Source organism: Macrotis lagotis, chromosome 2 (assembly GCF_037893015.1).
Source record: "Macrotis lagotis isolate mMagLag1 chromosome 2, bilby.v1.9.chrom.fasta, whole genome shotgun sequence".
Taxonomy (NCBI): Eukaryota; Metazoa; Chordata; class Mammalia; order Peramelemorphia; family Peramelidae; genus Macrotis; species Macrotis lagotis.
This window is the reverse complement of record NC_133659.1, coordinates 189,601,488-189,706,498: the sequence shown is the minus strand read 5'-3', so window position 1 is coordinate 189,706,498 and position 105,011 is coordinate 189,601,488. Positions and strand designations below refer to the sequence as shown.

The 105,011-nt window shown below is 46.3% G+C and overlaps 6 protein-coding genes and 2 long non-coding RNA genes across 11 annotated transcripts; 5 read left to right on the top strand and 3 right to left on the bottom strand.

The window, feature by feature from the left end:
- Nucleotides 1-3,986: 3,986 nt before the first annotated feature.
- NEUROD2 (neuronal differentiation 2) lies at nt 3,987-5,144 on the bottom strand. The gene has a single exon (XM_074220578.1). The coding sequence runs from the start codon at nt 5,142-5,144 to the stop codon at nt 3,987-3,989; it is 1,158 nt and encodes a 385-aa protein (XP_074076679.1).
- Nucleotides 5,145-24,003: 18,859 nt separating this feature from the next.
- LOC141511355 (uncharacterized) lies at nt 24,004-25,094 on the top strand. Its single transcript, XR_012475310.1, has 3 exons — nt 24,004-24,156; nt 24,267-24,355; nt 24,880-25,094. It is a non-coding gene; the product is annotated as an uncharacterized LOC141511355 (long non-coding RNA).
- A 14,302-nt stretch (nt 25,095-39,396) lies between these two features.
- On the top strand, nt 39,397-51,697 carry PPP1R1B (protein phosphatase 1 regulatory inhibitor subunit 1B). Its single transcript, XM_074224036.1, has 7 exons — nt 39,397-39,622; nt 41,793-41,853; nt 42,304-42,326; nt 43,488-43,563; nt 48,749-48,949; nt 50,498-50,620; nt 50,795-51,697. The coding sequence occupies exons 1-7, from the start codon at nt 39,542-39,544 to the stop codon at nt 50,836-50,838; spliced, it is 609 nt and encodes a 202-aa protein (XP_074080137.1). The 5' UTR covers nt 39,397-39,541; the 3' UTR covers nt 50,839-51,697.
- Nucleotides 51,698-55,651: 3,954 nt separating this feature from the next.
- Nucleotides 55,652-76,866, top strand: STARD3 (StAR related lipid transfer domain containing 3). 4 transcript variants are annotated; one of them, XM_074224033.1, is made up of 16 exons: nt 55,652-55,810; nt 64,739-64,817; nt 65,430-65,709; nt 67,927-68,004; nt 68,544-68,621; nt 68,769-68,822; nt 69,350-69,467; nt 70,074-70,172; nt 70,448-70,503; nt 70,994-71,086; nt 71,539-71,601; nt 72,156-72,251; nt 72,530-72,609; nt 72,893-72,997; nt 73,837-73,930; nt 74,298-76,866. In XM_074224033.1, exons 3-16 carry the CDS (start codon nt 65,488-65,490, stop codon nt 74,400-74,402), a joined length of 1,341 nt encoding a protein of 446 aa, XP_074080134.1. In that variant the 5' UTR covers nt 55,652-55,810; nt 64,739-64,817; nt 65,430-65,487; the 3' UTR covers nt 74,403-76,866. The 4 variants fall into 4 exon arrangements, with proteins under 4 accessions (XP_074080134.1, XP_074080133.1, XP_074080132.1 ...); XM_074224032.1 differs by having other exon boundaries at nt 64,679-64,817; XM_074224031.1 differs by lacking the exon at nt 64,739-64,817 and having other exon boundaries at nt 55,653-55,810.
- LOC141513836 (uncharacterized) lies at nt 68,659-72,730 on the bottom strand. The gene is made up of 3 exons (XR_012475889.1): nt 72,099-72,730; nt 70,653-70,796; nt 68,659-69,192 (listed from the first exon to the last, which is right to left on the bottom strand). It is a non-coding gene; the product is annotated as an uncharacterized LOC141513836 (long non-coding RNA).
- Nucleotides 76,867-76,984: 118 nt separating the features above from the next.
- TCAP (titin-cap) lies at nt 76,985-78,449 on the top strand. Its single transcript, XM_074224035.1, has 2 exons — nt 76,985-77,186; nt 77,561-78,449. The coding sequence occupies exons 1-2, from the start codon at nt 77,077-77,079 to the stop codon at nt 77,964-77,966; spliced, it is 516 nt and encodes a 171-aa protein (XP_074080136.1). The 5' UTR covers nt 76,985-77,076; the 3' UTR covers nt 77,967-78,449.
- Nucleotides 78,450-81,099: 2,650 nt separating this feature from the next.
- On the top strand, nt 81,100-82,797 carry PNMT (phenylethanolamine N-methyltransferase). Its single transcript, XM_074224029.1, has 3 exons — nt 81,100-81,294; nt 81,716-81,923; nt 82,143-82,797. Exons 1-3 carry the CDS (start codon nt 81,117-81,119, stop codon nt 82,579-82,581), a joined length of 825 nt encoding a protein of 274 aa, XP_074080130.1. The 5' UTR covers nt 81,100-81,116; the 3' UTR covers nt 82,582-82,797.
- A 751-nt stretch (nt 82,798-83,548) lies between these two features.
- Nucleotides 83,549-104,778, bottom strand: PGAP3 (post-GPI attachment to proteins phospholipase 3). The gene is made up of 8 exons (XM_074224028.1): nt 104,563-104,778; nt 98,451-98,548; nt 97,122-97,274; nt 86,826-86,888; nt 86,569-86,630; nt 86,088-86,224; nt 85,342-85,546; nt 83,549-84,909 (listed from the first exon to the last, which is right to left on the bottom strand). Exons 1-8 carry the CDS (start codon nt 104,741-104,743, stop codon nt 84,846-84,848), a joined length of 963 nt encoding a protein of 320 aa, XP_074080129.1. The 5' UTR covers nt 104,744-104,778; the 3' UTR covers nt 83,549-84,845.
- Between the last annotated feature and the right edge of the window lie 233 nt (nt 104,779-105,011).

Here is a 105,011-nt window from a genome sequence, read left to right as displayed (position 1 = left end):
GAGTCCTGAGAGGGCAGGGAAATGAGAGCCAGGACAAGGTAAGGGGAGGAAAGGAAGGGAGAATTCTCCTGTCTTGTGAACAATGATTTGGAGGAGTCTCACTTAGACCCTGGAAAAAGAGATCTCAAAGTTTCTATGGTTCTAATGGGCAGATGAAAAAGAATGCTGATGCCTGGGAGCCTAGACTGGAACCTAAAGAAAATCCCAGGAGAATTCGATGAAATTCTCAGAAAACTGCAGTGAAATTCTCTGAAAAATGTGGGAGAATTATGGAAGAAAAGCAGGAAGAGCCGGGGACTGTGAGTGTCTCCCTGCAATCTAGGACTAAGCAATATAGAACCATCTATGGCCGGCCTGATCTTCAACCTGAGAGTTCAGCACCCATGGCAATGGACAGCTCATCACCGTAATAGTTTTTCCCAGCTCAGGTGTTGGGAACATTTTTCCTTCCCCCCCTCCCCCCATAGGAGGGTAATAAAGATAGGGTATATAGACAGTCAAACAATATAATTTGTCTCACCCACAACTTTGGGAAATATGGTGTTCTCCTCTCTTTCTTCCTTGTTCTTGATATCCCAATGCTTTCTTTGATGCTTTACACTATCTTGTCTTAAATAAGGCCAGCATCTCAGAAACTCTACAGGCTCTCAGTTCCTCCTTCTTAAAAATCATGCAATTTTAGAGGAAAGTGGAGTAGGAAATCTCAAAAAGAAACTAGGCTTGTCTTTTCCACGATTGAGTAATATATATGGAGGGAAGGTTTTCTATGTTACTGGCCCCATTATCCAACTTCTTAGAGCTAAGAATTGGGGTTTAGGGAAAAGCAGAGAGGAAAAAGGAAGGGGGGTGCTTTTAATTTGAAATAGGTCCAAGACTAACACAGGCGACAAGCTTCAAAGAAATTTGACCCTGATTTTTATTAGAACTGGAATTTTGTGGGAAATATTTGAAGATAATGAAGTGATTCAGAGGATTCTCATTCTCTGTGTCTTCTTCCTTTCCCCCCATTATTTCAGGATCCTCTTTTTTTGTGAGCAGTATAAAATGGAAGAAAGAACTATTAACTCGACAATGAAGGGATTTTGAGTTGTGTATTTGCTGCCGCTGGAGTTCTACAATTCTCTATGTTCACAATCCAGACGGTTTTATTTGATCTATTGGCAAAGACTTATCCAGAACCAGTCTCTGGTACCTAATGTTTTCAGGCCTCCTTTAGACGTCTCCCCTCTCTCTAAAGGGGTACAAATTTAAAATTTGATACCCCAAATCCCCAGAGGCTGAAAATGATCGGTCTGACTAAAACCCTAGTTTTAAAAATAACGTTTTTCTTTTTTTCCCCTTCCATGTGATCTACAAATATACTATCTATGTATAATATGTGTATATGTGAGTGTGTGTGTGTGTGTGTGTGTGTGTGTGTGTGTGTGTGTGTGTACTGCTCTGCTCCTGACAACTGGCTCTTTATTAGGATTCTCCTTCTCCCTCCCTTTTATGTTTGACACATGAAGATTCGAGTCTCTTGTCATTAGGTGCAGATGATCCCCCTCCTGTGACTTGACTTTTTTTCCCTTTGAAACCAGCTATAGAAACAGATGCATGTTGTTATTGTTGTTTTAAAAGAGAAGGCATGTGCTTATGTGAGTTTGTGTGAGTGTATGACTGTCAAGTGCCTGTGTTCTTGCAGGTACCAGTACGTGTCTATGCAAATGCGTTATATGTGAGTACCTGTTTAAGAGCGTTCACTTGTCCATCTCTGTGGAATTCGATCTCAAGATAGAGGATATAACTGCCCAGGACCCAGGGACCCCAGGCTGCCTAATAGCTGACCTCAAGGTGCCACTTTCCTTTTCCGACCCTCTTTCATACCTGTTAGGTCACCCCAACCCCTCCACTCCCCGGATCCCCAAATTCAATAGCCCCCAAATGAAATGACGCCACCGTGAGAAACCGCCGTCCAGCTTTGCATCTCATTTACATAAATATTTATTAATCGTCATTAAACTGAACAGAAACACGCAATGCACTTCGGGTGTCCAACGGGAGTTTCAGCTTCGATAAGATGTGAAGGTGAAATTGCGTGTGTTTGAGTGTGAGAAATTGAGTGTGTCTGCGTGTGTGTTTGCATTTTTGCTTTGTGTCAACATGTGTCTATTCGCCTGTTTGGTTGCGGGCTTGTTCTGGGAGTACCTGTTTCTCCTTAACTTCTTTCTGTTTTGTGACGGTAACAAAGCGTAGATCCTTGCCTGTTCTGGGCCTTGGCTGCTGAAGAGGCCAGATGAGGACCTGAAGGACCCCTCGAAAAAGTTTCACCTCCAGGAATTTTATCTGCTCAGGCATCCTCCTGTCCATTCCCAGGCTTCCACAGGGGAAGGGAGATCACAGCTACAAAGCCCTAGGGAACTGATTGACTGGGTTTGGAAAGTGGAAGGGAGGGAGGTCTGAAAGGAGACCCGGGCTAAAGGGATGCCTCTGGCCTGCAACGTTTGCTTTCCTCTTTCGCTTCCCCAGAGCCGAGAGAAAGGCTATAGCTCCCTTCTTTCCCAAGTAGCATTGCATATTTACCGTGTGGCTATGTGTGTGTTCCTCTTTGTCATTGTGTATGTCTCTGTGTCACTGTGTGTGCGTGTGTGCGTGCGTGCTGTGTCAGTGTGTGTCTTTATCATGCAACCCCCCTCCCCAAACCGACCCTCCCCCAACAGTTCGCCATTTCATACAAATTTGGAAACAGGTTTAAAAAACAGTATGACGCACAATGGGGACGGGTGAGGAGGGGAAAGGGGAGGGTGAGGAAGTGACACTGATGTCCCAAATCTCGGAGTCACTGATTGTAAGAACCGAGGGAAGGGAGAAGGAGTGAGAAAGGGTGAGAGGGGACTAGGGAGAGAGGGGGAGGCGCCACGTCCCCAACTTCACCAAAGTGCACATATCCGCTTCTGCAGCTCCGGCCCCGGCCCTGGAGCCGAGGAGGGGTGGGGGGGGGATCCCGGGGGGCCAGGGGGCGGGGCCGCTTGGCTCAGTCAGAACCTCCTTGCATAGATATTTGTGTCTTTTTATTTTTTATTTTATTTTATTTTATTTTTTTTTTGCCTTTTATTGCTTCTAAAAGTTCTTACTGTGTTTTCTCTCCGCTCCGGACTCTGCGTTCGGCCTCCGTCGCCTTTTTGCGTTTTTGTGTTTGTTTTTTTGTGTTTTTTAAAAAAGAAAGAAAAAAACAAAAAAGAAAAAAGTCGGAATCTGGTTACAATGGTCTTGACCTTTTTCTTTCCTTTTGGATCCCCATCTCCTCCCCCTCCTCCGCCTCCCTTCTACTCCTCCCAACTCTTATTAGGAACTCCGAAGTGGAGAGACCGGGTGGGTGGGAGGCATTCAAGGCCTCGGGTATGGTGAACTTAGTACGTCCTCTTTAGGAAAGAGAACCCCCTGTGTTCCACCCCATCCCTACCCACCGCTACTGCATTCCCCCTTTCTGGTAGTTAAAAAATAGAACTAAACAAACGAAATGGAATCCGGCCGCTGGGCCGCCCCCTCCCCCCTCTCCCCTTCTCCAGGCCCGAGCTGACTGCACTGTTGGGGGGGGGGCTAGGGATGAGAAGAGGAAATTAAGGGAAGGAGTTGAGAGTGTGTGTGTGTGTGAGGGGCAGAGAACCCGTGGGGAAGGCGTTCCTGGAAAACGCCAGACCCCTTGGGAAAGGTCCTGGGAGGGGGTTCCCCCTGGGAAAGGAACACTTCTGGGTCAAAGAAAGAGCGACAAAGGAGGGGGCCGAAAAAGGGGGAGACGTCAACAGGTAACCCGGACTGCACAGCTGAGGGGAACGGAGGGAGCCTGGAGGAGGGGGGGGTGGCCTCTAGTTAACGTGGCCCTACCGCCCAAATCCCTGCCATGGTGGGGGGTGGCCCACCTTCTCCGAAAAAGAAAAAGTAAATAAATGAAAAGGAAGGAACGAACAGAAATGAAACATAAAAGAGGGGCTGAGGGAGGAGAGTTCTCAATTATGGAAAAATGCATTGAGTTCCTCATACATTGGGCCTCGGTCGTGGTGAAGGTGCATATCGTAAGACAAAAGATTCTCCGAGTGGACGCTCCCGCGCACCGCCGAGGAGCCGAAGACCAGGCCGTGGCCAGCTGGCCTGGAGCCGGGCAGGGCGGAATAGTGCATAGAGTAGTGGTAGGTTTTCTCGTGGTCCGGGGACGAGTCCTGCTTGAGGGAGAAGTTACCGTTGAGGCAGAGCGGGGGGCTCAGCGGCCCTTCATACTCGGAGCTGTTGTAGTCGGGGGAGGCGCCCCCGCCGCCGCCCCCGTACAGCGTCTCGTAGGCCGCACAGTAGCCGTGAGTCCGCAGGGCGTGCGTGGCCCCGCCGCCCAGGCCGCCGCCAGCCTGGCACTGAGCGCCCGCGAGCCGCGAGCAGGGGTACGGGTAGGGGTGCATGGCGAAGGGGCCTCCGGAGCCGTGGTAGCGCCCGGCCCCGTCGCCGCCCTGCTCCGTGAGGAAGTTGCGCGAGTTGAGCTGCAGGCAGCCGGCCACCAGGTTGGTGGTGGGCTGCGACAGGCCCTTGCACAACGTCTGCACGTAGGACACCAGGTCCGGCCGCTTGCCCGAGCGCAGGATCTCCGAGAGCGCCCAGATGTAGTTCTTGGCCAGGCGCAGCGTCTCGATCTTGGACAGCTTCTGCGTCTTGGAGTAGCAGGGCACGACCTTGCGCAGGTTGTCCAGCGCCGCGTTGAGGTCGTGCATGCGGTTGCGTTCGCGCGCGTTGGCCTTCTGCCGCCGCAGCTTGGAGCGCTCCAGCCGCGCCTTGGTCATCTTCCGCTTCTTGGGCCCCCGCTTCTTGGGCCGCTCGCCCTCGGCCTCGTCTAGCCCTTCCTCCTCCTCTTCTTCCTCCTCCTCCTCGCCCCCCAGTTCGCCGTCGTCCTTGGCCTCGCCCAGCGCAGGGTCCGGGGGATCCTCGCCACGGAGAGGGCCCGGTTTGGGGGGGCGGACGGGCCCCGGAGCCCCAGCCCCAGGGCCGGGCGGCGGCGGCGGCGGCTGGGGCGGCGTGTCACCCTTCTCACTCCTGGGCTCGTCGTCGTCGCCGTCGTCTCCCCAGCTGGCAAACTTGGGGACGTCGGGGAGGAGACCGGGCTCGCTGAATAGGCGGGTCAGCATGGTGGCCTGAAGAGTCGGGGGGAGGGGGGAGGCACAGACAGAGACACGGAGGTGAGCACCGGGCAGGGCAGCCGGGGCAGTCAGCCCCTCGCAAGTTCCGCGCTCCGGTTCGAGGAGGCTTCGCACACATCCCTTCCCCTTTGCCAGACACCCCCCCCCCCCAATCCTAAATTAAGCCTCTCCCTCAGGTGACCTCTTCCAAGCCTCCCACCCCCGGTGTCCTTACAGACAAGCCTCCTGGAATAGGCTGTAGGGCGAGCTTCCCTCGCAACCTTTTGCTCTCTCTTACCCTTTACCCCCTAGGCAACCTCTGCGCACCCCTGGGACACTTAAGAGGGAAGAGGTGCCCCCTCCTCCAGGGCCTCCTTCCCTGCTTGGGGGGAAAAAAAACCTTCTCCCCTACCCCACCCCCGCCCTCAGCCTATCTAGAGCAGTCCATTTACTCTGGGCTGGGGAGCTTCCAGATTCTCCGGTGTCGGGGATCAGGTGCTGCTCCCCTGCCCGCCGCGCCGGCGCACCCTCTTCCTAGGCCGGGAACCCCCAACTCCAAGCTCCTTGTTATAATCCTGACTTGGATTTGAGGCCGACCCCCTCCCCCCTTCTCTGTGCGTATTTTCTCTTTGAGGAGGGGTGAGGGGGTGGAGGGGTATTTTAGAGAACGAATTTCTCCGCTCGGGGCACGCCCCGAAATAATTCTCTTTTCTCCCTCCGGGCGGAGACTTTGAGTGTTTCTGGCCGTCCGGCTTCCCGGTCGTGCCTCGTGGCCAGGGCCGGGCGGGTCCGACTTCTCTTTGCTTTGCCCCCTCCGTTCCTTTCCCCATCCTCGCCGCCAGCCGCTCTACCGCCCTCGACCCCTAATCCAATTTTCAACTTGGCCCCGAGCCGTCCCCAGCCCAGCCTGGCCCCCGCCCCCAGCTGCCCCCAGTCTGAGAGTCGAATCGGTCCCTGTCTCGGTTTCCAGCTCCATCTCCTTCCTCCGGCTCTGTCCTCGGACTCCCGGCTTCAGGGCTCCGGGAGTCTCGGACAGGAGAACCGGGGTGCGCGTTAAGAAGCCAGGAAAACAATCTCTTCCCGTCACCCCAGCGTTCAAAGACACTCGGGACACCCCTAAACCTCGCCGCCCACCGAATGGCTCCCTGAATCTCGTTGTATTTGGGATTTGGTGAGAATCCGTTGTTTTGTTTTGTTTTGTTTTTTGTTTTTTTTGTTTTTTTTTTCCTTTTGCTAAGAGACATCTCGGGTTCGGTACGGGAATCATAGGGGAGAGGGAAGGATATCTATCTTGTTTCAGCTCTTAGCCCCCCAACCCGCTTTTCTTGCCTCTACCATGAGCCCCTTCGAAAACCAAAGCCACCACCTCCGCAACCCAAGCCCCAGAGCCGCAGACCCCGGGTGGGGAGGTGGGGGTGGAGCAAGGATCCCAGGGTGGCTCCATTCCCCACCCTATGGAGGGGAACATCACCCCAGGAAGCCAACGGGGCATTTGGGGACTTTCTGGTCCCCGATTACAAAACACAACCAGAGCCCTCCCCAGCTGGCGGTTCAAATCTCCTTGCCCCTCGGACAACTTACCTCAAAGCGGAGTCCAGGGGAGAGGGGAGGGGGGAGGGGGGCAAGAGAGAGAGGGGGAGAGAAGGAATCTTCCTGTCTATTTCATTGTTTCCCCATCTTCAAGGAGCGGGGGCAGCGGCTCCTCAAGGCGGCGGGCGCCGGCGTCTTCAGAGCGCCATGCGAAGCGGGGAGCGAGTGTGGCATCTCTACCAGGCGGGGGTACCAGCCTCTATGCCAGGGCCATATGGGCTTGGCACGTCACGGGCAGCAGCTATCACATGAGAGACGGTGATTGGCATGCGTCTGCATTGGGGGAGAGCCGGCTCCCCCGGGACCAGCCGCCATCTGTCACTCTCTACTCCCAAAAAAAAAAATTAAATAAATAAATAAAGAAAATAAATAAATATCTCTTCGTTCCTCCCCTCCCTCCCAGCACAGGGAAAAACGGGGCTGTAGATAGAGGTGGGGGTGGGGGAATAGATCCCTTGGGGCATGTCCCCCCAGATGGGAACAATAGGGTGGGGAAACTGGAAAAGGAAAGACTTGGGGGGGGGACCGTGGCCCCTTAATCTGCCCTTCCCCCTTCCCTTGGTGAAGTCTTCCTCAAATTCATCCTCTAAGCCCCCAAGGTGGGTCATGGACGAGACTCAGGGTTGGGGAGGCAAAAAGGGCTGTGTTCTTGCTGCCACCTACAAATAGGTCCCCCTCAAGCCACAAAGGGACAGCTGAGGCCCCCTTCCCAGGGTTGAAGTCCCTGAGTGGATGAGGAGGGGGTGTCCCCAACCCAGGCCCCATAGGTACGTGTTGGCATCATGCCAATCCTCATTCTATCTGCCCCTCCTCCACCCACCCTCTCTCTCTCTCTCTCTCTCTCTCTCTCTCTCACACACACACACACACACACACACACACACACACACACACGCAACATATGTGGCTGAATGAAATTCAACCAAAGGAGAAGCAGAGAAAGAGAAAGATTTGCCTTGGTGTGTCTCTGCATTTCTGTGCTTCTACTTACATGTGTGTGAGACTGTGGAAGAATTAATGTGACCATGTGTGTTTCTGTGATCGTGTTTGTATCTAGCTTCCCAATTTGACTGTGTGTGGGGGTGGGGGTTGGGAAGAAGTCCCTTGACTGGGTCCATATACATCAGCCATCTGGGAAGGGTATGGGCATGAACTACTAACAGCCCTTCCCAGTCCCTAGTCACTTCAGGGGCAATCAATGTCCCTCCTTGGGGCCGATTCTGTTTAATGAAGGTGAGGGGACTGAATAGGACCTTTAGGATAGGAAAGGGGTGATTCTCAAGTGATACTCAGGTAAATAGATTATACTAATCCCTACAGAGCTCCCTACCCCAGGGGGCTGCTGAGGGAGTCAAGGCAGGTGTCTGCTTCTTCCCCCTTATTGGTCCAAACAAATCCTAAATGGAGCAGTCGGGGATGTTTTGCATGTTTATGCACAAACACATGCACAGTGGTTCTTTATACAATGATGGGAATGTAATAATTACACATGCATACAAATTCCAATGTATATGGCAAATGTATATATTATATATACATATAAATACACATATACTACTGAACATGCACAATCATACAAGTCCACTCTTGCATTTACACTTACCTGTCCATAACCTGACAAACATACTTACTTTCACTTATAGGCATGTGCATAAATACACATCCTTCAGTTTCTCTTTTCACTGATCCTGGATCTGGGAGAACAGGGACAAGATAAACAGTGAAAAAAGGAGATGTTCTCACTCATTGCATCCAACACGATTATGCCAGGACTTGCCTTGGGGACAGACATAAGAGACAAATGATTGTAGGAGGGAGACTAGTGCTAGAGATGCCCAGCCCCACCCCCATTAGTCCACTTCTTTGCCCTCCTTTCTAAAATTCCAGGAAGCCAACTCTGCTCAAGTCCAGGTGGAGAGGTATGTGACAGGAAATAGAACTGACAGCCAAGAGCTGCAGAATTTCTTGATCCCAAGGGACAGTCTCCTTAGCTTCTTCAGGACTTAAAGAAACCTCATACTACTCTCTTTTTGTCCCCACCCCCAATCCCAGATTTCTCCACTCTTTTGAAAAAGATGCCTGCTATCTGGAGAAAGGTTCTCTCTTCCCTAAAGCCAGTCAGGTACACTCCAGGATGCCAGACTATGGAACAGAATATCTATGGCCTCAGGTTCTGACTCCCCTTGCTTCCCATCCCTACTCCCATCATGGGCCAAACAGCGCAATTATGCATTTGGACACACATAAACATGAATTCACACACTGGATCTTAGAACAGACACCATTGCCCTAGGAAGAAAGGAAGGATGGAAGGAAAAGGAGGAAGATAGGTGGATTAGTTCTATCCTAGTTGACATTCAGTCCCTGCTGTCTCTCCACGGATGACACCTCAAGCTCCAGCAGACACTAACCTCCTGCTTCCCCTGGGGTTTAAAAGGGTAGACACCTGCTTCCCTAGGTATGTTCTCTCCAGGTTTTCAGGTGCCCCTGTTCATTGAGTTATTTTTAGTGGGCACCCCCAACCACATGCTCTCTCCTCAGGAAAACCCTAGAAGAAAAAAGAATTAGTTGTGTTTTCTGGAACAAGTATGGTGCCAGAACATCCTAGGCTAAGTAGGACCCTTCAGAAGTTGTTATATCTCTTCCTGCCTCCAAATCTTCCACCTGTTCTAGCCTGAAACTCCCTTCAAGGCCTTGAGATGATGGAGGGGAGGAGAAGAAGAAGAAAGGGATCTTGGGAAGATAATAGATTTCTGCTCCAGTTTCTTTCTGACCCCTGAGGCATAGTTCAGTAGTATCAGTATTTCTTGGACTAGGGACATCCTCAGGTGGATGGGGAGACCAGGGGCCCATATTTCAAAGAACTGCTAGGTTGTCTTACCCCCCCCCCATTTCTTACTCCCCTACCTGCTATTCTCTTGACCCTATAATGACCCCCTTGCTCCCTTTGCTGTTAACTTGCCCTAGTCTTTTTTTTTTTTTTACCCAATAAGAGAAAGGAATGGGAGTGGCAATTGGGAATGTCTGTTTCTGCCTGTCTCCGGTTCTATCTCTTTCTTAGCTCCATCTCTTCTTCCTTTTGAAAAATGGAGCAAGTTTTCCCTCACTTGACACATTTCAACCTTTTCTTTTAAAGAAAATAACATTAAAAAAAAAAAAACCAGGGGAGGAATTGGAGCCAAGGGAGATTTAGGGTGAGCTTGTCTCCGTGATTGGTTGAAAGACACAGACACACAAGCACACACAGGGAGAGGAACAGAGAGACAGAAATGGAGAAAAAGAGACCGAGAGAGGCAGGACACCCAGAGATACCATCTGTTCCTCCCCCTGGCATTGGAGGGAGGGAGTTGGTTTAAAATGGGGGGGGTGAAGGAAGCTGTGGAGACTCAGACTGGGCTAAGGCCCTTTTTGAGCTTCCCACTCCACATAGGACCTGTGTTCAGGGAGCTTTGGTGTTCCTATGGTGATACAGCCCCCACCCCATGGGAAATAGATCTCTGGGCACCTAAGATGGCTGCCTCGAGGGGGTGACAGCCATTTTGTTTCAACTGGGACTCTGAGAGGGCAAAAGGGTGAGGAACTGAGGGAGGGAAGGAGAGAGGAAAGGATGAGAGTGGTGGACTCCCTGGTCAGATGGCAAGCTAAGGGTATCTTGCTTCACATGGAGGATGAAGCTAGTATGAGACAGCCCCAATCTCCCCTGCCCCTTCATTTCCAGCCTCATTATTCAGTCCAAAATATCTAAGCAATTGACAGTCTTTGTATTCATGGCATCTAACATGTTAGATTGTGGGGGTGGGGGGAGCCTTCTTCCACCATAGAGGCAAATTAGGTTCAGAGTCAGAGTCCTATGCATGTCCAGACTAAAGGTTTATGCCCCTAGCATGAGGCATGTGGAAGGATGGGGGAAGGGAGAGGTGGGCAGACTGGCACTGTCCAGTCTGTGACCATTTTGTAAACTAAAAATGCCCCCAAGCTAACTCCTGATGCCTTGGCTGAACATGCCCACTCCTCTACCCCTAGCTGCCCTCTTATCTTCTAGTAAGATGGTGAGGGACACCCATCCTCACTGCCTTTTCTGCTTCAGGGTGGGCGCCAGCCGGGCTGTCTTCCTCCCTCCCCCCCACCCGCCCGTTGCAGTGTGCTAGGGAGCGGCGGGCACACCAGATGGCGTGGCTGGGAACGCAGCGACGTTGCCGGGAGGTGAGGGCTGGCATGGGAGCAAAGCAGCAACTTGCCTTGTGGTGCCATGGGGTTGGAGGGGGAGGGCACATGCAACACTGAGCCCTTCTTCCCCATCTTCTGACCCCTATCAGGGTGCCAGTCCCACAGAGGCCCTCCTTGATTTATTCTCTCTGACTTCACTACCACTTGCTCTGAGGCTGGACATTCTCCTAAAGCTGGCTGAGCACACCCCTAGGATGCCAGGCCCTTGGGCAAAGTGTTCTGGAAAGAAGCCACTGCTGTTTCTTCCCTCCATGGAAAAAGACAAACAAGGCAAGTTCTCTCCCCCACCCCACCCCCAATCAGTGAAACATAAAAAAATGGGCAGAATCGTCCTTTAACCGGGAAGTTTCCTGCCCTGGATGTAGTATATATGACCTTTGTCTTCAGTGACTTCAGAGTCATGGATATGGAACCAAAACTCTCTAAGAAAGAATTCTCCTGGGTGGCTAGGTGGCGCAGTGAATAGAGCACTGGCCTTGTAGTCAGGAGTACCTGGGTTCAAATCCAACCTCAGACACTTAATAATTACCTAGCCATGTGGCCTTGGGCAAGCCACTTAGCCCCATTGCCTTGAAAAATCTAAAAAAATAATAATAATAAAAAAAAGAATTCTCCTCTTGATGCCCTATGAGCTCCAACATTTCTCTCCATTCCTCTCTACTGGGGAGTATTTTTGGCCAAAACCATTTTAATAGAGCCTCACTGGGCAATTTGAAGTGGGAGACAGGTTAAAATCCCTTAGCAGCTATTTGATCTGAGGGAAAGTATTTCTCCTCTCTGAGCCCCCATTTCCTCCTCTGTGATCTATTCTAAGGTCCTTTCCAGCCTTGACATTCCATGTGCAATTTTTGTTTCTGATTCCAAGACCTTAGCACCCAGGCTCGACTTCCATTTCTCTCTAAGAACCCTTCTCATTCTGAAGCATTCCAACGCTCATCTCCTTCTCTTGTTGGGGAGTTTCTCCCTAGGCCAGACCAATCCTTCTGGCTCTGCTTTTGACTCTTCAGACTTTGCTACCATGTTTACCTTCCCATCCTCTCCCATCCCCTAATTTTTCAGTTTCTTTTATGAGTTTCTTCCTTCTTTAGAATGTAAGTTCCTTGAGGAGAGGGACTGCCTTTTTTTTCATCTTGTCTGGCACAGTGCCTGACTTGACTTTTGTATTGATTTGTGCAGCCTCCTTCATAAGGTTTTAATGGGAAAAGTACTTGATAAATCTTAAAGCCTTAAATAATTCTAAATTGGTGTTATTGTTATTGACTGAATTACTACCCCTTATTTTCCAACTGTGGGCATCTCAGAGCTCATTTTGCCTCATGCTCAGATCACTGTCTGGAAGACTGAGGTAAGGAGAAGGTAGCATATTTTCCGGAAAGGGGACCTGAAAGGAAAGGATCAGTATAACAGATGGTCCAACTTAAGGATGGAGAAGGCAATATTAGAATCTTTGAAAAGCTGACTCTAAGGTGCCCTCCCCTAACCTTTCAAATCATAAAATATTTCTCTCTTACTATTACTGTGTCTTATTTCAAGCAGGGGCCTTGATCATCCATAATAGAAACCAGAATGTTTAGGTTATGTGCCCAGAACAGATATTTTCCTTATTCTTTTCATAGTCTTTAATGTACCCTAAACTTCCCCAATGAGGCAGCTCCACTCTAAGGGATATATGTGGATGAGGTCCTTAATTTAATCTCCTATAAGGGTAAGGTGGAAAGGGTATAGGATTTAGAATGGGGAGAGACCTAAAGACCCATTCAATGGAATAAAGTCTTCAGGGTAGAAATTACTCGTAACATAATGACAGGTATATGTTATGTGCCAAATGAATGTTTGTTGAATTGAAATGGATTGCATTTCATCTAACCTTTTTATTTGATTAGGAAATTGATAAGGAACTGAGCCCAAGGTCATATGGGCAATATATAAAACAGAACTGATTTTTAGAATTGATATACTATAGTGAGTCAAGTGTCAGACTTGGAGTCACAAGAACTGTTTGAAATTCTACCACTTAGTCTTTTAGAGTTATTTCTCCATCTATAAAATGGGATATAATAACTACATTTGTAAGGTGCCTTATAGATATTTCATTTGATCTTCACAACAACCAAGGGAGGTTATTTATCCTCATTTTACAGCTAAGAAAACTGAGGCACACAGAAGTTAATTGACTTGCCCAGGGTCACGCAGTTAGTGTCTGAGGTCAGATTTTCTGACTCTAGGCCCTGTTCAATCTACTGGGACATCAACCCCAAAGCTTAAAACTCAAGGGGGAAAAATGAGTTATTATTATGACTGTTCTCAGGCCCTTTCCTCTCAACTGTGTAGATGGGGATCAAACATTTAGGTGAGCGAATGGAAAAAGCCATGACCTTCAGGGGAAGGGAAGCTCTTTCAGGGCAGAACCTACCACAGTACTTGATTCATAGCAGATGCTTTATAATTGTTTCTTAGTTTGGGGTGAGCTCAGTCACTCTGATTCCTCTTTCTAGCAGAAAAAGATTTCTCCCTCTTCATATTTTCTTACTGTACTTTATTTAGGCCATTAGGTAACACAAAAGATAGATCACTGTCTGTAGTGAGGAAAACCTGAGTTCAAATTCAGCTTCAGTTACTAACTCTGTGACCCTGGGCAAGTCAATTATTTTTTGTTTGCCTCAGTTTCCTCACCCTATAAAATGAACTGGAGAGGAAAATAGAAAATCTCTCCAGTATCTTTGCCAAGAAAACCCCAAATGGGGTCGTGAAGAGTCAGATACAACTGAAACAATTACACAACAATACCTTTGTTTAGACTTCACTTTCATCTTTTTATCACATGGTATTCTGTATCATATTTGTTGATGATCACTTATCTTGTAAAGTTCTTAAGGATAGGTACTTCATTCTTATCTTTAAAAGATCCTTACCAGTAGCAATTTTTTACATTTTATACCATTCTTTGTCTAGTACACAGTAGGTGATTAATAAATGCTCCTTGATTGATTAGCAAGTGCTTGATAAATGAGTGAATAAATGAATGAATAAATATCATCCTCCCCAAAGGTCAGGGAGAACTCCACCACTTCCCTAAACCCTACAAACCTTAAAAGTCCCACCTCCCCCATGAAGTCCTTCCAGAATGACTACCTTTGTTTTTAGTGTGCTCACAACTTCTCTGAATGTCTTGCTGTCTAAACCATTTACTTAGCACTTACCTCTGTTGTCAAAGTTTCCAATCTCCCACTTCAAACACCACCTTGTTAGAAGCATTGTTCCTTTTTTTTAAAAAAAAATTTAATTAATTAATTTTCATCCATTTGTACATGCATATTTCCAAGTTTAAAATTTCCCTCCCCCCTCCCCTCAGCAGGGAATAGTCAGGTTGGCATTTTATGTACATAGTTGTTTTTTTTAATTTTATTTATATAAGACAATGGGGTTAAGTGACTTCCCCAAGGTCACACAGCTAGGCAATTAAGTGTCTGAGGCTGCAACTGAACTCCAGTCCTCCTGATTCCAGGGCCAGTACTCTTATCTACTGTGCCACCTAACTGCCCTATAGTTTGTTAAACATATATACAAATTAGTAATTTTTGGCATGTGGAAATTAGGATTAAGGGAAAGAGATATGTAAGAGATAATTTTTTAAAAATGTTCATCAGATTTGGAAGGGTTTTTTTTTCCCCCTGTGTATTTTGTTTTGTTTTTCTTCCTCTGGTTGGGGGATAGTATAGTCTATAACCAGTCAAATACACCTGTTCTAGCTCTCTGGATTGTCAAGAGGAATGTCTCTGGATTGTCCATCAAGGTTGTTCTCATAATGTTGTTGATTGTTACATTGTTATCTTGGCTTTCCTCACTTTGCTTGGCATCAGATCCCATAAGTCATTCCATGCTCCTCTAGAGTCCGATCATTTTGTGGTTTCTTATCTAACAACAATATTTCATATTATTCATGTACCATAACTTGTTTAGCCATTCCCTCAATTTCCAATACTTTGCCACTATTAAGAGAGCTGCTATGAATATTTTGGAACACATAGGACTTTTCCCATTTTTTATAATTTCTTCTGGATATAGCCCTAGAATTGGAATTGCTGGGTCAAAGGGTATGAACAGATCTATTGCTCTTTGGACATAGTTCCATATTGCTCTCCAGAATGGTTGGATCTGTTCACAACTCTACCAGCAATGCATCAATGTCCCAATCCTCCCACAACCTCTTCAACATTGATCATCTTCCTTTTTTCTCATCTTGGCTATTCTGTTTTGTTTTATTTTGTTTTGTTTAGGATTTTTGCAAGGCAAATGGAGTTAAGTGGCTTGCCCAGGGCCACACAGCTAGGTAATTATTAAGTGTCTGACCCTGGATTTGAACCCAGGTACTCCTGACTCCAGGGTTGGTGCTTTATCCACTGAGCCACCTAGCTGCCCCCTCATCTTGGCTATTCTAATGGGTGTGAGATGATACCTCATTGTTGTTTTAATTTGCATTTCTCTAATCAATAGTGATTTGGAGCATTTTTTCATATGATTATATATAGCCTTAATTTCTTCATTTGAAATCTGTCTGTTCATGTCATTTTACCATTTATCATTTAGGGAATGACTTGTGATCTTATAAATATGATGCAATTCTTTATATATTTTAGAAATGAGACCTTTATCAGAACTCCTGGTTGTGAAGAGTGTTTCCCAGCTTTCTGCTTTTCTTCTAATTTTGGCAGCATTGATTTTATTAGTGCAAAAGCCTTTTAATTTAATATAGTCAAGATCATTCATTTTGCACTTTATAATCTGCTCTAATTCTTATTTGGTCATAAATTTATCCCTTTTCCATAGACCATATAGATTATTTTTGGTCTATTAATTTATCTACAATATTGCTCTTTATGTCTAAATCCTGTACCCATTTTGACCTTATTTTGGTATAGGGTGTGAGATGTGGATTTATGCCATTTTTGCCACACTATTTTCCAGTTTCCCCAAAAATTTTTGTCAAATAGTGAGTTCTTATTGTCAAATAGTAGATTGTTGTAGTCATTTACTGCAGTTTCTTATGAAGCTATCCTAATCCACTGATCCATCACTCTATTTCTTAATCAGTACCAGGCAGTTTTGATGATTGCTGCTTTATACTACAGTTTTAGATTTGGTAGAGCTTGGCCACCTTCCTTTACATTTTTTAAATCAGTTCCCTTGCTATTCTTGCCCTTTTGTTACTCCAGATGAATTTTGTTACTTTTTTTTAGCTTGGTAAAGGAGTTATTTAGTAGTTTGATATGGCACTGAATAAGTAATTTAATTTGGGTAGAATTGTAATTTTTATTATATTAGCTCAACCTAACCATGAGCATTTGACATTTTTCCAATTATTTAGATCTGACTTTATTTGGGTGAGGAGAGCTTTATAATTGTGTTCATACAATTTCTGGGTTTGTCTTGGGATGTAGATTCCCAAGTATATAATGTCGTCTACAGTTATTTTAAATGGAACTTCTCTTTCTATCTCATTCTTAGGCTTTGTTGTTCATATATAGAAATGCTGATGATTTGTGTGGGTTTATTTTATATCCTGCTATTTTGCTGAATTTGTTAATTGTTTCAAGAGTTCTTTAGAAGATTTTCTCAGCTTCTCTAGGTATAACATCATATCATCTGCAAAGAGTGAAAGTTTTGCTTCCTCATTACCTATTCTGATTCCTTCAATTTCTTTTTCTTCTCTTATTGCTAATGCTAGTGTTTCTATTGAAGTACTATTGAATAGTAATAGTGATAATGGGCATCCTTATTTCACCCCTGAATTCATTGGAAATGTTCTGAATTTATTCTCATTAAAAATAATATTTGTAGAAGCATTGTTCATAGTAACAGCTCACATATCTATTTCATCATATAGTTTACTCTCTGGCAAACCCTGTGAAGCAGGGAGTGTTGGTGTTACTCTAATTTTATCAAAGAGAAGTTTTAAGTGATTATCCCTGAGCAAGAAAGTCAAGAACTAATTCAAGTCCAAGTATCCTAATTTCACAATCTCATGACAAGACCATTGAACTACTCTTCCTTCTGTTGAAATATTATTATTTGGGAGACATGAGGATGGGTTCATAGAATTTATCACTAGAAGTGATCTTAGATATCACCTAATCAAATGATAGATTTAGAACTGAAGGGTTTTTTTTAGTAGTTTGTGACTCCACTTAGGATTTTTTTGGCAAAGATATTGGAGTGCTTTGCCATTTCCTCCTCCAGCTTGTTTTACAGATGAAGAAGCTGAGGTCAACGTGGTTAAGTGACTTGTCCAGGGTCACACAGCTAGTAAATATCTGAGGTCTTCCTGACTCCAGGCCTTGGCACTCTATCCACTGTATCACCCACCTTCAAAGTCACCTCATCTAGACCAATGGTATTAAACTCAAATAGAAATAGGAGTTCACTCATACAAAAAGAACTCTGAAGACCACAAAATGACTTAGAAAACCACATATTAACTTTCTATATAATATTATATATTTTTTATTAATTATTTTGCTAAATATTTCCCAGTTACATTTTAATCTAGTTCACCTCAGGACTGCCTGACTTGTTTAATACCTGTGATCTAGACTAACCCTTTAGTTTTGCAGATGAGGAAAATGAGGTTTAGGAAAGTTGTAACTTGCCAATAGACAGACAGAATTTGAAACCAAGACCCTGATCCCCAATCTAATGTTTTTTTTCATTGCACACTATTGCCCCCTTAAAATAAACCTTTCATTTTTTGCAGATGAGGAAACTGCTTATAGTAGTAAAGTTGTCACATCCAAGTTCACATCAAACATTCATGAAAGGTGTGGTGCTTGACCACAGGGTCCCTGGGCTCTAAAGTGCAATGCTTTCTCTACTCCACCAGACATCTGTCCTGCTTTACTGTGGGCAGGATGAATAAAACCTTTGTCTCCAGAGGACTGGTGCACTTTGATGAACAAGGACAAGTTTTCTTTTCCCAACTAGTCAGTGAGCTTTTGCACTTTTGGTACCCCACACAGAGTTTGGGATGGTATTTTCTAGCCCATTGTTAGTGCTCAATAAACTCTAAGGCTTAAAGTAAGAGAGTAGCTGATAACACAAAGGGAGGTAAGTAGCACAAAGAGCCCTGGGAGAATTGTGGCCTAATTGCCCCCTGTGACCTTGGGCAAGTCAGTCTCCCCATTCTGGGGCAGGAACTAATGGATCATTTTTGTCACTGCATCTACTGTAGTCTGAGAAATCAAAACCTTAACGTCTTTGTTTAAATCTAAACCATCTCTTTTAGGACCCTATCATAAATTGGGAAACTATAGCTTGTTATACACAGATGAGGGAGAAGGAACGAAGTTTATTTATTTTGATTTCAAAGATTTTGTGGTTTGAGAATTTCAACAATCCATAGATATGGGCCTGACCTATTATGTCATCTGGAAAGGATGAAAGGATGAAATAATGAAATGAAGCTGACAAGGCAAGAGAAGGGAGGGAAGAAGCAGGGGAATACCAGAAGAAATGGGGAGAGAGACCTGGGTCATCTTTTAGGTTAGGATCTGAGGGTACAAAAGTAATAGGAAGTTCAGGAAATTTATCCTCTGAATCTCTTGGTATTTTCTTTTTCCCTACCATTTTATTTTTACCTTACATTCAGTAAAATGTTCTCCCTTTTTTGGTAAATAATTACATGTTTATTGTGTACCTATTATGTGGTAGGGACCCAAAAATTAAAAAATATCACAACCTCTGTCCTCAAAGGAGGAACCATAAGCTACTGTCTGTGTCTCAAATGTTTAATCAATCAACCAACATTCAAATATTAAAAGTTTACTGTGTTTTGGGCACTATGCTAAGCCCTAGAAATACAGGGATTAAAAATGAAACAATTCACCGACGCTGGAGTCAGAAGTACCTGGGTTCAAATCTGGTCTCAGACATTTAATAATGACCTAGCTGTGTGGCCTTGGGCAAGCCACTTAGCCCCATTGCCTTGCAAAAAAACTAAAATAAATAAATAAAAATGAAACAATTTCTGCCCTCAAGAAACTTTAAAAACATATTGGTGCCCATCTCTTTTGTTTCCATATCATCTACATTTCTGAATATCTCTCTTCCTCACTTCCCCTCCCAGAGTCATTCCTTATAAGAAAGAATTTAAAAAAAGAGAGAAAGAGGAAAAAAAACAGTTCAGCAAGACTAACATATTTAAAAAGTCTGACATAATTTACACCCTTGGTCTCCTCTCTGCAAAGATGTGTCTTCTGACTTCTCTTCTTTGGAGTTATATATGGTCATTATAATTTCTCAGCATTCCATTTGGGTTGTTTTGTTGACTTGTTTATTTTTTGTTTTTATAAGACAATGGGGTTAAGCAATTTGCCCAAGGTAGCACAGCTAGTAAGTACCCAGTGTCTGAGGTTGAATTTGAATTAAGGTCCTCCTGACTTCAGGGCCCCACTCCATCCACTATGCCACCTGACTGCCCTTGTTGTGAGTTTTGTTCTTTCATTTACATTGTTGAATTCATTTAATATAGTGTTTTCAAAATTCTTATTTCACTCTGCATCTGTTTGAAAATCTTACCATGTTTCTCTGTCTTCATCACAGTCATCACTTCCTTCATCATTACTTTCATGTACAATGGAGTTTTTAGTCATCCCCCAATGGATGGATACTAGCTACAAAGCAGGCTACATCTACCTTGTTTCTAATTCTTTATCATTATAAGAAGGGCTGTTATAAATATTTTGGAGTGTATGGCACCTTTTTTTTTAATCACTGATCAAAGGCCATTCTGGGGATGGGGACAAGGGAACTATGTGTGCGCACACACACATACACACACACATACATTTATATAAATATGTATCTATTTACATATAATATATATAATACACAAAATGATAGATATCAAACCTTATTCTATCATGCCCCATCTTTGACACCTGATTTCCTTGATTTTCTTCACATCCCAGCTAAAATATTTTGCAAAAAGTCTTTTTTCAATATCTACTAATGCTAATGCCCCCTTTCTATTGATTATCTTGAATTTATCCTATCATATTTGTACATAATTATTTGCTTGCTGCCTATCCCATTAGACAGTGAGCTCCTTGAGGGCAGGGTTTGTCTTTTGCCTTTCTTTCCATCCTCCAGTATTTAGTAAGGGGCTCAGCACTTATAATCTTTTTTTTCTTGCAAGGCAAACAGGGTTAAGTGGCTTGCCCAAGGCCACACAGCTAGGTAATTATTAAGTGTCTGAGGCTAGATTTGAACTCAGGTCCTCCTGACTCCAGGGCCAGTGCTCTATCCACTGTGCCACCTAGCTGCCCTTTATAATCTTTTTTTAAAAATAATTTAATGTTTTATTTTTCTCCAATTACATTCAAAAATAATCTTTCATATTCACTTTTTTTCGAATTCCAAACTCTCTCCTTCCTTCTCTGCCCAAATGAGAAGACAAACATTTAATATAAGTTATATTTGTGTGGTCATGCAAAATATATTTCCATGTTAGTCATGTGGTGTTAGAAAATAATAGAGGAGGAGCGGCTAGGTTGCGCAGTGGATAGAGCACTGGCCTGGAGTCAGGAGGACCTGAGTTCAAATCCGACCTCAGACACTTAATAATTACCTAGCTGTGTGGCCTTGGGCAAGCCACTTAACCCCATTGCCTTGCAAAAACCTAAAAAAAATAATAGAGGAAAAGAGAAAGAAAAGAAAATAAAGCAAAGAAAAAGTATATTTCAATCTGCATTCAAACTTCATCTTACTCTGGCAATGGATAGCATTTTTCATCATGAGCCCTTCAGAATTGCCTTGGATCCTTGTATTGCTGAGAACATCAAAATCATCGTGCATGGTTGTCTGTTTGTTTTTGGTTTTTTTGCAAGACAGTGGGGTTAAGTGACTTGCCCAAGGCCACACAGCTAGGTAATTATTAAGTTCTGAGACTGGATTTGAACTCAGGTCCTCCTGACTCCAGGGCTAGTGCTCTGTCCACCTCCTAGCTGTCCCCATCGTACCATATTGTTGCTGCTATGTACAATGTTCTCCTAGTTCTGCTCATTTCACTTTCCATCAGTTCAAGTAAGTCTTTCCAGGTTTTTTCTGAGAACATCCTACTCAACATTTCTTATAGCACCATAGTATCCCTTCACAATAATATACTATAACTTGTCCAACCATTCCCCAAGTGATGGGCATCCCCTGGGTTTCTAATTCTTTGCTACCACAAAAAGAGATGCTATAGATATTTTTGTACATATAGGCCCTTTTTCTTTTTATTTCTTTGACTTACAGAATTAGTGTAATTACAATCTCAGAAAGCTGCCTTGAACACCGAGAAGTAAAGAAAATTACTGAAGGTCACATGACCAGGATATGTTAGAGATGGCACTCAAAAATGCATAAAACTACTATGAGGTATCACCTGACACTATCAGATTGACTAAGATGACAAAAAAAAGGAAAATTATCAACGTTGAAGAGGATGTGAGAAAATTGGAACATTAATGCTTTGTTGGCGGAGTTGTGATCCAGTCTTCAGTAGAGCAATTTGGAACTATGCTCAAAGAGCAAATAAAACCAATCATACCCTTTGACTCAGCAATACCAATACTAGACCTATATCCAAAAGAGATCTTAAAAAATGGGTAAAAAATCTCACATGCTCAAAAATATTTCTAGCAGTTCTTTTTGTAGTGACAAAGAATTGGAAATTGAGAGGATGCCCATCAATTGGGGAATGACTGAATAAGTTATGGTATATGAATGTTATGGAGTATTTTTTGTCCTATAAGAAATCATGAGTGGTCAAACTTTAGAGAAGCATGGAAAGAATTACACGAACTGATACCAAGTGAAGGAAGCAGAACCAAGAGAACATTGTATACATTAACAACAACATTGTGAGATGATCGACTATGATGGATTCAACTACTCTCAGAGGTTCAGAGATCAAGGACAACCCTGAGAGAACTGTTATCGTCAATGCCATCCACATCCAGAGGCGAAAAAAACCCCACAGAATCTGAATGCACACTATGTTCACTTTTTAAAAAAATCTTCTCTTATGTTTTTCCTTCCTTTCTCAGTTTTTTTTCCTTTCCTCTTAGCTCTAATTCCTCTTTCACAAAATGACTTTATGGAAATATGTTAAACATGAAGGTACATGTACAACTTTTACCAGACTATTCGCTGCCATGGGGAGGGAGGGTGGTAGAAAAATGTGGACTTATAAATTGCAAATAGATAAATGATGAAAAATTATTATTGCATGTAATTGGAAAAATAAAATAAAATTTCAATTAAAAACAAAGAGGGATGGCTCTAGATCCCAGATCTTCCTGGCTAGTGCTCTATCTAACATGCAATACAACCTATCTAGAAAAATAAATACAGGGGCGGCTAGGTGGCCTAGTGGATAAAGCACCAGCCTTGGAGTCAGGAGTACCTGGGTTCAAATCTGGTCTCAGACACTTAATAATTACCTAGCTGTGTGGCCTTGGGCAAGCCACTTTAACCCCATTTGCCTTGCAAAAACCTAACTAACTAACTAAATAAATAATGAAAAATAGAAAAATAAATACAAGATATTTCTGAGAGGGAATATAATCTAAGCTGGAGAAATAAAGAAAGATTATGGGTACTGATGTTTGAGTTTAATGCTGAAGGAATCAAGAGATTACAAGGGGGCAGCTAGGTGGCACAGTGGGTAGAGCACTGGCCTTGGAGTCAAGAGTATCTGAGTTCAAATCCTACCTCAGACACTGAATAATTACCTAGCCGTGTGGCCTTGGGAAAGCCACTTAACCCCATTGCCTTGCAAAAACTAAAGAGAGAGAGAGAGAGAGAGAGAGAGAGAGAGAGAGAGAGAGAGAGAAAGAGACAGATTACAAGGGCAAAGATGAAGAGATCTAGGCATGGGGGGCACAAAGGGCACACTAACAGAGGTGAATGAAAAAGCAAGAAAGCCAAAGTCAAATAGATTAGACTGGAGAGAAGAAGGAAAGAAGTAACTATAAAAAGTCTGGGAAGATAAGCTAGGGCTAACTACACAGTGAAGTATTTCAATTGTTAAATTTACTAAATGGGAAAAATGATTTGGTTAGATTTGCATTTCTGGAAAGTTGCTTTGGAAGTAATGCAGGGAATGGATTAAAGAGAAAAGAGATGATCCAGAGAGATGAAGTAGGAGGTGACTGTGATGGCTGTAAAGCTTGAGACTTCATTAGGAAGACCTGAGTTCAAATCCTTCCTCAGATAATTCCTAGCTTTAGGATATTTAACAAATCACTGAACCTCTCTCAGGCTCAGTTTCCTCAGATACAAAATAAAATAATAATAATAATAATAATAATAATAATAATAATAATAGCAACTACTGCTCCTGGTTCTTATAAGGATGAAATGAGGCAGCCTGTAAGTTCCAATGTAAATACTAGATATCCTTATAGTTCAAGGGATGAGTGATTGGGGCTTAAACTAGGGAGGTGTTAGAGTAAGCAGAAGGAAAGATTCCAATATGAGAGATTCTGTGCCACCTATTGAGTAAAAAACTTCTATAGGTGGCACAGTGACCTGAGTTCAAAACCAACCTCAGACATTTAATAATTGCCTAGCTGTGTGGCCTTGGGCAAGCCACTTAACCCCATTGCCTTGCAAAAGCAAAAAAAAAAAAAACCCAACAACCCCCCACAAAAGGAAAGACTTCTCCAAGTCCTTAGAAAAGTCAATGAGAAACCAACAGCTGTATTTTTTCTCCATGTAAAGAACTTCAGGAAAGGTATGAAATTGGTTCAGGAAAGGTATGAAATTCTAGCTAGTCAGGATATTTCCTTGTTCCTTGTAAAGGTAATATTTCAGGTTTTTGACAACTCTCTTGGTTAGATTTAGAGCTGGAAAAGAGGGACCTTAGAGACCATATATTCAAACCCCCTCATCTTACAGTGGAGGAAATAGGGGCAGAGAACTAAAATATCTAATCCAAGGTTACTCAGCTAATAAGATAGACAAGTTCCTGCGCTTCAAAAACAGTGCTCTTTCCATTGTTTTCAGGTTCCTTCTGGTGCTGACATTCTCCTGTTTCAAGGTCCCTCCAAATCAAACAATCAAGTAAGATTTAATAGTCACTCAACCTGCAAGGTACAAAGCTACAAAGGCAAAAGGAAATGGTCCTTTCCCTCAAGGAGCTTAAAATCTATTGTCAGAAACGGTATGTATATATATATATACATATATATATATGTATATATATATACATATATATATATATATATATGAAAAAAATTTTTTTAACTTAGACCTGTGGTTTCATTCATCTAGAAAGCTTCCTGTTAGGAACATCTGGACTATTATTAGCAACTTCTATGCAACAGTGTGGACATACTAAGAAGTTAAATGACTTGCCCAAGGTCAGTGGGTATCCTATGTATGTACACCCTTCCAGTCTGGTAGAAGAAGGGTACTAGCAAATGGGGGGAGGTTGAGCAGATGAAGGGGATGTTAATGGGAAAATCTTTACATAGACTTTAGTTTTTTTAACTTAATTTAGAAAGAAATAAGGGATTCTGTGAGGTGGAAGTGAGGAAGAAAAGAAAAACATCTTCTCTCCAGGTGTAAGAGAAAGTCACTTCTGACATTCTGTGGACTGCTAAGATACTAGGGACACTAGTTGGGGCACTGGATAGAGCACTGACTCCTTGGAGTCAGGAGGACAGAAGTTCGAATCCAGTAGCAGACACTTGATGCTTCCTAGCTCTGTAACCTTGGCCAAGTCACTTAATCCTGATTGCTTCACATACAGGGTCATATCCAGTTATCATGACTCGTATCTGGCCACTGGACCTAAATAGCTATGGAGGAGAAAGTGAAGCTAGTGACTCAGAGCAGCAGCACCACCACTGCCTCACTCAAATGCAATTTGTGTGTTTTTCAGGACCTCACCTCCTTGATGTCATGATCTTTGAGAATGAAGGACAAACATGATCAAGACACTTCCAACTTTAACATTTTATGTTCTGAGGACCCTCCTAGTTTTGATGATGATAATAATAATGTGCCATTTACAAAGTTTTTCTCATTGTAGCTTCACAACAACCCTGGGAGGTAGGTGCTATTATTATTTCCATTTTTACTATTGAGGAAGTTGAGGCAAACAAAAGTTAATTGGTTTGCTTACACAGAGTCACACACCTAGTAAGTGTCTGAGGCTGTATTTGAACTCAGGTCTTCCAGACTTCAGGACCACTGCACTCACTACCTAGTAGTCTGATATTCTTCTGATGACATTTTATGTTCTATGTTCTAAGATACCTTCCAATTCTGATACTTTGTTCAGTGTTCCAAAGAACAATGTTTCATAGTTCTGACATACATTGTTCTAAGTGCTCTTCCAGATTTGACATTTTTAAGGTCCCTCCCACTTCTGACATTCTATGTTCTAAGGGCTCTCCCAGTTCTGATATTTTATGTTCTATGTTCTATTCTAGCACTGACTTTTTTTTTGCTCTGAGTCCTCCCAGTTCTGATACTGAAATTTTGAAATTTATTAGACTTCCTTAGATATCACTCATGGCTAGAATGAGGGAAAGAAGAACACAGTGAACTTCTTGAGAAGAGGTTTAGGGCCAACTAGGGCTGCCTCTCTCACTAAGAGACAGCATGTCCAGAGAATTCTAAGTCTGCAGGAGGGTAACTGCCAGGAGTCAGTGATGTATTTAGTGGGGGCCACACCAGCATGTCACAGATTAACCAGAGAGTTCTTGGCTCAGTCCCTAAGGTGGGGAGGAAAAGGGTTGTTGAGAACAGAACAAGTGTGAAACCATCTTCCTTTCTCTCACCATCCTCCCCTTCCTTCACAGATGGCTGATTGGCACAGTGGGTGGTACAGTCCAAGCTCTGGACTTTGCTTATCTCTTCTTTCCTGTTGACCCCATAGGGCCTGAGGATAGGTACAGAATTATCCTGAGAGGGGACCGATAGGCATCCTTTGCAAGTCCCTTTTTCCCATAGGGGCATTGCTCAGTGTTCTGAGAACCCTAGAAAGTCAGAGTTGGAAAAGATATTACAGACCAATATATAGTCCAATATACTTATTATACAGAAGAGGACAGTGAAGCCTCACGGAGAGGAGATAGTGACTCAAGCTGCACAGCAGTTCAGTGGAAAAGCTAGAATTGTAATTGTGTGTGTGTGTGTGTGTGTGTGTGTGTGTGTATGGGTTTGCATGTGTATGAGAATGTTTTCCAGGAACTTCTTAAACCATTGTTCCTTCCATTATACTACACTGCCAATGGGAGAAGGATCAAAACGATAGTGTTGGGAAGGTGGGGACAAAAAGGGGATTACCCTAGAACTAGAGGTTCTTATTTAGTCCTGTCTGAGTCTTTGTGGTCCCGTGGACCCTGTTCTTGGTAAAGCTACTGGAATGGTTCACCATTTTCTTCTCCAGGACTTATAAAGTCAGAGGTTAAGTGACTATCACGCGATAGTGCCTGAGGTCAAATTTGAACTCAGGTCTTTCTGCCTCTAAGCTCGCTGCGCCATCTAGCTGCCTCTGAATTCTAAGCAGGAGGGAGACGAATAGATTTCTGGACCAGGGAGATGGGGAAAAGAGAGAAGGAAGGTCTGCTTGTAGGATGAGAGGTCTTCTTGGGCCAAGGCTTATCTGTGACTGGGCACATGTTCTGTCCCTCCCCCCACCCCACCCCAAGGCCAGGGGCAAAGAATGTCAGAGTTGTACTAGAAAGAGAAATCCGAATTGATCCACAACGCACCCCGCCCCCGCCCAGCTTATTGGACACGCGCCCCGTGGCTCACTGGGATGCCCCCTGCAGACTTCGGGGGGTGGTGGAAGATTGCTTCCTTGAGCAAGGAGCCTGGGTGGCTTGGGGAGAGGGCGGGGGGTCGGGGGAGGGAGGAGAAGAGGCGCGTGGCGGCCGAGCCGGCGGAGGGCGGGGAAAGGATGCTGCCCCTTTAAGGTGGCACCGCCGCGTGGCAGGGAAACAGCTTGCGCTATCCCCATCACACCCGGCTCCGCTACCAACGAGAAACACAATGCATAACAATCAGGTCGGGCTCGGGCACGCTTGGAGCCGTGCCATCCGCGGGCGGGCGGAGCCTCCCATCCCCGCCGGCCGAGGGGGGACGGGGGTGGGGGCGGGCGGGGAGGGAGCGTGTGGCGGCGGCCGGGCCGCGGACCCCGGCGTCCGGGCGCCCCCCCCCCCCAGCCCTGCCCCTGGCCTCCTCCCGCTCCCCGGCCCCGGCCCCTCCCCAGCCGCCCCCCCTTCTACTCCCCACGATCTCTCTCCCCGCAAAGTTCATTTCCACCAACTCTTTCCAGACCACTTCACACTCACATCTGACAATCCGGGGCCCCTCATTCTCCCAGTAATCACTCCACTGCACTAATTGCACATGCAAATATGCAAATGTGTATTAATTAATTACTATACTAATTAGTTCTGTGGTATTTGCGAGTAATAAATCATTGGATGGGAGCGAGGAAGCTGGAGACCTGGCCCATTTTCATTCCGCATAAAATTTTAATGGTCTCTCTGGCTGATCCGGGACAGCAGCTCCGAGAAGGGCTCTTAAAGGGGCAGTGGCGGCGGGAGCAGGATGGGTGGCGGGGAGTGACCTCCCGGGGCCTCCCTAAGGACCCGAGCTGGACTGGAGGTGGGGAGCCGGCTGGGGGCCGCGTTGCCTTCCTGCTGCAGGGACAGGAACCAAACCGGGCCTCCCCTGCCGTTGGCCGGGTTCCATTCTTTCCTTCTTCACCCCTGGCCTGGTTCAGGTGGGGCCCTTAGCTTCCTCTTCCAATTCTGAGGGGCATTAGCGTGGAGATCCCCAGCACTGCTGCTGTTTGTTCCTGCCTTAAATCCAAGGGGAGAGGAACACTGGGAGGTGCTGGGCCCTACCTACCTCTTAAAGAAGGAGTGGTGGTGAGGGGCAAATCCTTGTCTGCATCCCTTGCTCAGGAATGATTTGGATTGGGTTAGGAAGAGAAGCCCAGGATGGAGGAATGCCAGCAAAGGGATCCCCAAGATCCTGTTCCCAGGCAATACTAACTTCAGGTAGTTGAGTAAACCGAAGGGCCTGTCATGATTATAGCTCCTGTCATCTGGAGGAAAAAAAAGCCCAATGTCCTTAGTGCCACCTAGATCCCTAGGTACAGAACCTCCTCCCTTTCTTTTTCTTCACCAACCTTAGGCCCCTGGAGAGTACCCTCCAGCTCTCAGTTTCCACATGATCAAGCCAATGCCCCTGTCCTTGTTGGCACCAGCTGGCACCCTGGCAGAGCAGCCCTAGGATTGAGTGAGCCCTGGGGATCTGTCTTTATTACAAGAAGGGAGTAAGGGGCATGGGTTGGAGTAGTATAATCAGGCTCTTTTGATGTGGGTGAGCCAGAATTGTCAGGGGTCTTTTACTTAGTTTCAAGTGAGTGACCTGCCATCTTTCCTAGGGGACTCAGGACAGAGCAGGCAGGTGCTGAGTACCTTGAGACTGGAAACTAGGTTCTCATACCTTTTCTTTATATCATAAACGGATTATACTATCCCCAACCCTACTCTCTTCCCTACCTTTAGTTGCTCTCTTGCTAAATCCAAAGTGTGAGAATGGGACCATGTCTAAATGAAACATGCTTTGGTCTCCTAAAGGAAGGGGAGATACTTCTTAGAAGATGAAGTTTCAGGAGGTTTGGAATTTGAGTTCTTTGGCTCTGGAGGGAATCTCAGAGTTCATCTAATTCAATCCCCTTGTCTTCATATGAGGAAATTTGGGACTTGAGAGAAGAAAAGACTGACCCAAGATTATAAGGTTATAAGTTGTAAAACCTGAATTTGGGATTCACACACAATTTCCTGATTAGGAATCCAATTCTCTTACCCACAAAATATACCACCTGCCTAGCTCTGCTCTAATCCTGCTAGCAGATCAGTAGAGAGGAATTTCATGTTCAGTCTTGGTGGTATAGAATGGAGAACATGACAGTCCTTCCTCCCTCCCACCCTCAGACAATCAAGAGAAAATGGTTGGAATCTTTGGTCAGACAAGAAGAGTGACTTTATGATTGCAAAGTAAGACCAAGATTAGATAATTGAAGAAAGCTGTAGACTCTACTTAGCTAAGAATCTCAAACAACAGGAAAGATCCCCTCCCCTCCCTCTATCTCCATGTCATAGAACTGAAGGCTGAGGATGGGCAAGATGATCCTAAGAGAGGGGGCGGCTAGGTGGCGCAGTGGATAGAGCACCGGCCCTGGAGTCAGGAGTACCTGGGTTCAAATTCGACCTCAGACACTTAATAATTACCTAGCTGTGTGGCCTTGGGCAAGCCTCTTAACCCTTGCAAAAACTAAAAAAAAAAAAAAAAAAAAAAAAAAGATGATCCCAGGAGAGTCCCTATCCCCACTCCCTGACCCTCACCACTGAGATCCATTGTGATTCCAGGTCTCCAAAAAAAACCAGAAATCTAGTCTTCTAGAGGTCTAGGAAGTAAAAACTAAATTAAGATATTTTAATTTTCAATACAGAAAATATCAATCGAACTCATAAACAAAAATTCTTTGGGTTCCTCAATCATTTTGAAACTGCAATAGGATCGAGGCAGCTAAGTGGACAAAGCACTGGCCCTGGAGTCAGGAGTACCTGAATTCAAATCCGGCCTCAGACATTTAATAAGCTGTGCGGCCTTGGGCAAGCCACTTAACTCCATTGTCTTGAAAAAAAAACTTAAAAAAAATACAAAATGCAACAGGATCCTGAGACCCAAAAGTTTGAGAACCACAATACTAGTCCATCCCATGGGCAACTAGGTTTAACAGCAGGGTGTAGAGATTAATATGTCAGCTCTCTTATCTCTAGTTCCTATCTCCCTGCCTGAAGAAGGCAAGAGCTGGATCAATTCCCATACTCACTTGGGTCAAGATTCACTTATAGATTCCTGGAAAATAGGATAAGAAAGGGAAGCAATAAGAGAGGCTATCAGGGTAGCTATTTCATCCTTAGTATTTCGGGTCAAAACCAAGAAGCTATGCCAAGAGATGGTTCTGATGGACCAAACACTAACGCCTACCATTGTGAGGTTGGGAAAAGTGGAAGGGTTCCCTCCATTAGGGAAGGGAAGAATCCTGTAGCTCTCCTTCCTTTCCATCCGTACTACTACAGAGAAGAAAATAGGATCTGAGAGGAAATGGAAATGGAAAAGAGGTGAATGTCTTGATTCTTGGTGGTGGTGGTGGTGGTGTCAGGCATGGAGTGGGGGGGGGGACACACACTCAAATTGAAAATCAAGACAGTTAAGGGAGTTAAGACAATCTCTGGATTGTCTGTACCTGTCAGGTTACTTATCCTGCCTCTGCCTCTGTGAAATCTTTTTAAAGGAGCTATATTCATCTCCCCCTCCCCCCAAGTCAAAATATCCTAGATCATTTGAAATTTTGAGATCTTCTGAGATGATGCTTAGAGATCCCTTTAGGGGAGAGACACAGTCCCCCTCCCAGTTTCTGAACAGAATCTTTAAGTGTTTCAGGGAACTCATCCCTACCTTAGCTTTCTCAATGTAAGACAGATTCAATCTGAGCTCTAAAATTTAAAGTCCAGTGAACTGCCCTTACCAGCCCCCATATTCCACATGGGGCTTGGGAGAATAGAGAATGTTAGGGGAAGAGTAGGGCTTAGTAGTTCAGAGCTTCTCTGTGAGGCCCTCCCTTCTCTGTGAGGCACCCCCCCCCCCCCCCGGGCCGGGAGTCTGGGCGGTAGGAGAGGGCATGGCAGCTGCTGGCGATTTATTAAGCAGTCACGGAAAAATTGGTTTATAAATTAACAGCTGTTTTAACTTTAGGCCTCTTCTTCAGGGAATGGAGGCAGTCGACTGGACCGGGATTGGAGTGTGTGTGTGAGGCTGGCTGTTGAGGGGTAAAGGGGAGGGGAGTGTATGTTGAGGAAGGGAAAAGATGCTCCAAAAGGAAGGATTCTTTTCTTTAGGACAGCTGGCACCTCTGGAGGGGACCAGACAGTGTCCAAAGCAGGAAGTCAACCTTTTTCTAGGTACCCCAGACGGAGGATGCTCCCACAATGAGTTGGGCGGGTCCTCTTCTGAGATTGGCACTGCTGTTACTCCCTACTGCCTCCTGGGAGAATCAGGCTAAAGATGAGCGCTGTTCCCATTTCTGCCACCAGAGGGGAGTCTCATCCCATGTATTTTAAAATACTGTTTTGTTTTGTTTTTCCCCAGAGTCTAACTCTGCTCCCCCATAGGTATGCCCACTGTCCTAAGCCCCAAAGTATTTTCCAAATGGGTGCTCCTTTTGGCACCCTCAATCGCCTTGGCATCAAGAAGATTCTTTTCTCCCAGCGCTTTCATCCTCCCCCTGCCCACTAAATAATGAGTCTCCAGAAGATGTAATATTTGTTCATTTTAAGGTTCCAAGCAGAGAATCTCCAGAGTATCCAATGGAGGTGCTGGGCCACCAGAGCCTGAGTAGTTCCTATGACTGGCTGCCACCCCTACCCTCCCTATGCTGCTTATCTCTAGCCAATGCTTAGGGTTTCTAGGGGACTCCATGCCAGCAGCAGTGTGCCAACGTCCCTGCCATCCAGCCTGGGCTGACTCTGGCTTCATGATGCCAAGGTCATGGATGTGATGCCCAGCTCCTAACAGAGGTGGTGCCAGCCCTATCTGCGCCAGATGATGGCACAGTAGGAAACACTGGCTGACTGCTGACACCTGCTGGTCACAACTGGAACTTCAGCCCTTGATCTCAGGACACTGACCTGAGACTTCCTCTCATCTTCTGAAGCCACATAGTACAAAACCTACTTCCCTGCCCTCCAAGAGGCAGGAAACGAACTAGTCTTCACTGTTTGTGGTTGTAGGTTCTTCTGTTACCAAAGGAGGAAGGCCAGAAATTAAAGAGATCAACAACTGAAAGAGTTATGAAAGACCATCTAGTCCACCTCTATTTTTTATAGAAGAGGACACCAAAGCCTAGAGAGGGGATTTGACTTGCCTAAGGTCACACAGCCATAATTATTCATTCAAATGTATAGGGCAGGGAGGAGTGGGGGATGTTGGATCTAGAAGACCAGATTTCAGAGTACCTAGGATTTATTTGCTCCTTTTACTCAAAGTGCCTGTGTTGTTGCTTCATGAATAATAAAAGAGAATTAGCTTGGTATTTTGCATTCATTTGCATAAGGCTATTTTAATATCAAAATACATTATAGTTAGTCTTAGCCCCTGTCCCTCTTCCCTAGTTTCCATGGCCTTTTCCTTCCCCATTACCCATTCCTTTTCTCTAGGTGACCTCTGATACCCTAGTTACCCTTCTCTTCTCTCTCACAACCCCCACCTCTTTCCCACCCACCTGAAAAAAGTTTTTCCCAACTTCTTGAGGAGGTTTGCAATCGCGTAGGATCCAGAAGAGAAAAAATCAAAGTAATAAAACCTCATTTAATTCCTAACGGAGGGCAGAGCTGTGAGCTGCAATTATCTTAATGTTCTGCTATTTTTACTCCCTCACTCACTCTTTTCTGATCTCTCTGTCTCTCTTTTAACTGCCTCCTTTTTCTGTCTTTGTCTCTCTCTGTCGATCTTTCTTTCTACTGCTCTCTTTTCCTTCCTGTCTCTCCTGTGCTTTCTTCCCATCTGTCTTTCTCTTCATTCTTGTCCTTGTTTGCCAGTCCCTCCCCTACCCCAATTCCTTTGCCACTTCCAATTCTGGAGTCCTTGACATGAGGGGCTTAGTGGGGTCAAGGCTTTCAGAGGCCTGTGGGAAAGAGAGGAAAGAAGGGGGGCTGAGATTCATATTTAGAGCTTTAAACCCTATTCAAGTCAGCCCCTTCACTTTATAAAGTTGGAAACTCAGGTCCAGAGAAGGGAATCTGACTCACTCAAGGTGACATAGCCAGCAACGAGCAAAGCAAAGGGCAAAGAATTCTATCCTAATGCAGGTCTTCTTTTTTTGCTGCATCACAGTTTTTACCCATTACTGACCTTTCTTCAATCCCAAGGTGACACCCATGCCCAGGTCATCCTGCACAGTTGAATTCCTTGCCTGTTCCTTCTTCTCTATCCCACTCACCCCACCCCCTAAAATTATCAAAGAATCTTTGTTCATAGATTTTCAAGAAGAAAGTGTTAGGACTTTGGGTAGGACCTAGAGGTTTCCGGCTTGAAGGGACCTTAAAGGTGATCCAGACTAACCTCTGTCAGAGGAAACTGAGGCCCAGAGGGGTGGTAACCTAACTTGCCCAAGGTTACAATGAACAAATTTTTCTATCCTCCCCACCTAGTGATGCCCTCTCCATCCTGCTCTTTTCACTTACCTCTACCTTGTAGACCACTAAAATCACCCTCAAGGGCAAGGTCCAGAGAAGCTAAGAAATTTGCCCTAGATCATGACACCCCATCCAGGCAACATCTTCTCATAGGATCATATGATTAGATCTGGAAGAACTAATATAGGTCATTATAGGCTCAGAATCTATATAACCTATGACCTGTGTCCCTCCTATTGTCTTTATGACTTAAAATATTTTATCTGGAGTCTCCTCTTCTCCAGGTCCCAGCCCTACTCAGGCAGGAGTCAAACAGACGTCAATGCAGAGGGAGGAGGAGGAGGAGGAGGAGGGAGGGAGGGAGGGTGAAGAGAAGGAAGGAAGGGGTAGTGACTCACTGTCCTCTCTTTACCCTCCTCTCATCACCCATCTGTTCTCTTGGCCACCTGTGTCCCTCTCCTACCAGTTTCTATAGACCAGGTTCTGAGTTCCCTTGAGACTCTCCAGAATCTCCATTCTAGGACCTTTCCTTTCCCATCTTATCCCTTCTTCTATTTAGTCCATGAGCCCATACTGCCTACAACTTTCCTTTTCCCCTCCCCCATATGGACTCACAGGATTCAGAAATCATTTAGAAACTCATTTTATAGGTGAGAAAACTGAGCAGCCTAAATGACTTGTCCAGGGTTATTATACTCAATTCAGGTCAAATTTTCCTCTCATTGAATCATATATTTAGATCAAAAAGGAATATTACCAATTATTGAGTCTGGCCTCCCTCATTTTGCAGATGATAAAAACAGAAGACTATAGAAGTTGTGACTTGCCCAAGGTCACAGAGGAAAGATAATATGGTAGTTCTAGAATTCAAATCCAGGTCCTCCGATATCAAATCCATCCCCACCCTTCCTACTGCACCATCCTGTCTCTCATCTTTGCTCTAAGCCCCAGTCATGCCTACCCTCCAAGTATTGACCAGGACATGGACTTCACTGTGTCCATTCAAAAGTAGGGACAGCAACTGGGCACACCTTATTTACTGTTCTAAGGGCATTGCCAAATGTCCTTTCCCTCAAAATACTAGGTGTGTGTTTGGGGGGGGGGGTTCCTAGGCTAACCCTGCTTGCCAGCTCCAATGTGTCTCAAAGTTTTAATGCCAAGGAAGCACGGGCAGTGCCAGTGATGCCCACACCCTAATCCCAGTGTCCTTGCATCCGGCTGCTTTGCCACAAGCTTAAGTCAATAAACATAGCAAGCCTAAGGCTGAGCCTGAGTGGATGAGGGTGGGAGGAGGGGCTAAAGATTTCCAATTTCTTGTCCCCCCCCATCCCCACCCCAGGGCCTAAAGTTAGTGCCTGTTCTGTAAAACCTTTACACTCTTCTCCTGGTCCTAAAAGGACTGCTAGGAGCATGCCCTGTACAAGGGAACACATCAGAAACCAATTAACCCTATTTTCAAATAATTGTTCTGGTTTCTCTCTCTCTCTCCAACTATTAAAGACACAACTAGGTAAGGTGTAGACTCTGAACCCAAGGAAGTTTAATAGAAAAGTCACTGGGGGGGGGGGGGAGTGGCAACGGTGGAGTATGGAGAGCTAGAGAAGGAGGGAGGAACAAAGGGAGGGGACAATCTCCCAACTTCAAGCTGGCCTATCTAATTCCTGATTGTGACCAAGGATCGGCCAACACAAATAACTGTAGTTCAATGTACAGACACACAAAGAGTCCTGAAGAGGGCTACAAAATCAGATCATAGTCATAGTATGGTACTTAGCATGTAGGACATACAGTTCTATAGAGACACAAACAAATGTACTCTCTAACAAGAATGTTAACCTAAGACTTAGAACTGGAAGGATCCCAGAGATTCATGCCAGCTCCCAATGTTGTTTTATTTATTGGAAAAAACTGCTTCTAGCTCACAAGAAGGCCACCCCCCACATTTCACAAAGGAGAAACTGAGGTCTAACTAAAGAGATCCAACACAACTAACAATGCTAGGGCCAGAACTCAAACAAAATCCAGCATGATTTTCCTTAACTACACTATAATGGTAAAAACAAATATACTAAAACATTGAGAGCACACACACACACACACACATTCAGAAATCTTTCTGAGGTATATTCAGATACACGGTATTAGAGACTGGACCTGTGATATAGGGATATCCAGGATGAAGAAGCACTCTACCAAGAGTAGTAAGCATCTTCTATAAAATTTCAATCTTAATCTTAAAGAGTTACCTAGAGTCCTGTTGAGGGTACTCTAATAGTATTAAAATGTGATTGAGAAAGTTTAATAAAAAAATACTAAGCAATGCAATTAATTTATGGTTTCAGTGTCAATGGGTAGTGACTAAGATCTATTTCTATCTGAGTTCAATACCACTGATCTGCAGCTCTGAGAGTTTGAGTGACTTTGCTGTCTAGTATGTTATCATATTTTCTTCCTGGATCTTCTCTTCTTTCTAGGTTTTCATGACATTGCTCTGTCTTAATTCTTCTCCTCCCTCTCTGACCCCTTCTCCATTTTTGCTGGATCCTCATCCACATCACTCCCATTAACTATAGATATTTGCCAAGCCTCTATTTTGGAATTTTTTTCTTTTTTGCTTTGACAATCACATCAACTTAATAGAAGTTCAAGTATCACCACTGTGTACATTATTCATTGTACAATGTATACACATATATGTATATAGCATAAATACATCTCTATATCTATCTATCTTTGTGGTTCTTCAATTGTTTTTTCAATCATGTTCAACTCTGTAAACTCCCTTTGAGGTTTCTTGGCTGAGATACTAGAGTAGTTTGCTATTTCCTTCTCTAGTTCATTTGACAGGTGAGCAAACTGAGGAAAACAAGATGAAGTAACTTGTCCAGTTAGGAAATATCTGAGGTTACATTTGAATTCAGGTCTTTCTGACTCCAGGCCCTGAGATCACCCCAATTAATGCTGTAGCCTTCTCATCAGCCTTCCTACCTCAAGTCTCTCCCCTCTCTGATCCATCTACTTCCTAGCTTCCAGTTTACTAAAGCATATGTCTTACCATATCACTTGTCTACTTAACACACTTCAATGGCTATCTATTACTTTCAGGAACAAATATGAACTCCTGTTTGGCATCTAAATCTCTCCATCTTTCCAGTCTTCTTACACTTGGCTACTCTCCATTCAATCTACAATCCAATACAACTTAGTTGTTCCTCCCCCACAATAGTTTGCATTTCCTATCTCCATATCTTTGCTCTGGCTTGTCCCCAGTGCCTTGGAATGCCCTCCCTTCTTCCCTCAGTCTCTGTTTTCTGGTCTTCTTTAAAGACAACTCAAATCTCACTTCTGCAGGCCTTTCTCAATCCCCTTAATTGCAAGGGCTACCTCTTCGAAATTACCATCTATTGATTACTTATAGGTGATTATTTGTTTACACATTTTCTCCTTCATCAGAATGTTCACTCCTTGAGGGATGGAGACTGATAGAGACTGATTCTGTCTTTCAGTTTGTGATGTAGTTGATAGAATGCAGGGCTCGGAATGAGAAGACCCAAGTTCAAATCTAGCCTTAGCTGATTAATGGTTGTGTGACCCTAGGCAAGTCATTTATTTGTTTGTTTCAGTTTCCTCAACTATAAAATGGGGATAATGATGTTATTGTTGCTGCTATGGCTGTTCTTGTTGTTCAGTCCCTTCAGTTGTGTCAGAATCTTCACTGTAAATCTCATCCATGGGGTTTTCTTAGCAGAGGTGCTGGAGTGGTTTGCCATTTCTTTCTCCAGGGGCAAAGAAAGGTTAGCTGACTTGCCCAAGGTCACATAACTAGGAAGTTTCTCAAACAGGATTTGAACTCAGGTCTTCCTGACTCAAGTCCAGTGCTCTATCCACTTTGCCATAATTGTTAACGATCGCATCTCTCTCCCAGGATTATTGTAAGGATCAACTGAAATAATATTTGAAAAAATGGGGACAACTAGGTGATGCAGTGGATAGAGCACCTGCCCTGGAGTCAAGAGGACCTGAGTTCAAATTTGGCCTCAGACACTTGATAATCACCTAGCTGTATGACCTTGGGCAAGTCACTTAACCCCATTTATTTAAAAAGAAAAAAGAAAAAAGAAAAATGGCTAGTACACATTACTTGGAAAAGAACAAGTAAATCCTTTTTCCTTTCCCCTTTATATCTCCATAGATTAGCAATCAAGTAAGTGCTTGTTGACTGACTGACTGACTTTATCCACTATGACACATTGTTTCCCCTGGAGATACACAAAGATCCACAGAAACACATTCAAAGTTATGCAGAGAGATATTCTCCATGTGCCCATTGGTTCCTCAGTTAAAATGTAAGCTCTTGGGGGGCTATGAATTGTTTCATTCTTGGTATTTGTATTCTGGCTCCCAGCATGGGGACTGGCACAAAGGAGAAGATTTATAAATGCTTGTTGACTCATTGATGTATGGATACAAATACACACTTTTACGTCATTATGTTGACATACATTTCATAGGAGGCAACATGATACATTAGGGAGCCGGATGGTGGGTCAAACAGTCAACAAGAAGACCTAGGCTCTTCAGTCTCCTAGGTCTATGATAACATTAATTGACCGCATGTTCTTGGGCAAGTTACTTGCCTCCATAGACCTTGGTGTTCTCAATTCAGGTCCTTTATCTGTATAATGAAGGGCTCACACAAAATGTGCTTGTCTTCTCCACCTCTGACATTTTAGTCAAACCCCTTCTAGTCCTGACATTCTATGTCATATGTTCTAGGGCCCCCTCCATATGACATTCTGCACTGTATGTTTTAAAGTTTCTTCTAGATCTGATATTCTAAATTCTATGTTCTAAGTTCCCTACCAGCACTGACATTTTATGTCCTATGTTCTAAGCTCCCTTCCAGCTCAGAAATCCTATGGCTCTTTTATACTCGGAGTGAAATACATCTGTGACAAAATGCACATGTAACACATCTTTAGTTCCTTGTATTTCTTATCCCTCTTCATTCTGTTGCTGCTTCCCAATTTCACTGACAGTCACTCCCTCCCCCCAGCTCAATGCCCCAAAGTTTTCTCAACCCTCATGACTCTTCTCTCACAGTTCTGAACACATATATTAGGAACATACCTCACACATGTTCTGAAGCACTAAGCAGACAAAAGCTGAAGGAGAAATTCCACATGCATATATGAATCTACCTGCTTACACACTCACATGTGTGCACATACACACACTCACACTCAAAACACACATACACACACACACTCACTCATGCTCTCTCCCCTATGTACATGAAGGGAGCAGACAAGGGGGGGAATGTTACACGATTTCACATGCTCCTACTTCTACACTCCTACACATTCTGATACACCCACCAGCACATCAACACATTCCTGCACACCTGACATACTCACATACTCACCTAGCCTGGCCCAACATGTACATTCTTTCTGACCCTTTTCCCGCCCTCCTCCCTACCCCCCCCACCCCAGGATTCAGAGCATCCCAGGGAAAAAATAGTTAAAGGCCCCAGTCCCTCTCCACATTCCCCCACTCCCATTATCCACCCTGCTGGACTCCATCAATAATGCAACTTCTAGTTCTGGGGATCCAGCAGGGGGCCCCCCAGGCTGAGCCCCCCCCCCCCCGGGGCTCCAACTCTCTACCCCACCTCCTTCCAGTACCAAAGAGAACACAGTTCTCTTCTCATTGGTCACCTTTCTAAACACCCTCTCTGAAACTACCTAGGTTGCCAGTTCTAAGCCTAGGGGGTTGGGATGTGAACCTGAGACCAGTGCCCGAGGGAGTGGGCAGGAGGGACCAGCAAACAGAGAGACACACTCTTACTCTCTCTCTCTCTCTCTCTCTCTCTCTCTCTCTCTCTCACACACACACACACACACACACACACACACACACACACACACACACTCTCCCTCCCTCCCTCCTTCACTCCACACAGAGACGGGGAGATCCAGAGCAGAGAGAGTGAGAGACACATAGACACAGAAGAGACAGAGAGTGAGAAGAAAAAAAAAAAGCCTGCAAATCCTCATTCCCCATGGCTCAGTACTGTATTTTTATCTGTGCGTGAACAGTCCTCCTCCACACGTTGCCTGCCTGTCACCGCACCCTCTGAGGGGAAGGGGAGGGGAGAGAAGGGGAGGGGAGAGGGGAAGGAAAAGGAGGGAGGCGAGCGGGGGAGCAGAGCCCCAGGAGGAGAAGAACGGCTCGGGACCCACAGGCTCCTCCGGTTCCCCGGACCACGGAGGCAAGAGGAGAGCCATCCCCCTCAGGCTTCCAGTCCCCACCATGGACCCCAAAGACCGAAAGAAGATTCAGTTCTCCGTGCCTGCGCCTCCGAGTCAACTAGACCCTCGCCAGGTGGAGATGGTAAGCAGAGAAGTGGGCACAGTGGGCTCGGAGGGCACTGACTGTCACTGTGGTCACCTAAATCTAACTCTACCCTCTCCTCTTTGCCCCAGGAGGCACCCACCTCCCTTCTAACATTCTCCTTGGCTTTCTCTTCCCCTTCCCTAGGATACCTGTGCTTCCCACCAAATACCAGATTGGACTCCTGCCTGCTAGAGGGGGAGGGGTACTGGGGCAAAGGGGGAGGATGGATGATATAGAGGTAATCGGAGTGGGATTGAGAGGGGCTCCTACTCTCCAGGGGATTGTTACCATGGGAATGGGGGGAGGGAACTGAAGCTCTTAAACTTAGCTGGAGAGTTGGTCAACTTTTTTTCTGGGGCACCAGTTCCCCCTCCTCTCCCCTAGTCCTTTCAGTGAGAGCCCTGGAGAGCCTGGCAGCCGGGGTACTCGGCACTTGTGGGTCAAGCCATGAATGTATCACCCAGGGAGCTTTCTAACCTTCTCTAATCTGCTCCATCACACATATATATTGTCTTCATTCCTTCCCCACAGCAATTCTGCCTCCTTTCTGAGATCTGCTAGACTAAAAGGACATTAGCAAAGCTATGCTCCTTTCCCGAGTGACCCCAACACTGATCCCATTATTCCTATACCCTGAAGACCCACTTCTTGTATTCTCCTTCTCCAAGTACCTTGCCCCTTTCTAGTTTACCATTCCTCATACTGGTCCCATTCATCATCTCCTTTGGAGCTGAGGTACTTGATTCCCCTGGGATCCTTAGAGTCCTCTTGTAGGGCTGTGAGAAATGCTTCTCCCCTTCCCCCCACTGCAAAAAGAAACACGCTGCAGCCCTGACTACATAACAACCAGGACCCTTCCCCCAGATTGTTTCAAAATATTGTTTGTTGAAATGAAGCTAACCCCACGCCCAACTCTAGAGAAAAACAGCTCAGCATTCTGGAGACTGTCCCTGGAACTTAAAGCTGCCCCAAAGGGTCACAGGGGGATGGACTGGTGAGGGGGGAAGTCTGGTCTCTTTTTGACCAGTCAAGAATGGCAACTTTATCACCTGCTGCAGGAATGTAGCTGATTCTGAAGAAGAGCAAAAAAAGTGAGAATCCCAGCTCTAAAGAAACAATTTAAGTAGGTTGGGAGAGGGACTAAGGACAATGATAACAATAACAATAATCCCTTAAATTTATGTATCAATTTACCATCTAAAATTCATTTTCATATAGGTGGTCTCGTTTTAGGGGGGGCTGGGGGGGAATGTCCATGTAGCTAAGCAGCACTTTTTTTTTTCCTGGTGGAAGAAAGACTGGGGGAAGGGTTGGTAATCTGGCATGGGGGAGATAATTGTTGGATCTCTCACCTGGTTCTCTTTGTGAATTTCCCTGGAGTCCACCGAGGGGACCTAATTAATTGACGTCTCCACTTTTGGATCTCAGGCACTGGAAGCAGCTCAGGGGCTAAAACCACTGCCTTCTTGGCATGGCATGAGTACCCAGAGGGTGCCTTTTACTCCCAGCCCTCTTAGGGAGTCAGATTTGTTCACTTGGAGTCCTACATCAGCGTCTAGCCCTATTAAGGGGTCCTTGGACAGAGAGAGAGACCCTCCACAGGTTTCCCAGACCCAGCAAGACTGCATATACAGAGAAAGGAGGTCTGCTAGAGGGGGAGGGGTACTGGAACAAAGGGGGAGGATGAATGGTATAGAGGCAATCAGGGTGGGATTGAGAGGGGCTTTATGAGAGAGAGACTCTGCAGAAAAAACTAGGGTATAAATCTAGGCACCTAGGAATCTGGTGTAATGCTAAATATGATTGCAGAGCCCATCTCCTCTACCTCATCTCCGCAGGTGGATTGGGTTTCCCTAGGAGCCCTTGAATTGACCTACAGGAGGACAGTGCCAAGTAGAACATAAGGGTATCTTCCCCTGAATAGCACAGACCTGGCAACTGAAGTCAGATTCAGATATGCTTCCCCTCTGACTTCCTCAAAGACTCTGAGGAAACATCAAATTTCTCCAAGTTTGTCTGTGATCCAGGATTGAGAAGGATATCTCTGTAGATGGTCACTTGAATTGGTCCCTAGGGAATCCAGATTACTCTCTCCTGGTAGATGTTTGGGTCAAAACAGAGTATCAGCTGCATTCATCATCCTGGCACCCGTTTTCTATTTCTGCAGATCCGCCGCCGGAGACCAACCCCTGCTATGTTGTTCCGTGTTTCAGAGCACTCTTCTCCAGGTGAGGTCTCTTCAAATGAATGTGAGATTCAGACATTGCTATTTCCCCTGGTTGCCAATAGGCAAACAATCTTTTAGGTCCCCATCCTAATATTGCCCCTAACCACTACTATCTGCTCTACTCTCCTTGACTCTCTCCATCCTTGGATTCTGCATGTCCCTTAGCCCCCACCTATTCAGTCAGTCCACTTATTTCTGGGGGATGTTTACCTCCTTATCCAGAAGTCCTAAAAAATGTTTTGGTAGATGGAAGCTAAAGAGTTGGAGTAGTCTAGAAGCTTGGATATCTGAGGTCCTTACTATCAGCCCTAGTCCCATTAATAGGTAGAAGGAATCCTAACCTTGTTTCTCTAACTACTGTCTTATGGTTCTTCACTACAGTTTGGGGACAATAAAATTTATTCTAATGTCTTTTCCCCCCCACCCCTGTCTGGTGATGATCTGGTTCCAGAGGAAGAGGCTTCCCCTTATCAGGTGAGAGTTTCCCAGAGAAATTATAAACAGATGGGGTCACCTAGGTCAATTCAACCAATTTGATTTAATTCAACAAATATTTATTAAACATCTACTGTAGGAGTAGCTAAGTGGTGCAGTGGTTAGAGCACCAGCCCTGGAGTCCAGAGGACCTGAGTTCAAATCCAGTATCAGACACTTAATAATTACCTAGCTGTGTGACCTTGGGCAAGTTACTCAACCCCATTGACTTGCCAAAAACAAACAAATAAACAAAAAATATCTACTTTATACAAAAAGTAGTATGTCCTTTTGGTATACCCTATTAAGAAAGTGGCTAAGATGCTGACTCAGAAAATAAATTTGCACATGAGTTTCCATCTCATTCCCAAGTTATTTGTATCTGTTCTTGACCTACAGATAGACTGAGCTAGAAGGAATCTTAGAGATCATTTAGTCCAGTGGTTCTTAATCTGGCATCTATAGTGGATGCTAGATTTCAGGGGGTCTTTGAAGTTAGATGGGAGAATTTTGCCTCTTTATTTACATTTAGTGTATTTTTAAATTAATATTTTCCTCAATAATAAAAATCATTATTCCTAGAAGGGATTTGTTGGCTTTACTGAATTCTCAACAGTCCATGACACAAAAAAATCAGTTAAGGAGTCCTGATGTAGTCTAGTGCCCTCATTTTTACAGAAGAGGAAATGGGCCCAGAGAACAGAAATAAAATTCAGAGATCCCATAGTTCTCACCTCTCTGAACTCATTCTACCTCCTCTACTCTAAACAGGATCTGGTCCAGGACATAGGGTGGGGCCTCCAAAGTTGAAGGCAGTGCCAATAGGCAAGTGTTTTACAAGGTCACTGTTGGTTCCAGGGTACCACTGAATCTCTCATTATTAACTTCCCCCTTTTCTAGAGGCATCAGTGACCAAGATGAGCAACTCCATAAGCCACCCTTAAAGGCTAGCATAACCCCATCACAATCTGTGACATCAGGGACAATTCACCCAGCTTCTTGGCATCTAGCCTGGGTACTATGGAAGAACCAAGAAGGAAAGAATTCTTGAGAAAGAGAAAGGGTGGGCATGAATAAGGGAGCCAAGTGGTTATGGGAGGGGGAGAAGAGGATAGGGGAGAATAACTTTGCTCTGTTAACCCCAAACTTTCCTTCTGGCAGAGATCTTCTGGTGAGGGGCACCACCTCAAGACCAAGAGACCCAACCCTTGTGCCTACACTCCCCCTTCTCTGAAAGGTACTACTTAATCATCCATCTGTACATGACTCTAAGCTAAGAGTAGGGATGGAGGGAATCAAATTGAACAATATTTGCCAGACCTAATGATGTGCTAGAGATACAAAAACAAAAATGAAATTGTCCCTTACCTCAAGGAGATTCCTTTTTATGGAAGGGAATCAACATGTATATACATAGATACAAAATATAAACCAAGAAATACAAGGTAATTCTGAACTTTGTAGAATCAGGAAAGGTCTTCTTGAAAAAAGGTAAGATTACCAAGAGACAAAGATGAAGCAACGAGTTGTAGCCATTGATGGGCTAGGCAAAGGTATAGGCATGGAATAGAAAATAGCTATACTGAGCAACAGCAAATAGGACCGATCGATTGGAACTAAGAGTGCTTAAAGAAAGCATTGTATGATCAGACCAGAAAGAAAAATGTTGATTTATCTTTCTTGATAGTACTTGTTGGTTACAAGGGAGGGTACTAGAGTGGGAGTGGGATAGGGAATCAGTAGAAAGTGACAGTGATAGAAAAAAAGTAGCAAAAAAAATAAAAAAATTAAACTAAAAAAATAAGAAAGATAGGCTGGAGCCCAAATGCTAAAACTCAAAGGGTTTAAAATGTCAAACAGGAGAGTTGGTATTTTATCCTATCTGGACCCAGAGAATGATATGGTCAGAGCTGTGTTTTAGGAATATCAGTTTCATGACTGTGTGTGTGAAGGATGGACTAGAGAGGGCAAAAGAAACCTTTATGGGAAGCATCTCTGAAATGGACAGTTTTCTTCTACAGTCTTCATCCCTTCTCAAATTTAGTTTTTCCGATTAGCATGAAAAGAAGCGATAGCGATAGAACCCAAACAAATGCCTCTGGGTCTTTTTTATAGGGCCCCAATGTTTACAAAGCACTTTTGTGGCTTTCCTAAAGAAAGAAACAATGTGGTATAAATAGAAGGAAACTCAATTTGAAGGCAAAGACTTGGGTTTGAACTCCAAATCTTTGTCTTCCTACCTGACTGAGAATTGGAACACTTGGTTCTGTTAGTAACTAAGAGATTATGATCTTGGACAAAGTCACTTCCCCTCCTCCACAGTCAGTTACCTCTTTTTAAAATTAGTTGGGGGGAGGGGAGGGGAGTCTGGAGTGGAGATTGTCTAAAATGCTCTAAAGTTTCTTCCTGCTAAATATCCTATTGTCCAAACTTTTAAAAATTGATCCAACTTTTGACCCACTTTGTATGTTCAACCAGTTTCTGATTTACCACCATCCTAATCTTCATAGATTTAGGGAGAGGAAAGTGACAGGTCCTCCTTGCTTCCTCTAAAAGAGAGGTAAACTCTACAATTACCAATGTCTTCCTCTTTTCCTTTTCCATGTGTTTGCAAAGATCTACATATACTGAATCTATCACTGTTTTTGTGTTGAACATTTTCCAAATAGTTATGTGTGTACCTACATACACACACAGACACAGATACACACACACACATATGTATTTATGGAAGGAGGGAGAAGGAAATCTCTTCTAGCCATCAACTCTTGGTCTTTGTCCCCACTTCATCCCCTTCTGAGCACTATGTTGGGCTAAGTACTTTAAGGCCCTTCTCTTCTCCTCTCCTGCCTGAAGCTCTTCCTGAATCCTTCCCCTTCAGTCTCCTTTCCTTCCCCAGGTCAGAAAGAGTGTAATGAGAGCTCCTGGGGTGGGGGTAACTTTAACTAGAATTGCTTGCCGGTCAAGGTCAAGAGGTGCATCCAGCTTGGGAGTAGAGGGAGGAGGAAGCTAGAACTGTAGCCTAATTAGTCATAGGTAACTGACTCCTATTACCAGGCTCCTGGGTTATCCCTTTTCTCATCTCCTGACTCTCAACATTTCAATCTGAAGAAGAGGGAAGGATGCTGATACTTCCCCAGAACAAGAAAGTTGAAACTAGAGCAAAGAATGTAAATAAATGTGGGGAAATCCATGAGGATTTACAGAGGTCCTAAGATAGAATAGTAATGTCATTGCATTTTTCCTGTCCAGAAAGAATAGAATAAAATAAAATAAAATCCTTTAGTAGGCTTGGGGAGAGGTTCCTGAAGACTAAGGGAGATGACCTCAAGAGAGCCTGAAAGGGTACTCTATGATTCAGTGGACCTTCTGGTCCAGCCCTACCCCCCTCTTTACTTTCTCTTAGGTAAAGGCATCTGACTTGGCTAAATCTGCCAGAGGAGGAGGGGTAAAGGCAGCCTTGTTCCTCTCAGTGGGGACTCACGTTGCCCAGGGAATGTTCCCCTCCTGGGGTCAGGCGACCGGGACACCCCAGGTGTTTCAGGCTAAACACTGGCAACTGGTTGAAGGGAGGGCAGCACAGAAAGAACTGGGAAGGAGCAGTCCTGATTTAAAAGGAGGGAGGGACATGGAGAGAAGGACCTAGTTGGATATAGGCAGGGGAAGAGGAGAAATGGGAGGAGGAAACCGAAAGGAAGCCAAAGTCTAGCATGAGCACAGAATGTTCACACTACTTGGGAGCTCCCTCTAACCCCCACCCCCACCTCAAACACACACTTCTTGTTCTTACAGGTTCTGCTCACACCTCACAAGCTCTGAGATTCTTCTCCTTAGATTCATTTCAGAGTTCTTGATTTGAGGGATGAAGGAATACCTCAGCCTCCTCTCTCCCAGGGCCCCTTTTATCCTGGGTACCCCCAATACTATCCTTTCTTTTACATCAGAACACATCTTTTACTGACTCCTATGCCCATCTCAACTCCTAAATTCTCCCACCTTTCTCCAAGAACTTTGCTAAGTTTTCCCTTCCCCTCTCCACTTCCCTGAACTACTTTGTGCCCTTCCTCTGCTTTTACTCTCATGTTCACATAGTAAAAGCTATGTAAAGGTATGTTGTAATTATTAGTATTATTTTTAATTTATCTTCTTGGTCAGGGTCTGGGGTCCACTAGAAAGTGAGATATGAGAAACTGGAAGGCAGGTGGAAAGACACTGGTGAAGAATTGAGGCTAGGTAGAAGCTGTGAGAGAGAGAGAGGATGATTTGAAGGGGACAAGGAAGAAAAGGGGACAAGAAAGGAGGATATTAAAAAGAGAGCCGAAAAAGAGGGAGACATTTGGAAAGAGGGAAAGGGGTTGGTCTAAGTTCATGAAACCTTCAGGGACACAAGGAGAACCAAGATACAGAAGCTTCGGGTTTTAAGAGTTGATGCAAGCCTCCAGGAGCAAGAGATCAAGGACAAGGGTGGAGGGATTTATGATGTTTTTTATTGCATCTCTAACTTTCAGAAAATCAGGCAGGCTGTAGTGAAGGCCTGGGTCTCCCAGGGTGTGGAGGGAAGGAGGTGGAGGGGCCATTGGGGGTGGGACCAGTGGGCAGACAATGGAGGTACTGTTGCCATCCAGGGAGCTGGCAGAAGCCAGGACTGCTCAGCTCCCAGGCTCAGCAGGCAACATTTTCAGCCAGGATAGGCCCCCCCGGGCCTTCCCTGCTGGGGCACTGTGCCAACCTGGTGATCAGAGAGGAGAGAGGGTGTGCCCAAGAAGTGGAGGTTGGGATGGAAGAAGGCAAGAAGCTGGACCTGTCCTACTGAAGAAATACCTGAGCTGTGGACTCCCCTAGGAAGGCTACTTCATTTGTATCTTACCCTCCATTTCCTTTCCTTAAAGCTCATTTAATGTTGAAATGCTAAGTTATCTGAGATTTTACCTCCTCTCCTTCTATCCCCCAGTATCTTCCCTACTCCCTCCCAGTATTTTCTAGCCATTCCCCTTCCCTCTACCCTGGTGTCCCTTTAGCTCTTTTCCCACTCTCTCAGACATTTCATCTCCCCAAATGTCCTTAAAATTTCTGTTTATTTCTCTACTTCTCTCCCCAAATGGTCCAAGATAGAATAACTCCTAGTTGGGCTCCTCCCTGACTGTAGGCCTGGCTTGGGGTAGATGGAACTATGCCTGTGCTGTTCCTGTTGGTGAGGATTGTGCCCAGCCTGCTGTTTGTCAGCTCTATCCAATTGAGGCCTGTAATGACTTCTGCTTTCTAGGTCAATGCAGAGGGAGCTGGGAAGGAGGGGATGTGGGTCAAGCCAGCGGGGGATGGGCTGGAAACTTTCTGGGTCCCTGGACACTCTGTCTACCTTAGTACATCTTGGTATTACCCTCCTTCCATGACTGTGAGCACCCTATGATGCCTGGAGGGGACAGTCAAAATTCACCAGGGGTAGCTGGAATGGTATACACCTGAACTAGTATCAAAGATAATCAATGACAGAGCCATGGAATGAAAAGCATCTATCAGAGTGGGTGGGATGCACATTCCCAAGGTTAATTGCATGCCAGATTATAGAGCTTTAGAGAAGACCTGGGTTCAAATTCAACCTCTGACATTTATTACTTATATGACCTTGGGCAAGTCATTTAATTTCCCTTTGCCTTTGTTCCCTTATTTGGAAAATGAAGGAGTTGAACTAGATGCCCTCTGATGTACCTTCCAATTCTATATCTATGATCATATGACTATAGGACAGGATGTTCAGGGGTTCAGACTATTATTGGTCTCTTCTACCAGAAAAAAAAAGAAGTGATTCTGAACCAGCACATGCCCAACCTTGGCAGTGGGGGGGGGGAGAGTAGTGAGAAGTATCTGTGACACTGGCATATTGTCCTCTAGAAAAAAATCCTTTGCCCAGGTACCTCTAGGTCCTTGTGGGGGAGGGACAGCCTGGGCGTTTCCTCTCTGTCCATTGTCACTCTGGCTTCAGAACATGGCCCACTTTCCAAATGAATCACAGGCCATGTTGGCTGCTGGCTTCCTGGCCAGAGAACATTGATTCAATACTCTGCCCACTTGGTTTTGCCTGGGCTCTGATGGCCTGGCACAAGGTATTTGGGGGGAGCTTCCTTTTTGCCAGGATGCTGGGGGCCAGAAACCATCTCAGAGCTAACCATGTGTACAGCTGACCATATACAACCAGGCCTCACCCATCAGCCCCTGCCATACTATTTTCAGTTTGTGCTGAAAGCTACCCTGACCCTTCCAAGGAAGGAGGCACAAGAAAAATGGGTGACGTTCTCTATCTCACGAGTAAGAAATGTCGGTTTCCCATAGCCCTAATTCGGGGGCAAATTCTTTGGTTCATTCTTCCATCTGGTCCTATGTGACCACATGGGCATAGATGACCCATGATGCCTTCTTTGTGCCAGCTGTCCAGCGCATTGCTGAATCACACCTGCAGTCCATCAGCAACCTGAGTGAGAATCAAACTTCTGATGAAGAAGAAGAAGGTGAACAGGGAAGCCGAGGTTGTCAGGGAGAGGAAGAAGAGGAGGAGGAAGAGGAGGAGGAGGAAGAAGAGGAAGATGACTCCAGCCAGGCAGAGGTTGTCAAGGGCAGAAATGAACCTGGTGAGTTAGAAGGGCTGAGATTGTTGGGCCCTGAGCAGCTCCTTTCCAGCTCAAAGTTTCTCTTACATTTATGAATTGTTTCAAAATTATGGGGGGAGGGGAGGGGGAGGGAAGATAGCCTCACTGCCTTTGGGAAATATTCCAAATCTAAGCTTTTAAAATGAGGAAGGGTAACAGGTTCTAATTCTAATCCAGTTCATTCAGAAGATCTTCTCTAGGATATTTTCTGTCTTTAAATGTTGTGATTGCCTCTAAGACTGGGACAAGAGGAATAAACTGCCACAGGGAGGGTTTAAGGTTAGAATTAGGAAGGTTTTTTCCCCCCAGGTAAAGGTAGGAGACATAGGATTGAGGATGCTGGAGAGGTCCCTTCCCTGAGAGCTTTTAACCATAGAGTATGGATGCAGTTCAGTCTAGAAAAATAGGACAGTAAGAGATGAGTTCGCAAGTTTCCACTGATTCTGGGCTGTTGTCCCAAGTCTTTCCCCAAACTCAAAGGTGATTCAGGAATCTGAATCGTTGCCCTATGGTGAGGGGAATGGTGCCCTCTTGTGTCTGAATGGAGAATTGAAGTATTTGATTCCCATCCTCTTCCTCTCCTATGTTTAGGAATCAGTAAGGCAGCAAATATTTACTAAGTACCTACTATTTAGATTTAGACACCCTTCCCAACCCTTAAGAACCAGTCAAGGGACTACTCTAGACCTAGAAAGATCCCCCATTGGAAAGTTTTCTAGGCCCAGAGAAACACCTCAGAATGAATCTCTGACCCCACAAAGGAATTCTGAACAGGGGATAAGTCTTATGCAGAAAGTTTCTTAGAATAGTGATGTTTATTCACTCTCTTGGTTCCTTGCCACGTTTATAGTATCTAACTTTCTACCCTTCTGCTGCATTTTAAGCATTATTACCATAGAGCCTGTCAAACAGAAAAGTAATATTACTAGCCAGCATTTATACAGCATTTTAAGGTTTACGTTCCCATTTGAGCATGGGAATGAAGAAGCACTAATGTCCCAGGTAAGAAGGTAAATATTTGATTATCTCCTTTTTCTTGGGTAAGTGGGAAGGAGTGTGACAGAATCTCATTCGTGCTCCCTAATTAATCTCTTGCATTCATTAGCTAGAGGTAAGGAAAGAGAGAGAGAGAGAGAGAGAGAGAGAGAGAGAGAGAGAGAGAGAGAGAGAGAGAACCCAATAGTCTAGAAATGGAAGATGAATTGTTTGGAGGGGGCTCAGTTCTCTCTTCCCTCCCCTCAAAAACAGTGAAAAAAATAGAATATGGGATAGGGAGGGAAGTCTACCTTTCTTCAGGGAAATTTAGGGAATAGGCCAGAAGGGGACTAATTTGTCAAGGTACAAATATTAAACTGGACTAGAAGAGAGAGACAGATGGTGATAAAAGAAAAAAAGAGGCAGAGAGAATTAGGGCACATATATATCATATATACAATGAGGAGGCAGAATGGGCTGGAGAAAAGGTAAGATGGATAAATGGATCTCATTGCCTCTATTCCTCCTTATACTCTACTATCTCAAATCCAATAGCTGGGCAGCCCACTTCTTGTGGCCAGGGCCTGGAGGGACCTTGGGAGCGTCCACCCCCTTTGGATGAGCCCCAGAAGGATGGCAAGGAAGGCAAGGAAGAGGGAAAAAAGTCTGTGCACAATGGTGAGAGACAAAGGGCACTGGAGGAGGCATTGATGAGGTGAAACTCAGGCAAAGAGGCCATCTATGGGCTTGGAATTGGGTGACAGGAACTGATTGAGGATCTGGTTTGGGGTGGACACAGAGCAAGCTCAGAGAAAGGGCTGGATATTGAACCAGTTCTTCCTTATCTTGCAGAACCTGGTGAGGGGACCCAGCATCCTCCTGTCCCTGGCACATAAACACCCTTGAATGCTGTTTTCTCCTTCCACCAACAATCCTAGCCCCTTAAAGAGGGAGGAAGATGGGGGAACAGCACTGTTTCCCACTCTCTACCCCCTACCTCTCACCTGCCAAGGCTGCAGCTTCTGATACCTAGAAGACCGAGGCTAGTCTATGTGTTTGCTTGTTTGCCTGTTCCTTTGCTGATGCCCAGGGCCCCCAGACATTGCCCAGTACCCACCCTTATCATCCATCCTACTCCCTGATCCCCCCCCCCCAGTTGAGGAGGTGAGGTTCTTGGCCCATGCCTCATTTTAAAGATTCCAAGGCACTGGACTCAATATTTGAATCTTTACCATTTCTATTTCTTGGAATCCCCTTCTTAGGCATAGGAGACCTACAGGGCAGGGCCCTAAGCCCAGAGTGGGGGAGAATTAAGGGGATATGAAAACTCCCTGATCTTCTGATTTCAGGAGCTCACCATCTTTCCTCTTGAAAGACCCTTGTTAAACCCTTTCCCCTTAGTTAGCTTACCCCAGGGCATGGGGCCCAAGTGTCCCTCTTTACTTTTTGGAAATTGCCTCCATTCCTACCACTTCTGATGGGGACCCAGAAGTTCGAATCCCTGGGAGCCCTTCCCCTCACCCTGAGATGGTCTGGGGGGAATTGTGTTTGTTTTTTTTAGCTTTGATGCCAGGAATGCAACCTAGCCTATGTATGAGGGATATGTATTTGTTCTGGGTAGGGATGGGACAAAGTTCCCCTCACCCTCGATCTGCTCTGTTATCCTTGTTCCCTTTTCCCTATCCTGCCAATGGGCCTGCTCTCCTCTCTAGCTGGAATAAAGCTTTGTAAATAACTATGCTCTGCTTACAGACTTTGTTTTGGGGGTTAGGTTATGGGGGAGTGAAGGAAAGCAGGTAGAAAAGGTGGTCTTAGTACACTGACAAATGGGACACTGGACTTCAGGGAGAACCAACTTGTCCAGTAACTTATCATAGTAAAGTCTGATCTAGGTGTTAGGACCAGAGTATAGGATATCCTCCTTCCAGTTCAAAATTTAACTGGGGGTGGTAGTAGTATAATATGAATTCCTATCACAGAGGTAACAGATGTGGAGATTGCTGGGAGAGAAGTTCAAATTCTCTGTTTTCCACCTTCCCCTCCAAAGATCAACCAGAGAAATTGGAAGAATGGATCTGGGTAAAAGAATTTTCCTAGTTTAGTTTCAATTATCCACAGTCTCAGTCAAAGCACACTAAAGGAGGAGTCTCTTGTTTTCTCTTCATGCACAACAGTGCTACAGAGACACTTTCTCATAGTCTTCTGGCTAGGAAGACAACAGAAACAATGCTGTTGAAAAGCACTTTGTTTTGTTTTGTTTTGTTTTGGTGGAAAGAGACAGGAGCTTCCAATCTCACCCTGGCCAAAAGTACAGTTGAACTTCAAGACCCAATCCTAACTACTGATCTGTCTAGGAGCCCTGACTCACTTTGTTTCTGTTCTGGGTTAGCTCACATTTCATTCTTACAATCAACTAGTCAGTTTTGGCACACTTCAGCTCAGAACTCTTGAGCTCAAGTAGTCCACTAACCTCAATTAACAGGTATGTATACGTCAACACATATTTTTTTTTAAAAAAAGTTGCCTGTAGGGGCAGCTAGGTGGCCTGGTGGATAAAGCACCGGCCTTGGAGTCAGGAGTACCTGGGTTCAAATCCAGTCTCAGACACTGAATAATTACCTAGCTGTGTGGCCTTGGACAAGCCGCTTAACCCCGTTTGCCTTGCAAAAACCTAAAAAAAAAAAAAAAGTTGCCTGTACCTGATGATGCTTCATAACCACCTACTCCTTCCTCTGCTGAAACTCTTCTAAGGTCACGAATTACTTCTTCATTACCAACTCTAAAATCCTGTTTTCAATTCTTATTCTCCTTGACCTTTGTGTAGCTTTTGATCCTTATGTTATTGTTCAGTCAAGGATGACTCTTTCTGACCTTATGGACCTTTAGATACTGATAGCCACATACTATTATTAGTTACTTTTTTCCACTCTTGCATTCAGAAACTACACCATTATGACCCTTTTCCAATTTCTTCCCTTATTTTTTATTCTTATTCCCTCCCTCAAAGATAAATTCTTGGCTCTTCTTTTCTCTCTGCTTTCTCTCCCTTAAAAATCTCATTCATGTCCCCAGTTATCACAATGACATAATAAAGCTGAGATCTAACCATGTCACCAACATCCCCATTCAGGAAACTCCAGTGGTTCACCATCACCTTCACAATCAAATATAAAATGTTCTGTTAAGCTTTTACAATCCTTTATACCCTGGTCTCTTCCTACCTTTCCAGTTTTCCACTGTTCCCTTCTGTTCTCTGTGATGCAGGGACACTGTCTTTCCTACTGTAGCTCATACAAAACAATCTCTGTGACTTGTGGCATTTTCATTGGTATCCCTTATACCTAGAACATTCTCTTTCTTCACCTTTGCCTACTGTATTCTCTGGCTTCCTTTGAGTCAGTTAAAATTTCACCTATGCAAGGTTATTCATTATGCCCTTTAATGTTATGCCTTCCTTCTGAACCTCATTTATACTGTTTGTATTTTGAGTGTGCATAATTTTGAGTTGTTTCCACTATCAGACTTTGAGTTTCCTGAGAAAAGGGTCTTTTTTTTTGTCTGGTTTTGCAAGGCAAGGAAGTTAAGTGATTTACCCAATATCACACAGCTAGGTAATTATTAAGTGTCTGAGGCCAGATTTTAACTCAGGTCCTCCTGACTACAAGGCTGTTGCTCTATCCTAGCTGCCCTAGAGAAAGGGGTCTGTTTTGACCTTTCCTCTGTATTCTCAGCATTTAGCATACAATATTTAATAACTGTTGACTAACTTAAACTATTGTCTTTCTGCAGATGGCTCCCAAATCTGTTATCTTCATCCTTGCCCTTTCTCCTAAGCTCCAGATATGTTTTTCTAACAGGATAGCTCTACCTGAATTTCCTACTAGAAGCTCAAACTGAATATGCCACAATGTAAACTCATTATATTTGACTCTTATGGCTAAAACCACTGGGTTACTTCTGACTCTTCCATATCTCTGATCCATATCCAATCCAGAAATCTCATATCTAATATATCCAATATCTAAGTCAATTCCACTTTTTCAGCATTCCCTTGCCAGAATAATCTTTGTTATTCATAAAAAGTGCTTATGCTTCCCCTCTTTGAAAAATCTTCAGTGGATCCCTATTGCCTCCAGAGTAAAGTCTAGATTCCTTTGTATTCCAGACATTCAAGGTATTTCACAATCAGGTTAATTTTATATTTTGTTTAGTCATATCCAATTCTTGGGAGACCCCATTTGGGGTTTTCTTGGCAAAGATACTGAAGTGGTTTGCCACTTCCTTCTCCAATTTATTTTCTAGATTAGGAAACTGAGATAAACAGGGTGAAGGGACTTATTCAGAGTCATAGCAATAGTGTTTCATATTATTATTATTATTATTACCTTTACTGAACTATGTCAGATTTTGTTTGGGGCTATACTGAGGGGTCTTAGGACCTTAAATTTAAAGATGGGAGAGATATAAAACATCATCTAGTTCAATGTCTTTTTTTTTAATTTTTTTAGTTGTTTTTTTTTTGCAAGGCAATGGGGTTAAGTGGCTTGCCCAAGGCCACACAGCTAGGCAATTATCTGATAGCCACATACTATTATTAGTTACTTTTTTCCAGGATTTGAGGATTTGAACTCCGGTACTCCTGACTTCAGAGCCGGTGCTCAATCCGCTGTGCCACCTAGCCGCCCCACTAATTCAATGTCTTAAAGAGAAAAATGAAGCCCAGAGAGCTTAAGTGATCATGGATCAGAGGGAGAAATAAAAATAGCCAACATTTACATAGCGCTTACTGTGTCTTGGATGCTCCTTTTACAACTATTATCTGGTTTGGTCCTCACAATAGCCCTGAGATGAGGATAGTATTGTGATCCCCATTTTACAATTGATGAAACTGAGACAGAGGTTGAGCTTGCTCAGGGTCACACAAGTAGCAACTATCTGGAGCTACATTTGAACCCAGATCCTCCTAATTCCAGACACAGTGCACCCTACCACCTAGCTGCCTGCAGGAGAACCCAGGTGTGTTTTCCGACCCCTTGCCTCTCACTGCCCACTTGAGGAGCTCTCCCAGCTCTGCTGCTTTGCCTCAGACTCCCCTCTCCTTCTTCACCATCCCTTAAAGGCCAGTTGAGCTGGCCCCAACTCCCATGCACTTATACAATGTAGTGCCAAAGCTGCCGCCTGATCCCCTACTACGCGCTAAGTTCTTCGGGGCAGGGTCCTGCCCGCACTTTGCCCTCCCCTAGGGCTTGGCTCCACATTCTCTGTCCCCCAACAAACATCTGTTAGCCGACTGGGTGGTTCCTTGGGGCAGTTGGGGGGGGGTCTGCAAAGTTTTTTGACTGAGGATTTTTAGTAACTTTTTCCTCTCTGAGGGTAGGCTGGGGTGGAGATGGTGAGGGGAGGGGCCCGGTGGGCGGGCCCGGGCCGAGGGGGCGTGGCTGAGGAGGAGTCAAGCCCCGGGATTGGCTACTTCCCGGACCCGCCTCCCGGGGCAGCCCCCCCCCCGCGCCTTCACGGTGGCAGTGGCTGCCTCAGGAGGAAGGAAGTTCCTGTGTCCCCCCGCGGGTGGACGGAAAGCCCTTCTGCGGCGTTACCTTCTTACTAGCCGCCTCTCCGACCGGCCAGTGCGGGCGGGGCCCGGGGCGGGGCCCGGCACCGGGGGGAGGGGCATCGCGGAAGGGGCGGGAGCTGGAGAATCGCGGCCCCGGGGGGCGGGCTCAACCCGGGAAGAAGCCTTTCCGGTGAGACCGGCGACTTCCGGTCTGGGCCCCGGCCGGGACCGGACACCCGGGAACCGGAGAAGGAGGAAGGGCCGGAGCCGCCGCCGTCATGGAGCCGGCGGGCCCCGAGGAGGAGAACCGGGCCGAGGTAGGAGAGGCGCGGGCGGCCGCGGCTTGCTGTCGCCTACTTCCGGCCTGGTGCCCTCGCTGCCGCCGTCCGTCCCTGCCCTCGCCCCTCCGCGCCCCAGGTTCCGGCCCTTGCGCATTCTTGTCTCTGTCTGTCCGTCCGTCTCTGGCCCTGAGAGGAGGAGAGTTCCTTCTGCGCGCGCGCGGTTCCGTGGGGGGAGGGAAGCCCCCCCAGGATTTCCCCGGGGCGGGGGGAGGGGAGAACCTCACCGGGCCTGGGGCCTGGGTGCCGGGGAGGGTGGGCTGTGTGGGAGGGGGCCTGCAGCCCCTCCCGCCCTCCACGCCCCCACTTGGGACCCGCCCCCAACGGCTCCTTAAATGAAATGCCTGAAATTACCTGTAACTTGCAGCCCCCCCCCCCCGGCTGTCACAGGCCTGTCACAGGGGCTCCTGGTGGGGGAGCCTGTGCTGGGCGTGGGGGGACACCCCGCCATCAGGGCTCTCCCCAAGTGCTTTCATCACCTCTAACTGCCAGACGTACACCTCAGAACTGTGCCATCGGAACCCAGCTTAGAGAGCCGCCATTCCCCCCACCCCATTTCCAGTTCAAGAGTCTCAGGGACAGCTTCCCCCACACTTCCACCCACAGTGCTAGAAAAGGTTTAAATAGAGAGATCTGTGTCTGTGGGGTGGGGTTGTCATGATGTTGTGTCCCTAAGCGTGATGTAGGACCCATCTGAGTAAGAGGGAAGGCTAAAGCAGCAACCAGGTTAGGCAGATTCGTTCTCTCCACCTTGGGATTAGTTATCTTTTCTCCAAATCCTCAATTACCCACATTCCTGTCACCCTGGAAACCTAACTTCTTTACTCCCCGCCCCCACTCATGTGCACAGCTTAGAATTCTCAGGAACACTCCTTAATTATTTCACTTCATAAGACTTTTGGAAAGGGAAAGGACCTGGAAAGGTCAATTCAACCCTCTCATTTTAAAAAGGGGGGAATTAAGGCTGTAAACAAGACCTGAAGAGGTTAAGGGACTCGTTTGTCTACATGGTAAAGAGCTGGACGTTGTTTGCTTCTACCAGCCACAGAACAGGAGTAAGGAGAAATGGTATCCCCTAGACTGCAGAGCAGGAGACGTGACATGTTAGCCTTGTAAACCCCTTTTCCAAGAATTCAGGGGGCACTAGTAGCCTGAGTTCTTGGACATTTCTCCCAGCAGTCATTTACTTTGGAGAATTAGGTAACCTCAGAAGAGGATTGAGTTGAAGTGGTATTCCAGAACAACATGATCATCTACAGTACTCTTAGAGCTCTTTCACCTAATGGATGAAATTTCTTAAGGGTCCAACCTAGTTTGTCTTGGAACTTCAGGTAAGAGTGAGATTTTCAAGAAGAAAGGAACCAGGGGCAGCTAGGTGGTGTAGTGGATAGAGCACTGGCCCTGGAGTCAGGAGTACCTGAGTTCAAATCCGGCCTCAGACACTTAATAATTACCTAGCTGTGTGGCCTTGGGCAAGCCACTTAACCCTATTGCTTTGCAAAAACTAAAAAAACTTAAAAAAAAAAGAAGAAAGAAACCAGTATCCATGTCAGAAATGCAGTCATTTCCATGGCACCCTTGACATGAATCCCTGAGAAGCATAGATAACCTTAAGTTGTTTCTCAAGTAGTTATCTCTGTTTTAACAGACGGGAAAATTGAGACTAGAAGATGTGAAGGGATTTGCCAAGAGGCATGCAACTAATAATTCTAAGTATTCTGACTTCAAAACCAGGACTTTTTTCTTTTTTGGTCATCAGTAGCCCATGGTACACATTTGGGAGGATCTTGTCCCTGGCCAGGGTTTCATGGAACACTTTGACCCTGCCTGAAGGGATTTGACTCTTAGGAGAAAGGAACCCATTAGTAGCATGTTTAACTATCTGAATTAAGGAACCCAAATACTTGGGGGAGGGGGAAAGCCTTCCCCACTTAACTATCCATGAGGAGAAACAGGTTCACAGAGATGTAGTAGAAGGGGAAGGTACCCAACTTTGAAAGAAACCAACTTTCCCTTTCTGCTGCCTAAGCTTTATAAAAGCTAAAATCCTTCCTATTTTGGGGGAAGGAGGTCCTGACCTTGTAGGGGAATTTGATAAGCTCCTCTTAACCTCATCTCTGAAGCTCAGATGCCAGGGACTGATGGATGTTGGACTAGGGTACTTAGTACCTTCTGAAGAGTTGGGCCTTTGGAGGGGATGAAGGGAAGGGTTCTGGGAAACCAGATCTGAAAATCTGGTTTTGTTTTTACTTTCCTTTTACTATTCTTTTCTAGCTTGCACTTGCCAAAAACAACTGAGAGAGAAAAATCTATGATGTCCCTATATCTCCCCCCCCATCCCTATCCCCTTATTTCTCAGGTAATCTCTTGCTTAACAGAATAAAGCTTTAGCCCTTTCTCAAATGGGGGGTAGAGAGGAAGGAGGGGAGGCAAGTGTCCTAGCAATAGGTCCATGAATATCTTTGCCCCCATATTAAAACTGGATGTAGAAATGCAATCCAGGATCAACTTTGTGATTAAGCCTTGGAAACTTAACTATCTCAGAGACTCAGAATGAGGTCCTTCAAGATGGGGAAGATTTAGTTTGTCCAGAGAAGTCTGGGCAGTGAGAAGGTAATGTTGATCTGTAGAAAGAAGCCTAAAGGAAAAAAGCATTTATCTCAAAAAGGACAGAGCAGTACCCTGTGAGGAACTTGATGAGGCAGTGAAGGTTTCCCTCAAAAGGCCTTGTTATTGAGTTGAAGGAGGGAACAAAAGTATCCTGCTGCCTAGCCATTTGCACCCTCAGTTTCTTTTTTCATACTTTGGGGAAAAAATGAAGTAGATGCTGTCTCCATTAGTACTCCAACCCAGCATTGGTCTCTGGCATCTGGTAGCTCTCTGGGTTTCAGGAGTGAGGATAAAAGGAACCTCTGCTACTAGCCTGTTTTCATCTAACCATATTTAAGAGACTGTGGTTCCCCTATCCAGGTGGAGATTATAGTCAGATTAGGATAGCTATGAAAAATTAACTCTGTGCATTTACATGCACTTGCCTAGTCTGAACCAACCCCTCTGATGGAATCATACCAGTTCTTTGTTTTCTATTTCCCAGAAGAATAGCCTTTCTTAGATGTCCTCAGCTATGTCCCATCTACTTTGCCAACCATCACTGACCCTGGGCCCTCATGAAGCAATGTGGGCTAAGTATAGGATCAGGAAATACCAGGGAAAGGAACAAGACAGGCTCACAGCAGCTTCATCCATGTTGGGTATCAGTGGTGTCTCTTTATTGTGTGTGTGTGTGTGTGTATGTGTGTATTTTTAGGATGTGGTTTCTACAGTCTCATCTCATGCCCCTTTCTTCTTTGTCCCAGGGTTATTGTGAAGGGAAACAGAAGGAGCAAAACTCCTCAGTGCCACTTAATTGTGTGTATATATTGTGTGTATGTGGGTAGGATTGTGAGAGCAAAGTCCTTAGGAAACTAGTAGCTTGGCTACTCTTAGATCTTCATTATTCCTGTTTACTGTGGAAAAGCCCATGCCCACCAAGCATAGAGTAACTCACTGATCAAGAGTTAGGCCTTTTTCTCGATGTAGGAGACTCAGGAAATTGGTTGGTTTGAGGGGGCCAAAGGAGAGACATTAGAAAATAGTGAAGTTTATAATGAGTAAAGACTAGGTGATTAGACCCAAAGACAAAGCTTGAAATATTAGTCAGCTGAGGCAGGATGGGGGAAGAGCCCGGTATTTTGGGCTGACACCACATTATGTGGGTGCAGGGCTGGGATGTGACTTCAAAGAGCATATGTGTTTAGATGGGGTGGGGGGTAGGCAGATTTAGGGTGTGAACCAGGGGCCCGTGCTGAGCCATGCTAAATCGGCTGCTGTCACCTAATAACTGCTGAAAGCATTAACGGGATGGCAGGAGTTGGGAGGGAGGTGCTCATAAAAGAGATTTAACTCTGACTCCCCAACTCCTCACAGGGAGGGAAGCACACAAGAGGAAGAGCCCCGGTCATTGAAACAAGGCTGTTCTAAGATTTGAGTAAATTTGTTCTCAAGCCTCTCGGAGAGCTGGACATAGCAATGTTCCAGGGACTCCTTCCCCTCTCCTCTAATTGAGGCACGACCAGTAAAGACTGTCTTTCCCTGCAGGCTCCAGCCCTCACCCAGCTAGCTGGAGAAAACTTGGTAAGGGCCAGTACCCAGAGAGCTGTTCTGGGCACTGAAGGTCATGAATCTACAGCCCAGGGTGCCCCTATTTCTGTCTTTCCCATTTGTCACTGACAAATTAGTATGAGAAAAAGAGCATAGAAAATCAAATTAGAGCAGGCCTGAGTTTGAATGTCCAGTCAGACCCTTAGTAGTTGTGTGATCATGGGCAAATCATTTCACATCTATCAGATTCTTCATTTGTAATATGAAGATAATACTCCTATCTCACAGAATTGTCAGAAAATTACTTAAAAATGTAAAGCACCTGTGGCAACAAGGTAGTAAAGAAGAAAGAGGACCAGCCCTGGAGTCAGGGGGTCCTGAGTTCAAATTTGGCCTCAAATACTTAATTACCTAGCTGTGTGATCTTGGGTAAATCACTTAACCTCACTGCCTAGCAAAAACAAAAAAAAAAAAATGCAAAGCCCTATAGAAATATAATGCCCTTGTCCGGGAAGAGGGATGTAGACCAGATGGATGGGCATGGGAATACCCTGGGCCCCAAGACTTCCTCTTCTTGGGGAAACTTCCTCTTTTGGGGGGTCAGACAGGCTCTTAGTGGCTTCAGAGGATAATTGTGACTAATCAGCTGGTTTGTGTGTGTGTGTGTATGTGAGTTTGTGTGTGTATGTGAATGGGTGAAATCGCACTTTAGGCAAAGATGGAGGAGAATTACAGGAATCTAATGGCTTAGGAGCTGGAGCCAGTCAAACTAGGGAGTGCTACCCTGCTCTAGCTACCTTACTATTTACTTCTCCCTCAGATACCTCTTGGTAAAAGCCCTTCAGGAGAGATTCTACCCATACTCTTTTTAGTTTTTTAGTTTGTTTTTTTTTTGCAAGGCAATGGGGTTAAGTGGCTTGCCCAAGGCCACACAGCTAGGTAATTATTAAGTGTCTGAGGCCAGTACTCCTGATTCCAGGGCTGGTGCTTTATCCACTGTGCCTTCTAGTCGCCCCCTTACACATACTCTTGTATCTTGAACTAGGTCTTAGTTTTTCTTAGGGAGAGAGGGAAGAGAACAGTTTCTGGTTTCTGTCTTTCTGTGACTTCTCTCTGATGAGAGCTAGCTGTCTGCTAGGCTTAGTTCAGACTCCATTGCTCTTTCTCAGTCAAATGGGAGAATTACCCTCTATAAGGGGCTCTTAGCCTAAGGACCACTGGCCTTCCATTGCTGGGTTCATGAACTGATATGGGGGAAAGATTACTTCTTTATTTCAAAGCAATTGATTTTCTTTGTAATTCCATATATTTTGTGAATTTAAAAATATTATTGTGATAAGGAATTCACATGTGATAAGGGATCCAAAGGCTCCACCAGACTACTAAAAGGGGCCTGTGATTTAAAAAAAAAAGTTGACAATCCTTGGCTAAGATAAACTTCATGACCCCTTCCAGCTCTAACATTCCTTGAGTCTGAAGACATTGGTCATAGGAACAAAAGTCTGCAGCTCAGAGATTCTAGTTCAACTCTTCTATTTTTCAGATGAGAATACTGGGGGGGGGGGGGGGTAAAGTGACTTGCCCAAGTTACACAAATTGTAAATATCATGGAGGCAGCTCCCTTGCCTCTGTTGTTTCCCTCTTCACCCTCAGATGTTAAAACTTTAAATCCGCCACACACACACACACACACACACACACTCTTTGCTTTAGCAGCTTAATTCCCTCTAACAAATTAAGTGTCAAATCTGCAGCCATCCCAGGCGGACTTGTTCACGCCCTGTAATTCATTCTCTAACACCTCTGTCAGTGCTGGGGGGTGGGGGCAGGCTGGTACTGGAGAATGTCATAGGGACATTAGCAGCTGAGTTAGGGGGCAGACTGGCTAAACTGGGGGCCAGAGAGCTTCTTGCTTCCCAGAGGAGTGAGTAAGAGGTAAGATGGTCTCCAACATCAAGAGGTAGATGGTCTCTAACATCACAACATTCACCCATTCTCTTTCTCTTGTTCATGTATAAAAACAGTTTGATCTAAGAAGGATACTGCAAAAACTAAACTTATACCCCACTGAGCTTGCCATGTAACAAATTGGAGAAAGTTATATTAAAATTCTAAGGAGCACTCTATTAATAGAGCAAGGACATCAACTCATGGATTGGCCCTGCCAACTGCTGTCTCTGCTGTCTTTCTCAGTCCTGCCTTCCCTGGCCTAATGGAAAGAGAAGTATAGGCTAGAAAGAAACCTTAAAGATCTCTGAGCTGTTTTCAATTTTAGAATTCATTTGTTATTGACTTCAGAGAACCCTGGAATATCAGAGCTAGTGAGATACTAAGAGATAGAGTCTTAGTTTACAGAGGAGGCAGCTGAGGAGTGACATTCCTAAGGACACAACAAATTAGTGACAGAATCCAGACTAGAACCAGTATCCTCTAAAGAATCCAGATTTCCAGAGTTCCAAACCAGCCTGTATCAAAAGATTGGAACTCAATACTCAAGAAAATTTGAAATGATAGAAATGTCTTTGTCTGATTTTTGACCATCCCTCCTTCCCACCCCTATTCATTCTACATTTTTAAATTAAATTTGGTTTTCCAGCTTGCTTTTATTTTTTCCTTCAATCTTATCTCTGACAAACTTCTCCCTGCCCCCCCACCCACCCATTTGTGTCTCTCACTTCTCCTGGGTTTATCTGGACGTGTGAGTGAGTGTTGATGCTGTACTGTCTAATGCCCAAACTGTTGTCATTTGTATTTGCTCTTGAAGGGAGGGGGAGGGAAGGAGAAATGAGGAAGAAAGACTTACTTAGGAAGGCAGCATGCAGAGAGAGACAGTTTAGAGGAGAATCAGAGAGAAGAAAAAAACGTGGAGACAGATCTGGGAAGGAGAGAGACAGGAAAAGAAGAGATTAGAGAACATACAGATAGATGAAGGAGGAGAGGAGGGAGAAAGATGAGAAAAATGATAAGTGGAGATGGCATGATGGGAGGAGAGACCTGGAGGAAACAGAAAGGAGAGGCAGACATGAATAAAGACAAAGAGAAATGTTATTGCCCTCCTAAAGGGAGTGAAGAATGGGCATTTAACAATGTTCTAATGCTGCTAATAGATATTGGGGCGGCCCATTGTCAGCAACCAGTCACCATGTCTTTTATCCAAATTATTGCAGCCCCCCACTCTCCCACAGGAAGGACAGTCCCGTGGATGATCACCCCCCTGGGATGCTTTCTCTGGCAGTAAAGAAAAGCATTATTGACCCGGGCACAAATGTTCCCCTTGTTCTCCCTTGAGGACCAGTCTCCTGAGTCCCATTCTAAGAACATAGATACTTCCTAAAATCATGACTCCCTTTTTTTGTCTGCTCTCATCCTCCACTCCAAGCTGTCTGTACTCCTTACATGTAAATAGATTGAACTTGCCTTTAATATGCAAAGAGATGTTGGGGGGGGGGGATAGGAGGAGGAGTTGGTTTTTGAGGAGCTTGGGGATGCCATACTATTCTCCTGATTACCTTGGCAGAGCATCAGTAGTTTTTAAAATCTGAGATCTTTTAAAAGCAGAACCACTTCCTGGTTAGGGCAAAATTAGGTGTGCTCTTTCTCAGAGACCTGGATACAAACCAGCCCAATTCTCCAAAGCCTACTCCACCCCCCATGCCTTGCCTGCCCCAATATCACATGATTGATTATTGAGAATGAGGGAGATCCTGGGAGATGGTAGGGAAAGGGGAGAAGCAGACCTTAATTAATCCCAGTAATAGATCACTTGCTTGTCTCTTTATTCTTACCTTACCTACCTTGAGTGGCCCAGAGGATGAATGAGTTTTTAAAATGAATTTGTTAGATCTTGCACCCTGAGATCAGTAGCAGAAAAGTCAGTGTTCTTCCTTTCCTTTCCTAAAAGGGGATCCTCAATGTGGTCATTGTAGTCCTTGACTTATAATTAATCAGCCTCCATCTCTTTGGAAGGAGGTAGAACAGAGATGATTACAAGAAAAGTGAGGGTGAAATAGAGAGAAGTTGTAGCATATCCTTCTGGACTGCCCACTCATCACAGAGCATTAGTTGAACTGAATCCCAACACCCCTCAATCTCTGTCTGAATTTTCCCCTCTAAATCCCCCCAAAACATCCTTTTTTTGAAACTGGAGATAGCAGCTTCTTCATGTACCAAAGGGAAAGGAGCCTCAGGCTTCTTTCCACAAGTACCGAGGCCCAGACCTGAAGCCTCATTGCATTCTGGGATCTCTAAGATCATTCATACTCTGACTCAAGGAGGAAGCTAATGATTCAACCTGTCTGAGCCTCATTTTCCAAAATCTGCAAAATGGGGAAAATAGAACCTGGCAGAGCAGATTCTAAGCTGAACCTAAAGTCAGGAAGAGCTGGACTTGAATACACCTCCCTCCAGATACTTACCAGCAAGTCTCTTCACCTCTGACAACCCCAGTTTCCTCACCTATAAAATAGGGGTAATAATGGTTGCTACTGTATAAGGCTACCATGTGGCTCATGGGGAATAATCAAAGGAGGAAATCACTTTGCAAGTATCAAAGTGCTACGTACATAGAGCCATTATTGCCTCCCTCAAAGTGCAAGGCTGGATATGAGTATGCTTGAAAACAAAACACTAAGAAAATGTTGGGTGATTGTAGTAATATCAGTGTCTTGAATTAGGGGCTCTTGTGCCCCACACACTTGTGTTTCACAGGCTAGATCTTGGGGATATATGTGCTGCCTCCATCTCCCTCCTCCTCCTTCCTCCTTCCAGAGAATCAGGGAAATAACTATGGGTAGTGGCGAGGGAAGAAGAGGATATCTCCCACCTCTATCCTCACCACCGTTAGCAGGTTGGTCCTGCTCTTGTGATGGTCTTCATTCATACAAAGAAGTGTCTTCCCTCCCAAACCTCATTGCCACCCCACCCCAGGGTTGCCAGGAGAGGGAAGGAAGGGAATGTGGCTTTGTCCTCAGCAAACAAAGAACAGAGCTTAGGCTCCCTCCTCCTAGAGAAAGGGGGCAGGCTGTTGGCAAAGCAATCCAGCCTGACCAGTATTAGGCTGGATTGGACTCTTAGGAGTGCCCTGGGAAGGGATTGGGAAGAGTGGGTATGGAGAAGAAACTCAGATCCCAAGGGATAACAGTGGGGGTGAGGATGGGTGTGGGCTAATAGAATTGCTAAGAAAAAAAGATTCTAAAATTCTAGGGACTCTTAATTACACTGTTGCTGTGAATTGGGGGTGGGGAGGGGACTGTGTGTTTGTTGTTTCTAGAAGACAGTGGAGGGAGGGTGGCTGGCAAGCTGCTGTGGGGGAAGGGTTGTTGGGAGCAAGGGAATAGAGTAGGGGCCATTTAATTGGGAATCAACAGTGCCAGAGGCCCCAGATTTAGATCCCAATCACCTCCCCCCCACAGAAAATCAGTCATGCTCTTTCTAGCATCTCCCCTATTTACCTTCACAGATACATTACTGAAAACTCTTCCTCCCCTCCAGTGAGGGGGGGAGGAAGTCCCCCCAGGATGACCAAGCTTCCTGTCAACTCATCAAGGGATTTGGAGCAAAGTCTTCCAGCTGTGGCCTCCTTGAGCACCTCCCTGTCCAGAAGCCAGAGCTTCCAGCGGCCCTTCTTTCCACCCCTCCCTGAGAAGCGAAGGGCCATTTCTGATGTCCGCCGGACCTTCTGCCTTTTTGTCACCTTCGACCTGCTCTTCATCGCTCTGCTCTGGATCATTGAACTGAATGTGGGTGGCCTTGGAACAGACATACTTCTCTAGGCTTCAGCTAATCCTCTTTAAAATGGGGGCAAGATGGGAGTGGACTAGCAATGCTCCTCTTCCCATGGCCCATCTCTTAACATTCCTAGATTCTAGATTTGAATTCTGAACTTAGATGACAACTTGCCCTGGGCAATGCCAAAATTCCCAGTTAGACTTTATGTACATAAATTACAAAGATAACTTTCATTGGCAGCCAATCAAGGAGAGGTGAAGTATATGACTCAGACAGTAGAGATCCCTGTGGATGAGGGTGGGCTAGAAGAGACTTCACAGAGACTGGGCTTTAAAAGATGGATAGGTCAAACAGAGGAAGGGGTCAAGCATTTTGGACAGAGGGAAAAGGATGATAAGACGGGATGTCAAGAATGAAGGTGATACATACAACGAATAGGGTAATTTTTGATTATTTGTATAATAGGCTAGAGTTGGGTTATATTCACCTGGAAAGATAGTTTGGAACCAGATTGCAAAAAGCTGTAAGTATCAGATAGAGTTATTTAGAGATATCTTGGGGGGTAGTACAGAGATGTTTGAACAGAGGCCAATTTGCTGAGAACTGTGCCTTAGGAATATTAGTCTGCAAGGGTGGATTTTCCAAAGGTGAGCCTGGAAGCAGGATGATCTAGGAGGGTAGGCCACTAATCCAGGTAGGATTCCATGATCCCCATCTGTAGCTCTGGTCTGCAGCCCAGATCAAGATTAGAGACAGAGATTTTAGAGTTAGAAGATTGAAAGAGATTTGAGACTCTATAGACCATTTCCCTTATGATATGACTGAAACCCCAGAAGCCACAGGCTAGTTAATGGCAAGGGCAGGATTTGAACCCTTATTTCAGATCTATCTTCAACATGATTTCTCTAAGGGGTCAGCTTGCACAGAGGACTGGGAACAGAGAACTGGAAAGGACCATAGTTTGTGGGTTTGAGAAGGAAGAAGATTCAGAGAAGTGGGAGGGAAATAATAGTGCCTTCAGTTATTATAACACTTGCAGTTTTCAGAAACTTTCCAGTTTCATTTGCACCTCACAATAACCTTGTGAGGTAGGCAGGGCCCAGGTAATGCTCTCATTTTTATAGATGAGGAAACTGAGGCCTTCAAAGGCCACAGAGCTTGTAAATGGAGTAGAGACCACTTGTCCTAAATCTCAAGTCTTTGCTTCAATCATTCTGCCCCAGAGAGATTTTGGGTGGGGGCAGCTATCTTCTTCCTTGTACTAACAACCTCATTTGAATTGCTGTTCATAAGGTAGGTGGCTAGACTCTTCTTCTCTTAAGAAGTCAGGCTCTAATCATTGTTTGGTTGCCCTCCATACACTCCCTCTCTTTCACTTTCTAGTCCAGTTTTTTAGTCAGGATGGAAAGGGCTCTATCTCCAATGTATTAAACTACATTTTGTGATTGGGGCTGAGGGAGAGGAATGACAAAACCATTTATTCCTTCATCCTGACCATCCAGACAGAGTGATGGATTCTCCCCATTAGATGTAAATCTAATCAACTGATTTACCACCTGGGGCTCTGTCTGACACCACCACCCAACACCCTTTTTCTCCCCATCCCCTGCCCTCAAGCCCCCTCTGACTCCTTTGACTCTGTAGATGGATTGTTGGCTGGGAATGTAGAAGAATATTAAGTTGTGCAAATATTATGTTCACTGTGATCTTCTGTTTGAAAGGCAGGCCTAAGAACTGTACCACCTATATCCTCATATGAGGAAAGAGGCTTTCTCTCTCTCCTCATCCCTATCTCTTTTCTGTCTCCATGTCAGTTTTGCACATTTCTCACACATATATACTTGTAGGTTGCTTAGAAATGCTTCTGCCAGTCTGGGTTGCCTTGAAAACAAAAGTTCCCAGCCTTCCACCAGACTGACCTTCTATTAGCCCTTGGGGTTGGGTGACAATGGGGTCATAAATTCTTGGTTTTGAGGTATCCAGAACTGCTTGCCTATATTGATGAGCCTGCTTCATGCTTCATAAATATATGGGTATAGGTATTATATCAGGGGACACTACTAATCCATTCACACCACAAAATTCTTTTCCCTATTGACATTTTTGGCAGAAGCTTAAGCATTGGGGGATTGAGGAATGAGTAATCCAGGGTAGTGAGGTGGGGGATGACCCCCTGATTAATGGTTGGACCAATCCGCTATCTCTTTCTCTGTGTTTCCCACTCCCAGACAAAGACGGGCATTAAGAAGAATCTAGAGGAAGAGATCATCCACTACAACTTCAAGTCCTCCTTCTTTGATATTTTTGTGAGTGACTTAAGCATGGAGGAAATAGCCAGCTGGAAGCCTTCAGATCATTCTTTGGGTTTTCTCCTCCTTCCTCCTTTGTTCCCATTCACCCATCATTTTTCCTCCCAGTCTCATGGGGGAAAACACCTAGGTCCTGTCCCCAGGAAGCTCCCAGTCTCCTGAGGAAGACACACAGAGGTTCCCCCAAGCATGTAAACAGATGGTGATTGGGTGAGGTGTGCTCTTTATGGGCCAAGGGCTGAGTGGATTGACTTTATCTGGGAAACTGCTTAGAGGAAGTGTGTGGTCCCACTCCCTTAGTCCTATGGGAGGAACAAAGTCAATTAAATTTACCTGCTGATAATAAAGGAAACTTGGAGATGAGAAGGGGGACTGATTCATTTCCAGTATGAGTGTAAGCCCTGGGATTGGGGAACAGGCACCCTGTCCAATCCTGTAAACCCAGGATACCAAGTACAGGACTGGGATACATGTTGCCCACTCATCTAATACATGAATGCTTATTGATTGCCTCTACCCATGGCCCCCTCCCCCAGCTTTTAGCCTTCTTTCGTTTTTCGGGGCTGCTGATGGGCTATGCCGTGCTGAGACTTCGACATTGGTGGGTGATCGCGGTAAGATGCTAAACCCCATGGCCAATTCACTTTGGAGGGCCCCTCCATGAAATACATTGGTGATTTAACTTTGGGAGAGTGGGAGTAAGGGAAACAGGTAGAAGAAGGACCTGAACTTCTGGCTTCTTTTCTCCTTGCTTTGGCCAGATTACCACACTTGTGTCCAGTGCCTTCCTCATTGTCAAGGTCATCCTCTCTCAGGTCAGTGATTCTACATGAGGTTTGTGGGGAAAGGAATAAGAATCTTGGAGAAGAAGAGACTTGGAAATAATGTCCCTTATTATTGTCAGTGGTGCTATATTAGGAGCAACAGTGGACAGTTGAGAAAGGATGACCTTCAGTGCTTCAACCCAACTAGATTCTCTCCCTCCTTTCTCTTTGTAGAATTATATTTGGGCAAATTAGGGCTGGAGTCCTGTCCCAATGACCTCTAGAGAAGGAAACTCCTCTTCTGCTCTTTTCCCTTTCCTGAAGCCTCTGCCACTTCAGGAACCCCCACTACTTTGATAATTGGGAAGCTCTTCCTTAGGTTCACTCAGTCACTCCTGCTGTAGTGCCAGCCTGTCTCCATCTGTGGAGAGAAACCAGAGGGCTCTTGAGCTGTTGAAGTCAGGGCAAGGGTCCCTCCTCACACACACTCATAGCCAGCCAGGTTTGGTCCTCCCAGGGGTGGAACTTTGGGGGTGGAACAGTACACCCTCTCACCAAGCCCATCTGACTCTCCCCAGCTGCTCAGCAAAGGCGCCTTTGGTTACGTGCTCCCCATCGTTTCTTTCGTCATCGCCTGGCTGGAGACCTGGTTTTTTGACTTCAAGGTCTTGACCCAGGAGGCAGAGGAGGATCGATGTGAGTTCCATGAGGAGGAAGTAAAGTGGAATGGGAAGATCCCTAGATAGAAGTCAGAAGGCCTGGACTTGAGGCTTGGTTCTGCCCCTTTCTATCTGGCCGTCTCAGCCAAGTCACTTTTACATTTTCAGGCCTCTGTTTCCTCCACTTTAAATGAGGAGACTGGATTAGACTATCTGTAAAGTTGCTTTTTGCTCTAAATCCTATGATCCAGTGTTTGGCAGGGCCAAGGGGAAGTGCGTTGGATTGGAGAAGAGAATAAGCTTGTGGAAAAGTGTCATGCTGAGGGGATATCCTTCTGATACTAGTGAGAAGTCCAGGGACAACTGGAAAAATCTTGGTAGTTTTTTTCCAAGTTCCAACTGATGATCACTCACCAGTGGCTATCAGATTCCTGGTTTTCCTTTTATCTGGAAGTCTTTTTCCCTTGCCATTTTGCCTGTCTCTATCACCCATAGAGCTTGTAATAGGCAAAAAATATGACAAGTGTAGGTCCTGTAAGACATGCTTTTCCATGGATAGCTCTGGGGCTAGCAATGTGCTAAAGGGAGGATAAGGGCGTGCAAGCCAGGAAACAGAACAAAGCATCTGTGCATCTGTCCCCAGGGTATCTGGCTGCCCAGGCTGCTGCTGCCCGGGGTCCCCTGCTCTTCCCTGGGGCATTGTCTGAAGGGCAATTCTATTCTCCTCCAGAGTCATTTGCAGGTGAGACATGTAGCTTCTCCTTAATGTTGTCATTGACTGTATACATATTCTCCCCTTTCCTCCTCTAGCCTAGGTTGGGCAAGAAGGGAGGTGGCCCTCAATAATTGAATCCATGTGAAAACAAGAGGACAGGGGAAGGAAGGGAGGCAAGGTTAGGGTTCTTCTTTCATGTCCGATTCAAAGGGAAAATATATGTGCTCCTCCCTCACATACCCATATTTGCAAGCTCTCTTCTCCCTCTTACACTGATCCCTCTCTCCACTTGACTTCTTTAGGATCTGACATTGAATCTGATGATGAAGGAGCTGAGAGAAAAGTCTTATCTAGCCAGGTATTTGCCATTCCCCTGCCCAAAGACCCTAGGCCAGGCTCCCCCAGGAAAAAAAGACCTTAAGGAAGGGGTCACTTATCTTTGAGAGGGACATATTAAGAAGAGGATTTAGACCAGAGGTCTTGGGTCAAAAATATTTTGATAGTTACCTGTTTTTCAATCTAAGTAGTGTCAGGGTTAGGGAGGGATTCACACGAAAAAGTTTGCATGGTCCATATCATCACTGTATTCTCTGTCATTGAAGTCTGATGAGGGAACCATGGGAAAGAATGAAGATAGCCAAGGTGGATGTCCTAGAGAGGGAGAATGAGGAGTAATGCTGAGGAAAGATGGAGCAGCTGAGGGCAAGAGGAAACTAGGCTCCCTTGAAGATTGCTGCCCCCTCCTCCCCTCTTCTCTCTGCCTACCCCCTGCCTTTTCTGGGAAGGGAATTGGGAAGGAAAACGTTTGTATGGACCTGTTTGAATAATGCACATGTGGATTGTACTAGGATCGGGAGTATATCCAGCAGGGGAAGGAAGCCATGGAGGTGGTGGACCAGATCCTGGCTCAGGAGGAGAATTGGAAGTTTGAAAAGAATAACGTGAGCCCAAAACTAGGCCTGGCTTTGTGAGATAGGACCGATGGGGAAGTCGAAAGGATCTATTTGGCCTTGAAAAATAGACTGTGTGGTGGCACAGGATTGCTAGAGTAAGGCCAAATTCTTGTTCCAGAAATCAGTTCCATGGCTCCCATCTGGGTCTTGGAGGAACTGATACTCTTTATGATCCCCTTGGATTCCAACCTTCCCTCCCTTCCCTCTCTGATGTTTTAGGATGTCATTGCAGCCCTCTGCTTTCTTGAGCTGTGTCCCACCTGCTCTTGTTACTGGACCAGGGATCTCTCTTCCTACTGGTTCCTTACTTACCCAGATTTGCCATCACCCCCAGACCCTCTCTGCCTTCCCTTCATCTTAGCCCCATTGTGATCACCCTCAGCTACCTTGCTCCTCATTGCTGCATTTCTCTAACTTCCTTTCCTCTCTCTTTTCACTAGGAGTATGGGGATACAGTGTACACTATTGAAATTCCTTTCCATGGCAAGACATTCATCCTCAAGGTGAGAGTGGATGGGTGGATCCCATAGAGTGGATCCCAGGGGCAGCCCCACCCTTCCATATACAGCTGCCATCGATCTAGCACCTGATTGACCAACAGGCCTCCCTGGGACCACCAATCAAGGATTCCCAGAGAAAATCCTTAGTCATTTTCAAATGTTTGGGGGGCTGTTTTGTGGAAGGGGCCTCATTTTGTTCCATTTGGTCTCAGAAAGCATAGCCAGGAGCAGTGGGTGGGAGACAGAGAGAGGCAGAGTTCACTCTACTGAAAGAAAAACCACCTCACAGTGAGAGCTGTCCAGAAGTGGGTAGGCTAGTTGTGGGAGGTGGGGGGGGGGGAGCATTGCAACTCCTGCCTAGCTACAGATTGACCTGAATGACCTCTCAAGCCCTTCCCAGTTCTGAAATCCTATCAAGAAGAAAGTACATAGGGAAGTCAGGGAGACTTTGAGATTCTCAGAGGGGGAGGGTCCATCCTAAGCGGAGCCCCCCTCCTCACCTCTGGAACCAAGAGCATGTTGACCAGCTGGTTACTCCCCTTTGTTTCCCTCATCAGTCATTCCTGCAGTGTCCAGCAGAGCTGGTGTACCAGGAAGTCATCTTGCAGCCGGAGAAAATGGTCCTGTGGAACAAGACTGTGAATGCTTGCCAGGTGAGTCTGCCAAGAGGCCCCGGGATTCTCCCATGGGGGGACCTTAGGCTTCCCCACCTTCCAAGAAGGAAATTCTTCCCCTGATTCATGGAGGGAAGAATGGAAGTTCTGGGTGAAAAATGAAGGGAAGAGGCCAGATTCCTGATCTGCATTGGAACCAGAGGTGCTAGAACCCCCTGTCCCTTCTCTACAACCTCCTACCAGCCCTGAAATGCTTAGCCCAGAGGTCAGAGGGAGTGGCTGGTAGAGGGTCATATTGATTATCTCCTGAACTGTAGATCCTTCAGCGAGTAGAAGACAACACTCTCATCACCTATGATGTCTCTTCAGGGGCTGCAGGAGGTGTGGTCTCCCCCAGGTAAAAGCTGCCTTGCAACCTCTCTCTTCCTAAATGCTTCTTCATTGGACAGAATCATACAACCTGAGCCAGATGGGATTGGTCCAATGCTATCCTTCCTTCTCCAATCAAGTTACTTTGCTAAATCTCTCCCCCCCCCTCTTTCCATCTCCTCTGCCCCATCACCCCATCACCAATTCTGACCACTCCCCTTGCAGCCATCATCTTCCAGCTTTATCAGGCCCATCCAGGAGTGGGACCTCCTGATTGTAAACTTATCCCTTCCTTCCTTTTATCTTCCCAGGGACTTTGTGAATGTTCGGCGAATTGAGAGGCGGAGGGACAGATACCTCTCCTCAGGCATGGCTACCAGCCACTTTGCCAAGCCCCCACTGCACAAATATGTCAGGTGAGACCCTAAGGGTTATTTCAGCAAGACCCTTCTCTGAAGAGAATGGTCCAACCCCAGTGTGTCTCAGCAGGGACTTCAGATTCTCTGGATGTCACTTGATAAACCACTTAGCCACTAATATTTCCAGGCCTCTGCACTGGTCATTGGGCACAGCATGGAGCCCAGCAGTAAAGGGGGGGGGGTGAGGGAAGAGGCAGGAATCCTGTCCCCCAGGGAGGGCAGGAGCCAGAAGAGGGTCTACCATGGGGATGGGCAGGAAGCTGTCCTCAGCCATGTGACACCCAGCAGGCTGATTCCTGGTTGTGGGGCATCTCTCTGCCTCTTTATGAAGAGGCTCAGAACCCCACCAGAAGAGAAGCTATCCTCTCAATTTTACTTAGATACCTCTCCTGCAATTTAAGCCCTATGTTATTACCATCTCTTACCTCAGTCCTGACCGTGAGGGAGCCAGAGCTCTTATTTGGAGTCCATCTGCCCCTTCCAAAGTCTCTGCCTCAAGCAGAACAAAAGTTTTCCTTTGGCCCTGTCCTTACAAAGCCCCTATGGCAGTCTTGCTGCTGATGTTCCTCAGAAACCAGGCTGTTGGGTGGAGACCCCCAACCTCAGAGGAGGGCCGCCAAGAATGAGTGTGCCTTTGAAGCTGGAATTGAGTCCCCTGGAGCAAGCCAGGGATGAGCCAGCTTGAGCTTCATGTGAAGGGACCCAGGGTGGGCACTCCCCCTTCCCCCCCATCACCTGCCCACACCTCCCAGCTCAAGTTCAGGAGTGAGGTGAGGAGGGGAGTTGTTCAGGTGGAATATGGGGCAGCGTGCCTGAGAGTGCCTTACTCTCCCCAGGGGTGAGAATGGACCTGGTGGCTTCATTGTCCTCAAAGCACCTAACAACCCTCGAGTCTGCACCTTTGTCTGGGTCCTCAACACAGATCTTAAGGTACCAAAGAAGTGGGACTATGTAAATGTCATCCTCCAGCCCCCTCACCCACCCCTGGGACTTGGGGATATTCTCTCTCCTTCATCCCCCACCCCCAGCTCTGGGGCTGTTTGTGGGACTTCAGCCAGGGCTGCAGGAACATTGTTTTCTCAGGGCAGATGCATTCCTAAGCTTCATAAACCTGCCTATTGCCAGTGATCAGGTACCCTAGCCCCCTGCTGACTGAGCCCAAGCTCAGCATCCTCTGGAGGAGGACTTGCAAGGACCACTTTTCTCTCCTACTCCCTCTAAACTTGGAGGGAGGAGAGGGGACAAAAAAAGACATTTAACTCCTTCCTGTCTAGTGACTCTCTTCCCCCCAAACTAGGGTCGATTGCCCCGATACCTCATTCACCAGAGCCTGGCTGCCACCATGTTTGAGTTTGCCTTCCACCTGCGGCAGCGGGTTGGGGAGTTGTGCGCTCAAGCATAGCAGCCCTTCAACCATCACCATCAAGCGGTTAACAGAACATCCATCATTCCTGGAGACATCCTCCTCTTCAGCCTGGACTGCAAGCTGCCCTAGGCAAGGGGCTTGGGGTCTTTAGGGCTCCTCTTTTCCCCCGCTCCAGTTCCTTGGGAGCCCCTGTCCTCAACCAGCTCTCCAAAGTGTTACGGAGCAGGGGGTGGATGGACGCTCCAGGGCTCACTCTGCTGGTTAGGGGAGTCTGTCTTACTGGTATTTCCATATCCTACCACATGGGGGCAGGACAGCATTGAGGGGAGAGCCACCACCTCCCTACTTAGCAGTGTCAAGGTGTGAGAGTTTTGGCCTTGGGATGACAGGCAGGGAGGTCCCCAGTCTGCCAGACCAGTGTTACAGGACCAGGAGCTCCCTATGACAGTGGGTGGGATAGGGAGTCATTGGTCCCTTAGCTTTCCCATCAGTTGTTTGTTTTATTTTTTTTATTATTTTTTTTTTAATAACGATTATTTAAAGAGTCTGGGACTCTTTTCCCCCCACAAAAATTGGTGGAGGGAGGGGATATGACTCTCCCTGCCTGGGTGCTACTTCTGCCCCCTTGCCTTCCCCCCCACTAGGGCTTCCTTGGGGACCTTTGCCCCACCCAGCTCATAAAGAACCTGAATGGATCAAGTCTGACTCTGGTCTTTTGTTGTAGTGACTTGGGGGGGGGGGCAGTCAGCTGGGAGCTGGGTGGACACTCACTCTTGTCCCTGGGACCCTGAACTTGGGGTTTAGTTAGTCCAGGAGGAACGACTGCCCTTCTACCCCATGTGCTTGCACAAGCTCCCCCATTTGAGCACAGGGGGTATGGATACAAGAAACTACTCCTGTTTCCTCTCTAGCCCTGAAGTTGGGAGGGTAGGACCTGTGACCAGCAGGCAAAGACGGTTGGCAATGGGACCAGGGGCTGGAGGGGAAAATGCATTCCAGACCTTGGAAACAGCAGTTGAACCTAGAGAAAGAACCTGGGGAGGCATTCCTTCTACCCCCCCCCCCATGAAGATGAGGGCATTAGACTTTTTTTTTTTAGGTTTTTGTAAGGCAAACGGGGTTAAGTGGCTTGCCCAAGGCCACACAGCTAGGTCATTATTAAGTATCTGAGACCAGATTTGAACCCGGGTACTCCTGACTCCAGGGCCAGTGTTTTATCCACTGTGCCACCTAGCCGCCCCGGCATTAGACTTTATGTCCTTCAAGACCCTGCTCTAAGCTGTGACCTGTACTCCTCTGCACCCATAATGCTCTGCCACAGATCCCTCCCCACCCCATCGGGACCTTGGGCCAGGACTCCTCAAGATTTCAATTGGCATAGGTGGCTAGGTAGCACAGTGGAGAGAGAGCTGAGCCTCATACCAATTGTGACCCTGGGCAAGTCACTTATCCCTGTTTGCCTCAACTATAAAATGAACCGGAGAAGGAAGTGGCAACTCATTGCCAAGTGAACACCAAATGGAGTCACAGACAGTTGGACTCAACTGACACTGAATAAGCATTAACACCTGTTCTGAGGAGTAGAATTCAAGGCTGGGGGGAACCTAATTGTGCTCTGACACCCCCCCCTTATTTTTACAGAGGAGAAAAGTAAAGTCCTAAAAAGAAATGACTTGCCCAGATTCTAGCAAAAACTCAAGCGATAGGACAAGAACCTTGACCAGACCCTTCATCCACCCCACCTCCCCATGCTCAATGTTGCAGAGCTGAGGGGACCTTGCCCTTCCCAGGGACTGTGCTGCTCTCCAGTGCTGGCGCCGCCTGGGGAGCAGCTGCTTTGGCCCAGCTTGGCTTTAGGAAAGACAAACAACAGACAAAGGTCATCAGTGCCCAGAAGACCAGAAAAAGGATTAACACCACCATCCCCTTCCCCCACCTCTTTGAGGAAAGGGATGGACCTATGAGCCTGAACAAAACTATTTTTCTCTCTCTAGGGGAAACTGTTAGGTAACAGGGAAATGTGCCCTTTTTCTTATGGTCCCAGGGGTTTGGGAGCACAGAGCTTGTTGACTCTTTAGATATCCTAAAGGGTCAAGAATGTGTCAAGGCCAATGGGGTCAGCACAATCAGGAGAAAGGACAAAGGACAAAGGATGGTCGTGGGGCATGAAGCCTGCCAACGCCTGACAGTGGACTTGCTGATCTGTTTACAAACATGTCCCCAACCTCCCTCTGCAGAGAGGGAGAGGGAGGGCAAAGCTATTGTTCCTGGCAGGAATTCTGGGCAGGGACCCCAGTGACGCACACCCGTGGCTGGCCCCAAAGGTGCATCGAGAGTGCTGAGGGCTCCAGAAGTATCTGTCTCTTGTCTCACTCCCCAAAAGGAGACTGAGCAGTCAATGTCCAGCCAAGTCTGTGATTTCTGCCCCATCTCTAGCCCTGGAGCATCCTGGAGAAGTCAGTAAGAGGGGGCAGGGCTTAACCCACCCCCCAAGTTGAAAGAGGACAATTCTCTGTCCCTCCTTTGCCCCCCTCAAAATGCACATTCTCTCCATAGAGCCCCCCCTTCTTCCCTGAGTCTGGTCTCCAGATATAGTTCCTTCGCAATGGACCTGAAAATAGATTGGGGAGTGGGGGGAGGTAGGGGTTATATAAAGCTACAGAGAGAGGACCAGATTGAGAGAGAGAGAGAGAGCTGATCCAGAGTGACCATGGCTGCACTTGACTTGACCTGTGAGTGGTCCGAAGAAAATGTAGACCGCAGGGAAACTTATTGGGCTGAATGGAAGGATCTGACCTTGTCTTCCCGACCAGAGGAGGGGTAAGTCTCCCCACCCCAAGACTAAGCCAGGGAACGTAAGGCAGGGATGCCCTTAAGTAGGGGTATCCTACAATCACATACACACCCATTCAGCTAGACCCAGGAGAGTCAGTCTGTGTTGGATAAGGAATAGGCACCTCTCACCCTTGGGAACAAGGGATATAGGCCCAGCTCTCTCTCTAAAGTTCTCCTTTCAGGGGCAGCTAGGTGGTGCAGTGGATAGAACACTGGCCCTGGAGACAGGAGTGCCTGAGTTCAAATCCTGCCTCAGACACTTAATAATTACCTAGCTGTGTGGCCTTGGGCAAGCCACTTAACCCCATTGCCTTGCAAAAACTAAAGTTCTCCTTTCCCCCACACAATGCTTTTTCCAGTTGTTCTGTGCATGAGGAAGACACCCAACACCGAGAGACATACCACCGGCAGGGGCAGTGCCAGGCACTGGTGCAGCGGTCACCCTTGCAGATGATGAGGATGGGTATCCTTGGCCAGAGGTTGCAGGAGTACCAGCTGCCGTATGCGAGGACCCTGCCTCTGCCCATCTTCACACCCTCGAAGGTGGGCTTCAAGGAAGATCGGGAGGCCACCCCCATCCAGCTTCGGGAGCTCCTGGCTCTGGAAACAGCTCTGGGGGGGCAGTGCCTGGACAAGCGCGAGGTGGTTGAGATCAAAAAGGAGCTGCCCCCTGTGGTGGCTGCCAGCCATCCCCAGTTTGGCAAACCAGGTGCCCCCCGCCGCTCTCTATCCCGATCGCTGTCCCAGGAAGCCCAAAGAGGCTGAAGGGACTCTGGAAGTAAAATCCCTCCTCCCCTCATTCCTGTGGCCACCCTACTATGGGTGCTACCTGTCTAAGACCTGAGGGGGGTGGGGTGGGGTCAAGGGGAGGACTGGTCATTAAAGCTTTGTAGTTAGCCCAGAGTTAGGATGGGAATTGGGAGCTGAAAAGCAGAACATATGGGTCTTCTGAGCTCTCAGAGGGAGGAGATGATAGTGAAAAGATGGGGAGCTGGGGTATATCAGCCTCATCTGAAAATTGCTGACAAGAATTAGAAGGGAGACTAGGTGGCTGATCACCAGGATCTAGAGAGAAAAGGAGAGATGTGAATGGGGGTTAGGAAGCTCCCTGAAAGAGACCAGATAGAGGGGGGATGTGAGATGGAGGAGGGAGCCCCAAGGGGAGTAGATGGGGTGGGGGAGCAGTGGCTGGGTCCCACCCAAGCATCATCTGTTAGTATTACAATAAAATCAAAAGCTAGCTCTGCACTCGTCTGCCTTTCCCTCCGGCCTCGGGGCTTGGGGTTCATCTGCCCAGCCCACTAATGCCCACATTCGTTTGATGTCCAGATCTTCAAATGGTCCTTCAGCTCCTGCCAAGGTCCTAAGTTAAATATAGTGTGGCTTCTGGACAGTGTTCAGGCTAGGGTACAAGCACAAAGCTGTAAACAGAGGCAGCTGCCTGCTTCTTCCTTCCTCCTTCCCAAGCCCTCCCTCCCAAACTCCCCTCAACCCCGTCTCTCCACACTGGGCAGAAGCAGAGAGATTTCCAAGATCCTGAGAAAATGAGTGGAAAGATAGATCCCTAGGAAATGATGTTAGGACTGTTCATGGTCAAGATGGGTAGAAGGGGGAGGGGACGCAGAAGTCAATGACACCAATTCCTTCCTCAATACTGGGTCCATATTCTTAAGAAAAGTCTCTGGAAGATGGAGTTAGATATTTGGGCCTCCTCTGGGAACCCAGCTCTGTCCTGATCCCACAAATGCTGGGTACTTGAGGGCACAGGAGTGCAGGGTGGTCTGATTCCTTCGTCTGCCCCCTGCTCAGATGTCAGGGTGACTCATGTCCTAATCATGGAGGGCAAACAGGAAGAGAATGTTCTCACTATTACCATTCCTCCCCCCCTCACCAGCAAATCTTCCTCCTTTTCGCCCCCACTTTTCAGTGCTGATGGCAGGTTGGTAAGAGGGAGACAGAAAGTCTAGGCACTGAGAAGGAATCTAAAGTTTATGGGGGCCTCTGAATACAAGGAGGGCAAGAAGGCCAATTTGGGTGCTTAGGAGGGCCTAATTCAAAGTCAGAAAATCTGGGTTCAAATTACAGCTCTGCTATATACTCCCCATGAGATCTAGGTCTCTTGACCTGAGTTATCCTGTTTGTAAAATTGGGAGGGTTTAGACTACATCTATCTCTAAGGTCCCTTCAATATTCTATGGTCTTGCCTGGTCAAAACAAGTCTTTCCTCTCCCCTGGGTACACGGGAAATTGAGCTATGATTACTGCAAGACATTGGGGGGGGGCGGTAACCCCTCTCTAAAGAAGGAGTCCAGAAACACCTAGGAGACCTGAAGCCTCAGAGGAGGGACTCAAGTATGCAGACTCAATACTAACTCTTAAGAAATAAGACTCCTAGGAAGTTTGATTGCAGAGAGTTGGATCCAGAGGGTTTTTCTTTCCTTTCCCTTCTTTTTCTCCAGTCTCCCCATGGTAGCCCCTACTTTTATTTCTTCCCCAAGAAGCATGGGAGAATCCCAAGAGAGCAGTTTTTCCCTGCTCTATCACTTGTCTCCACAGAATCCTCACATCCTCCACCCCCCCCACACACACACCCCACATTGACTGTTGATGAATTGGAGTTGCCAGGGTCCCACCCTCCTGTTCCCTAGGCTGGAACAGAACCTTCTGCCCTCAGTTCCACCCCTGTACCCCTTCCAACCCATGTTCAGGACTAGATAAGTGGATCTGAGCAGAGGGGCCTGGAGGCCCACTAACTACATTAACTCTCAATCCTCCGCTTTGGCAGGCCCTGGTTGCCCCGCTGACTCCCCTATCATAAGAACTATCAAGGGACAGGCTGTAGGCAGAGGTGGATAAAGGAGACACCAGTTGACCAGCTCTGGGGCCCAGGGCAACAGAAGCGAGGATACAGGAAGCATTGATGTTGTCCTGTGGTACTGGGGATGGGGGGGGGGGGGTTAGAGAGAGGAGGAAGGGAGACAGCAGCCCCTGTACTTGGAGGCAGAAGCGATTAAATGACATGACCACAATGCAATTAGAGGAAAGAACTTGGGCAGGGGAGAAACTGAGGCTTTAGTAGTAGTAAGGTTCTGAGAAAAGAGCAACAGGAGGAACTGGAGGAGTGTGGTGAATAGAAAGTCTTCAGGGCTCATTCTGATTGCTTTCAAACCCATAATCGATGATCACAAGCACTCAGGCCGGTGGTGCTGTGGACAGAGTTCAGGCCCGGCGTCAGCCTGAGTTCACACGGGTCCCCAGACACAGATCAGCGGTGTGACCCTAGATAAGTCACTTCACTCTGTTTCGTCTGAGTCTCCTCATCTGTAAAATGAACTGGAGAAGGAAGTGGCAAACCCCGCAGTGTCTCTGCCAAGAAAATGCTGAATGGGGCTGGGGAGAGTCAGATCCCAGTGAAAAAGAGCCAACGCAGAAAGCCGGGGCAGGGCTGCCCTGAGTCCGGGATGCGGGAGCAGGCTTAGGGAGGGCCTCAAGCTCTCCAGCGGTGGAGAGGAGGTGTGTAGCCCTGGGCAGCCGAGGGGAGACAAGCAGAGGCGCATTTAGAGGGCAGCGGGCAGCGGGCTGCGGGCAGCGGGCAGGGGCAGCGGGCAGGGGCAGCGGGTGCAGGCCCTTCAGGGCAGGCCTTACAGTCCTTGGCTTATCTGTAGCGGAGTTGGGGGGCTCGAGGCTGGAGGGCTAAAGCCTGAGCTCCGCCCCGCTGCGCCCCAAGGGCTGGTCTGGAGTTTCACGAAGCTGCGGGGGTGCTGGGAGAGCGCGGGAGCGGGGGGCCCGAGGGCCTGGGGGCCTGGGCGGCGCCGCTCCGCTCTGCGGCGCGCGGGGGGCCGCGGGGGCGGCGGGGGGGCGGCATCCGGCGGCAGGTGTATATAGGCGGCCCGGGCGGCGGGGGCCGCGGGCAGGATGAGCCGGAGCGAGGGGGCCGAGGCGGGCAGGGCCGAGGCGGCGGCCGGCGGCTACGGGCGCTTCGAGCCGCGCTCCTACCTGCGGAACAACTACGCGCCCCCTCGGGGGGACCTGCGCCGCCCCGACGGCGTGGGGCCCTGGAAGCTGCGCTGCCTGGCCGAGACCTTCGCCACGGGTGAGCGCGCGGGCCGGGGGTGCGGCGGGGATGCAGCGGGCCGGGGGTGCGGCGGGGCGCGGCGGGGTGCGGCGGGGTGCAGCGGGGGTGCGGCGGGGATGCAGCGGGCCGGGGGTGCAGCGGGGGTGCGGCGGGGTGCAGCGGGGGTGCGGCGGGGATGCAGCGGGCCGGGGGTGCGGCGGGGCGCGGCGGGGTGCAGCGGGCCGGGGGTGCAGCGGGGGTGCGGCGGGGTGCAGCGGGCCGGGGGTGCGGCGGGGCGCGGCGGGGTGCAGCGGGGGTGCGGCGGGGTGCAGCGGGGGTGCGGCGGGGTGCAGCGGGCCGGGGGTGCGGCGGGGCGTGGCGGGGTGCAGCGGGGTGCGGCGGGGCGCGGCGGGGTGCAGCGGGGTGCGGCGGGGCGGGGCTGAGCGCCGCTGCCCCCCAGGCCAGGTGTCCGGCCAGCGCCTCCTGGACGTGGGCTCGGGCCCCACGGTGTACCAGCTGCTCAGCGCCTGCCCGCACTTCGAGGACATCACCATGACGGACTTCCTGGAGGGGAACCGGCGCGAGCTGCGGCTCTGGCTGCGGGGGGACCCCGGCGCCTTTGACTGGAGCCGCTACAGCCAACACGCCTGCCTGATCGAGGGCAGGGGGTGAGCCGGAGCCGGGGCCGGGGCGGGCGGGGAACCCGACGGGGCTGGCGCAGCCAGACCAGGCCAAGCCCGGCACCCGAGGCAGGGCCGAGCGCCAGGGAGGAGCCCGTGGGCGGGGCTGGCACCCCTGGGACCCCGGGAGATGAAGGGACTCAAGAGCCCCCAAGGGTCCCGCCCTCCCCCTCTGGGTCCTCACCCCGGCCCTGTCCCCCTGCACAGAGAGTCCTGGCAGGAGAAGGAGCACCAGCTTCGTTCCAAAGTGAAGAGGGTCCTGCCCATCGACGTGCACCAGCCCCAGCCACTGGGTCCTGGGAGCCCAGCCCCTCTGCCCACTGATGCCCTGATCTCAGCCTTCTGCTTGGAGGCGGTGAGTCCTGACCACGCCAGCTTCCAGAGGGCTCTGGATCACATCACCACCCTGCTGAGACCCGGTGGGCACCTCCTGCTCATAGGAGCCCTGGAGGAGTCTTGGTACCTGGCAGGGGAGGCCAAGCTGGCTGTGGTGCCTATTCGGGAGGGGGACGTGAGAGAAGCTTTGAGTCGAAGTGGGTATCAGGTTCGAGATTTCCGAACATATACCATGCCTGCGTACCTGCAGACTGGTGTAGATGATGTCAAAGGCATCTTCTTTGTTTGGGCACAGAAGACATTGGCATGAAGGGCCTGAGAGATCCAAGGCCTGGTGCCTACTCATTCTAGGATCTGTACTGACCCTGATGCCTGAGCTGACAAATAAAATATGTAGTCCTCACTTCTGCAGTGTCTGAAGTTACTCTGAGTCTTACAGCAAATGCAAAGGTGTCTGCAAACTTCTCTTTCAGCTAGGCATGTGGAAAGATGGGGGAAGGACACAAGACTCCAGTGCCTTTGTTCTATAAAATTTTCTTTTTTCATGCTATCTGCATCCATCGGGTCAGCCTCCTTACTGTTTCTATGCCGAGGGGTCTGAGGAGGGAAGTAAAAGCAGGAAAGAAAGGAAAAGGGAAAACAGTCTAGGAAAAATCATAGAATAAAAGAAGATATTTTTGGGGGGAAGATGAAAATGAGGACACGGCACCCTCCCTTTTCCCCTACTTTGACTCAACACAATAGTGAAACTTCACTTGGTTCTGGGGATATCTCCCTTTCTTCTAATTCCCCTTCCCCTGTGGTTCTACATGTTTCCCCTAGCTCTAAGCTCCTCTCTCTCCTTTCCCTTCCTCTTCCCATCCATTTAGAACTGGCCTGGGACAGCAAGGTTCTGGATTGGTCTCTTAGAGGTATTTCTTTCCTCTCCCCTCTTATACTTTAACTGTGACAGGCACTGAACACAGGACCACCATCCAAATCCTCAAATTGGGGTGGGAGAGGTAGGAGAAAGAGCCCTAACTCCCCCCAATCATTTGGTCTTAATAGAAAGTCTCTGGAATCTACAAAGTATTACTCCATGTCACTGTACAGTAAGAATGTGGCAGGGCTGCCAACAACTGGCAGGGGCCACCTTCACTCAGGCCCAGCTTTGCTGGCACAGCCCCTAGGCCTGACTTTTGGGGAGGGCAAGATTTCCCTCTCTAAACAAATATCTTTCCCCCTCTCCTTGATGCCCTTCTTCTCCCCCAAAATACAAAAATAACATACAGAACAGCTTAAAATTTGCAAAGAATTTTACATACATGATCTTGAAGCCTCACAACAGCCCTGTGAGGTGGGTATTAGAGGGATCATCCCCTCCATTTTACAGATGAAGAAATGGGGCCTTAGGAAAGTTAAGTGACCAGAGTCAGAGAGATGAAGACCTGCATTACTGGCACTAGCAGGGAGGCAGGATTGGATGGCACCCAAGCTAGGTAACAGGAAGGTCCCCCAGGAGAGCTACTTAAGCCCCACCCAAGAGTTTGGCTCCCTGGGACTAGGGTCATCTCTCCACAAACCAAGGGACAAAGAGAAGCTAGATGCTGAGATTTGGTTGGAAATAATAACAACAGAGAGGAAGCTGCCAAGAGGATATGCAAACTCACACCCTTCTTTCAAAACCCTTGATACACACCCACCCCAAATGCAGGCTTTCTTGGCCTCATAGGGTGCCTTAGTGGGAAGCCCAAGACACGTTTTGCAGTTTGACTGAATCCCCATGAACGTGCCCACACTCACATATATACTCAGGCACACACTCACACCCCATTTTTCCCTGAGAAGCAAGAGAATGAGCCAGTCTGACAATGAGCCAAACAGTGGCTGGGCTTGGGCTTCTCTGGCTCTTTGCCTGGCTGTGGGATGGAGATGGGCTTGGGGCCCTGCAAAAGGAAGGGTGGTTGCTCCTCCTGTGTGTGTGTGTGTGTGTGTGTGGACACAGCAGGGGCCAGCTTCTTCTAGGCTCACTCTATGGGGCCTCTGACCTCTGGGGGTGGGGGGAGTCAAACCAGTAGCCCCAACCTGGATCTGCAAGACAGCTAGCATCCATCGCCACCTAGTGGTGTCATGGGGGAGGGCACCTGCTAGAAAAGGCAAGGGAAAGCTCCCTCCTCACTGCCTATCTTGGGTGGCAAGGTAGATGTGGGGAAGCCTACTGGGCACTGGGTGGGGTGGGCATTTTGAGGAGTAGAAGGAAGCATCTGAGCCGGATGCACACTCATTACAATGGAATATTTCTGTAGGTCAGTGGGGGACTGTTCCATCTGCTATTCTGGCTCAGCCAATAACTCCTCCACATTCGAAGACAGGAGGTATGGTAAGGGAAGGGGATATAGCTCAAGCCCAACAGCACTTTGAAGGCAGACAGCAGGCAATGGCACAGTCAAGGGGCAGAGTCTTGGAGGCATTTCTCCACCCCCGACCAGAGTCCAGGGTTAAGTTGTAAAGGGAAGAAAATATACCACCTTGTGGGCTGTAACTCCCAATGGCCGGAGCTGAGGTGGGGGTGAAGTAGAACTGTCCCCAGCCCCTTCAATCCATTTTTAGCGGACCTGGAATGTCCTTGAGAAGGTAAAGACTGTCATCCATCAGGAAACTGTGGGAATGAAAGAAGGAAGGGCAGTGCTACCTAGGTTCCCAACCCCACCAACCCCTATTCTTGGGACAAAAAAAGGGACCAAGTTCTTACTTAACCCAGGAAGAAAAGGTAAATTCTCTAGAAAGTGAGAGGTAGGGAATGTTGACATCATGAATCTCTAAGGATGGAACTGAAAGACCATTTCCATCTTCCAACTTGGACAATGAGTGGGAAGGGTGGTGGAAAGGGCAAGTCCAGTTAAATAGGCATGGTGATCTGTGTCTTTTCTAGGAGGTGGGGTCAGTCAGTTCATGAGAGATACAAATGGGAAGTAGGCTAAGGGGGCTGGGACATAGGACCCAAACAAAGGAAGATGGGCATGTTTCCTGGGAGGGCTAAACAGGTAACATGAGTTTGGGAGAGGGGGAGGCAGACATGGTGGGTACCAACCTGAAAAAGAGGAAGTGAATGGGGATGGTGCTGATATGCCAAATGGCATGGGCATCCAAGATCCAGAAGATGGGAGGGAAGTCCAGCAACTCAAGTAAAGCAAGCCCCTGAAGCAAAAGCATCACCACAACGCACTTCCACACGTGGGGCAACCGAGGTTGGTTCCAAAGACACCAGCCCAGCCACCATACAAGATTTACCAAACCTTGGGGAAGGAAAATCACAGGGGAGTTTCAGTGACATCAAGGAAGCATACTATACCCATCCTGGACTTCTTCCACTTTTCCTAATAGACTCTGGTCCTAGAGTCTCCTAACCCTCCTTGTTCTCTAATTCCAGATCCTCTAACTTTCCTGGATGACTTCCTCTGCTAGCCAAATTCCTCTGCAGATTGCCTTTGTCTATACCCCATTTCTCTCTTTTTCTGTCCCATAACTATTATTCCCTGCCCCCCATACTTCTCTTTACTTATCAATACCATCACAACTTTCACCCAGGCCTACTCTTTATCTTCTCTTTAAACCCATCCCATCATCCAGATCCCCTATCCTTGCGCCACATCAATGAGTATCTGCAACTGCCACTGAAGCCCAACCAGTAATTTCTATGGGTTGAAAGAACAGAATTCAAACTAGGGTCTTGCTCTGTCTCTCCTCTAGACTCTTCTTATGCCATACTATTCTCTTATCCCAATACCCCATTTCTTTCCACATGGTTTCCCACTTCACCCTTCAGCCCAGCCTCACCCATGGCTACGTTGGCCACCATGTTGTAGCCGTAGTCGAAGTGGACGAGGCTCAGGTAGGAGATGTGGGCAGCTAGCAGCAGCAGCAGGAACCCCCCGAAGGCACTGGCTACAGCTGGACGCTGTAGCCCCAGAGTCCTGTGACATCCCCCACCACCACCACCATAGAGCCACTCAAATTCAGTCATCCATTTTCTTGGAGGCCACTGAATTGAGTGCCACTGACACAGAAAAAAGTCAAGAAAGGGGGCCTCACACCCACTCCCTGGTGCCTGCTTCATGCGAGAGTTCCTACTTTACTATCCCTTCCCCAGCTCCCCTTCAATGGTGACAACCAAGATGCAAAATTGGAGAGTGATAGAAAATGGGTGGGAGTGCCAGAGTTTGGCAGCTGGACCATCTCTAGGAAGAGGCTTTTTTATTATTTGACCTGCATTGAGACCAGCTTCACTGGGCCTTATTGGTGGTAGAGGGGCACTCACCTCACACAGCAGAGATAGATGGAGTGCAGAATCACTGTGGAGGCGCAGAAATAGTCCATTTTCTGAGGGATATGTCAAGATGAAAGAGAGTTTATATCTGATTCCCTCACTGAGGGAGTAGGACTGGGTTGGAGTGGGTGGGAGAGCAAGCAGGCAAAACTCTGAAGCCCACTGTCCTAAACCAGGGCAGGAAAGATTTGGGGACATGAGAAAAGGACAGAAGGGCTTGGAAAGGACAGCTGGAGAATACGACTCACCTCAGTGAGGCTCGTGTCCCTTGTGTGAAAGACTGTGGACCAGAACCAAGCATTGAGTGAGACCTGAGGATGGAGAAGTGTGATGTTGGCCCTAGCTAATGGAGAAACTCCAGGGTCTCCTGCCTAGACTCCTACTGCTCAGTTGCTGATTCCCCAAGTCTTTCTCAGAGACCTCCCGACCTCCACACTATTCTGGCTTTTTAAAATATATTCTCACATTTTAAATTAAAGTTTTTATTGATAGCCTTTGTTTTATATCACTTTCATTTCAGTCCTCCCCCAATCAATGAGTTTATCCCTATAAAAACCATAACAAAAAGGGGGGGGGAGAACAGGAGAAGACAGTTCAACAGAAATGACACACCACTCAAGTTTGACAGTGTGCTTGATGTGTCTCACACCCAGAATTGTCCATCTTTGCAAAGAGAGGAGGATGAAGGGGGAGCCTCTTCTTTTCTCCTTTTACTCAAGCTTTCAGGTTCTGGTTTTTTTGGGGGCTATTCTATTCATTTATATTATTGTCTTGATCTGCTCACAACCAATTCACAGCTATTCCAAACATTTAGCTTTTCATTTCTTGGCCTGGAGAAAGTAGCTGTTTTCCAAATGGCTAAGGAAAACTCCGAAACCAATTCTTGGACCTACCAGAGAAATCCCTAGCTCTGAATTGTGGTTCTTTTCCATCATTTTCTCCCCCCAGTCAGGGACATACTAGCAACAATTCTGGCATGGTCCTGTACTAGCCTGGGAACATGTTTCTTCAGGACTGCCAAATTACCCAATCTCTAAGACAACAGCCCCCAGGGGCCACACCTCCTCCCTGGCAGTGGTCGAGGACAGCTCCCTCCACCCAAAGACAACAGGTTAGGGGGAGATGGGTGACCTCAGCCTGTGGGTTGGGGGTAAGGAGCCAGATCCTGGGGTGGAGGTGTTTTTTGTTGTTTTTTGGAGGGGGGGGCAAGCTAGCTTGGGGCGTGTCAGACTAAGATCAAGCTGATCCCACCACAAAAGATACTGAAGAGCCCAACCAGGCTAGGCCAGCCCAACCTGATATACCAGAGCCCAGACTGAAGACCATAGGGAGGAGTAAAGGGGCCCTGACAAAAGGGAGCAGCAGAGTGCTGACTGGGGGAGGGGGAAAGAAGAGAAGGATAGTTTCTGTGCTTTTTTAGACAGAAAATTTTTAGATAGAAAATTAATTACATGGAACTAGATGCTAAACATACAAATGAGACTCTAATTATTTTGGTGTTAAGGGGACAGAATTACTCTATAAGGAGACAAGAATGAAAAAGAGGGTCTTGGGTTTGGTGGGGGACAAAAATCAGACTGGAGAGGAAAGTGATAACAAGCACCTACAGCCAGAATGAGAGCTAAGAATACCCAAAAGGTGGGAAGAGGGGCAAGGCTGGGGAAAGGGCTAAAGTGAGGCAAAAGAGACACAAGTGAGGATGGGGGAAAGAAAGGGGTGATAGTTACTTCACATATAGAATGGCAGAAGGGATGAAAAACAAGTAAGAGGACACAGGGCTGCACTGTTGGACTTTGGGAGGCCTTGAAACAGTAAAGGCAGAGAAATGCTGAAGGAATAGAGTAAGACGACCTCACCAAGTCAGTCAGCCATGGCCTTGCAATGCCACTTTACTAAGGTTGGGCCTCAGGACAAAATATTAAGAAAGGATGAGCCCTAGATGTCAGAATGTACCCTGGAGCTTGGCACAAAGCAGACACTTAATAAATGCTTATTGATGAATAGATGCTGTTTTTGGCCTCAGCCATTTTGCTGGGTAACTAACCTTTGGGCAGGTAGGTCACTTGGCCTCTTGGGTCCCATTTTCCCAGAAAGAATGAACTATATGGTCCTGAAAGTATCCTTTGACCCAGATCTTTGATGATTCTAGGTCACTATTTCTCCTTCAACCTAATATCTCCTAAGCCACCATATCTCATGCCCCCTCCCTCACAGGTTCATTTCCTCTTTCCTCTACTCCAGCCCACCTCTTCTGGGGATAGACAAGAAAAGGTGACAAAGTTTATTGGTAAGGATTTTGATGGCATCTTGTCTGGAACTAGATGGGCAACTGAGGAGACTGATCAGATTCCTAAGGATGGTAGGGGAGGGGAGGGTGGAGTTATTAGATGACAGGTAACTGGGGCTGGACCTTGGGGTTAGAAGGAAAAGTAGGGACACTGAAAGTCAGGTAGGGCAGGTTTCCCAAAGCAGACGAGGTGTAATTTGGAAGAAGAACAGAGGACCTGGTGCCAACGATGCTTGAGAGCCAAGAAGGGAGCCAGCCGGCAGGGATTGGGCTGGCAGTCACCCAGCTGCCTTGTTAACCACTACAGGAAGGGGGAGGCCTGAAATGGGCTGAGTTAAGTAGTAGTTGAGAATGAAGAAGAAGCCTGTCTTTTCTTCTGGTTTTAGACTTAGGATCCCCCAGGGTACAATGCTCACCTTGGAAAGTAGTGTCAGAAAGGAAAGCCTGAGAGAACTCTCCTCCTGCTCCATTCCTCTTCCCATGTTCCTTTCCTTTATAAGGATCTGCTACACTGAAAAGTCAGATACCTCTCTAATTGATGGGAAGATTAACCCTTATCTTACTGGCTTACTGGGACCTCTTCCCAGAGAGTAATAAGACCACTGGGCTGGTCTTGGGATCCTGGCTCTGACCAAGTGACTTGGGCTCTCTGAATCTCAGTTTCCTCCACTCAGATCCTACAAGCTTCAATCTAACCTCCCATTTTACAGATGAAGAAACTGAGGCCCCCAGAAGGGAAGTGACTGTACAAGTAAGTAGTAACTACAACTCCTCTCTCTGTTCCATAGCCCTTCATTTTTATCTGAGTCCCCATCATCCAGCAGAGCCCCAGGTATAGAGTAGAGCTTCACAAATGTTGGCTGAATTGCATCCAATAGTCTGAACACACCACTGAACATTCAGAATGATCTTAGTTTTTCCAACTTACTGAGGGGTGAGAAGACTCTCATTCTCCTGTTTCCTGGGGGCATCAGATCCCCTTCCCTCATATGACCTGGTGGCCTTCTAAAAGGCAGAATTAGGCATTGGAGCCACAGCTTCCTGGGCCCCTCTCAAGTCCCAAGGCTCCAGAGTGCACCCACCCTGTCCCTGATACAATCAGACACTGCTGATCATGATCAGAGTGGGTCCTTCTATGGCCAAGGTTCCATTCTTTTTTTTAGGCAAGGTAATAGGGTTAAGTGATTTGCCCAAGGACACACAGCTAGGTAATTATTAAGTGTCTGAGGCCAGATTTGAACTCAAGTCCTCCTGACTCCAGGGCTGGTGCTCTATCCACTGCACCACCTAGCTGCCCCTGCAAGGTTCCATTTTTATGAGGAAGTGACAAGAGCACTGGCCTGAGCTATCTAAAGACTGGGCTTCTAGTCCCGACTCTGCCACAGTCTCTTCAGATCTTAGACAAGTCATATCAACCCTGGATGGCTCCACTTAAGCAGTAAAATGAAGAGATCAGACTAGATGCTCTCTAAGATCTCTTCAGGTCTAAAAATTCTTAGGGGCTGTAACTCTAGCTCATGTCTGGGTGACCAAGAGTCCTCTCAGGCCCAGTCAAGGGTGTGGGACAGAACTCTCACACCCTCCCTAACAGCCCATCCATCCCCACCCTCATTCTGGAAGATGCAGATTCTATTTCACTTTGCTGGGAGGGTTGTCCAGGAGGGGGTCATTGGCACTGACTGGTTTCCCCTTCAGTTCAGGGAGGGGCAGATGGTCCCAAAGCCCCCAGTCCAAATCAAAGCTTCTATCTTGCCAGCCCCTCCCACATCTAACCTGGGAGGGGGGTGGAAAGGGAACAGAAGGGGGGGGGACTGGGAATGAGGTGACCCTGCCAATAAGGCAGCACTGCAGAAGGAGATCAAATAACAGGGGGCCCAACAGGCACCAATAGCTCTGCATAAACACGATGGAGAAGACCTTCAACAGTATCTATGGGAAACTGAGCAGGAAAATGGTAAGGGCAGGACAAGGGGTAGGCAGCTTGTTTTAGTCATTTGCAAAATAAGATCATTAAGGAAAAGAAACTAGAATAATGAAATAAACTGCTGGGTGAAAATCGTGCTCGATGCTATCAAGAATCGTGAAACCCTGGTGTTAAGACCTAGTGCTCAGGATTGTCACCAACACTCCCTCCCAGACAAGCAGATCTTTAAATAGCTCTGTGCCTTGGAAGCTGGGAGAGTCAGAATGTTAAATATGAAGGCTGCTGTCATCCGGAATGCCTTCCTCCAAGAGACTCTAGCAGAGGGCAGGGGAGGGGAGGAAGAGGTCACGCCTCCCACACAAGACAGCTGGGAAGTCCTTTCTGAGGTCTGACCTCCATCCTTTCTGCTGAATCCTCAGCCTACCATTGCCTCTGATTCCTGTCTCAGCAGAGGACTGTGCTGCAGACCCATGCAAAGATGGTCCTTAGGTCCCCTCAACTTTCTTTTTATCAGGCTAAATACAGAGGAGAATTGTGTTGGCTGCTGGAAAAGAAGGCAGGAAGATGAAGGTGGTACCCTGCCTCTGGGCCCCTTTCTCAGTCCTGGGACAGAGGGAGTTCCCAATCCCACCAGACCAAAGAGTAGCTCTGTCTGAACTATGAAAGGCCCACTGCTGCTGCTGCTGCTGCTACTGCTCATTTCCCTGCCTCAGGGTGTAGAATTATCCAGCTCCAAGAACAAGGAGATAACCACCCCACCAAGGAGTTGCCATCTTTCCAGGACAGGATGTGCCTCAGCCCTGTTGGGAAGATTTGCCAGCAGAGGAGACCAAGGTCCACAAAAGTACTCTGGTGATATTGGCTGCTAGAGTCTAGAAGCAGACTGAATTCCTTTGTGTTAAACTCCCTCCTTAAGCAATCCCCTGGTCCTTCCAGAAGTCCCAGCCTATGGATAAATCTACTCGGATGACACTTTACACTGAACAAAATCCTTATTCTTCCAGAAACAAACCAAAGGCTTAACGATCAAGACAAAACTGGAAGGTGAATTATGAAACCACTTAAATGATGGCTCTTTCTGACAGTCCCATAGTCTTTTTTTTTTGTTGTTGTTGTTTTTTAGGTTTTTGCAAGGCAAATGGGGTTAAGTGGCTTGCCCAAGGCCACACAGCTAGGTAATTATTAAGTGTCTGAGACCAGATTTGAACCCAGGTACTCCTGACTCCAAGGCCAGTGCTTTATCCACTAAGCCACCTAGCTGCCCCCCCACAGTCTTAAAAATCTGCACTTTTCCTTTTCCCTCTCACCAACCCTGAAGAGCCTAGGGTTTTCACGGAGAAGTCAGAGCTCATTGGAAGACCTGGTCCCTTTAAAAAAGGAGAGTGCTGGAGGTCAGGGAAAGACCCTTGGCAGAGGAGGCATCCCAGCATGGTAAAGCTGGGGGACAGTCTTAACAGTTTCCAGGTAACTATCTGGAACACTTAGTCACAGGAGTCCTTTCCTGTCCTATGATTCATCTGGAAAATTCAGAGAACTGGGCTGAGAGAGCTCAAGCAGGAATGCTTTGTTCTCATGTGACAAGTGAAGGTGTGAACCCAGGCAGAAGCAAAATGAGGTGACTGGGGAGATAGGCAGCCTCTCTAAGAGGGTCCATAGCAGAAGGGGACAGAGAGGAAACCCTTCTTCTGCAAGATCCATCCCCCCCCCCCTTCTAGTCGGACTTTGCTCATCAATCTAAAAGGGAAGCTATGGTGTCCTTTCAGATACTGATCTCTTTATGTCCTAGTTACAACCTGTCCTGGGAGCTAAAGCTTCTCTCATTTTCCTGATAATCACCCAAAACTGGGTCTGGATTTCTCTTTGCCCTGATGGAATTAAAAACTCTCTACCCCTCAAGGCCCCTGTCAGATACAGAGGGCCTGGAGGTCCTTTGCTCTGGCCTGGAGCCAGGAGGACAAGAGAAGTGTGTGGATGGAATAACAACTAAGGGAGGGCAGCAAAGACCAGGTCTGGAGTCAGAAAAGCCAAAGGGGGGTGGATTCTGCCTTCAACACTTGGGAGCTGTGTTTTATCTCTGATCCTCAATATTTTCATCTATTAAATGAGGACAAAAATGGCACCTAACTCAGAGTTACTGAAAGTATCCAGATGACAGAGATAATATATGGGGGTTTTTTTTGGGGTTTTTGCAAGGCAAGTGGGGTTAAGTGGCTTGCCCAAGGCCACACAGCTAGGTAATTATTAAGTGTCTGAGACCAGATTTGAACCCAGGTCCTCCTTACTCCAGTGCCAGTGCTTTATCCACTGTGCTACCTAGCCACCCTGAGATAATATATATTAAAAAATTTAAAGCATCCTGTAAATGTGAGCTCTTATTATTCTTATTCTTTCTTCTCATCCTATTTTATTTCTGATCTCTCCCAAGTCTTCCCTTGACTATCTCCTCCTTTTCATCAACAAACTCTTTAAAAAATTGGATTTTACTTGTTCAATTCAAAAAGCATCTAGTGAACACCTACTGTTTACAAGGCACCCCCCACTTTAGTCAAGTATCTGGAAGTCTGGCTTTTGTCCCAGGACTCCCTGACAACTGCTTTATTCTAAATCCAATCATCTTTCTAGTACTTATTCTTTCTGACCTCCAAAACCCTTTGCCTTTTAAACTGATATCTTATTGTCTGATCTTGCTATCTCTTATACTTTATGTTTCTTCCTTAAGAATATGATTTCTCTCTCATCACATTCAATTTGGATCAATGTATAGCCATGGAAACAATGTAAAGACTGGCAAATTGCCTTGGGGGGGAGGGAAGTAAGATTAGGGGAAAAATTGTAAAACTCAAAATAAATAAAATCTTAAAAAAAAAGCTTTTGCCTTTGACCCCTACTCTCTTTTACCGGTCTAACTTTACTCCCTTGATTCTGAGACTCCCCAGGTTTTCATTAAATTGATCCTCTTCTACCTAATGACTTCTTTCCTTCAAAAGACTTAGAAAAGGGTTCTTTTGAGTTCTACCCTTGGCCCTCTTGTTCTAAACTCTTTCCTGTAGCAGCATCACAGTTTCCCAGGTGACTTTCTCAGGCTCTAGATCCACAACTTCAACTACTATAGGATATTATCATTTGGCTGACCCATCTACACTCAAATTCAATATATCAAAGATCAAGTTTTTGAATCTTTAAACTTGCTCTCCCTTCTGATCTCTCATGTCAATGGGGTAACAATTCACCTGATTTGAAGCCTGAAACTACTCCTCTCCTGCCAATCACTAACCCTATTAATTGTCAGAAATAGTCTTCTATCTGCACTCTTATCTTCCCACTGCTATCATCAATATAGACTTTTGCTACTACTCAACTAGATTACTGTAGTCACTTCTTAATAACTCTTTCTCTCGCTATTGGGTGCCCTTTCCAATTCATTGTAGATCTAACTTTCAAAAAATCTAGCCAGGGCATTGGTCTGTCTGTGTCATTCCCCTGCTCAAAACCCTGCAATGGTTCCAGATTGATTACTGGATTCTGAAAATTCAGACTCTTAAGACCTCCCTGGCACCCCTACTTCCAGACTTACCTCCTCCTTTTCAGCCCCCCCCCCCATTCTATGCTTCAGTCAAAAGAAACAAATCAAAACAAACAATGCCAGGTTCAAAGATACAAAGATAAAAAAACAAAATCACCAATACCCTCGGCAAACTTACATACTGTTAGGGAATAATGCATACACACAAAGTAAATGCAAAAAACACATCAGATAAATAGAAAACAATTTGGGGGAAAGGGGGGGGGCTTGAGCAACTGGAAGGATCAGAAAAGAGTTCACAAAAGAGGAAGTGGCATTTGTGCTGAGTTTTGAAGGAAGTTAGAGATTTTGAAAAGTGGGGGATGGGTGAGGGGATTCCAGACATAGGATATAGTTTGGGAAAAGGTTGGTAATGGGAGATAGTTAAGTTATATATGAGATTTAGATAGTACTTAGACCAGTATGGCTAAAATAATGAGTATATTATTATTTTTTTTTTAAGGTTTTTGCAAGGCAAATGGGGTTAAGTGGCTTGCCCAAGGCCACACAGCTAGGTAATTATTAAGTGTCTGACACCAGATTTGAACCCAGGTACTCCTGACTCCAGGGCTGGTGTTTTATCCACTGTGCCACCTAGCCGCCCCTAATAATGAGTATATTAAAGGGAGTAATGCATAATAGATCTAGAAAGATCAGCCAGAGTTAGACAATGAAGAAACTTAAGTGCTAAATAGGAGTTTATATTGTATCTTAGAGAAAATAGGAGGACACATTTTGAATAGGGAAATGACATGGTCAGATTTGGGTTCTTGGAATGTCATTTTGGCAACTATGTGGAGGACAAACAGGAGAAGTGAGCCATGGAGAAAGGAGACCAATTAGAAAGGTGAGCTAACAGTCTAGGTGGTGATAGTCTGGAATAGGGAAGTGGCCATTTAAATGGAGAGAAGGAAAAAAGATATAAGATGCTCTGCAGAAAGAAAGGACAAGTTTTGGCAGCTGACTGGCTATGGGGGAGGAAGAGTCAAGGATGGGTCAGAGGTTGTGATCCTGAGGCTTCCAAGGATGGCAATGGCCCAGAAAGGGAGAGAGATCGGTTGAGAGTGAAGAGATGATAATGTCTGGGGCATGTTGAGTTTAAGATGGTAATATGGGACTGGAAAATTTAGGAAAGCCTAGGGGCAGACAGAAAGAGCTTAGCTAGACTACCTGTCATCACTTATCATACTTTCTTATCCCTACCGTGCCTGGAATGTCTTCTCCCCTCTTCCTGATGAATCACCACAGAGTTTGGGGGGCCTAGGATTTCATAACCTTCCCCCTCCCTCTCACCCCCATCTTATTGACCACTCTGCTTTTATTCTCTTCCCTACACATGTAATAAGAGTTTGAGAAGTGACTGGCATTCTGGGGTTTGTAGTTCTCAGAAGGACAAGACCTCCCATCTCTGAGTGAGGACATGAACTAGAAAATCCACACCCAGGATTTTGAAAAAATAAACACAAAATTTTTGAGAGAATGAGATAGAAAGAGGACTCATCCTTCTGAATTACAAATCTTAGAATGCTACTTCTCATATCCCCACATATTATTTTGTATTACAGTGTTTTTTAATAGTTTCATCCCTCTTACGTGTCAATACCATAAGGGCAAGAAATCTGTCTTACTAGACTATGTACCTTTTCCAGTAACTAGCAACTAGGAATTGCATACAGTAAGGAGGACTGGACCTATGATTTCCTTAATACAGTACAAGGAAATCACCCAATGAATGCAGGCTAGCATCTTGTCAGTAAATTATAGTCTCAGATACTAATAATGGGGTGGGTAAGTGACTTGTCCAAGGTCATACATGTCAGAGATGGAAACCAAACCCACTTTGTCCTAGCTCTTTAGTCTATTATATGATGTTTTCTTGGCATCAAATGCAATTCATAAAGCAATTATTAAGGCCCTCCTAGGTTCTCTATGTTGTATGGTTGTATGTGTTGTAATTGTATCTCAAATCTGGGACAATAAAGTCCTTGCTGATTAAGAGCTAATGACCTGCTGGAACAATAAGACATTTAAACAGTGGAATACACATAGTAAAATTTGAGGAGAGAAAGTGTACTAAGTAGGGAGATCAGGGAAGGCTGCCAGGAGGATGTGGCCTGAGTTCATTAAGCCTTGCAGGAAGCTGAAAATTCTTAAGAAGTAGAGTGAAGAAGGAATACATTCTAGGCACACAAGACAGCCAAGGTAAAAACAAGAGGATGGGAATGAAATTCAGAGAAGGGTAAGGAGTTTAGGATGTTAGATGTTAGAAGGTGGAGGGGACAGTAAGTCTGGAAAGATAGGCTGGAGACAAACTTGGCAGGGAGGGCTTTAAAGCTAGCTATCTCCCTCCCCTCCTTCCAAACTTCTACCTTCATCTCCTCACCTCCTTCCCAATAAGCTTTTCCTAATTAACCCTACCTTCCTGGGCACTCTTACTAGGTCTCAGTCCTCTAGGTGCTCACAGATTCATTTGCAGTTGTTTGTACCTACGAAAAAGTGTTTTAGTTCTATTCAATTAAGTTGAATTTGGGGGAAATTTCTGTGCATATTTGCATTTGTTGGTATTTCCTCCCATTTAGAAAAAGGGCTCCTACAGGGCAGGAGCCAAGTCTTTTTTCTTAGGAATTCTTTGCGGAGTATGGAACTCCATTCTTCAAAGATTTTTCTACTGTCTTCAAGCCATCCCCACCCCCCACCTGCTGCCTGCCAGGAGTTTTTTGTTCCTCTTTAAGGAATCAAGCCCCAGGGTTTTCAAGTACTCAGGTACCTACCCAGGCAAAGGCCACACAGGTGTGGTACATAGGGGAGGAAGCTGGGACAGAGGTCCGATACCGGCTGAGCATGACCAAGTTGGCTAAACCATTGAGGAAGGAGGCCATGGCTGAGGCTGGTTCTTGGAAGAAAAGGAACCGAGAGAAAGGCCACTGAAAAGAAAGAAGCAGCTCAGAGTCATGCATCACCTGGGTGTCACAACATACATCCACGGCTCTAGGTGACAGCTTCTGTAATCATCAGGAAGCCTCTCTTCTACGTTTCTGTCTCTTACTTGGCCTCAGTCATGAAAGTTCACAGGTGCCCTTGAAGCGGTTTGGGCCTGGTTTGTAGATGAGAAGCCTACAATGTTGCTTTGTACCTACAAACAGGCCTGGGAATTCTAGATAATTAATTTGCATTCATAAGCAAGTATACATTTCCCACTTGGAAAGTTCCACTGGATAGTAGAAGGAGAGGATTCTGCACATCTGATGGAATTCATAGCTCCTATTCCTTCCAGTGAGCCGTACAAGATCTTGTCTGGGGCTGAAGACTATACCCCTTGGAATACCAGGGGTGAGCAAGTTTGCTTCAATGGAAAGTAGGAGACCTGGGTTCCCATCTGAGGTTTTCCAGTTACTAACTGGCCAGTAACCTGGACACAATCACATTTTTGTTTCTCCATTTCTTCATACATCAGTATGTACTGGATCTGTAAACTCTAACTAGTTGTGTAGCCCTGAGGAAATAAGCTTACTTCTCTTACTTCATTTCCCCTTTCTTTAAATGAGATTGATTAGATGGTCCCCAAGGTCCCTCTCAGCTCTAAGATTCTAGAATTCTATTTCTGGACTGGAGGTAGCCCACTGTCTACCTCACATATTTTTACTAAGGATCAAAATGAAAGGTTAAATTTGTGAGACCATTTTGGAAGCTATGGAAGCTAACTTATCAAATTATCATTAACACCATCACCAGTCACAGTGACAACCCACCTCCACTGCTAGAGAAATGATTCAAAGCATGGTGGAAGTTCAACAAAATCATATTTACTTATGAAGTCTTTTTTCTTATTTTTTTTAAATAATAATCTCTCTGCCTGAAAAGTCTGTGTTTCTATAGCACTAATGAGTCTCAAGTCTGGCTCACCCATCTGAGCTCCCCAGACCTGGGATAGGACACAGAGTTCTCACTGGACCAACAGAATAAGGTCAAAAAGAAATCCCTGGTCTAGGGGCCCCATTCATTGGAACTGCAGCCTGTTAAACCAGGCTACTCCCTCCCTCTTGTCCATCAGAAGGCTCCTTCCCCAAAGACAACCCTCACCATCCTTTCTTCCAACTTACCTTTCCATGAAATTGAGGAACTCTGTAACCTTCCCGGAGGTAGAGGCCTACGGTGACCCACATGCATTCATACTTACAGTCATCCCTGCAGGTCCAGCCTAAAAAAGACAAAAGAGTTTCTGAGCAACCCCAACCCTACTCTCTGACTTAAAAAAATCTGGATGGGAACTCAAGAGTTAAATTTAACTTAATTAACTTAATCAGTGAGAAGTAAAATGGAACTTAAAATTCTGGCCTCTATCCCCATGGATGAAGAATGAGATGACACCTATGAGAAGAATATTGAAAGCAGCGTAAGAGTTAATTGGGTGAGCAGATTTTCTGATTCTCTAAAGAAGATGAACTAGGGTCCTCCCTATCTAACCAACTGCTGATCTCCTCCCAAGTTTGTTTTCACTTCATGCGTGAGAGAAATCCTTGATACAGGACCTCCCTCCTTTCCCTGTCTGTCTTTTTACCTCCACAGGGAAGATCCCTTGTTCTGTAATGTGAATGGAGAAAAACTAGGTCATCTCCCCATCTCCCAATATGGCTAAAAAACTCCTGGCTCCCACATATTTCAGGGAGTAAGTATCACAGAGCTCTGTTTGTGTATATATGGGTCATTTGGGGGCAAAGAGAGCTAACAACAGTAGAAAGAGCACTGGGTTGGGAGTTAGCGGATATATGGGCTCTAATCTTGGATGCTTCTAACTGGTTGTGTGATCCTGGGGAAATAAGTTCAGTCCTCTGGATCTTCATTTCCCATCTGAAAAATGAGATTGATTAGATGGTCCCCAAGGCTCCCTCTCAGCTCTAAGATTCTAGATTTCTAGCTCTGGACCAGAGGTAACCTTATCCCCATTCTAGCCTCAACCACCACTTCACTTAATACAACTAAATTCAACATTTTCAAAATGACAACTATGTGTAAGGCACATAGAGGCAATGAGATAACAAGGAAGAAAAACCACATGGTCCCCTTTGTTAATCTCTTGACAATCTAACTAGGGCAAGTGTGTATAATGTACACAAATACCTATTATATAAAGGTAGAATAGGCTAAGGATAAAGAAAGGCCTAGAAAAATGCTAAGAGAAATTTGGGGTAGGTGAGATCAATTTCAGCTGGGGAGGGCCTCATAGAAGAGGCAGAATCTGAGTTGCACCTTAAAGGAAGCTGAAAACAGAGATATGGAAGACCAATCTGCTCCTATAAGAATATATAAGGCAAGACTAAGGACCAGGTGGCTAGAATGCAGGATTTCTGAAGGGGTATAAAATAAAAATGAAATAAAACTGAAAAAGGCAGGATACACCAGATGATAAGAGCGAAGAAGTCTGCATTTTAGGTGAGAGGAAATGGAGAGCCACCAAAAACTCTGAGGAAGAGATCAGAACTTTACATTAAGAAGACAGGTTTGATAATCATGTAAAGATTAGATTGGAAAGGGGAGAAGTTGGTTAGGAAATCCAGGTTAAGAGGTAATAAGGACTTGAATCAGTCTTATCAAGTCTGTGGTCAAGACTGCCGATTTCACCTTCACAAAACATTCTTATGTTATCCTCACACCTCTGGAATATGCCCCTTTTTCTCCTCTGACCCCACCGCCACTCTAAGGTGAGTTCTCAACACCAATGGCTGGATTACTTTAACAACCTGTTGGGAGATAGGGGGTGGGGGGGTCTATCTGCCTCAAGGTTCTCCCTATTCCAATCTATTCTCCATTCACTGAAGTGATTTTCCTAAAGCACAGCTTTATGTTATTCCTCTATTCAATAAAATCCTATTTGGAGATCAAAGTCCTTCATAACCTAGCACCCCAGAACTATCTCATTCTGTCACATATTATTCCTCCCTCCACTTTCTCCAGACTTCTATCCAGGAACACTGGTCCACTTCTTGTTCTAAATACGAGACTCTCCATCTCTGAACTCCAGGCATCTTCTCTGGCCATCTTCTGTGTCTAGGATGCTGTCCTTCCACATCTCTGCCTCCTGGCTTCTTTCAAATCACAACTAATTTCATCTTCCACTGGAAGCCTCTTCCAATCCCCCTTAATTCCAGTGCCTTCCCTCTGTTGATGACTTTCTATCCTGTATATAACTTGCTTGTACATAGTTATTTGTATATTGTATCAATCGTGGTTAGGAACTGTCTTCTGCATTTTTTTTTAGGTTTTTGCAAGGCAAATGGGGTTAAGTAGCTTTGCCCAAGGTCACACAGCTAGGTAATTATCAAGTGTCTGAGACCAGATTTGAACCCAGGTACTCCCGACTCCAGGGCCGGTGCTCTATCCACTGTGCCACCTAGCCGCCCCTGTCTTCTACATTTCTTTGAACCTTTAGTACTTAGAATCATGCCCAGCATAGGAAAACCAGAAGTAGAACCAAATGATCACAGACAGCTAGGTGGCACATAGAACACTGGCCCTAGAATCTGGATGACCTGAGTTCAAATTTGACCTCAGAAGCTTAATAATTGTGTAGCTGTGTGACCTTGGGCAAGTCATTTAATCCCATTTCCTTAAATTAAAAAAAAATAATATGATCACAAATTAGAGCTGGAAAAATTGGAGGTTGCTATTCCCGTATTCCAATATATACTAAAAGGAGCCCAGAGAGTCACAAACTTGTTTAAAAACAGAACTGGAGCCTGAATAGAAGTCCTCTGATTTCACTTTATTTCAAACTCAGTATTCTCTCCATTGCACTATGCTGCAATTTTTGGGGGGAAGATGAATTTAGTTTGGGAAATGTTGAGCTGGAGGTGTGGGTGTGATATCCAGGTGGGGAAATTCAGCAAGCAGATGGAAATTCAAGATTGTGGCTCAGGGGAGAGATCAGAGCTGGAGATCTACATTTTGTAGTCATCTGCCAGAGGTGATAATTGAAACCATGGGAATGGATGAGATCACTACGGAGAAATTCTATAGAAAGGAAAGGTTTGAGAGCAGGACCCTAGAAGACATTTAGAGGGCAGAATCAGCAAAAGAGACAGAGAAAGGGGCGGCTAGGTGGCACAGTGGATAGAGCACCAGCCCTGGAGTCAGGAGTACCTGGGTTCAAATCCGGTCTCAGACATTTAATAATTATCTATCTGTGTGGCCTTGGGCAAGCCACTTAACCCCATTTGCCTTGCAAAAACATAAAAAAAAAAAGAGAGAGAGAGAGATTGAGATATGGAGAAGGAATGATTAGACAAGAGGAGAATCAGATCTGAGCAGTGTTATTGCAAACAAAAAGAGAGAGTATCCAGAAAGAAGTAACAGTGCCCCTAAATTACAGAATGTCAAAGAGGCTGAAGATGGACTAGAGGCAGTTAATAGTTATGAAGAGGTCACTGGAGATTCTGAGATTCTGAACAATTTTAGGGGGTCAGTCAATCATAAAAGTAGAGCTTTGGAGGCAGCTAGGTAGCGTAGTGGATAGAGCACCAGCCTTGGAGTCGGGAGTACCTGAGTTCAAATCTGACCTCAGACACTTAATAATTACCTAGCTGTGTGGCCTTGGGCAAGCCACTTAACCCCATTTGCCTTGAAAAAAAAAACTAACCCCCCCCCAAAAAACTAGAGCTCTTCTGAAACTGTCACCATTGAAACTTCCTCATTGCCAGATCCAGTGACCCTTTTACTGTTCTCATCCTCTTAGGCCTTTCTTCAGCAACTGACTCTGGTGAACAGGCCCTCTTCTTTCCTGGCTTCAGAGACATTTAAGTTTTCCCAGTTCTCCTGATACCTCTTTAATAACTCTTGCTTGGTCTCCCCCCTGGTTCTTTTTCTTTTTAAAATGCTTTCCTGATATATGTATACATATATATGTTTATATTCATATGCAAACATATACATATGTTGTTCAGTTGTTTCAATCATGTCTGACTCTTCATGACTCCATTTGGGGTTTTCTTGGCAAAAATATTGGAGTGGTTTACCATTTCCTTCTCCAGTTCATTTTCCAGATGAGAAAAGTGAGGCAAAAAAGAGTGAACTTCCATTAGTATGACTTACTCAGGATCATGCAATAAGTATGAAACTGCATTCATTCAAGTCTTTCTGATACCAGGTCTGGCACTCTATCCACTGTGAGATCTACACGTGTGTGTGTGTGTGTGTGTGTGTACATGTGTATGTGTAAACAACTATGTATAAACAAGCTATTTTACAAAATAAATTGGAGGTGATCTCTGAGGAAAGGCACCAACATTAACAAGGAATTGGGAAAGGCTTCTAGCAAATGATGGGCTTTTAGCTGAGATTTGAAAGGAACTAGGAGGTAGAGATGAGAAGGAAAACATTTCAGACAAAGAAGACAGCCAGGGAAAAGGGAGAATCAGGAGAGAGTCTTTTGTTCAAAAAATAACAAGGTTGATGTCACAACATAGTAGAGTAGTGAAGGGGAGGTTAAGGTATAAGATGACTGGGAAAGTGAGAAGCAGCCAGATTATAAAGCCAAACACAGGCTTTTTACATTTGATCCCAGTGGTAATGAAGAGCTACTAGAGTTTATTAAATAGGGGAGGTTATACAGTTAGACCTCCAAGATAGGAAAATTACTTTGATAGTTGAGTAGAGGATAAACTGGAAGGAGGAGACTTAAGGCAGGGAGGTCAATAAAGCTGTAGACTGGGGTATCAATAGTCTAAGCAAGGGGTGGCTAGGTGGCATAGTGGATGGGGCGGCTAGGTGGTGCAGTGGATAAAGCACTGGCCCTGGACTCAGGAGTACCTGGGTTCAAATCCAGCCTCAGACACTTAATAATTACCTAGCTGTGTGGCCTTGGGCAAGCCACTTAACCCCATTTGCCTTGCAAAAACCTAAAAAAAAATAGTCTAAGCAGGAGTTGATGAAGAGGTGCACCAGTGGTATAGGAGGAGTGTCAGAGAAGGTATTTTCAAAAGTAGAATCACCAGATCTTGGTAACAGATTCAATCCTATTTTATAGATAAAAAGACCAAGTTCAGTAAGAAATCCTTCCTATTACCTGCCAGGTACTAATGTCTTTCCTTCTAAAGGTTATCTTCCATCTACTCTATAGGTATCATCTTGTCTCTCTATTTATGTACATGTTATCACCCCCATTAGAATGTAATCTTCTTGAGGACAGGTACTATCTTTCTTTTTATTAATTGTATCTTCAGTCAGAGCCTACCACATTGTAGGTACTTAATTTATTGGATTTATTGGATTAGGAATTGTACTAGATTTTTCTTTGCAATACTAGTTTTATTACATTGCCTAGTCCACAGTAAGAAATACTTGAGGACCAGAAGAAAGGGACATTTCTTGGCCAAGGCTCTTGAGCTAATTAAGATCATAAGCTAGAATAGGACTTGGGTCTCCTGACAAAAGAACCCAGGCTCCTTTACACACTCCACCTTGGGGAGTTTCTTCTGAGAATTCCATCTGTAGCTCTCTTTGTAACAAATTCTGACTGTTTATGCATTATTACTTCTCTGGAGGATTGTGAGCTCCAGGTGAGCCAGGATGAATCGCATCTCCCCTGCCTGGTGCTCTGCACACAGGAACTTTGATCAGTGTTTGTGGAGTAGAAATAAATGGAACTGAAGAAGAAGAATGGTAATGGCTAATGTTTATATCATGCCAGGAGTTTTACAATCGTGATCTCACTTCAGCGACTGACTCTGGTGAACAGGCCCTCTTCTTTCCCGGCTTCAGAGACATTTAAGTTTTCCCAGTTCTCCTGATACCTCTTTAATAACTCTTGCTTGGTCTCCCCTGGTTCTTTTTCTTTTTAAAATGTTTTCCTGATATATGTATACATATATATGTTTATATTCATATGCAAACACATGTTTACATACACATGCTCCTCACAAGAGGAGGAAGCTGAGGCTGAGAGGCCGGGGCCTTGCCCAGGCCACATCTGGCCACTGCGCCCGTAGCTTCTACCCCCAGGATGTGCCAGGTGTGGCGGAGGGCAGAGAATCCAAGCCTGGGAGGTCCAGGGCCGCCAGGGTGGCCGCTGAGCTGTCACTCACTTCCCCAGTTCTACACCTGGGGAAATCGAGGCACAGACACTGGGAAGGGAGGGGGCTCCTGGGGAGGGAGGGGTGGGCGTGGCCCGCCGGCCGGGCGGGGCTCTGGGGGCGGGGCCTCCGCGTGGGCGGGGATTACCTGCCAGACTCATGTAGATTGGCTGGTGGGAGCGGAAGTGCTGCAGCCCGGCCCCCGAGCAGTTCCACTCGTCGCAGCGGAGGACGCAGTCGCGGTACACGGGCTCCCGGTCACCTTGGGAAGCGTCCGCTAAGGCTGCGGCCCCGGCCAGCAAGGCCAGCAGGGTCGTCCGCCCGGCCATCCCTGTAGGCTGGGCCCGTGGCCGCCTCCTTTGCCTCCGCTTCCGGTCTCACCGGAAGTGCTCGGTGTTCATTCTCTCCAGAACACACCCCTCCGCGCCTCCCTCTTCCGCTCCCCCCGGTCCCCGGCCCCGGCCGCACGAGGGTTCCGGGGCTCCGCGGGTCATCTCCCGACCCTCGAGGAACGCTTGTCCCGGGGAGATGGGGCTCATTCCCCGGCCGGTCCCAGAGGGGAGGTTGTACCCCTAAAGCTTCGCTTTCCGCGTCGTG

Bases quoted from the DNA above. Each gene is read 5' to 3' on its own strand.
- NEUROD2 (XM_074220578.1), bottom strand. From the start codon at position 5,144: ATGCTGACCCGCCTATTCAGCGAGCCCGGTCTCCTCCCCGACGTCCCC.
- PPP1R1B (XM_074224036.1), top strand. From the start codon at position 39,542: ATGGACCCCAAAGACCGAAAGAAGATTCAGTTCTCCGTGCCTGCGCCT. The intron at 41,854-42,303 runs GTGAGGTCTCTT...ATCTGGTTCCAG, and splicing joins TTCAGAGCACTCTTCTCCAG to AGGAAGAGGCTTCCCCTTAT. The intron at 48,950-50,497 runs GTGAGTTAGAAG...CAAATCCAATAG, and splicing joins CAAGGGCAGAAATGAACCTG to CTGGGCAGCCCACTTCTTGT.
- STARD3 (XM_074224033.1), top strand. From the start codon at position 65,488: ATGACCAAGCTTCCTGTCAACTCATCAAGGGATTTGGAGCAAAGTCTT. The intron at 69,468-70,073 runs GTGAGTTCCATG...ATCTGTCCCCAG, and splicing joins GGAGGCAGAGGAGGATCGAT to GGTATCTGGCTGCCCAGGCT. The intron at 72,252-72,529 runs GTGAGTCTGCCA...CCTGAACTGTAG, and splicing joins AGACTGTGAATGCTTGCCAG to ATCCTTCAGCGAGTAGAAGA.
- TCAP (XM_074224035.1), top strand. From the start codon at position 77,077: ATGGCTGCACTTGACTTGACCTGTGAGTGGTCCGAAGAAAATGTAGAC. The intron at 77,187-77,560 runs GTAAGTCTCCCC...TGCTTTTTCCAG, and splicing joins TCTTCCCGACCAGAGGAGGG to TTGTTCTGTGCATGAGGAAG.
- PNMT (XM_074224029.1), top strand. From the start codon at position 81,117: ATGAGCCGGAGCGAGGGGGCCGAGGCGGGCAGGGCCGAGGCGGCGGCC. The intron at 81,295-81,715 runs GTGAGCGCGCGG...GCTGCCCCCCAG, and splicing joins GGCCGAGACCTTCGCCACGG to GCCAGGTGTCCGGCCAGCGC. The intron at 81,924-82,142 runs GTGAGCCGGAGC...CCCCCTGCACAG, and splicing joins TGCCTGATCGAGGGCAGGGG to AGAGTCCTGGCAGGAGAAGG.
- PGAP3 (XM_074224028.1), bottom strand. From the start codon at position 104,743: ATGGCCGGGCGGACGACCCTGCTGGCCTTGCTGGCCGGGGCCGCAGCC. The intron at 98,549-104,562 runs GTAATCCCCGCC...TGTCTTTTTTAG, and splicing joins AATCTACATGAGTCTGGCAG to GCTGGACCTGCAGGGATGAC. The intron at 86,225-86,568 runs GTGAGTGCCCCT...GGGATGTCACAG, and splicing joins ATCTATCTCTGCTGTGTGAG to GACTCTGGGGCTACAGCGTC.